Source organism: Pararge aegeria, chromosome 8 (genome assembly GCF_905163445.1).
Source record: "Pararge aegeria chromosome 8, ilParAegt1.1, whole genome shotgun sequence".
Taxonomy (NCBI): Eukaryota; Metazoa; Arthropoda; class Insecta; order Lepidoptera; family Nymphalidae; genus Pararge; species Pararge aegeria.
Genome location: NC_053187.1, coordinates 6,289,507 through 6,408,943, shown reverse-complemented (window position 1 = coordinate 6,408,943; position 119,437 = coordinate 6,289,507). Strand labels below are relative to the sequence as shown.

Below are 119,437 nucleotides of genomic sequence, written 5' to 3'. Positions count from 1 at the left end.
ATCTGGTTCACTGCAACTTAAATGCCCTTGCATTAGAATAAATTACATTTTATTTAAAGGCAAAACGCATGTACTTTCGACGTGAAGGTATGGACTTTAAGAACGATTTTATCATTTTACCAAGAAAAGTTTGAATCCTGTGCTTAAGAAAATTAGCACTGGATTCAAACTTATGCAGATTTTAGTATAAAGTTTTAACCACGGTAAAATTTTCAAGTTACTTCAAAATCATTCACTCACTTCCAATGAAAGTTTTGAAATTAAAGCTTTATGTCATGTTTCTTTATGTGAAGTGTGCGGGCAGTGGAATATAGGCTATTCAACAAGTTTAAAAACGTGTACTCTCGATCAAGCTCCTAAAAATATGAGCGATGGCTCATTCGATTCGGAATGCCGTGTAGAAAAATGTATCGAAAGTATATAAAAAAATTTAATGGTTTTTAACAATTGATGATAATGATGATGTTATTAAGTGTTACAAGTGTTACAAGTGTTTTTAATTTTGTAGTTTTTTTTTTGTTTAGTGATTTTTTACAAGCTCAATCATAAGTTCATAAATTATTTTGTTATTTACTTCTGCCACTGACCCTTTATGATTGTTTCCTACGTCCAATCTATGCTATTAAATATAAATAGCAGCATAATAGGTGGTAATTAAGGAAGCTTATCTGTGGATGGTATTATATAGGTACGTAATTTAACGTGTGAATTATTAGAAATTGTAATTTTTTTAACCAAACCACATTAAATATTAGATTCTTACATATGAATTTGGCGTTTTGTAAGGGAGGAACATAAAGTCGATGTTTTTATATCTATTTAATAATTATAAAAATTGTAATATTGCTATCTATGCATTTTTACTAAAAAAAACCATTCGGACGGGAATCCACAAAATCTTAAAAGGTGCTTTGTACTACCCCATCGGAGTTGAATTTTTTTCCTTGCAAAAAGTTATCCATATTTCGAAAAAAATGGTAATCTGTTGGAACAAGGTCTGGGGAGTACGGTGGATTTCTTAGTATATTCCAAATGAAGCTACTCTTGTACCGAAGCAGCAGTGGCTTAGAGCGATTGACCAACCTCTTCGATCAAGTAGTTTAGCAGCTAGTTTTACTATCATGGTTGCATTTTCTAAAAATAAACATCACAACAACATCAACAAATAAACATTTGGCCATATTTAATAAAGCTGTAGTGAACGATACCGGTCTGGTCTGGTCCACCAAAGACTCATAAGTAATTTTTTTTGAGTCAATTTTCGCTTGAAGCAAAATTTGTCGGGTTCGCCAGGGCGAAGAGCGTTTCTGATTATAGTACAGTATCCACTTTTCATCACAGGTAATGGTCCGATTTTAAATCTCTTCATTGTTGTGCCGGTTGAGTAATGTGTATCACAGCAGTCCGACGCGCGTTTGTCGTTTCAATTCCCAATTTGATTCAAGTCGATTAAAAAAGTTTTATCACTAACACCACAGCCTGCAGCTAGCTCGGACGTGGTTTACGATGGATTCCCTTCCACAATAGCCTTCAATTCTTTATTATCAACTTTGGTCTCTGGCCGTCTGGTCGGGGCTTGTTCCGGAGGTCGAAATTTCCAGGACGAAAACGTTGCAACCAAAAATGCATTGTGTTTTATTTTGCGACACTGCCGCCATGCACATCATTATTCCTTCGAGCCGTTTCTGCACCCTTGGTGCCTCGATGGAACTCGTACTCGTAAATAACGCAATATATCAAGTTTTCCATTTTGTAAACCGAGTGATGCAAAGACAAAACCAAACAAAAAGCGACAAAAATATTAGAGCAGTATGAAAACTACGAACAAAAGTTGGAAACAGCACACTAACACTGCTGCAAGCCCCGACGAAGCCCCAAAGCTATTATCGCAGGATTTTATTTAGTCGGGGGTACCGTGTCGAGACGAGTCTGTCAGTTTGTCCGTCAGCAATCCGAAATTGGTGAATTTAGATTTTATATTAAGTTCATCAATTATAAAGTATTTATTTTTGCTTCTGTTCTTATGATTATCTATGCTATTACATAGGTAGATATAACAGGACCATAGATGGTAATCTTTATGCAAACTTTACTAAAGATCGTATCTTACGTGTAAAGTATTATAAATTTGGGATTGCAAATTACTCAACCAACCCGCAAATTACAGTCAGCAGACATAGCGCATAATTTGAACCTTTAAAAGTTAATAAAAATGATTTAAGCTCCCATTAAAAGATATTTCCTCCGCCGAGAACGTTAAATTTATACTAGAATATTATTCCGGTAAATGTCCTTTAGTGGCAAAGAACTCGAAATTACTTTAGAAGTGGGTTTCTTCTATAACGCAGCGATATTATCAAACAACTACAATAAGTTCAGTAAGTTAGTTGGTAATAAAATTAGTGCACTTTTTTGAAACCATAAAATAAACAAAACTTACATCCCTACTGAATTCCCTACGGAATTAAGTCACTTAATCACAACAAAAGTTGTCAAAAAATTAATAACTAAATAAAAAAATAAAAATTCAACATATATCCCATCAAATATCCCAAAAGGGAATGATGTAAAGTGTCCATCTTCCACTGAAATATTTATAGTAAGTAGGTAGTAACTAGAAAATTATATTCTGAACTTTTATTCTTACTATGTTTATTCGGCTTCACAGTGTAGCTCAAGGTTGGAAACAAAAGGTCGGTTTCCGGGATAACTTCAGAGTAGAATGGAGTTTATTCAGCCGGGTTAAGGAATTTGTGACTCTAAAAAGGGGAACTAGTGTGTGTGCAATAAAGTTTTGAAAACTTTATTACACACACATTATATCCAAAGTAAACACATATACAGAATAAACTTAGAAAAGAAAATAGAGCGTGCAAAGGCGGTCTTATCACTAAAGCGATCTCTTCCCGACAACCTTTGACGTTAGGAAAGACGAAGGAATGGGTTGGTGCAGCAATTTAAGTTTATATATATATATTTTTTAAAATATTTATGTATAAATATAAAAAAAAATATAACATACTACTTCCTCATAAATTCTTATACTACACACATCATTTACATAATATATTTACTTATTTGTTTGTTTAAATACTTTATTGCACACACATTTTATGCAAATTAAAAACACAGAAGAAACAGAATAGAAAATGGGGCGTGCGAAGGCGGTCTTATCGCTAAAGCGATTCGTCCAGACTTGAACTTGAACTTCTTTAAAGTTTCACGCGGCACCGACTTCTTTATCTTTATGAAACAAAGTCCCCCGCCGCGTCTTTCTGTCAGGACGCGAAAAACTGTAAAACAACTAAAACGTACACTAATGAACAGAGTGTCTTGTGCGAAAGGTTTTAGTTTTAGTGTATATTTTATTTCTGTAAATTGGCTGAAATATAACGATATTTGTTAAAGATGATAATGTATTAAATTTTTAAAGTAATCATTATTATCTATAAAAAAGAACGCGTGGCTATAGCCCGCCCGGCCGCGTATAAAATAGGTTAGAAATAAAACTGGATAGGGAAGGTGGCGCAGCAATCTATGTTTTTTAATAAATTAAATCCGGTAATAAACGATTTTGTGCATTTTTGCGCGGGTCAGCTAGTAGTTGTATGAAATAACAAATTTTATATAATTCTATATTCTATAAAATGACCAAATTGAAACCTACTCAAGTTACCTGGGACCTAATTATTTTTACGTAGAAGACTTAGCTACAAGCGAAACTGCTTTTTATTACGGTAACATCTCAATAAAAATTTTCAACGACACAAAACGTTAATCAAAATAAGATTCCCCCTAAGTAGTACCTACAAATAAATTGTTGCAAATGGCACCAAAGTTAATAGGTATATACTTGCCTATTGCAATACATTTGATTGTAACAATCAGATGCATCGTTTCAGGTCTCCACGGGGCTTAGAGTAGCTTTAATGACGCGTGGGTGTCCCTACATACAAAGTACAACCATATGTACTTTCAATGTACAATGTACGCCTATGTGATTGTGATCGTGGGTATAATAGGTACCGTTAGTAGTTACGTGATCTGCATCGAGGCGTTGTTAAAGGCTTTGATAACGTCTCAATAGAATGTAATGATTTTGACACTCAATTGTGGGGTTCAGGCTTAAACACTCACACCTTCACCCGAAAGAGCGGCGCACTTTTGTTATTACCTCTTCATCCAAAAATTTCTGAACTCGTTTTATATGCAAAGCAAAGTAACTTTTAAAATAAACAGAAATGAGTTTGTTCTCTTGTCCTTTCTACTTAACGCAGCAACTTTCGCGTAACTCTCCGTTTTCTTTTTCGTGCTAAAAAGGTACAAAAGGTACAGAGGGTGCATCAAAAAGCATTTTTTTCCCCTTTTTGATACACCCTCTGTAGTCAAGTGCAGGATGTGACCACTCTATTTGACGCATCTATGTAGGTACTCGTACAAAGGGGCCAAAGGCACCGAGTAATCAGAAAATTTAATAATAAAGAAATATCTTTTAACCCAATTTATTTTGGAAGATGTCTCGTACGTGTGATGTGTAGAAGAAGAAGGAACACGTCATTGCATGCAAAACATAAAGGAGTTCAGGTCTCTCAATAAAGAATATAGGCAAAGGCGACCTTATTTCTAAATCTCTTATACCCTTTCTATGAATGGATTTGTGCCATGAGAGCTAAAGGTAAATAGTTTTGTTTGTTGTATTTTAATGTTTTTAATGTATTTGGTTGTTATTATTTGAAGCATGCTGAGGGATATAACTTATTTTTTTTAGCTTGTATGTATAGTTTCTGCTGTGTGGTGACAGCAGATCTGAATACAGTTGTCACCACCCCTCCTCTTCCCGCAGATGTCGTACGAGGCGACTGGGAGACTATAACGGGAAAACTGCGATCACCAACCCGTCTGCCTCTGAATAGACCAACATCGCGATGGATTTCTATGACTTACTTGCAACGGATCATCAGTGAATTACAGTATTTAACTATTAGTTAAAACTATTGATTGTTTTGGATCTCATACTGTAGTTTACAATGGGGCTGGCACATGGCATGTCCTCGAGGATCATGTCTGCCCCGCGTGAGAGGCCTTTGGTCCCTCAGTGGACGTTATATGCGATTTTTTTAATAAATTAAAAACATCGCCCACTAAGCATAAGCAAAACAATTTTTTTTTTAAATATGTTTAAATCTTATTTATCGCACCACCTACCTCAATTCTATGTTTTTTCCTTTTACGCCTTTGGTGGCGTGGAATAAATCGCTATGTAGCGATTAGGCTACCAAATTTTACCCTCTTGGTCTATGTTTATATCTCTGTAAGCATTTTTTTTGGTGTGAAATAAAAGTGTCATCATTATTCATTATATATCACGATGAGAGATTCGATTATCGCATGTCAACTGCATAGCCACGGTCATTGTTCTAAGCGGCAAGGAAGGAAAACGACTTTCCCGCTCGCAGCCATCCTCTGACCTTCGCAATAATGAGTCACTAGCCGTAGTGTCCCGCGGGCGCCATCTAGTCCAAATTACGAAGCCATTGTTATATTGTTCTTTATCCCGTGAATATTTGCAGAGGGGAATTAAACGTTGGAATAGCGTGAACTTTTGTTCGAGTCTTACTCAAGGCTTCTTCTTCTCCCTTTTTAGAACTCACATTCGCAATGCAGTTAAACGGGTTTTGTTTTATTCGCTGGCATCTTTCCTCGCCCTTTAAAGTTGTGCAGGGTTGTCTAAACACTAAACTGCTAAGTTCAACTGCGTATGTTAACCTAGGGCTGCGGATTTTAGTTTTAGACCCGTTTGTTTTAGACACTGTTGCTACTTTTTTGGTAGGTATAGATGACCTACTGACATAACATATATTATGATAAAATATATTAAAAAGACCGAGCTTTCCAAGATGCCCGATAGTACAAAAAACTATTTCATTAACAATATTTTGTCAATGAATTCATAATTTTTGGACCTGTTCACAAACGCATAAGTTAGTTTGTAAAGAGCTATTGCTTATTATAATATCATAGTTGGAAAAATAGAATGTCACAGGGATGTTGAAAACAATGTTGGTTTAAGACTGTTTCATTTACGGATAAGGACTGTTTTATTTGCCTTTTTTATGAAACGTCGATCGCAATTGGATTAAAGACGCGGCACTAAAAAGGTCCAATTAAATTGTTTAAACTCGTCTTATACTGCCGATACTTTAACACTATCGACAAGATATACACCTAATTATTTCTCGACCTCTCTCGCGAAGCGGTTAGAGCTACTCTTGAATATTATGTCAAAAGTCCCAGTTTCAACGCCCTGCTGGATTTACGATCTAATGCGCAGTACTTAAACGAGCCAATATGAATGTAGATATATTAAAGGTTTCGTAACTACTGTATAAGGCTTACTAAAATGGGCGCAGAGATTATCTCAGACTCGTATTAATCGGTGATACTCACTTCTCGAGGGCTTTCGTTCTCGCACACAACAGCGACTCGGATCGGAGGATGTCCGCCGAAGCAAACCCAATCCTGGGTCACGACGTACCCAGTCTAAGTCGTGCCGGAATAACGGCTCGCCAGGCACGTGAACCGCACGTGGCCGCTACACAGAGATTACACAAAAAAGCATAATATTGTTTACAATAGAACAAGCTAAAATTGAATTAATTTTTGTAACATTAACTTTTACATTTAGTGGCATTAGCATTTAGCGGTCTGATGACATGTTACCAGTTTGGATGCACCTTTAAACTGACTTACTTTCAGTAGATCATAATTTTATGCGAGAAGAAGCCTTCTTCTTCTCGCATAAAATTATTATCTATCATCTTTTGGTGACTGCAATTTCTGCTAGTGGTACGTGATGATACAGTCCAAGATGGTAGCCAGTTACATTAAACCCATAACAAACAAATCCCTTAGCGGCACTTTTTATTTGGCACGGTGGTTACTAGCCACAGCCAAATCCTCACGCCAGACCCAAATTGTCCCTGTCGGGAATCGAACCCTAGATCACCTATGCTTATGGCTACAACTGCGCCACAGCGGTCGTTAAGACTATCCCGGTTACGGTATCTAGGGTCGACACCACATTGCTTCTTCAAACTTAAACTTGTAAATTGACAGTGTTCCATAACTTCATAAAACTGGATACTTATATTCGTTAAAACTTAAATCTTTATAAAGTACCTAGTACTTTATGAACGCAAAAACAAAACAATCAACAAGCTCCGAGCGCGCTGCTCTCTGTCTAATGCAGACCAAACCACTGCCAGCCGCAAAACGTAAGTTCCTACACAAAATATATGACACTACAAATTTTCATTTGGCACGGCGTTTGCAACAAGAACATAATAATATTTTAACTAATGCCGTTTTCGCAAGTTAATATTTCTTACTAGAGAAAAAGTTAATATTTGAAACTTGGAGCCTCATCATCATCACCCTCGTTTATTAGTTTCCCATAGCTTGGCAACAAAGCATATCTCTTAGAAATAGATACCTATTTGTTTATAAGCCCAATATGTTTCAATGTTGGCTCTAAAGATTATATCCTCTATGCATCTGATTGATCCACCTTGAATGATGGCTTAACATCATCTTCGAGGCACGGAGTGAGCAACCTCCCTAATTCAATAACCTCTGAGCTTGTACTCAGGAGTCGGATTTTACGGCCGATTGGCACAGTGGGCAGCGACCCTGCTTTCTGAGTCAAAAGCCGTGTGTTCGACTCCCACAACTGGAAAATGTTTGTGTGATGAACAAGAATGTTTTTCAGTGTCTGGGTGTTTGTTTGTATTTTATAAGTATTTACGTATATTGTTCATAAAAAAAAATTCATCAGTCATCTTAGCACCCATAACACAAGCTACGCTTACTTTGGGGCTAGATGGCGATGTGTGTATTGTCGTAGTATATTTATTATTTATTACCTAACCTACCTTCCTCAATCAATTTAAGATATAGTAATCATAATGGTATCTTTAAACTAGACCGCTAGGTCCTGAAGTTGACTTTATTTAAATTGTTATATTTAACAATAGGTGGATATTGTGAAATTCAAATTAATTATGAAACAAAAAGAAAGCTTCCTTCAATTAGTTAGCTGAGTAAATTGTAGTGTTTGTATACTCAATGACGTATACAAACTTATAATAGTTAAAACGTAATTTCTGCTCGCTATGTTCTGTAAAACATAGTGGTTATATGATTTTAAACTTCATTTTCATATTATGTTTTATATTCTCATTGGTATTCTTTATATCCAAAGAGAATGTAAATTTATATGGATTAAATATCGTATGCTTAGCTTTAAATACATTTTTGTCTATGGTACTGTAAACCGGAAATGGAAAATGTTGCCATTAACGATGAGTTTTTCGAGCACGCGTTGGTTTTGAAATGACAGTTCGCGGCGTCTCAACAGCTGTTCGACCATTATCTCAACCTAAAAGCGCAATTTTGAATCGGTTAATTTATTGCACGTGTTTTAAAACTTATTTGACACTCTCGAAACGTTAGTTACGATAATTATTTAATAATGGACGAAGACGCAGGCGTCAAAGGTTTGTAGAACATATATTAAACTAATAATATCAAGAAGAAATTACAGACAAGCATGTTGTAAGTGCAATCGTGCTGCGCATTATTTTGTGGGATACCTTATATTCTTTTCAACTTTACTAATCGATTGGTTATGTTGTTACAAACATTGTACTTATTCATACTTTTATAAATATATACTTAAACGAATGCAATTGAACAAAAAATGCTCAGCCTTAATTTGAAGTCACTAAGTTTGAATAGTTTTTATTAAAAGTTTTGCTTATTGTTGAGTTTAGATCAAATCAGTTGTATAACTTTTTATCTCAAAACCATTTTACGCCTTACACCTTTTATAATTCTGAATCTTGTAGCATTGATAAAGTCTACTTGTATTAAATACTGCCTACTTCTAATATTTTCATTTCTGTTACTTAATTACGCTGTTGAATGTACTTTATTAATTATTTACCTAATTATTAAGGCTACAGCTATAAAATAGGTTAGGTTTCATAGAACTGCCACACATAAGATTTATAATCATAAGTTATTGCACAATAAATACAACATAATTAAATAAATTGCCTCTGATATTAAGTGTAAACATTGAAAAGGAAAATTGGTAGGAATGAAATATTTTTATAAAGAAAAATACCTAAATCATCATTACTTATTGGTTTGGTTGGTTTATCTTAAAATAAAATTTATATTAGGCATTCTATATAATATAATCATAATTAAGACACAAATATTTGCTGGTTTCAAAGAAGTGTGAAAAAACCTTTTAACTTTTACATTTGTAAGCTGCCTGAGAAAACAGCTGTAATACTGCTTTTACTGCTGTGTAGATGAGTTGACTCATGGTTTTTCAACTCTCCATTATATAACAAAAAATCTGCATGAAATAAAATGTATCCTTTAGATTTATTGCCTTAAAAGTATCCACTATGTTTCTCTAAACAGTTCTCTTTCTATCATCATCATTCTCAGCTAATTAATGTACAAGTGCTGTGGACTGGCCACCTATGGTACTATAATATTAATGGGCAGGCTACTTATTTATCTCAATATGGGGATGGTGGTGTAGCTCTATAATCTTGAAAATCAGTAACTAAAGCACCAGTTATAAAATGTGTCAAATCAATAAGAATCTCATTACGGTGTCACACAATGCATTGATGTGGCATGTCATTTATAAAAACAATATATGAAAAGCTTTGCTGCAACAGCACAATGCAATACACTAATGAGACTATGACATTTTGGTGCACTGAATGTGGCCTCCAATTGTGTGGTTTAAACATTAACAGTATGTTATTGTCATCACAAGTTCCAGAATATTATCAATAACATGTAGGTATGTTGTGCATTTAGAATGAGTAGTGAGGGGTTTCACTACTCATTGTAGGGCCATTAGACTACTAATATTCAATAATAGTAAGGAATGTATTTTAATTGCATTGAAATATAATTACTCTGCCAGAGTAACTGGCAATCTAAACTACAAGAATTGCCACTTTTCCTAGTGGTAACATGAATTGGCTGGGAACTATGGATATAGGATGACATTAGGTTGGCAATGGTTAATGTGTCACTAGGAATTCAAGCTCTGCATAGTCCCTTCCAAAGAAGAAGAAATATACAATCTAAAAATGAATGGTAAACTTACAGCTCCAGTGACCCGTTTAAGAAGAAGACTGTCGGTTGAACAAACTGAAGAGAGCAAATCACCAGCAATCAACACACCAAAGAAAAGGGGTGGAAGAAAGGCTGCAAAACCTGAACTTGAACTTATTGATGAAAACAGTAAATAATATATATATATATTTTTTAATATCTTTTTCCGTCTTTCTAAAACAAATCCATAGAGTGGTAGATAAAAGTTCAGATAATTCTACTTATCAGACATGGGTCTTGATTAGACCCTTGTTTATGTTTAAAATATGAAACAAAAAAGAATTTTTGATATATTATTTTTGATTCACCACTGTATAGAAAAAAAAATTACTTTTTAATATTTAAAATACACTTTATATCAGCTCCAGACAATACCACAACACGAAGATCAACCAAAAAGACAGCAACAAAAGATGTTACTGAGTCTGAAGAAAAGACAGTGACACCATCAAGACGCACAACAAGGATTAAATCAAACACCAGTATCATATCTGAGACTGCTCTGGTAGTTGATTCACCCAGAGCTAAAAGAGCTGCACGAAGAGCATCAACAGCGGGTCAGTATTATGTTAACTTATCAAAATTGTAAATTTTCCTTTTACTTTATATAAAGGTATATAGGTATATATGCAAATATATATGTTTATTTATATACACCACCTACTTCTCTTCTTGAGCCGCGTTTAACGACTTTGGTTGCCTGGAAGAGATTGCTTTGTAGCAATAAGGCTGCCAAATTGTATACTTTTTGTTAAATCTTTACTATATGTTTATGTGGTGTACAATAAAAGTGTATTCATTCATTCATTCATTCATTCATAAAGGTTTCTAGGATGCTTCTGCTTTTAATTACAAATATAATAATTCATGTTTGATCAATAATTATTTTTGTCATTGAAATTGCCTTAAAACAACCTCTTTCATACTAATTTAGTACACATTTTTTAGGCAGTGATGGTGAAGCTCCAATAACACCTATCCGACAAACCCGTAGGACTAGGAAAGACTCTGCATCAAGTGTTGAAAAAGGTAAACTTTTCTATAATATTAAGTGAAATGTAATAAAATAAGGAAATAACTTCATTTTTATGTGGTGTTTTCCAGAGTACACTTATTCTTGTATAGAAGATATCTATATCACACAACATAAAATTTGGAATGATTAATTTCAGAAACTCAACTTCCTCCAAAACAAGGAAAACAAATTGCAGAAATTATCATAGAGGAACCTGAAGTTAATACAATAAAATCAATACCTTCACCTGAAGACACAAATGACCAAAGTAATTCACCCAACAATACTCGTAGAAGTCCTCGGATTTTGAAGAAAACTAACAAAACAACTCCTGCAAAAATAAGATCTGAACAATCCAGTGATGACATACCTATTTCGGAGCCTGCTATATTTAAACAGAGAAAAAATAGTTTAGATTCAGTTAGCCTAAATCAAGAGGATTTGGTCATCCAAAGCAGTAAACCAGATGTTGCTAATCTATCAAACAATAAAACTTCAACTTCTGAAAATAGACTTTCAATAGCCAGTGCTAATTTAATTAAAGAACTAAATACAGACGTTACAAGCAAATTCAATTTAAATAAAAGTTTGTCAGATGCAGAAAATAAAAAAAGTGAGATAAAAAGAAAAAGAACAAAATCATGGGCAACATCTGCCTCAAATGATAATAAATTCAATAAATTCTATAGTGACAGTGAGATAGATAAAAATACTATGAATAACAATATTGTATCTCCTTTGGTGCTTATAAACAAAAATGGCTCAGGGGATGGTTCATTTAATGAAAGTTTGTACAGAGATAAATCAAAAAAATCAATTTCTAAAATAAAAAAGCCAGCCAGCATGAACTTTACAGTTGAGAACATTAATGAGCCTTTAGACAACGTTAAAAGTATTAAGAATAGTATTGTAATAGAATCCAAGAACGAATCTATTAAAGATAGCCAAAATAACACAAAAAAAGATAATATACTTACAATCGACCTCTTTAAAAGGGAGCCAAGTGGCAACATGAAAACAATGGTATTCATTGAAGATTCTGACTCGAATTCCGAGAAAGTACATAAACCAGCCATACACGAAAGTGAAGACCAATGTGTCCCTGTTGTAGAGCACCCTGTTGAAGAATTTCCAGTAAAACTAAACTCGTTCACATCTATTTTAGATCCAAATGAACAAAACATTTTAAACAAATCTAAAGAACTAGTTATACCAAAAGATATCTGCCCTGTGGATTGTGAACCAATGGATATTGACGAAACTATACCAGAAAACGTTATAACACCTGAAGCACAAAGTCCTAAAAACAATCAACCTGACAGGAAATCAGTATCTGTTCACATCTCTAATTTATCAAGTGAAGAAGTAGTTAATAAATCTAAACGAAAGTCTTCCATTACTCAAAGCTTAGACAGGAGTGAAATCGAAACCAAAAGCACCCTTATACTATCACAAATAAAAGACTCGACAGGGGATACAAATAATGTAGTAAAATCACCACAAGTCACAACTAATATGCTTCTCTCAAAATCTGTTGATGATTTAAATATCACTCAAGAAATTGATGTCAAGAAAAATTTATCTCTTCATTATTCGACAAGTACTCCGTTACAGGAAAAAAATATCCAGAAGTTCAAAGGAATCCATGTTAATACTTCAATTATTGCTTCTCAAAACAATGACAGTAAAAATACTATCAAGGATGTTGGTAATATGTCCAAAGATAAATATAACAATACATCCATAAATAAAAATATTGACTTGTCCAAGGATCATATTATGAAAGAAAATCAATTAAAAAAAGGGAAAGATAAGAAAACTCCTAAAAAAGAATCTATTGATATTCAAAGTGAAATCGTCCACTCTAAAGAATTAATAGAAAATGATAAAGAATTATTAAATGACAAACAAATTAACGTAAAAGATGCACTCAATCAGCAAAGTGGGAGCGAATCAGAGGATGTATCTCTTGATAAAAAGTCTAATAACCTGTCTGAAGTGAAAAAGAGTCAGAAAAATGATATATCGAGCTCAGAAGAATCAGGAGATGAAATAGAATCAGATGATGACTCTGAAAAAAAGAGTAATTTTGTTTTTGACGAGGCTATTGATGCTGGTGACAGCTATGAGTCTGGTGATAGTCAAGATGAAAGCGAGCAACGGTATGAAAAAGAAAATGAGATCATAGACAAGGGTGAAACATTGACAACAGACGAAGAATTTTCAGACAACTCAGATTATGAAAAAGATTCATTTATAGTGAGCTCTAACGAAGAAGATGAAGAATTATTAGATGGTTCAGATGATGACTTGTCGATGAGCGATAATGAGCTTAAAATGACTTCAAAGTCAAAGAAAAAATTCGATGAACGAAAAGTAAAGGAGCAAAAGAAAGCTTCTAGAGAAATGTTTGCTTCACGGCATGGATTAAACTCTTTAAATAAAAGTTCAAATTCGGAAATAGGCGCAACTAAAAAGAACAAACGACAACAGATAAGTTCCTCAGAATCTGAGGAAGATATACCAATCAAACCTAAGAAAAATAATAGACTACGATTAGACTCCACTAAAGAGGCTAGCTTCCTTGCTGACGAAAAAGAGATCAAGATTTCAAAAAAGAAAAGTAAACAACTGTCCGATAGCGACAGCAGTAGTGATGAAAGTACACCAAATGAAAAAGAAATGACGATCTGTAATGAAACTGTAAAAGAAAGTGACCCATTATCTCAAATAAAAGTAGAGCCCAAGACTCCTCAAAAAAGTGCTGACTCCACTATAGCGTTTATTGATTCAGAGGATGTTGATAATGATAGAATCAATAAAAATGAATCAACAATGACTCAAACTGAGTTACTGGATCCATTACAAGCTACAATGGCTGCAGATGACGATGAGGATGACCATGATGATTCCCTCAGTAGTGACAATGAAAATATAATCCAAAACTATGATTCTGTTTTGCAAGACTTAAATAAAAGCAGTAATTTAAAAGCTAAAGTTTTTGATATTTCATTAAACATCCATAATAAAAGAAAGAAGAAAGTAAAGACTACTTTAGTAGAGGAATTAAATTTAACTCAAGTAAAATCATCTAAGAAATTAAATAATAAACATAAAGAGGAAAACAATACTAGCCTGAAAGAAATAATATCCAAAACAGAAGAGGATAACGCCTCGTCGGATTCTATTGATTTACATTTGTTGTTCTCTGAAGACAGCAATAACAGTGATACGTCGTCATTACAGAATAAAATGAAAAATACTAGTACGAATTCTGAAGTAATTATACCATTGAAAAGAACTGAAGCAAAAACGGATGTTCGTGAATGTAAAGTTAATAAAGGTATCTCATACTTTAATCTATAAATAAAATCTTAAGTAGAAATAAACATAAATATACCTAAATTGGTTTATTTAAATTTTCAGATGCAAGCAGAAAATCTATGGATGTGTCGTTCAATAATAGCATTACTAATAGTAATAAACATAAATCTCAACACCAGGAAAATATTTCAAGTAAGTATATTCAAATTCAAATTCAAATTCAAAATTAAAATCAAAATCAAAATCAAAATTTCTTTATTCACGTAGGCCTATCACAGGCACTTATGAAGCGTTCATACTTACATGTTTACATAATTGTAAGGGGATGGTGATAACTTCGTTCGTAATCTAAAGCTACGAGGGTTCCAAACGCGCCCTGGTCTAAGAAGAGCCCACAACAAACTTAGCAGGGTAATTTTTTTTTGTTATCACCATCTCACAGTAAATTTATTTAGCTATGAAGCTAGAGCAATTCACACCCAAGCTTTTTTATCGTTTAAGTAATCCTTAATATTATAATAGGATTTTTCTGTAAGCTTATGTTTTATATAAACTTTGAACTTATTGACAGACATCTCAAAGGTTTCATTTGGTAATTTGTTATAAAATAATATACAATTGCCCTTGAATGAATTTGCAATTTTGTGTAGCCTAGTAAACTGCACAACGAGTTTATTTTTGCTTCTAATATTTATATTGTTACAGTCCATTTTCTTTTTAAATTTTGTTATATTTTTATGGACATAAATTAAATTTTCATATATGTACTGACTATGCACCGTCATTATTTTAACTTCTTTATTTTCTCTCTCTCTCTCTCATTATTCTATATCTTTGAAGTAAGCAATATTGTGCTATTTAAATATTAAATTACACTTGTTGTGGCCTGCGACTTCGTCTAAAATATTTTAGGATGCTAAAAAAAAGTTTGTCAAAAGAATTTTTTTGGGGATGGAAATAAAATAGATTCAGACTGATTCTCAGACCTACTGAATATGCAAAAATATATCTTATAAGAATCCGTCAAGCCGTTTTGTAAGAGTGTGTACCCAAACACTATAAAACTTCATAAATTCTAATATATTGATATAAATTCACGATTATTTTATACATTAGGTAATAATACCTAATGTATAATCATTATAACTTTTTACTATTTTCATTTCTTGCAGGCAAAGAAGAAAGCACCAGCTTTTTTATCGATACCATGGGATCGCACGCCGATTCATTAGATAAATCACATAATAGTAGTTTAAAAAGGAAAAATAACCAATTAATTGGAAAAAATAGTAAGTGATATTTAATACCTTTTGTTCCTTAATAAGATTGTGTCTTGCGTCAATTTTACTGAATCATGTAAAGCAAACAACCACTAAGCCAGAATGGTCAATAATAAATTGGCTGTGAATAACTACATAGTTACTCATTTAGCAAAATTTTGCTTTTTAACCCAATTTTAGATTCTGCAATGGATAAATCTGTGAATGAAGCCATCAAAACAAACCCTATAGTAAATTCAGATGATGAAGCTCCACTTGAGGTCTCGTATCAAAAAGAAAATGCCTCAAAGCGAAAATCTAAATCACAAGAAAACGAAAATGACATTGTTGTTGATGTAACAGGTATGTTAAAGCTTGAATTATTTATCCTTGAATTATAAAAGTGGCACTTTTATGGATTATTTAATTGGAATCATTTTTGAGCGACTTCCATTTGACCCCACAATTGTTATGGATGGCAGTGATGCTAAATGTTTACTCAATAGGTGATGAAAGGCAATAATGCCCAATTTCACAAAACTTAGGCATAGCCTAAATCGAATGCCTAATGATTTAGGCGACGTCGATAAAAACGTTTCACCAACTCTTAGTTGACAACTATTGGTGAACGGTTGATGAATGCTTAGAAATCTCTTTAGATTAGGTGCTATATATTTAGGCATAGGTTAGTTTAAACGGACATAACCCTGATTAGTAATGAACGTGGCGTATGGATAAATATATTTATTTATGCTGGAGTGGTTTTTTTTTATTCCACTACAAGTTAGCCTTTGACTTCTATCTCAACTATTGGTAAGTCATGACGCAATCTGAGATGGTAACAGGCTAACCTGTTTATTATGTAGTCTACACCTGATCGGTTTCTACGCCACATCGTACCGGATCGCTAATTCGCTTACCGGCACGTCTTTTCTTGTGTAAATTACTAAAAGAAATAAAAATTAAACTTTTTTGTTTTGTTAAATTCACGTGGAATAGAGTCAATCTATTTTTCTTTCCTAATGTAATATATATACTAATATACTACGCACTTGCTACCATACCTCGAAAAGTTAAGAGATGTGTGCCAGGGATCAAACCTTGATTGTATTCTGAAGCCTACTGACTACTAGCCTATCACTGTTTTGTATGAATATTAAGAGGACTTTTTAACAAATTCTTATTTTTATTTTTGCAGATGTAGCAGAAAAGTCTATAAACAAGTCGATAGCTAAAACGCCCACCAGTGAAAAGAAAAAGAATAAGAAAATGGACGATGTCATTTTGGACCAAACAGGTATGCTCTCTCAATTGTAGATTAACATGTTGTTTGATAAATGGATATTTAATTTCCTTCCCACATATCCGAGCATTCGTACGACAAATATATAATACTATATTTATTTAACTAATATTTAACATAGAATCTAATTCTTAATAAACTTCTAAAAAAAAAAAAATAGTAGGTTTGATATGATAATCATGATGCTAATGAATAAACTAAATTTGACCAAAATGCAACAAATCTAACTAGTGGTTTTGTGGTAACAGAGATAAATAATGTGTGTTTGTACATTTTCAGATAATATATGTAACACAACTGCTAATAAATCTGCACTTAAAACTCCCAACAGTGGAAAGAAAAAGAAGAGGCAATCAGAAACATGTCATATGGAACAAAATGGTATGTTTGTTTTCTTCATTTAATTAACTTAATATATTTTATGTCATTGTAGCAATAGATCCCCTATCTTGAAAGGTCTGCCATATTAACTTTATCCTGGAATCACACTACCTGTTGTAATTTTTCAGAACTCCCGGTGGACCAATCACTAAATGTTTCGCAAATAAAGACACCAGGGAGCCAAAAGATAAGGACTAGCGATCCACTTACAGGTATTTTAACTTTTTAAAGGGTTTAAACACCCCATTTGAGGTTGTCAATTTAATGTGTATTTTATTAAAATGTAAATAAATATACTAATTAATAAAATACATAAGTGATTAAACGTGGCTTAGCAAATCTTAAAGTTATTAATATAAGTACATTCAGTATTTATAGTAGGTTATAATTTTATTATTAACCATTTTATGGCATGCTTGCGTCCTTTTTTTTTTTAAACTTGAACTATGATGAAAACCCATATTTGATTATAATTTAAATCAACATCTTTAACTATTAATTTTAAACTAATCTTATTATAATCTTATACTTATTAAAACCAGAAAAATTTGTATGTTAGCCACTGATATTAAATATAAAAATTGCATATTTTTATTACACTTACTATAGTAAAAAAAACGAAGCCACATCTCTCCTGTCGGGGCAAGTTTTTATATGGGCTATGAGCATTCTCTTTAATGCCATAGATAGACGCAAAAAACCCAAATTAAATTAAATTATTATTTTTATAGATAATCAAGAGGTAACAATTGAAACTGGAACCAGTGAGAAAAAGAAACTTAAAGGTGCATCCAACTCTTTCTCAGTAGAAAACGAAATTCCATCAGTTTCAGGTAAATCTTATTCCTATGGTTATGGTCATGGTGGTTATAATCAGTTGATACACAAGTTAGTAAGAAAATGGTGAGACTTATACCTAGTCGTCAATTGAAGTTTTTTAATTCAATTTATAAATTCAACTTGAGTCGTTTTAAGCTTTGGCGGCTTTATTAGTGTGTGAGAAATAAAAAGTTCTTTCTATCTCTGTAATTTTCTCTGAAAAACGATTTATGAAAACTTTGTTTTAAGGGTTAAAACAAAGTTTAACAGTTGTATTTTTGAATACATAATTGTGAAGTTAATGATGAAGTTGGAAAAAAATCTTAAGGATTTAATTGTGTTCACAATTTGTTTAATATTTGTTATGTTGTGTCATAAAAATTAAAATTTAATAATATATAAATAATGTTGCAGTAGAAAGCCGTGAAAGTGAAACCAGTTCCAAAAAACGTAAAAGAAAATCATCTCTCAACACCACAAAAGAGGATATTCCCCCTGCAGGTACTTAATTGTTCTACATACTTTTTTTTTAATTATCTTATGCCTCCTGCCTTTCACAGAAACAACTAAGTATATCATAAAATATATTTGTTATGTCCTTTTGTAGATGCCAGTTCTAAAACATTTAACGAATCACTTGTTGGTAGTAAGAAGAAGAAACGCAAAATTGCCTTGCTGGATGAAATCGCCACAGGTATTTTATTTACTTAAACCTTCTCTTTCTCAGTCAGCATAGTTTGTTGGTGTTAAATTTAGCAGGTCTATTACAGTATTAGGCTTAAGACTTGACTCCGCCACATTCCTCTTGAATGGAAGATTGGATTTGCATACCTTATGGGTACATATTTCGCCGAAGTGCTCAGAGTGTAATGCTATTCAAGATATTTATCATATATTATTGGAATGTGTCTTATATCATTCGCTCAGTGTTGAATAGAGGGAATTGTCTGTTTTAACAATAATTTGCGCATCTTTTCTCTACAGAGACCAGAAAACTTCATTTAATGTATCAAATAGTATAATGGTAAATAAATGTAACTACTCATTAGTTGCTCATTAAAAATATGTAGCAAACCATAATTTACAAATCTTAACGATGCAAATATGGTCTTTGCTTCAAACCATCCCTTCTATGACATGGGAGGCCTGTGCCTGTTTGTGGATGATGATTTTGGCTTTAGATGTGTTGTGTAGAATAAGTGGTAAAATTTAAATTTTTTAACTTTTCATTCAAACATTTAGTTGCGGAAGCAGTTCCAAATGTGGAAGAACATAACAAAAAACAAGACCAGAAAATATTTTCGAGCAATGTATCGAACGCTAGAACTGGAATTGGTATGTTATCAATGTTTATTATTCTGAATTCTGTAATTGTTTGCAATGAGCAAAATATTTAATGTATGGATAAATTTAAATTTACTTTAAAAAAAACTTGTGCTCCATGGTTATTTCTTTGTTACAAAAAGGTTTGTTGCATTATAGTATATATATTATAGTGCATAACCTCATGCTCAAAAATCATATGCTATATAATGCAAAATTTTACCGTTATTGGAATCTTAGTCAAGTGCTTATTAACACTCAAATATTTTAATGATGAACTGGGTTTATACTCACTTGAAATTACTTTGAATCTATTTTGTGCAATCTGTATATTTTTCCATTAGCATCATTTAAATTTCATATTAGATCCATGAGATACACAAAAATATTAATTTTTGTATTTTTTTAGATGAAGTAAATAAGAAGAGAAATAAAAAGCGAAAGCAGCGGGAAGAAGACGAAACGACAAATCAAAGTTCAAAGGTGATATTTGTTTTTTGTTATTGGATTATTCCACTTCAGTGGATCAATCTACATTGGGGCCCCTAAGCTAAGCAAGGCTAGTTAGTAATATACCAATTTTTTGTAGGAATCTATACTTTTACAGAAGGCAACAATATCCTCAGCTGTGTTACATTTAAGTTCAAATGAGGTGTCAGATTACTACGGTAAAATAAGATTCACGTTGTAGGTAATATTAAAACACAGATATGTGTAAATGATGTTAAGTAATTAAAACTTATCAGGGGTGTCAGTTAAATTTTCTTAGTTACATTTGTACCGAAACTGAAAAATATGAACCTCCAAATAATCTTGTGCTACATGCTTCTATTCTATGAGTGAAAACCTGTAACCAACAGTGAGACAATAATAAGCTGATATTAAAGTTTTAAAAATGTGAATCAAAATATAATAGATTTATAAAAGCTGCCTTTTATAAAAGATTTGGGCTTTACCTACTGTGCATTACTTTACAACTCACATAAGTATTATTATTTCTTATTAATAATTATATGTTTTTAATTTAGATGCTGAAACAAAATATCTTCCACCAAGTGCCACGTCTACCACCCACCCTATTAGAGAAATTAGATGATGTGCCAAATAAAGAAATTCCTACTAAAAAGACTAAAGTGATATCTACATCACAATTCCTTGTTCAAGAAACGAAAAAGAGGAAGAATAAACCATCAAACTATCTAGAAGAGAGTGTTTGCTTAAATGAAACATTTGAAAATAAAACAAACAACAAGAAACGTCTCGATAAACCAAAAGTGCTACCATTTGTACCGACGGCTTCAACATCTACCAGTGGTTTTACAACTAACTTTAAAATTAATGTTGTGCCCAGTGATATTAAATTTGTAGCCCAATCGAACACAATAAGTAGTTTCAGGGACAATTACATGTATGGCAATAAAATTAGAAGGCTGGGCACATATGACATGTACAAAAGGCAGAGAAATGTGAAATTGTCGAAATTCTAAATAAATTTTAATTACAATAGTAGCTGGTATAAACAGGGTGCGTCGCAAACCAAAAATCATAAGATGTTTGGCCCTGGATATAAAATGAAATGAGACATTTACTCTAATGTGGATTTGACTTCATTTTACTTGACATCTTACACTAAGTCTACTGTAGTCGCTTTTAAACATTCCGTAGAGGCCGTAAACGTTGTTCTTCATCCATCATTGTTGGACTTAGGCCTTAAACCATGATCGAGAGAAAGAGGAAATGTTGCCGAATAAGGAGAAAGCGATACTTAAATTATTTTCTCCGCCACCGTAACTAGTAGTACTGGTCATGTAAAAAAGGTGTGAACTTTTCGATACCACCTGATAAGACTAAACCATTAAAAAAGGCATGGTGGACAATATTTTCATGTCGTCGTGCCCGTTTTAAAATAATATTGTGTCTTCGTGACTGCAACAGTGAAAAAAGGTGTGAAGACTGATCCTTCGGCGTAGTGCGTAGTGATGTGTGATACAAAACTCGTCTTGCCTAAATTTGGTTTAGTTGACTAAAGGAAATTTTGGCAGACTGATCTCTTCACTCAATTCTTTGATAAATTTAATATTGACTGAAACCAATGCAAAATTGTTATTCTATTTGTTTGTGTGCATTGGCTCTAAAACTTTTATTCTAACGTCTTAATTGTTAATACCGTTTACCTCATCAAATCACAAAATATAATTAGGTTTTAAATTTTAACCAGCGTGTTGATCTAGGAAATATAAACCCCAGCGATCCCAGTTCCCTCAGTATCCCAGCGATTCAATCTGACTGCTCTCTGTAGTCACCTCGTCAGATTGTAACTATATAACTTCCTCAGTTTAGTTAAGAGATTTGTGCACAACAATATTGGAACCAATAACAGTCTGACAGGCCTGCTTCTAAAGGTTCGTGTCCTTCCTTCTGAAAGTGTTTTAGAGGCTTCTGGCTTATTATGATTATGGCTACGATTCTTCTGTAGCCATATTCATAATAAGCCGATGAAACCAAAGTGAGTTAAGTGGTAATCCGCAATGTTAGATAACGTGGAAAACCGCCTGCTCTGATCATATTTTATTGGGATTTTGATAGTGTAAGGTTATTCACCAGCTGACCAAAAATGTTTACTATTGCCAAGCACGATTCTACAATATCTTTTGACGCATTTTTCTGTCCGTACTTCATTTATTCAACTTTTAACTTATATTTATTGCCCTCATTTAATCTAGTTATCTTAATAATGTTTATGTAGTATAATCGTTTTTAACAGATTATAGCGGGCCTGTGATTGATTTGCGTTACAATAATAATTGTTTTTAAGTTTCGTTTTATTGTCGTTGTTAAATTTACACTATTTTAAGTACTGAGTTTGGCTTTTTTTAGCCCGTAAGTTGGGGTAGTTGTGTAATTTTAAATATTTACAAGTAATTTTTAGCGTAATTATTTTTTTTAGAGCGGTCAACCTCCCTCTTAAATTTCTTTCAATATTAAAAACATACCTCCATTGTGATTTATGATGTAGAAAGAAGAGAAATTGATCGTAAAGTATATGAACAACCTAACATATTAATTCATTTCATTTATGGGGTAGTCGTTTGCTAATTCGCCGATTTTAAACTAAATCTGTAATTTGTAAAAGATATGTAATAAATGTATAATAATGTGTTTTAAAATTCCCGCCATAAAATTGAGGTTACCTTAGAGGGCGCTGGCAAGTTAAGTAAAAAATGTATCGCCCATGTGCAGTGTTTTCGATGATATATAAATAACGCTAAGACATTTGGTTTATTTCATTAAATAAAAATATTCTTTCATAAAAAATAATTATTTCTCAGATACCACATTCAGGTATTTGTGCACATCAACCACGTAATTACTTCCCGCCTTATCATGCCGGTGTAAACAAACCGCCATGTTGTTGAAAGTCGACGAGTCACGAACTGGTAAGTATTGAAGTAAGTATTTACTATGTGTCTGGACTAAACTAGTAAAAGTTATATTTTGACCAGAATTTTAAAAAAACATAATGCATACTTAAATAGTGTTATAAATTTAAGATTTATAAAAAAAAGTAGGTGAACGTACATTGCTTTATTCTATAGGGAAATGAGAACCAATAGCATCAGTCTGCAATCGGTCACGTGGAGCGCGTCCACCAATAGAAATGCAAACCATTCTTTGTGTACCTTTTCATATAATAGCAAAACAGAGTGTAGTCTATGGAGTGAGTGGTGTTATATTTGACAATTTTATGACGCTAAATACGTAAATGTGTGAAATTCAGGATTATTCTATTGAGCATAAGGATATTTATTTGAATAAATATTCGGTAAGTTGCATTTTCGATCTAGAATTGTGATTTTGCGCGTATAAACTCTTATTATGAACCATGAGAAAGTAACACGGCTATGTCCCGCTCTTTTTAATGTCATTCATTCATAAAATATCTTGATCCATCATTTATGTACTCGAAATAGATGTATTGTAGACTTAAGTTTTACGAATATAAACTCTAAACAACTTATATTTATGTAGTAAAAATGTCATTCTGTCAAAGTGGCGGGAAATCTTAGTACTTCATTACGTACCTACCTATTCTTGATAAAATCATTACGTGGTAGGTATGTACTTACCTTAGTCATTGAATTATTAAGAATACTAGCAATTTGTTACTTCTTGTTGTCATAAGCCTTCAGTATTTTGATTAAAATACATTGATGTGGGTAATATTTATCTAAACACGCGGTACATAAATATTTGTAACGGATGTAACGTCTAGTCTTTCGTCTCTTTCCCGCACATTCATTTACACGTTGTGTGATAAGGATGGAATGTGTATTATTATTATTTATCGAGTTATTTTCGTAATTACTAAATTGTTATTTCGTGTTTACTAACTGATTCGAGTACATAATCATTTGAAGTTATAAGTCAAACTAGAATCATAATAGGTGCTACATAACCCATAATATTTAACTGGGAAAAACATTAGTTAAAACGGCGCCAATTCGCCGTCAATGAGTTTACGCTTGGTTGTAAAAGTTGCATAGTGCATAGGTAGGTACCTACGTACTTACTGATATATACTTACCTACATGCATAATCTTATGTTCACTTTGATAATATTTCAACTTTTGCATACCTTTAGGTACCTAAACGGTATTATGCCTACCTAATGCGGAGAAGTACCATAAGTTGTACTGATTACTTTGCTACGTTTGTTTTTAGTTAATTTACCCTAATCACTGTTTACTTATGGCGCAAAAGATTGCATAAAGTTATTTATAATAAAATATTTTAGGGCTAAATTCCGTCTATGAGGTAGTAATGTGGTTCCCACGGCCGGTTTCAAGCGAGAATTTCAAAACGTTTAACAATGAGTGCACCTTGTCAATGTAGTTGTGTGTTATTGACTCTGTGTGAGTGTGTGTAGGCCACAGTGTAGAAAACGCTAATGAAAGAATTAAATAATCTATAAGGAGCTATCCTACTAATGTAGTAATACTTTTCGCAAATTATTGGGTTATATTGGGATTGAATCTTCTATTTAAAACCATATCCAACCAGTCAAAAAAATGAATTTATTCTATTAATTTTAAACATTACCTATATTTATGTATATCACATGCCTACAAAATATTATTGGTACTTAAAAATTTACATGACTTTATTTTTATCGCACGCCCCAAAAGATCAAAAATACACTTTGAAATTCGTCTAATTCTTTCATTAATTCATCATTCTGATGCCTACGGAATTGAAGAGTTAGGTTTGATAGACTTATTTAAGATCTACTAAATATCAGTATTTTTGTAGCAAATAAATGGTATGTATTAATAAAAACAATTTAAAAATAACGTTATTTTCGGCTAAAATCTAATTATTTCAGAAACAAAACAGTTAACAAAATATTTTTAAGGCGAAAGAATTGTCAAAATCGGTTCTGTAGTTTCCGAATTTACAAATTACCAACAAACTTCCTTCTATAATATAAAATAGATCACTTATTTGGATAGGTATAACATAAAAACATATTTTCATAACGGATATTGTAATATACTTGTGAGACATCAAGATTAGACATGTTTACAACTATCATACTTATCAAACTTACTCTGTGGGAAATGCACTCAACGAAAAAGGGACTGGCGAAGGCGGCTGCAACCTGCCCATGTGTGCGTAGCTACCTATCTTTCAATGTAGTTGTAGCTTTTGTGTACGAGCGGCCTGGCACACACACCTGTGGTTGATTCCATCAGCCAGCCGTTACACTCTCCCCTAATGTTAACGGTTGGTGTTCCGAGTAAGGGAAAACAAAAAGTTTCATGTTAGACATAAATAGGTAGTTTAATGGAAAGGCTACTAAACCATTCCAAATAAGTTAAACTACTAGATGTTGATAGATCAAAATTTATAGTTATCTCCTAAACTATAACATTATTTGGTAGGTATTCCTACTCTTCTACTTTAAATATCACAGAGTAGGGTTACCATTGTACTAAATTCCCCGGATTTATCCTAGCTTTATCCTTATTTTAAATGTCGTCTGAACTGTGTGTCTGGCGGAAAAAGTACCTACCTACCACACGAAAACAAGTTCTAACGTAGGTGTAGCTAATTCACTGTTTTATCCGTAAAACTTTAAGAGTCCACTATGAATAATTATAGTCCCTAAACAAGATTATTATGTAAAAATATCTTTGTTTTTCGGCTCTCTGATCTGCTGTTATAAATGCAGCATGTTACAATAGCCAATTAGTAAAAAAAATGTAATGTGTTAGAGATACTGTTTTTTTTAATGATAAACTTGTTGTAAACTTTGACCAGGACAGGGACTGTCTGAACGATATTTATTTTACAAACTACTCTGGCAAATGATTTTATTATAACTATGGGAAAAACTACGAATATAAAAGGTAAATACCTAGGTACCTACTTTATTAAAGATGGTCGACTCAATAATGCTTATTACGAAGAGGGCGTTGACCCGAGTCGGCAGGTGTCATCATTCTACAAATTGCGAACAAACACAATTATTAACGTACATAGGTACCTACCTAAGGAAATTTTGAGACGATCTAAGTTTTTGACTGGGGTACCTACTAAAACTTATCTTACGACTTACTAGTTATCCTATTCCTATTCCTTGATTTAAAAATAAATATCTGTAATAGTTGGTTTCACTAAATGAAAAATTAAGTTGAGATGTTTAATAAAAATTATATGCGATTATTTCACAAAATTATTTCACTGAGAACATTCAAGTGTTTAATTTTTAACATTTATTGTGCAAATTTATATTAAAATATTGGCCGAGGTTTACGTTTTGTTAATTAGGTAGGTGAGTATCTCAAAGGACAGTGTTAGTTTTAAAGCCAAATTTGTATTTTTCAGGAAATTCATATCGTTTATCATATGTAATCTTACTACCTTCAAGATAACTGTAACTTACGTACCTACCTATTTAAAACTTACTTTTTGGGGCAAGTTATTTTAATCTAGCATTTCACCTATGATAGTAATCATTTCCCCCCTATGATTGAGTTCTTATAAAGTTTCCATAAAAGTTAAACCTTTAGGTGTAGACGTTGAAAATTAAATAAAAGTTCATGCGGGGGAATATTTCAGTTTCCCTCCCTTTTGAACTGGAAAGTAGACGGTGGGGAGTGCCAGGATACAACGCCGCACATCCAATCAATACCTAACCCCTCCCTTATATCACTGCGCGCGCATAAAGGAAACACGTCGGAACCATTTTCGCGCCAAGCCAGTTACCATGGATATATTTTTAATCAAACGCACGTAACCAAGACTTCCATTCAGACAACGCTTTTACAAAACGAGAAAAGCTTCCTTTTATAGGTACAATAGCTTTACGTCAATCGGTCTTTCACTACCTTCACATTATTAATAACTATCATCTGGAAAAGTAATACTGATCATTATAACTGATTCATCCAGTTGCTTTACTTTTTATTTATATACAAAATATAAATCAATAAAACCTAAGTGTTTTATCTCCGATCTTAAAATAACTACCCTAAGCCACACCCAAGCACGCTTTTAATTTTGTCTGCTGTTTGCGTGGGCAAAAAAGTCTAGACTGATTTTCGCAAATAAAGAAATTAGCGCGGAGTAATCAAGGTTACTTTTTACCGCTACCAAAAACAACTGATTACAACAAATTTGTTTTAAGTTTCGCTATGTATGATATTGGTAATTCAAATCATAAAATACTTGCTACAAAACTTTTTTTTTCTCCAAAGTATCTATAGCGTTAATCGACGATAAGTAACTCCAGTGGATCAAAGATTTTCCTTGACCACCTATCAAACGAGATTTTGTAGGTGATCTATTTTTAGGATGAAACCTTCGGCGTTTTAGATATAGAACACGTGAATTTATTTCATTCAAATCATCTAAAGATATTAAATGAGATAATATGGTTTAGCTCGCGCACAATAATGATAGTAATTCGTGGTTTCAAACTGAACAAAATCAAATAATTATAATTGATAATTATTTATTGGCAAATTGATTTATAATGCTCGTCGATCAGTTCTTGACTCCTGGCTTAATTCGAAAGGCTTCTTGTTTGACACAGAAGATCTTTCTGCTTTTTTAGGCTTATAATTTGACCGAACATTTACACCTGTGATATACGTCATTATTTAATTTATCACGCACGTTATCTAAATTTTAACGCAACTGCTTTTGACTCAATTATTATTGTTTTTGTTCACATAATAGTTCCCACGGTACATAATTATTGCAAAAAAAATTAATTGCTCCACTTTATTTTATCTATTATGTGACATATTTTTGTAAGAAGCGTATTTCATTATTAAAAGAATAAGAATTGGAAAACCATGACAAAAAATAATTCGTGGAGTAAGAACTCTTAGGTTACGATTTCAGCTGAATATCCCAAGATAATTTTTTTTTTTTTTAATAGGTCCATTATCTTACCCTGAAAAAGCTTTTATTTTGATTTACGGATTCTGATGAACCAGCTGATGGACCAAATTATAATATCCTGAGTAATTTAAACTTCTATAAATGTCGAAAGATTTTAATTTTTTTTCAAATTTTCATCCTGAGAATTTCACTAGGTACCTGAAGTGGTCCCAAGGCAGTAGAAAACTATTATTTGCTGCATCGATCAACATCGATTTGTTCGAAGGTTGCCTATAAAAAACCCAGCAACACTGAGCAGGTGAGAACAATACCAGGAAATGATCTTCAAGGTTACAATTTTTCTAATAGGATTACCAAACATCCTAATTTTTCCAGGACATGTTTTTCGAAATAATAATAAGAGAGATCTAACATGAACAATCTTTTAGGTTCTGTTAAGAGTAATTTATTTCGTGCTTGTAGTAAAGGCCGTACCTGCGTACGTACATTTATTTCCTAGGATGGGTAAATAAATCTTTTCAGGTATTATTTCGTATTAAATTTTTTCATAATATGATCACGGTATGTCCGTCAATCAAAAATACCAGGAATGGCTTTTTAGCCTATTGGGTGAATGAGTAATTACCGTGCTCTTGATGCAACATTTTCAATTTTTCGCGGTAATGCTCGGCCGCCAGCGTAGAGCGTAGACAAGGTAGGTAGGTAATTTGTTCAGAGAGCAGACTACGGCGAGTTCAAGGCGATCGCGCGCGGTCAGGTTCGAGGACACGAGGCGGCTCGGCCGGCCCCTCGAAGCGCGGGCGCCTACTCGGCCCCCCGGAGTTTTTACACGGCTTACACTGAAATCGACCTTAGAACAACTTCAGATCCTAAACTTTTTTAGATGAAAATCCCGTGATATTAAAAAAAAAAAAACTTTAAATGTAAAATGAATCTCAAAATGTTCGGTGCTGAGGCCTTTTTTGTAGGAGACGTAACATCGCGACCGATTATCAAATGTTTTTTTTTTTAAAGTCTCATAGTCCTACCCCGCCGTTCTAATATCCTAAACTGTGCTGCGAATATTGGAAAGGAAACAAAAAACCGCTTTACGGATTTTTTTGTTGGCAACTTACCTACCTGCCTGCTCTTTGCGATCCATATAAGAATCCAACCTCGAACCGACTATAATATCTTTAGTTTCATGCTTAGTATTTGAAACTTCGAAAACCTACCTGACGCGCCCACTAGCTTGGGAAAACAAGGCTATATTTTATTATTAATACATCATAGCAATGCACTATGATTAGTTTTTTGACTGTTGCGTCGCTCCCCAAATTTGGAAGCACTTTTCAGGAAAATTGTATCATACGAAAAACGGATTAACAAGCGCGAAAGAACCTATTAGCTTCGTATGTTTACATGTTATGCTCTAAGCTTTTAATATTAAATATGCACAGACACGATCTCTTTACTATTTTGTTGTATGCAAAAATATGTTAATTAATGTAAAATATATACTGAATTGATAAAACTCATTCATAAAAACCGGTGAGCAAGTTTTGTGTTAAAATAAATCAAGCTATGTTGTCTTAACTGATTTTTTGTTGCTACATCTAGACAAAAAGTTATACGACAATTTATAAGAATGGATTTAAAAAAATATGTGGTATATAAATCTGGTTTCTGACTAATTCATCTAGGTGACCCCAAACCGCTAAAGTTATTGGTAGGGTTGTGAAACTTGAACCTTGCTTTTGTAGGGACTCTCGACACCAGTAAAATAGAAAAAAAGCCTGGTCTTGTAGACCGACACCTATTAGGTATCAAAAGACAAGTACTTAGCGAGATTTCATACAGTTCACAAGCCATTGCAATGTTGTACTGAAATCCAAAGAAGCTAAATTGAATTTAGAAAAATACCGCATCCCAAGAAAATTCTGTTTATCCTAATACTGCTATATCGCTTCGACAAGTGATTTCGTCCCTCTCACTCGCGTGATTCGAATGTTGCGTTCTCGCTTCGATGAATGGTGGCCTCCCTTTCACTCACCGGAGCTTGTGAAACGCATTGAGTATGGATTATTGAAAATAATATCTGGAACGTTATATAGTGGTTTTATCGATTATTTATTTATTTAATTTGAAATATAAATTTTGAATAGTTACTATTACAGCCCAGGCCAGTAATTTTATTTATCGTGGGTACTTGGCTTGTTTTTATTGTCAACAATGAAGTTGAAACAGTCGTATTCAAACAGTCTAACTAATCTAGGACGCCCTAAAGCCCGCGCAGGATACACTCAGAATTCTTAATACAAACCCCCAATATTCGAAACGCTCACGATGTTTCCCGCTGCTCGTAAAATAATCCCCTCCTGACAAAATCTACTTTTAAAACATGGTCAGTAGTAGTAGCACATTAAGCTATGTGATGACTAAATTAGGTAACCAAGGTTGGCTCGTTTTGTCACAGTCTGCACGGCGCGGCACACAGTACAGTACCTCCTGAAACCTTTTCCTGTAATAATGAAGAATATATTAAGTATTAAAACAGCCCGCTGACTAAATGTCAAAGGTCGTAAAATAAAACTCCAACCATACTTTTGTTTAAAAAGACTCTACAAGAGTGCTCGGCGTTTGCTTGATTGTTTTTTCTTTTGTTTCTGCTATAAATTAGTTTGATGTGTGACATGGATGGTAGATAGGAAACAGTTAATTAAAAGCAAAATTGTTTACTACCAAACGGAAACGAATAATGTTACTCGTATCATGTCGATTGGATCGATCCAGGGACTAAATGCTGACCGAACCTGAGCCGACTCTGACCTTACAGTCTCCGTATATATCTCATACCAATATATTTTACAGCTTACGATAAACTTAGCTGGCTATTTTTATTTGGTGAAACTGAGAGTATAAGTACTGAGCTCGGTATCTATCCTACGAGTCTTCACCTAGTTTTAGTATTAATATCTCTAACAAACACAGCTTATATTAAGCTTTACCTATGTAAACTACCAATTCCTAACTTTAGTTAATAAATTATTTACTTGTTTATACTGATCATCTAACAGTTTCAGTAGCTGTCTAAGTAATCATGCCGAAAGTTACTATAATGCTTTATGTTTTCAGAGGCTTTTTGTACGACCTAACTCCGTTATACGGTATTCCTAACAAGGTACATAGATATGTTTCTAAGAACAGTACTTAGACCTCGCAAAACAGCGTTTCTTAAAAGCTTATCACACGGAAAGAGTTTTATAAATATCTTTTAATAGTTCCTATTTCATATCGCACGTAAGCGAGATGAACTCGTAAGTAATAAAGAGCGAGTTCATGGCCCTCTTGAGGCATGGCACTACACGGGCACTTGCGAGACGGATCTACAGACGTTTTTGGCCTGTATACATTTTAACATAAAAATACTGAATAATAAGCGGTCATGTCACGTTTTCTATACCTATTGGCGTTGGAAAGTTTTAAAATTGTTCCACGGGTATCGGCTTACTCACTAACTGAAACGCTGAATCAGTGAAATATCGACTTATTCAAACTAAGAATAGATTTTTAACAACTAAGTAGGTAGGTAGGTTTTGTACCGATATATAATATTGTATAAATTATTATTTTTAGATACAACATTTCAATACCGATGTTTTACATAATTCGCTATAAAAATTATAGTTATATATTTCTAAGAAAGGTAGGTGTGTACTGGTATACCTAAATAGATTATTAATGTTTAAAAGCCCTATGAAAGTTTAGCGTAAAACAGCTCTTACAAATGCACGGAGCCGGGCTTTGGCTGGCTAAAAGGGCGCGGTATGGCGGCTGCTATGTCATTAGGGGTCGATTCACCCTCTTTCGATCTTGTATAGCTATCTCCCTCTGTCACCCCAATTCGGCCGTCTCTCACTGATGTTAATATATTTTATAAAATAAAATGCTTAACTAACATTTTATTTTGGTAGCGCCAAATATGAGCAGAAAAATATATCAGGCAGAATTAGGTAGGTCACTCTTATCGTTTAAAATGTCTACGAGAAAGATAAGTGTAAGGTAATGATTTAAAAAAGCGGTATACATTTCTTGTGATTGGCCAAAGATATAGTTACTCACGTTTTTCCTTATCAGTCAATGCACTCGATTTACATTCATAATATTTTGTATGTTTTATCAACATGATACAGACGTCTTAAATTAATGTTTATGCATATCTTTCTATTTAAACAAAATTTTAAATATGAACGTACCTATTTAGCTTTTCAATGCTGAAATCTTGTGGGTGGGTTACAAGTATCTAGTACTATATTGCTTCTTCAATAGGATATTTAATATCCAATATTATCTACCTCATTTTGTGACCTATTTAAGCAGAATACTAAGCTTTTCACAGAGCAGGCCTTCAAAACTTAATGAGTTATTGACTGATTATTCCCACGTTAAGTTGTAAGCTCTAACAATTAAGTAAACCGTTTATTGTGCACACTTTTAGAGTGTATAGAAATCGTTGAGCGATAAGATTTATCACATCTGCCATTCCCATTCCCATATTTCCATGAACCGTATCTTTTTAATGCTCTACTACCTTTATTCCTTGACTTGGCTTTTCTCTTGTATTTATTGTTCACTCCTTTGTAACATCACAAAAGATAATGACTGCGACTATGCGCCATGCCGAGTCTAAAGACAGAAACACATTTTTGTTCTGCGAGCACCTACCTATGTAAGGCAGGTATAATTGAGAAGTAGGTAACCTATCTAACCAAAATATTGCAATTATAACGCGTTAGATTTAACCTTCAATTTACTTGTGGATTTAAACATATGCAGGTATGTATCTACATATCTGCTCCTTTTTTTACATATCAATAACGTATCAACAATATTAATTAAAAGAAAATATCCACAAATGTAATTTTAATATAAACAATATGCTATCTCTATAGCATCGGAAGGATGAAAGTTATCCTATGCATGAACAAGTACCTAATAACTAATGTAGTCGCAGCTAACAGAACAAGTTTATTTATAGTTACAACGGCAAGGTTCAAACTTCCAACAAAAAATATGGTTCCGAACTTGGAAGCCTTCCGATGAAGGTACCACTTGGCGTCTAGGTTTTTTTGTTACGCCATGCCACTATGTAGACAAGACGTCAATTCCGGGGGCTTCAAGTTACCTCTATAAACCTCTCATCCATAACGAACGATTTGTTGATGTAGGTCTTCACAAAGAAATTATCTATATACGACATTATGCAATAGTTGTAATATAGAAAAAGTATTATGCATTTAAATTTTCATTCTAAGGTACCTAAACAACAATTATTTTACTCTTGTACTAGTAGTTACACTCGCAAGACGAGTGGTCAATGTTACTTTATAGTAAACCATTCATTTACATAATTAGCTCGCGCGAGTTTACTTTTTCCGTCCTTAAGAAGCGGAAACGAGATAGCATCACAAACATAATCTTACTCTTTCACGGCTAGGGCATCGCATACCGAAAGACAAAAACAGGTTCCACTACCGAGTAGTGGAATTTGTTCCCGCATCGTTTCGTCACGAAAAAATGCTCGCTATTTATGAAGCAAATGTGGCGCGAAAGTTCAATAAGTGGAAAATTCGTTATGTTACCAATATCCTTTTTATTATTCTTGCCCCTAAATCATCGTCTCGTTATTGACACATCTCTTGAAATATATTAACATAAAATATTATTGTAATCATCAAATATTTCTTTCTATTCTAGGCGTGCTTAGACATGGATTTATACATCACTGACTCACTCCAAGACATGCTGGACATGGATATAAAAAATGAGATAGCAACAGATCTCAGCAGTATAACAGATTTTCCTGTATGTATTATATTTGCGTATTTCTTTTAACTACAATTTTCATAAAGCTAATACTGACGTATGTTTCGCAGGACTCACTAGGATTAAATTTCTCAGAACTGCCACCATTATTAGATATGGACACAGACAACTCTGTAACATGGTTAAACAATTCTTCCTCAAGCTTTGTACATAACCTTGATTTGTATGGGTCCGAAGCAAATGCAGTTATGGTAAATCCTAATTCGGTTATGCCATCAACGTTTGCGGAAACGCCAGTCAAAAGTATTGTTAAAGAAGAGGCCTCAAATCTGTTGCTAACATCAGCTGCTAACAATGATATTAATAACAGTACGTCATTGTCCAGTCCAAAGGAAGAAAAAAGTCATTTAACTTTCTCACCGAATGCCATAAAGGTTTCGAAGGTCCAGGAATCAGAAGAACCTCCGCCGAAAAAACCTCTAGAGGAAGCCACACAAATGGTGATATACGTTAGAAAGCAAGATAAAGCTGTAGTGAAAGATCTGTTAAAGGATTTAGACACGAGTAAAGTTAAAACCGTTACCACGCCATCAGTGACACCTACCGTGCGTATCAAAAGTCAATCGGAAATATTGAAAGTAAATAATAAAAACTGCTCCATATTAAATAGTAGTCAAAAAATAACAAACTCATTAGGAACTAAAACTATTATATCTGGTAATATACACATACTGGATGCACAGCAATCTAGGACAATTTTAGCTAATGGTCACAAAAATCAGGCGACAATACTGATCGACAACTCGTCTCTAAATAATAGTAGACATCTAATAAAAACCTCAGTCAGTAATGCATTTACAGTTGAAACTAGCCAAACGAAATATGTTAATAATTCTAGTAAAACGGTAGCGGGAGAATTCCCTAAACCAGCATATTCGTATTCATGTCTTATTGCAATGGCACTAAAGAATTCCAGAACAGGAAGTCTACCAGTTTCGGAGATTTATAACTTTATGTGGTAAGTTTAATTACATAGGTTGATGGTTTTTTTCGTTTTTGAGTCAAAATAGTAAAAAGCGTGTTTCTTTCAGTCAACACTTCCCGTACTTCAAAACCGCACCCAATGGATGGAAGAATTCCGTCCGACATAATTTAAGTCTGAATAAATGTTTTGAGAAAATTGAAAAACCTTCAACAAATGGAAGTCAAAGAAAAGGTAAATTGATTTTATGTATAACTCATTAATATTCAAAAGAGATCAGAAATCAGTTATTAATATCACAAATTTCTGTTCAGGATGTTTATGGGCTATGAATCCATCAAAAGTGGGCAAAATGGACGAGGAGGTTCAAAAATGGTCAAGAAAGGATCCACAAGCAATCAAAAAAGCAATGGTATATCCAGGTAAATATAAACATATCAGGCAACATAGGCGTAAATGACGTCATTTCAAATCCAACATGGCAGAGATCTTTATATTTAGAAACGTAGATAGATTTTTCTACTACAGTAATTCTCGTGATTTGCATAACAGTGTTTTATAACATATGTTTACCTAAGTTCCCACGGAAATAAGTGAATCTAAAGTTGAGCTCGGCGCACGAGTGAATAACCAAAGAGAAAGAAAGATAAATATGCAATTTTATTTTTACAGGTCGTTATGCATTTATTATATGACATTTCGAGATATTTAATGTTGACATTATGCATTTTAGAAAGCCTGGAGGCGTTAGAACGAGGAGAAATGAAATACAGTGGATTCGGCAGTGACAACGAAGTGGATGACGATGTTGATGCGGACGTCGACACTGAGTTAGACGCAGACTTTGAAATGGATCCTGAAGTGAAGGAGGAAGAAGAAACAGTGATTGAACAGGTAGGTTAATTATAATTTGAAAAAGCTAGTACTTAAAGTAGCCGAGGTATTAAAGCTATTGAAATCTTTTTGTTTTATAACTTGTCCTTAGGGCTGTACTTTTATAAATAGAATAAATAAATTATTATACTACCACAATACACACATCGCCTTGTGGCCTCAAAGTAGCTTGTGTTATGGGTACCAAGATATCTGATGAATTTTTGTATGGATAATATACATATATAACTTATTATAATATGTATATATAATCACCCACTTATATAATTATAATATATATAAACACCCACAAACTGACAAAACACTGAAAAAACATTTATGTTCATCAAAGAAACATTTTATCCAGTTGTGGTAATCAAACTTAAATAGGACTGGGTCACTGCCCACTGCGCCAATTGACAATCTTTAAACAACTACTAAGTCATCAAAAATTACGCGGTGACAACCATAACATAAGCTGTGTTTACGTCTAAGGTCAAAGGCTCATAGATTTCTTTAGGGGCAATACAAAAAAGAAATTAAGGTCCTACATAGTATTTAAGTAATAACTCGCACATACGTTGTGCGAGTGATGTCCACTTATACACGTGTCATGTAATTAAAATTGGGTATTGAAAAATATGTGTTGAAATGAAATTTTATGATTTCACTTACACATATTTTTCAGTATTCTTATCTCTCATTTGAACAGAGTGATTATTAAACTTCGATTAATGATTTTCTAAATGTGCAGTCCTATATAAAATAGTTGTGAAAAAGTGTCTGATTCTTTTTCGAGCTTACACAGTTATATGTCGTATTTAAAAGTAAGTATAATAAGTTTAATATATTATGGGTTCATACTTAAAATGAGTTATTCATTCCGTTACTTTTGGACATAGACATTAGCAAAACAAAAAGTACGAAGAATAGGAGATCATAATATATTTTTTCACTGGCACTTTTAGACGACTGATATACCATATCATCTAGTATATTTTTTACCGAAGTTATAGACATTTATTAAGATTTACTTTTTGTTTATATTTGCGGGATACCCGAGCTATTGACATTGAACAAAAAATGTGCATTCATATATCCTCTGTGAGTGACCTTATGAGAATGCAAATACGCGGAGATACGATACACACGCCCAATGTCAAGGCATAATGTCACCAATGTAAAAACACGTTTTTTCCGTTTTTTGCTTTATTCGTCCAATACATATGTGGGACTCTTAAAACTGAAAAACTGTCGTCACGATTTTCCTAGCAATTAAATGGTCAATTTCCTTACTCTAATTAAATACAAAAAATTCAAAAATCATTTATTTCAAGTAGGCCTAATATAAGCACTTTTAAAACGTCAAGTCGGTCTGTGTGTAGTGACTCTACCACCGGTTCGGAAGGCAGATTCTACCGAGAAGAAGCCGGCAAGAAACTCACCAGTTGCTCTTTTCCAATATCAACAATTTACATTTTACATTTTAAAATTCATTTTTCCATCTTGTTCTATCAAGCAACCTTGTCATTAAGAAATTCATCAATTGTTACTAACCTCGCTGTATGTATTTAAACTTATGCATTATTAGGTCCAAATATACCTTAGGAGTCAAATTATAAAAGCGTATACTCAATCACACAAATGACTTCTGTACCTTTCGCAGACGATATGCAGATGTTACTAATTTATGACCATTTCTTTTAAGTCGACTGTTTATATCCACTTTTTGTTTATATAGACTAATATGTTGTCTTACAACGTAAATATCAATTCATCGCTAAACTAAATTAAATGTTGATATCTAAAAAATAGTGCTATCCTTTTTCAGACAGACAGTGAAAAGGGCAGCACTACTTTAAAATCTGTCTATTTAGTTCCGATATTTGTGTAAAACAGTCGCTACCAATGTAAAACTTAGTCATTTATTTTTTCTTACTCTTCTTGCTTGTTAGCTGTTACCAGGTGACAAATCAGTCAAACATACAGTACCGCTACGGTGGTTAGCATAGTTCAAGTATGGCTTAAACTAGGTCCTGAGTTTGATACCTGGTCGGCCCAAAAATGCTATCATACTGAATAGTGTCTCTACCAAGAAATTATTAATAGGTATCTGTCCGTTTACTCCCGGTATCAAAGACCATAAAGCCCCCGGCCCTGGTCTTAACAACTAAACTCTTTCAACTGACAGCAGCTGTCAAACTACATATGTAGTAAATACATACGTTGCATGTAATGACGATAGATCCGAGTACAGTTGTCACAACCCCTCCACTTACCGTGGGTGTTAAACGAGGCAAGTAACGGATTATATCGTAGAACGGGCAGCAGTGCCCTGTGTGCTACTACTATCTTCTACGATGACTGAGCCGTCTGCCCAGCGCGGTGATTATGGGCAAACCTTTTGGACTCTATGGTACTTATAATAGACCAATTTGCCAACCCAAACCGCAGAGGAGAGAAGAACAGAGTCAAAGCTTCTAAGAAGCGAGCAAAATTTATACATATTTTAGTAGGGTTCGCACAGGAGGATACAATTTAATAAACAACAATAATTAATAATTTAATAATTTGTTCAACAAGATGGCAAAGTTTGTCTTTGTTTTGATTGCCTTGTTTAAATCCCGTGCAAGTGAAGAATTCTATCTAGGAAGAATTAGGTAAATTAGACTGTACACACGCGCCTCAAGCTTGTAGTACTGTACCTATCGTAGCGCGCTTGTATGAAGGTTTGCCTTTTTTCCGGTTTTCCTCTGTGCCCTAACTAACTGTAATGACTTGTGACGTCAACACAGTCTGTGCTTGTGAAAGTTTGTATGAATTATTGTTTTATCTACAAACATAGTTCTTTTTCGGATGCAATTGTAATCCCTGACCGCATTTGACCTTTACCGAAGTTATGGTTGTCACCGAGTAATTTCGTATTAAAATATCATATTATTATTTCTAATCCATTACAGGAGGTGTCTGACCAGGAGTTGGAGGTAGAGGAAGTGGAGGGTACTGGCATGGTGGGCGGCACGTACCGACTGCTAGCGACCGGATCCACGGGGGCTGTAACATCATACCTTGCGGAAATGGACTCTGGCGATGACGTTAGCGACATCGAGGTAACCATTATTTATCCTTAATACCGCTATTACGTTGTAGCAAGGTTCTGTGGTAGCGTAGTGGTTAAGACTTCGGTCCCCCTTTCGGGGTACTGAATTCGATCCCCGGCATTTTCAACGGTAACTTCGGAGCTTTGTATAAGCAATATTTGAAACGCCGATACACGTAATGCTCCACACAACACACAGTACATCCTGCAACACCTTTATTAAGCATTCAGCGACCTGGGCGGCCTGCTAAACTTCTGGAACCAATTACGGAGATAGGTCCAGGAACAGAAGAAGAAGCAACGATGACTTGGATCGGGATAAGAAGCGTCAACGAAATAACAGTTTATCATCTGGCATGCAATCTACCCTCCCGAAAAAGATTTGCCATCAAGCGTTTAAGCGTTCCGGTACATGTATATTTGTGATAGCCGTGGTAACCTCTGACTTCTCGGAGAGGCGTTTTAGCAATTAATTAGCACTTGCTTCTATGGTGAAGGAAACCTGCAGGCCTTAGTTCTCCATACTGTTATACGTGTGTACTCAATAGCGTGTACAGTCTACAAATCCGTAGTTGGCCAACTCGTGTCCTGCGGTCTAAAACCAATGGCGTGCACTTCATACTTTCGTAAAAGCAATGCTTACCCCAATTTTTTCATTTTATGCCTTCTTCCTGCTTTATGCCTACCCTGGTCATAAACTATATGCACGCCACTGTCTAAAACCCTTATCATTCTGAGAGGCGACCCGTGTCCTGTAGTGAGCCGCTATTGGGTTGACGATGACGATTGTTTGTTTATATTGTCATCATCATCATATCAACCCATTACTGGCCCACTACTCCCATAATGAGAAGGGGTTATGGCCGTAGTCCACTAAGCCGCCTCAGTGCGGATTGGTGGGCTCCACACACCTTTGCGAACATTATAGAGAAAGCTCAGGCATGCAGGTTTCCTCACGATGTTTTCCTTCATCGTTGAAGCAAGTGATATTTTAATTACTCAAAACGCAATTAACTTATGAAAGTTAGAGGTGCGTGCTGGGATTTGAACTCGACCCTCCGAAAGTGAAGTCGAGCACCTACCCACTGTATTATTACCGCTTAACTTGTAATACTTAGTTTTACTTGTTTTTAACAGGTACTGGACCATTCGTACGAAGAGATCGACATCGGTGTTACAAAACGCGTCAAACTAGACCTATCGCTTACAGAAAATTATACGAGTAAGTGTTTTTTTATTATACAGTGTTAAGCAGGATATTTATTTTTCAGTATTAAGCAACTACGGTGGTCAATTTTCTGATAGAATATTTATAACCAGATATATTAAATCCTAAAATTTAATATTTAAAATGCCAAGTATTCCAAAATGTACATTAAACTTATGAAGTTCTTCACTGCGAAAAAAAATTATTTTTAAATTTATTTCTTACTAAATGGTCATCCGCTGTACAAGATTAAGCAATATATAAAGGTACTCGGCAATAATTCAATTACAATATGCTGCAGTTTTCTTAGTTTTAAATAATATTTTGAGGTATAATAAAAGTACGTATCTAAGAATTCAAAATGGAAATGGTAAAGTACAAGAAAGTGATTAAATAAAAATTTAGGTCGCGTTTTAGTTTGCAACATCCTGAAATCGAATACATTTATTACGCCCTTATAAGTGTTGCTTATAAAGCATACCTTATGTACAGTGGCGTGCACTGGGTTTCTTATCAGGGTATGCATACAGCAGGAAAATTGCATAAACGGCAAAAATCCTCCTTTTATACGAGTTATATATCAATTTTAGGGTATGCAGTGCTTTTGTGCATCTATGAAGTGCACGCCACTGCTTATGTAGGAATCATCCCAGACCAGCGGGCTTCTCAGTCCAGTGGAACCGGTGGTCCATACAAGTTATTAAATGCCAATAATACTAGTGTAAATAGATGTGAACAAAAAGAAATAATATGATTAAATAGAATAAATAAAATAAAATTAATATACTACGACAATAAACACATCGCCATCCAGCCCCAAAGTAAGCTTAGCTTGTGTTATGGGTACTAAGTTAGCTGATGAATATAATACACATAAATACTATATTACCTATATATAATATTATAATATACAGATAAACACCCAGACACTGAAAAACATTCATGTTCACCACATAAACATTTTCCAGTTGTGGGAATCGAACCCACGGCCTTGGACTCAGAAAGCAGGATCGCTGCCCACTGCGCCACTCGGCCGTCAAATGATTATCTCAGCTGATTAAAGTTTATATTATTTTTAACTAACATTTATTTTTACCCAGCTTCGCCTGTTTTATTATTTATATGTCGGTTTAAGTTTTCCCTTTTACGTGTTGTAACTCCAAAATAGTATTAAGATTTCAAGAAAATAGGATGTTTTGAAGAGTCATATACGACGCGTTTATGACTTTATAGATAAGGGTCCGAAAATTGAATATTTAAACTAGCTGCACCCTGCGGTGTTACCCGCGGTGAACAAGTCGTTTGTTTGCTTCGTTGGAACGTAAAGAAAGGACGATATTTGATGTAAAAACACGAATGTTTCTGCAAACAATCGTTGGTAATTATATATTTTCAGGACCGAATGTACTCTATGTTACTATCCGTCCGTGTTACTAGCTCTATGCCATATATAAAGTCGATTACTTGCATAGTTAGAGCGTGAAGGAACGACAAACGCGCAGACAGACACATTCGCATTTATAATGTTAAATAAATAAATTTACTACTATAATGCATACATCTAGGCCCCAAAGTAAGCATAGCTAGTTTTATGGGTACTAAGATGACTGTTGAATATTTTTATGAATAATATACATAGATTCATGTTCATCACACAAACATTTTTCAGCTGTGGCAATCGAACCCACGGCCTTGGACTCAGAAAGCAGGGTCGCTGCCCACTGCGCCACTCGGACGTCGAATGTTAATATGGCTTTTTAATTTTAATATTAAGGAATATTTAAAAAAAAAACATTTGATGATAATCATAATTTTATTTCAGTTCATCCAGCGAAGCGGGCCAAGACTAACTTCATCTACCAACCAGTTACAACGCAATCGCATACGAGCAGACGAAAAACCCCTCTCGTCAACAGAGTGGCGCTGGTTTAAAGACTTTATACTGTAAGAATTATGTGTTATACCGAGAATAAAACTAATGTTGTCTAAACATTAGTCGTAGCTAAGTTTTTCCAGTGATGGTCCCAATAGAAAAGTGAAATAAGTGCAAAAATTGTGATCCACCCATCCGTAGCTGCAAGAAAAACTTTAATTGGGAGGTGAGTTTAACGCAATCTTTCATGTGTTTTATGACGTATATCGTGAAACTAAATGTCAATGTGTTAAATAATTAGATGTTATAGTTAAAATAAACTTTAACATTGTATAACATGATCTTTAAGATAGGGGAGTGTAAGATTTTTATTTTAGATACAGTTTCCTGTAGATCAAGTCAGGTTTGTTTGATACGAGGTCTGAAAGTACTAGCCCTAGTTAGTTATATCGGATTCGCGGTTAAAGGCAAGTTAAAACGAAGCGTCAATACTGCGCACGCGGTGGCTTGACGTGGGACCAATCACAATACACGCCCGTATTTCCAGCCTTGTGATTGGTCGAACGCATGCCGCAAACTTGCACGCCACTGCGTACGCATGTTGTATACCTTGGTGAAGCCTTCGCTTAAGAGTAATTAGTGTGTGCGAATAGTTCAGATAGTTGAAATTAACTGCAAAATTATTTTTTCTCGAGCACTTGTGTTACTTTATTCGTTAAATATTTCCCGTCTGCTCTTGCGACTCGGTTAACTCGCAATAACTCGGAGTACCTGAGACTTTCTACATACGTTCTTATTTAATGGCGGGAAAGTTAACTACGATTGATATGGAATCGAAAGGGCGACATCTTTTGATAATACTGTTAAACAGTTTAACTTATTATGAGGCGGCGCATCGCCAAAGGTTGTGGTGGCGACTGTTTGCCGTAGTTTACGTATTTATATGGAATAGAAGTCGTGACAGCCTAAAGGTGTTACAAAGAGGTCGCGTCGAGGTTGTGTTGCAAATGTGCACTCAGTGAAACAGTATTGTCACTAGATAGTTCGATACCATATAAATAGTAGGAAACTTTCACGCGATCGAATAAGTAAACGTAGGTAGAAAGTCTTACACTTGGCACTCAGATATCAATGCTACTCCTAGCCAGTTAGTAGCCTGCTATGCTACATATTATGAGTAGCTTGTAGGACCAAAGCTCCGATACCATCTCTCATATGAAAGAGAAGACCTGTACCCTGTTGTGGGGTTCAGGATGTTATGACTCATCGCCAGTAACTTTGCCGCCATTTGGCGCTCAAAAGAAATAAGATCTCTAAGCTCTATTAATATAAAAGCATTGTTTATGTATCGTAATAAATACGCTTCGCGGGGTCAAAGAATTTCGGATATAATGGCAATGTTTCATGATGATCAATATCAACATAGAAAATTAAAACAAAACCATTCAAAGCTACTTGTCAATACGTACATTCTGTACAATTCATTTTTAATTACCAAAGTTTGGTGCTGGCTGAAAATGAATGGAGATAGTCGTTATCGAATTTTGTTTCGATACAATTACCTACAAATACCTCTTAATTGAGGTGCTTGTAATATTATCACTATTATTTGTAAATTAAATGAATTCATGAATCGTGAAGTGGCCGAGAGATATTCGTAATACGATAAAGACGTGTTTACTTAACATTAAAGCGTTCCCGAAACAGAAGCGGGGGCGGGAGCCAGTTAAAAAACCGAAACAGAGGCGGAAGCGTGTTAAAAACAAACATAACAGGACGCAATTTACAGGCAGGCGTGGAGACATCTCTGCCGTTTCTTAAAAATCGGGAGTTTTATGTCGAACCTATGTCATCTCCACACAAAACTAACAGAATCGTGTTGTAGCCTTTACATCTTCTACTGCCTTTCCTATTCAGTAACTTTGATGATGTAAATCACTATCTGCTAACCACTAGACAAACTGCCTCTTGGTCTAGTGTTTTGTGGTCAAAAATCAGTTGACAACTTGTTTAAGAAGTTCGACAATCATAATCATAGTAAGTGTAAAAACTGCATCGGTCACTGATTTGCCTGTGCTAGGAGACCGCCACCGCTTATGTTTGGAGTACGCTTCACCGTTTTTTACAATAGCACGTAGGTATATAAGAGATTTGGGTGAATCGATAGTAGTAACTTGTAGCTTAGTTTCCAGTGATGGCTCCAATAATGCTAGACGATGATCGAATATGATGATGAACGTTAGTAATTAAAATTAGAATAAGTATGTCGTGTGTGGTTTTACTAACTGTTAAATTGAAAGTGATAGTCTGTACCAGATAAGTGTATTTACGTTTTACGACATGGAACACTCGTTACATATCGTACACTGTAAAATATTTGTTAATCCTAAGTAATTAAACTGAATTAGTGATATTGACCTCTTTTTTAATGTAATTTTTATTTTATTTTGTTCTTTGTGTCTCGAAGTTATAGTAGTAAGTGAAGAATCTTTTATTGGTAACGAACCGTTCAGTACAAAACGTTTTTTGCTGCTCTACTGATGCAGTTTGTCGTAGGTTATTTCATCCACTATACAAAATTATCATAACCGATTGATATACGCTTTATCAAAAGCAACCTTGCCAGGTAGCTTATATTTCTCACGCTACAAGATCTCGTAATTATTTTTGTAATTGTAACTTAACTAAATTTTCAAAGCTATAAATCAAATATTTTTAGTATTACGATACGAAATTTTATTTTAGTTATTTTAACTGATGCAATAGGTTTGGTTGGTATCAGACATATGGAATTGTGTGTAGTGGACGGACTTGCACGAAAACATATATTTTGAGGTACTAGCAAGGTAATTTTGAACTGGGGTACTAAGAAACCACCAAAAATACTACAACTAATACTAGATTTTAGAAATAGAGAGATTGTAGAAATCTTTATAATCATGTATCCTATATTTTAGTGTTCACATAGAAGTAACTTCAGAAAAAAATGTTCTACACTAATTGTAATTACCTCACATTAACATTAACAGACACATTTTGTTGCTTTGCCCATAGTAATTGTTGTCCCCATTGGTAAAGTAAAGTATTTCAGCATCATTAATACTGTAATAGCTCTTATGCGTAGTACCCCATTCTAGAACTAACCTTGAGTATTGTTCGCATCGAATATTGGTTACGAGTATTTAGAGGTATCGATTATTAACTGATTTATGTATTACATGATTCTTATATAAAGTAGGTGGTAGTTATTCATGTATAGTATATAACTAAATATGTCTTCGTGCAAACCTTTATTATTACAAACGCATGACTATAGTAGCAAGAACCGTAAAGGGTATATTAAATAAATCCCACCGCTTTGTATATATTTACTTAATATTGTGCATTTTATATGTTGACGCTGGCAGCTTTTAAGTCTGTCATACATTATCTCAGCCGAATTGGGTACTTACAACCAACCCCCCTTTAATTTGTCCATGCATTCAATAAAAATGTGTGGATTCATTCGATGGGAGTTAATTTTATATCTCACATGAAAAGGAGACAGTCCAAAATACTGTGTTTGCGAGGTCCTACAACAAGTTATATAATAAAAATCATTTGCAACCTTAAAATTAGGTTGACACTTATATATTTTTTACTTAGAAACGTAGCATTATTTTGTTTTTGTATTAGACCTCTATGCCTATATTTTTTCAAGGAGGTTTCCAATACTGTGCAGTATTTTTTTCACAAATTTTTGTGTTGTAGGTCGATTTGCGTAAACGTATTCATGTAGGTACAAAGCGTTTTGAAGTCGAACGATCAATCATTCTGTCGTTTCTTAAACCAGCTAAACTTCAAAATACTTGTACTAACGAGAAATATTTTTAAAATATGCTTTTTTTTATTGGGTGTGAAATTTCAAGGTCATACTTGGGCATCTAACTTTAGATGAGAGCAAAAAAAGATGCATAGAAAAAGGCCGTTGTATAACAAAAAAGATATCGCGCATGTGACGATGTTTTTAATTAGAGTTTTATAGAAGTTTCATTATTTTCAATTACGTTTACGGTGCTATGTTTTTTGTATATGTTCTGCACAAGTTCCACTCAAATGGACCTTCTCCTTTGAGCGTAACAATTTCAATAAATAACAGTATAGTTAAATATTGATAATCATTGATCTTTTTTGAGTAACTAGGACAGTATAGTATACGGCTCAAAGTAGTTTCATATTTTAGTGTAGAGCCTGGCTTTCAAAATGTCTGCCATTTTTATTTTTTACCAAAATAGAGGCCCCGCGCAAAACCTTTATTAATTCATAACTGGTATCAATACATAAATGTTACTGGGGACTTTATTAAAAATAAAGATGGCATTATTGGTTAGCAAAAATATCCAAACTTTTTTAATTATTATTGTTGGGCCGAATAAGTTTTCTCATATTCGCACGTGACCTTCGTTATCTAGTGACCTCATCACGTTACTAGTGACCATCGCCATTGTTTTTACTGGCAGATTTTTTAAGTAAGCCCGTTTAAATGCGTGTTGTACCTATATCAAATGATTACAGCCAATCAGAAACCATCGCGATCGACACTTTGATGGTACCTTTATGCCCGTTTTCACTAACAATGAACATGGGGATGTCTAATTAAGTAACGCTTTAGAAGAATCCTAGGCATACATTTACCTTTCACTTATGATTCTTGCCGCGAGGTGTGGTATTTTCTGTTTGTATTATCATATTTTTCGTATGGATTTAAGGTTGTTTAAAAAACCAAAATTTTTACGTTATTTGTCTAATGTCAGTTACCGTGTTCCGTACACACAGCTGAATCTGCGTAGTAACTTTAGATGGCACCTAACGTCGTTAGGCATCATCTAAGAATTGGTGAAACGGTTTTTTCTCCACGCATCACCCAAATCCCATACAAGCGTTTCATAGGTTTAGTGTAAATGGGCATTACTGTACGAAACTCAACCCACTGACTATTAGCGCGGCGCCTTAGCTAAGGCGACTAAGCAACATAGGGAATGGTAGTTAAGATTACTGTATATCTACCAAACTCATGCGTAACTAGTGGAAGGTGGAATTACATATTCCACCCGAAGCATCAAAGTAGGTTTCCCTTGTAAATTCAAAATTCATTTATTTCAAGTAGGCCTAATATAAGCACTTTTGAAACGTCAAGTCTGTCTGTTTGTAGTGACTGTACCACCGGTTCGGAAGGCAGATTCTGCTGTGAAGAAGACGGCAAGAAACTCAGTTGCTCTTTTCCAACATCAACAATTTACATTTTACATTTTAAGATGCACTTTTCTATCTTGCGAGTAATGAAAGCGGAGCCGGATGCTTCCAAGCAACCTTTTCATTAAGGTCAATCTCCAAACATTGGCATCCGTATCTTGATACCATTTGGTGAAATAATGTGCCGACGTTCTATTTGATGCGAAGACGAGCTATGATGAGATCGCAGTTCGTACAAAAGTTAGGCCAACGTCTATGATAACTAGTGTGAAGAAACTTTGATGTTAATTGCCTGCGAGGTAAAAAGACAGTTAGAACTGGGCGCCCAAAGTGAGCTTTCTCCTACCTACGTTTAATTATTCGATCTAGTTACAATACTGGAAAACAATATTGTCATAGGAGATCTTTAAATACCATATAAATCGTAGATAACTTTAACGCCATCGTATAAGTAAACGTAGATAGTAAATCTCACACCAGGCACTGTCTTTCTCCACCACGTAGTTAGTTTTGTTGCTTAGCCAACCGCTAACAATACCGCGCAAGTCAAATTAGTTTTAGGAGCTACAATAAACAGCTCTCATATTATTTTATACAAAAACCGTACGATGAACCTGCCTTTATTGTTAAAACTAAAGAATAGAATAGAAAAAATAATTGCAACTAAAAACAGAGAAACAATACAAATAAAACAGAAATATTTTTTGGGTTTTGATAACGCCTCTTATCACTAAGACTGGTCTTTTAAAGAAGCCTAGCCGTTCGAAGCCTATTAAAAGATCTAAAGTGGATGGTGCACAGTTATAATAAACTTACATGGACAAAACAAACTATATTTACCTAATCATTACACAAATAAAGGTATGAACGTATGTATATATTAGAATAGATATTTATTATAAACTAGTTGTCCCGGCGAACTTCGTACCGCGGATCATTTTTTTTGAATGAATACTTATTATCCTATTCCGGTCTAAGAGGAATCCAAAAAATTAAATATTATAAAAATTGGTCTAGCCGTTCTTGAGTTATGGGTAACACATCTTTCTTTTATATATATAGATATAACTTTCACAATACTTAATTACATAGATAAGAAAAGTTTTTCTTAGCAATATTAATTCTATTTGATTTTTGCATTTTTGCATAATATGGTAATGAGAGCTTTTTTGCCCTGAAAACTTTAGTTTGTTAGCTAAGTGACGAATAATACTTATGTATGAAATATATCTGTCTGGTGAACAAGGCAATTGATGCTGTATAAGAAAGTGAGTTTATGTTGCGATTAATACTATACAATTTCTGTATTAAAAAAAATAAAGGAGATATAGCCTGTTTATATTATAATAATGTATTATTTAAATATCTGATACTTGAATTCACACATCTCTCTCAAGATATTTTATAGGTACTAAGTTACAGAATAACTAAGTTAATTTGAAATAAGTAGCAAAATCGACAGCGAGTGTTTCTTTTAATTTTTCGTTAATTTTAGCCGCCAAATTTTTTTTTTTATCATGGTGTTATTTTAGAGCAATAAAAAATAATAATGTAGTTATATGTGCTATGAAGTAAATTAATATTTCTAAATTTGGGTACATGGTGCAAATGTCTAGTAGAATTGGTTGTGATTTTTTTTTGTAAATAGCACCTAACTAATTAAAATTTACAACACAAGTAAAAAAATTAAGGTTTTGTTAGACCGTATTATTAATATCTATTGCACACAAATTCCAATTTGTAGAACTAGACATTAAAATGTTATTTTAAAAACCGTTTGGATATCTTAGAAGCTTTTTAGTTCATGCATCGTTCTATAGATTGTGGAGAACTTTTTGAAAAATAAAATATAATTAATATTAATAGTCTCAGTATCTAAAGACAAAAGCCTTCGAACAATAGCTGGATACAATTGGCATAAGGGCATAGAATGTAGAAATCAACAAAAAATATATGTCCAGCAATATCCATCGTCCATTGATATATGAAGATAAACAATGACAGAGCAACCTTAACTGGACCTTTAATCTCTTTTAAATGGAAATGTTTGTGATGTCACGAACAGGAGTGTTTTATTATTTAAATGAAAGAGGAATTAATTGGCTATCGATATTACAACAGTAAAATAATTCACCTAAATAAATTAGATTAGAAAAAACTGTGATATGACGCTTTTTGTATGACGCTATTGGTTTTTGTGCAAGACGAGAAAAAGCGGTAGGAATGATTTTACATTTATCGGCTTAAATTATCAAGTGTATAATTACAAAACAAGAAGTGTTAATCTGAACACAAGCCGTTGATATGGCTGTGCAGCGTTAGTTCACTGATCTCGGGTATCTAAAAAGTCTAGCTTTATCCTTTTCCATAAAGAACATAGTGAAAAGAATGGCACTACTTTCATCATGCCAATTTAGTATTATTTAGAGATTTGTGTACACCAGATATAGCATATGTAATCTGTTTGTTAAAGGTTCTTTTTTATGACTGATTCTAGCTCTGGGTTCGCGATTTTACATATCTGTAATAGAAAAAATATAAAACGCAACTAATTTCAAAACACTTTTGATAAAAACCAGTTACATTACTCAGTTATAAAAAAGAACCGACTTTACAAAGAATTAGACCGATAAATGTAAAAGCATTCGGGACTCACAAATCTTAATTCATTCAAGATTGAAAGAGTTTTCAAAGTTATAAAAAGTGGCCCTTGATCATTGTGGCATTTAAATGTAAACAAATTTGTTAACATAACAAAAAATTGACGTCTTTTCTATGTATCAACCCTCCAAAAGTAGTCACATTAGCCATCTTAAAATGTATTTTGTGCATATATATACAGTCTTTAATGCCATACAGAATCATGGGCCATATCGTAGGACTTCAGTTTTTGCGTTGTAGAGGGCGAAATAGACTGCGTGTAGTAGAGTTAGAAGCGAGAAGTATGCTACAACAAAAACTTATTATCAGAATTCGGAATAAGATGGGTGTTTTCTCAAACCTAGAGCATCATTTTTCAGTCATAGTTTATCCCAAAAATAAGTTTATTTTTACTTTTATGTTCTTATTTAGATTAATTGATTGGATGATTTAGTATCAAACGATTTATTTGATTACTAAAAGAGTATTTACGTTCCTATTTTTATATATTGCGAATTCTGATATTAGACCGACGATACAATTGTCAAATTACTCAAGCAGCACGTAGAGTTAAAAGGACTAGAGTTGAACACAGTGCTCAACGAATAGAGAATGGATGGAATTCTCTATCCCACTAAAGACGTCACGTCACGTTTGTGATTTAGCTCATGTCGTTGTAGTCTGTCCTACATGTTAATTGAATAAGAGTATTATGTTTTTCTTTTACCATCCAACCCTCCTGATGTAAAGCGAGAAAAACTAGTAGCACAATTTGTAAATTGAACTCATCTTAAAAAAATGTGGGTTTCTTTTTATTTTAAGATTTATAAGGTAAAGAATAAACCTCATCATAAAGTAGAAAGCGAGAGAGTAAGGTAGGAAACGTGGTTTTTGGATTAAACACTGAATTATAATAATAAACTTTCGGTTTGAATAGTTGTAGTAATTAATCAAAGGTATTATTAAATAAAATTGATAGTTAACTGTCCAAGAGAGTCACACATCCATCTGTTAAGGATAAAGTGTTGAAGTTTACCTTTAGTAGAAAGATCTTTTGTAAGTTAATAAAAATAGACTGTAACGGCTCGATTAATTATATTGATAAAAGTACAGAAAATAGATTATACCTTAGTACCTACCTACTTCAAAATAATGTCGGATAAATTAGGATAGTTTTATGTTAGTGTGCAATTTTGTAAATACATATTAGATGACTACCAGTAGGTAACCTTGCTTACAATTTACTAACGCTTTAATAATAAACAAAATCATTTATTAAAACAGCCAAATCAATTCAATAATATTAATTTTTTCAAATATAGTCGTACACAAGTAAGTACACACATATAATGGTCATGTTTACACAATAGCTGAATAGTTATAATATAATCAAGAAAATTTGTATTTTTCCACTGCCAGTATTTCAACATCCATAATGAATAAGTGTTTAGTGTGTAAGGGTAGAAGTTAGTTTACTTCAGTAGATTTAGATTAAGCAAGCTAAGTTGAATGATTTTTAATAAATTTTTGGTAATAAAAATGAAATAAGTATGTGACTGTGTTTTTTTTTTGTATCCAGTATTTTATATTCTTTCCACAATTGACACGATTTTGTTTTAAAGAATTAATTTATTTGAAAATACGCCTATATCCGTTCTATAACCCGCATTGAAGAAGCTGAGAGAGTTGAAACTCTCAAAAGGGAAGACCTATGCTTAGCCTACTGTACTTTTGATTTGTTTTACAAACGATTCACAAGTAGGAGCTAAAGAATTGTAGGCAAAATTGAGCCTTAACTCTGTCTAAGTTGTCTGTTAAGATGTCTGTTTGTGATGTGTTTGTATTTCCGTACTCGATAACGGCCATAGGTACCAAGCGTACGCTTAATCAGACTGCCAGGGTTGGCTTATTTGATGAGGTAGTCTCTTATTAATTTGATAATGAATTGACGTGTTATATTTAACCATATCTCTTAAAATAGGGTATCTGACTACTTTTTAGTTTGTATTATAAATTAATTATAGTGCTTAATGTAACCATAAAAAATATGTTTATTATTTTGTACCGTACAGTAATATACAGTATAATATACCAAAAAAACTGTCTTTAAAATATCTTTTTAAAATTGCCGCGAAGTCTCATCAAACCACGTAACGTCATTTGTGTGTAACTAAAGCGATCGAGTGAACAATTTGCTTTTTAAAATCTAAATAATACAAATGGATTAAAAATCATATCTGTGTGTTATATAAAAAATATACTTTTGTTTAACTCCATTTAAAATATTAGACTTATTGTTCCACGAAATAAGAAAAAAAGGGTTGAACGAAGTAATGAAAAGTAAACAGAAATATTAGCTACTGAGATATAAGTAGGTATAATATTATGTATGTGTATGGTACGGTATTTCTTTATGGTATACAACATTCATATTGCGTAACCATAATGATTTTAATGTTCAGATGGAAACCTGTAACAATCGTTGTTTCAATATTTTTTTAATCTGACGAATCTATCGACAAAATATCCGTTGCAACCCTATCGTAGAACATTCGCGCGCTTCAAATCAGCACAATTATTTTAAGTTTTTATTTAAAGCGCCTCGTTAAAGCCTGTTCAGCTAGTAGAAAGTAGAGATATGAATCGATAAGATAAACCTCCGATAAATAATAGAATAGAAGTAAAGTCTATGGTATTCAAACAGATCATAGAACATATACAGAGAACGTCATAGAATCAGACGACTGACATTAGGCCTGGCCTAAGCGTATGGAGGGTAGAGGTAAGGAGAGTCATCTGTGTATATGAAAAAGTGTCGTCAAAATGTATTAAATTAGGGCGCCACATTTGCATCAGGGTAACTCTTAAAAGAAGCGCCAAATATAAATATTGTTAGAGTAGGCTTGAAAAATAAACAAGGAAGTATGGAGATACAAGGAAGTAAGGTTATATTTACCACAATATTTTGTACAACGTAAGTTGTTGAAATTCTCAATAATTAATTACTTTAGTCGATAATGCGCAACAACTGGACACTTTTTCAACCAGTCCAGTTGTTGCGCTAAATAATTGTGTGAATGTAGCAATCGTAGATGAATTGAAGTATGCCGAGTTAAAAAATTTAATGTCATCATTACCTCTACCCTCCATAGGTTTAGTCTACCTCTACCCTCCATAGTTTAGTCTGTGCTTAATTCCGTATGCATATCATAGCTACGACAGATTAATAATATAAACAGATAATGACAAGCGGTTTGTTTATTAGTCTTGACTAATAGATTTGGTTTGTAATAGTAAATAACCACTGTACTCCAAAGTTATTCCCTATCTGTTCTATTGAAAATTAGTGCATTGTTCTATTCATGCATTTTGAAATCCTCAACAACACAATTTTATCATGTCCACTCGTGAAATACTTACTCTACAGTTTGGTCACTATTCCAACTATGTAGGAGCACATTTCTGGAATATACAGGAGCTAGGTTTTGACTACACTGGTACAGTAAAAGCGGACTGCAATCATGATATTTTATATCGTGAAGGAAAGACGTCGACTGGCGAAATAACCTATACTCCTCGTTTACTTTTGGCGGATCTAAAAGGTTCCCTAAACACATTGCCGGCCTCTGGGGGCTTAGAAGAATGTCATACAGAAGAGGATCTTCCATGGAATATTCTAGAAAAGATTGAAGAACCAGCTGCTAGTAAAAATGAGTTCCTACAGGATATTGACGGTGAAAACTCATCAAATATAAAAAATAAACAGTATAATTTGGAACAAGATGTTAAAACTTGGACTGACTACTTGTATCCTAGATTCCATGCCCGCACAGTAAATATTATAAAAGAATATCAACATGGAGATAACAATGTAAGTTAACTTTTAAGCGTTATTCATCAAATAATAACTGCCGGAGAGTATTAATTCTTTGGTTCTTATTATTATCATTAACATGTGACAGTCATAATTGTTTAAGCCTGCCAACCAGCAATGGAGTATCACTGGTCCTTTGCAAACTATAGTCTGAGCAAAGTTTATTTTAACACTTATCATGACAGAATACATAAGGCTAATGCAATAGTGTAGCTTTTAAAAACAAAAAAGTTAAAATACACTATAGTTCTCAACCTATTAACTCTTCATCCCATGTGAAAAGGGGCTTATCAAATTAAGTGGAGTTTGAAAAATATTTATGGACCATTTCTTTTGATGGCTTTGTTTTTTACATTTTTAAATTCTATTTTGTTGTTTCAGGAAAGCTTTGACTACAGTTGTTCTGGCAGATCAATATGGAAATCAAATTTTGGAGAAACATTTGCAGACAAAATAAGGAAATATGTGGAGGAGTGTGACAGTATGCAAGGATTCCATGTAAACTTTGATTGCACTGATGGTTTCTCAGGTCTTGCACTGGGATGTATTGAACACTTGTCTGATGAATACACTAAAAGCATAGTAGCATTCCCTATCATAGCATCTCATTTCTCAGATAACAATCCATCAACTGAAGAAGAAAGAGAAAAGTCCACCTTGAAAGACTCTGTAAGACTTGTTAATATGGCACTATCCATTGAAGAGTTGTCACAAAATGCCACCTTTTTTGTGCCTTTATGTACTGGTGACAAAGGCTGGAGAAAACCAGGCAATCCTAGGAAATTTGACTTCATTACCTATGACCCAGAACAGTATTACCATTCCTCAGCATTAATTGCTTCTGCTATTGATACATTAAGTCAAAAATATAGACATAATACTAATGTTCATACAATATCTGATATATGTGCAGATATGACTGGTTATGGAAGAAAAATGGCTGCAGCATCACTTGGAATGCCATTTGCTTTGAATGAGTCAGAATATCTCATAGATTATTTAAATACTACCACAAAACCTCTATACACATCTATTACACCAAGTTGCAAGATAGCTACAGACAAAATTTTCCAGCTCATCACAATAAGAGGCATTCCAGAATCCTATTTAAAAGCACCCATGAAAGAAGCTAAAGAACAAATGAATCTTGCTGCATATAGCTGTAGTAATGTAAAAGAAATGTTTGAATTATATTTTCAAGCAAATAACTTCCTTTCTGCAACAAATGTTACAGTGTGTGAGAAACCACTGGAACTGAAATCACCATTTCCTAATATATTCTCTAATATGCTAAATAAATATGGGTTTGTTAATAATGAAAATCAACCACAGAAAGTAGAAAGCTGTCCAGTGATAGCAGGGTTTCACAATGGTAATTTTATGGCAGACTTTATTGAAAAAATCCACCGGGATGTAAGCAGGATTAAATTTGCAAAATTGCATAAATTCAGAGAACATGGTCTTGAAGAAGCTGATTATAAAGAAAGTTTAGATAGGTTGTCAGAATTCAAGGATAACTATGAAGACGATTTTGAGCTTTAAAACTGTTTATATTTTTATTCTTGTGTTGTTGAAATAAATGACAAATTAAAGTGTAGAAGTCTTTGTATTTAATAAAATAGAGTAAAGCAAAATTCATATAGCTTTATTAAGATGATTTAGATAAAATAAATCATATCTCATTCACGCAATTTCAATTGTACATGTTTTCATCCCAAGTGTCTTTTTACAGCAATCACGTTGACCGCTCCAGTGCTCTCTCCTTCATTCTTGTAATAAATGCTGCACCTTTGTTCTTACGGAAGTTTTCATAAGGGTCATTCAAATTCACTCCTACACCTGAACATAATAAATAACATAAAAACATAAAACTTATAAGTTAGCAAAATAGGACAAACCCGTTAAACAACAAATTATGTTGTCATTCCTTGTCACTAAAAAGAAAATAGAATCCTCAGAACTTTAAAGACAACAGAAAAATTTACAAAAATATTGATGTAACCAGTGAAATATTGGGGTAACTAATGCCCGTTTTCATAAAACCTGGGAACCTGGATAGGCTTGCGCTTAACTATCATGCCTGATGGAAAGCAATGATGCGGTCGAAATTGGCGCGCTAGAATATACCTATTCACTCTTGCCTTGGAGGCATTGTTGTATATAACAGGAAAAACTGATGCCGGAAGATCGTTCCAAACCTACGTATCAGAAACGTAAATGAAAAGCGTTAAGTATGTGTGTACTGAATGGCAACCACATAAGGATCACGGCATCTCGCTGTTCTGTTGCAGAATAGTGCCGGAGAAACAAGACTCTAGTTCTAACTGCATTGCGAGTTATTTCAGAGTCACACATTGTTTATACCTTTGTATTGGTCCTGCTTGTCACGAACAGTACCGCCACTGATAGGCTCTGCTATGCCCTGCCCCGCTGCTCCCAGTCCACCTGCACTCCACCCCATCTTTTGTAATAGCTGGTGACCTTTGTTGGTGGAGTCTATTGTCTGTTGCGACGGACCGGCAAATCCGCCACCCCTATTGCAACATTCAATTTCAACGTGAAAACATATTTTGACTAGATTCACCCTGTGTGTACAGATCTCACGTTGTACCTTTTTTCCTACTTATGTTATGAATTCGGATAAAAGTATCCTGCGGAAGACCTTCATTATCATAATACCAAAAGACTTATCAAGTTCAGTATGGATGGATGTGTATTTGTCTAAGTCAATGGACAACAACCAAACTGCCATCACTTCAAAGGAAATATTTTTTTTTTCATTTAATATTGAAAAAATATGGTTTATTCTATTAATCTTAGCATCATGCTGTTCAAGTGCACGAAAGTGATTTTGAATTTAAAAAGCAGAATGAGGTCAACCAAATTCCTGGATTTCTATAGCCCATGTAGAAAGGCTGTTAAAAGATTGACGAACGCACTTTCATATTTATTAGATAATTAGGGATTTGTAAGATATGTATTTTGCACAAAAATTATATTCACAGAAAACTGGGCGGTGTAGGCGATCTAGAACGTTCGACGCGTCTCGACCGCGGCGGTGAGGGTTCGCGAGCCGCATGCCTCTCAGCTCGCTCTCGGGATCGACTTCGCGAACGAGATCGCGATCGGGACCGAGATCTTCTGCGACCTGTTAAAACTTAAAATATCAATACGCATAGTATAAGATTTGCACGCTGTTGATTCCGTATATAGAAACTATACCGTTAAAGTAAAAGGGACTTATTTTGTTAGTTTATAGTTGCAAATTCTTTACTACGGTTTTTTTTTTAACTATGTGTGGGTAAATTTTCGAACTTTTTAAAGTTATACTTCTTAAAGCACGTTATGAAAATGAGATAAAAACAAAAACGATCCTAATAAAAGTTATGTGCGCAGATGTAAGGATGTAAGACTGAATATTAAGTAATATTCCAATTAGAAATGGCGCGCTTGTGTGAAGTTAGTCAATATTATGCTGTATTGATTTACCGTAGGGGACTAATGCAATATTTTAGTTTTTTTACTATTTTAAATTGGATTTTAGCTACCACTTTTGCAATCTGTCCTGCTACCTTGGGTAATTTATCAGTGAATTAGCGTATATTTGTTTATAGACGAAATATTCTAGCTACTGCTAATCTATATAAAAACAGGGAAAGTCTAGAAAACAGAAGACTGCTGACTTCATCCAGTTAGGTAGAGGGGTCCGCTAAAAATAAATAAAAAAATGTATCATTCAACTTACTAGGCTTACTCTCTCTGTCCCTGTCTCGTCCTCTCCATGTTGCTTTTCTTCTTGGCGAAGGCGATCGCGATTTGGACTTCTTCGGTTCAGTCTTTTCCGGCGATTTACTAAGCGACCTAAAAGAAAAAAAAATTAAAAAAACCTATACGAACAATTTCAAAGAGAACTTCCTTTTTGATATATGTTATTGTGACTTTCCAGTCTCTTATTTATAATTATCTTAGTTTTGACTTACAAAGACTATAACATTTATGTATTTTTTGTTTGTGAATATTATTTATTTATTAATGAACCAAAAAAAATAGTTTTTCAGTTGTTTTAGGCTGAATTTGTGGTGACCCGAATTGTGATTAGACTGGACTATTGGACTATTGTCTTCGCTAATCGGGCAGCATTGCGATTGTCCCTTTGTCTTTTCATTCTAAGACAATCGACCCCCCGAGGTGCAAATTACACAGATGAAGCGTAAGACAAAAGTGCGCGGCGCAGACGTCGAACCGATAAGGCAGGGATGCGATTTATATTATACAGAATCGTCAGTATACAGTTTCGTTCCTATAGCATGTCTTTCTTTTAAGAATAGGACGAATGCGCTTGCTTTGTTGCAACTTATTAATATGCAACGTGTACGGAATTCGGACAAGATGATAGGTTTTTTAAGATAATGAAAAATTATATGAATGTTTATAATATTCCCTTCAATGGGTAGTTGAAATAAAGACGGAATTGCGTTTCTGTGAATAAAGTTTCTGAAAATACAAGAAACAACATTTAAAGCCCTTACTCAGGACTTTAAAATCAAATAGTTTCTTCTTAAAATAAACTCTTAAGATATTTAAGAGTTAAATGTCACTTATGACTGTAAAAAGCATTGGGGACTTTAAGAAAAGGTTCGATAACTCGAGAAAAGAGTTCTTTACATGAATATCCCGATCGTTTCTCTACAGTGTCGCTCATGTCGCGACTGGTGGTTTAAGTATAATTCACGGCACTTCGCTATCATAAGTTTTGTATGTACAAGTTTTGAAGCGGCCTCATATCTGCACTACTCCTATGCCGCGCCTTTACCTTACGCCTGAGATAAGCACGTAAAGTAAAACACATTTATTCTATTACATAAATGTTGAACAATCTACTATTTCACACCATTCGCTCGCACCAGTACCCCTAGAAATTTTAACGTTATTTGATAGTAGAAACATCCCGCATCCGAAAAAAAGATTGTTTGACCCCGTGATTTGAAAATTAATTCTTGAAAATTAGACACATTTATTACTTTAGACTAAGTGTCTAATTTTCAAGTTAGATTATTTGTTCATTTTATTTCGAAACATGATTTAAATAATCGCATTATAAGTACAAATAATCATTGATGTAAAACAACTTGTATAAAGTTGTACGTAACTACAAACTTTCAATAGTATTATTTTCTTCCACAGCACGGCTAGCATGGGAAGGAGACAAGAATCTCCTCGGGGAAAGGATAAAAATGTATCTCCTCTCACAGCTTTATCAACTCTCAGAGCATTGTCGAACAAGTGGAAATAATATCCAAATAATATATGTGTAAACAGGGGATTACACAAATATTATTTGGGGATATAATTGGGGGATATAATTTTTGTCCCCTGCCTGTGCTAGCCCTGCTGATTTTAAAATTGCATCATTATTTAAAAAAAATAAACATTCTGATCTCTTGTACACAACAAAATTGTGCACCTTGTATACACGACATGAATAAATATTGCCGGGCAGTTTTATGTGCTAGCAAGGTTGATGTCCGAGATGTCCGTGGAACGATGAACAAGACTGTGCGTAAGTAAGTAACGCCTATTCAAATAAGATTCCTAGGCATATATTTACCTATGACTAATTGATTTTCACAAGGCTAGTTTTATATATTTTTCATATGTCAAGTTTAAGAGTACCCTAAACTTTACGATCTGCCGAATCGGTGTCGTAACGTTAGATAGCGCCTAACGTAGTTAGTCATCACTTAAGCGTTTGACAAACCTTTTTTCCTTCTTTAGGAATCACCTAAATCCCTAGAAATCCGATATGAGCTATTCCTAGGCAGGTATTGACTAACATGAATTAGATGTTTTTAGCCTATGACTGCCATCTCACCTGGTACCGCTTAGTATGGCAATCATTTATACCAACCCCTAATCCGTTTCTATGCGACATCGTACCGGAAAGCTAAATCGCTTAGCTGCACATAACGCTTGTCTTTAGGGTATCTAGCTACGGCCGAAGCCTCCCACCAGACAAAAGCCTAAATAGATTGAACCAATATTAAACTATCCACACAAAGACGTAAAACACTTTTTAATAGCAGAGAAATATTAAAATTCAAATGGAAAATATAACTTTAAAAGTGGAAGTGGCGATTGTGTTATATATTTACCTATATCTTCGGCCAGGCGGCGTGGGTTGTTTCTGTAAGTCTTTAGGTATGGGGCTCGGTGATTTTGATTTCTGTCTCAAACCTTGCGCGATTGCGTCTTCTTTGTTCTTTCGGGCCGCGTTTTTCGCCTTGTAATATTCATATAAACCTAGTTTTTCCCAACCCTCGCTGTTTGAATTAAAAATAAACAATTAAAACTTAAATTATAAAAATAAATATTGACATGAGTTCGAAGCAAAAGTTAAGACCAAACACATGATTGTACAACATAAATAATATTTAAAAGAAAACTAATGATTTAGAAAGCATGGACAGAAAATTAATCAAAAATTTTCAGTCTTGTCTCTATTAATTTATTTATAGATAAGACATGCTAATGTGATAACCAAGAAAATATAAACATAAAGAAAAATCTGATAGAAAAATTTCTCAAAGATGTTGCATTCAGAGAAATTACCTTGATTCCTGATTTACATGCGTTGCATATTTTACAATACATACTGTGTATATCTCCTCATTCTGAAGAATGCCCTAAATAGTGGCATAACCTAAAGGTTTTTTTTATAAATATAAATAAAAGTAACGTTTAGCCTCAATAACAACTGATGGTATGTGATGATTTACGTTGCGGCCTAAGATAAAGCGTATTTGCCTAGAGGCCTATTCAAGCTTGATTTCGAAGATACTCATATTATATAAATGGGTGCAAAACAAGAGCATTCTCGATCGTTTCGTACGTGTCCACAGAATACTCTTAAGATGTCTCACACATTTAAATAGAACAGTAAGATGTGATAATTAGATCAGAACATGTTTGTTTGATGTGTATGCCTTTTTTATCCTCTGAACCCTGAACGTCTATATCTCAAAACAAATCGATCCCACGGGACCGGGGTTTTTTAGGATAAAAGTATTTGTTATACCAGACTATAATCTGTGTTAAATTTCATCCAGATGTTTTTTTTTCCCGCCTAACTGCCAAATACCTATATATTTTAAATAGCTGGGTTAAAGAGAGGGCGCCGTTACAAATTTCTTAATTTGTAAGTGTTGACACTGGGTTAATAAAGGTTGAGAACCCCTGGCGTCATTGAGTACATCCATACATCCTCTTATTCTATTATTAGTTGATATAGATATAGTCGTTGAGCACACTATAGGTGTACCTCGTAGTATGACGATAAACCTCAGACATGATAGGTTTGCACTTTAGAACCATTGTGATGAAAAGCAATGATGAATCTAGTCTGGGACATGCTTGGCTAGAACTGACTCTTGATTTGAAGGTACTGAAGCTATATTTTACAGGAAACACAGATCAGATAAATAAATGTTGATGAAAAACCGATCAAATTGACTGTATATACATGTATGATGGTGCAGACTTACTTGTCCCTGGGCCGTTCGTGATTAGGTGAGGCATAGAATGCATCAACAGCTGCGAGTAGTCTTTCGTTAGGCGGCGCCGGAGGTGGTAAACGGATCTTTGCGGGGTCTAATGGTTTGTATTTGTCGTCCTCCAGCTAGAAAAACAATATTTTTAATCACTTATTCTTATCAACGAGCTGTAGAGTTTATTTAAATATCGAATTCTTAAAAATAATGTGATTTAAAAAAAAATTGCGATGGAGTGATCAATTTATAATGAATCTAAGTTGAAGGTTCTATAAAATAAATTACGCTGGTTAAACCATGGGATACAACTATAATAAAATTTTAAAGCCAAAGGTTTATTTATGAGCTACCAGTTACATTATTTAGGTAGGATATAAGTATTTTTTAAATTGAACACGGGTGAAAGCACATCGCACAGCTAGTTTTTAAATAAATTTAAACAATACAATTTTCTTTTGTCATAATATTAACAAAAAATAATACTACCAAAAATACAATATAGGTTCTCGAAAAACATTTTTGGACCTCCTGTTACTATAGTTACAGACAATGGGCCCTAATTTTATTATTTTTATTAATGTTTTTACCTACACTTGGAGAAATTATCAATTTTATAAATTGCCCCTTAGTTGTTAATGTTATATAGACAAATATAAATATTTATAGAAAATGAATTCAATAAAAACAGGCTTACGATTTCTGTATTTACGTTAAAAGGAATGTTTTACCGAAATACCCTGTATAAGAAGCAGACTCACCATAATGAGTGGTACCATTAAGCCCGCTGGCAATTCGAAATAAGGTACAGACGGCATTAAATCTTCATTGTTAATATCGGGGAATGGAAGAAATCCAGGTGGTGGTTTGGTTAGATCTGGAAGACCGTTTTGGAATAACGCCACTGTAGATTCTTGCGGTTCAAAGCCAGGGGGAGGTTGCGAGAAGTTTACGTTTGGGAGATGTGATAGATCAGGCTCTTCTGTGCTTTCTTGCTTCTTTTGAGTTGTGATTTGATCGAATGTTTGACTGTCGTAGCTATTTTCGTTGCCGCTTATACTATTATTGGAAGGATAGTTTTCGCCACTCTCGCTCCCATACTGTTGGTGACCAGAATTAAAGTTCTGGTCGTACCCAGAGTGGGTATGCTGTTGGTAACTCTGATCATTAAAATTGTTGTTTGGAAATGGTGGTTGCACGTTGTTCTGTTGTTGATTGTCTTTGTTGAGCTCCTGGTTGTTAAGTTCCAGTGCTTGTTTCTGCATCTCCATCTGTTGTATTTGTTGCATTGTGTGGGCGACAAACGCTTGATGTTGTGTTTGGTAGCTGAAAATATGATTATAAAATAATCTGCTGGCAGTAAGACTATGTGGCTTAAACGTAAACTAACGTCATACTTTGATGAGCATTATTTTTTTCCTTTTTACAGTCGAAACGTCGATAGGAAGACAAAATCTTGGATAACATATACATACTTTTCGAATGTGGATTTTGTCTGTTGCGTCAAATGTGCAATGGCATTAGAGTGCTGGGCGATCAGGTTGTTTTGATACTCTTGATAGGAACTAGTCGGGCTCTTCATTTTTAAAATGACCGCCGCGTCGAAGTAGTTCGACTTAGATTCCCAGAGACGAAGCAGCTTGTTCAATTTACCCTCCTGCTCTTCGGTAACGGCTGAAACAGCAAAACAATTAAGGAATTGTCGTACCAGCAAAGGTGATTCAAGCAAGTTACCTGTCTGGTAAACCACAGTTGATGATGTGTCTACATCTATTAAATGTTGATGAGAATGGACAATCAGAAAAGAGACCTAAATTCTTTGAGGACATTATTATAAATATGTTACCTATACTGGCATTGCAAAACATTGGAACCACCACATTTTCCAAATTTTTCTTGAGATCTTCAGCGTTTTTGCGTGCACTGGAATTAGGAATAATTGTATCATAGACACCGAACTTCGAGAGTGAATGCAACGGTCATGAAATATATAACAAGTTTCTGATTAAATAAATATATACATATATATATAAACAAGCAGAAATACATATATGATAAAAAAAAAGTTTAACATTTTACAAAATACATATCTATTGCATAGAAAATTATTAAGTTAAAAAAGATGGGACATAAAACACTCAAAAGGTTGTGCACAGTGCACACACAAAAAACTTTTTTTTTGTAGTTAGTTTTGTACGTCACACCAATTTAACGAAATTTTCCGGCGACATTAAAAATCGCATCGTTACTTAGTGAGCTTTCGTACAATTGCTGTGCGAGACGAAACTACCTAGGACACAAAAGTTGGTCGTGATACCTTAACAATTACAAGGGTTAAAAAAAATTCAATCAGTAATCTAACATAATATAACATTAGAGAATTGCGTTACATATTTTCAAGTAATACATATAAAGGTCATAACATTATAAAAAACAATGAACACATTGTGCCAAACACCCGTGTTTATTTTAGAGTAACCGTGTAAACCCAATAAGCTTAAGACTACCAAAGTATGCTATATGTATACTAACCAATGGTGTAGGACATCATTGATGAGGTAAATGATGTGAAGCTTTTGTGAGAATGGTGCACCCGGTTGAGTGACTTTTCGCAGAAGGTGCTGTGATATCACTTTTCCCGCATCATGCGATGTTGCATGTTGCAATATCCAACCTTTGCCTAAAACAATCATAATATATAGAAAGAACGAAAGAATAATTTATTTTTTAAATTGCGCCACACATTACAATATTAACAAAACCACGTATGTTATGTGTGGCACAACCAAGAATAAAGGTGCCAGGTCAGCATTGTGCTGCATGCGCCAGTGGGAGCATACAGCCCTGATTTTCAGTACGGGAACCATATATAGAGGCGGCCTTATCGCGAAGTAGGGATAAGGCCGCCTTTTGTATTCTGCTTTATTTTTCATGTTTGTTCTTTTTTTTTCTTGTTTTTCTGAGTGGTGTATAAATAAAGAGTATAAATAAATAGAATACATGGTACACGTAATGGATGTAAAAATAAAAAAAAATCTGGTTCCAAACACAAGTTAAAAAAATAATAATAATAAATAACAAAAAAAAAATTTAATACATTTACCATTTGAAATGCTATCTTTAGTACAAGTGTCGATGATAGGCTGCAATATTGTATCAAGTTCTGACAGACTAATGTTGTTTTCTTCCGCCATTATCTGAATAGTTTCCATTTGGGCCTTGCTTACAAGCTCATTGATTTTAGCTTGTTGTTGCTGTATTAACACCTAAAATAGACTTACAGTTATATATAATGTATACAAAAATATAGCTACTGTATGAATAATTGGATATTATCATATTTCAAAGCTTGATATCTTGCATCATATATAATATGCACAATGCACTATGAAAGTTTGCATCATCTTATGAACTGTGTTTAATATGATACAATATGAAAGTAAAATAGCAAATATTCAACTTCTGTAGAGCATACTGTAAAATGTAACCCCTATTGTTTACTGAAATAGTACCCATACTCGTTCATATTTGTTCTGATAACCAAACTTATAATGTCAGATTAAACATATCATAGTCAGATTAACTTAAAGTTTTCTACCGAGGACTTAAAACACTTGGTGTACAGACATATGCACAGAAGCAGAACATTTTTAAAATCAATATCAGTTTATTAGTGTTTGCATTTATTTTAGCTTAGTATGCATTTAAGCATGTAGAGAAAATATAGTATAGAGATTGTCATATTGTTTGTAAAACAAAAATGTTATAATGTAATTATAAAAACAGTCAATTGATATTCAGGAAACATGAGTATTTATAAAAAAAATAGTTATATTAAAAATGATGGATACTGTTTGCTTTAGTTTATAATTCTATTATGACATTTTTTTGCTATAGTTATAATTTAAAAAATCATGCTATTTTAAAAATGTTGTTATAAAAACTTGTTGGAAAAATCATGCATGTCTTATAACATAACTCTACCTGCCTGCTTACATATAATATACTGAAAATTAGAGGAAGTTCTTTATCATTCAAGTGTTATAAAATGTATGCTGAGATATTTCAAGTATTAACAATATTTAATTGCATTAAACAGTGTTTAGTGAATTTTTATAGTATAATATTAGAAAGCAAGCTGTGTATGATACAAACTTATTACAAGGTAGATTTTTTTATGCAAATTATATGAGATTGCTCTGTAAAATTATCATTTCCATGCCAATAATTTATGAGATATCATTAAGGAAAATTAAACATTATTCCTTTGCATGAATGCATAGAATCTGAACAATTACATTCTTTAAACAGATTACTTGAGAAATTTTCAATAATCTTATTGGAATTATAATTTAGGAATTTTGAATTATTGATAATGAACTACAAATTCATTGGATTGAAACCATTCCTTTTTGCTTGTCAAGTCCAACTTGCTGAGGTATTTCATGTACCATACAAAAACTATATTTTTGTACCATATAGTACAACAGTAGAAAAAATGAAATAAAGGCATTATTTCATTTTTTCTACTCCATTGCTAAAAGGTTGCTGAACACTGAATTAAAATTTTTGTATGAAATTATAAAGTTAAATAATTTGAAATACTTTAAAAGAACGAAGTGGCACTTAAAGCAGCATCAAAATACTCAGTAACTTAAGCTTGTTTAAGTTTTTAAGTAAACAAATGTGGCACTACAGTTACATGAACTTATCAATAAGTTGTAAAGTTAACTTGGCCAGTCTTTTTAAATAACCAATTAACGTTTAATATGTTAATGCCGATGCCACATTTTTAACAAGTGATATCTGTTTGCTATCTGGCAGAAATATAAAAAGACAATACTATTGCCTTACCGTATGTTGGGCATTAAGATTATTTTCCGACTGAGTAATCTGTTCCCTGAGTATGTTGATCTGAGCATTGACGCTGTCGCAGTCGCTGCGCGACGCGGCTGTGGGCGCGGAGTTAGCTGCGAGCCACTGCTGCAGCGCGGGAGCCACCGCCATCGACGCCGCCAGGCCCAACTGCGCTGGCGTCGCGCTGGCCTGTTGGGGCAGTACATATTGCCTGTTCTGTGCCGAATAAGCCCCGGCGGGCGCGGGGGCCGCCTGGCCACCGGCCGATTGCTTTAGAACTATAAACAGCGGAGGGTCACTTGAAACGGTTATAACACAACGCAAGCAGCGATCAGGCGCGACCGCAGATTTATCTATTTCCACCATCGTCAGTATGCTTACTTGCTTGCTCTGTCGTCACTTTGTACTGGTAGTAGTTGAAGTACTCCCCGCCGTAGAGAAAGCTAAACTTGGGATTATTTTTTTGTTTTGTCTTGGTCATCTTTTCAAATTCCGGTCCATTTCTAGCGACAAATTGTGCGAGCTTGTCTATTATATTACGTAGGTCTTGATCTGTAAAATATAGGACATAAGCATGCGTGCAAGCAAGAACATAACATTGAGTAAAACAAAATAAAAAAAACTTCTACCCTGTGGCGGCTGCGGAAGCTCCATTTTGTTTGGGATTTTGAGGTTAACAGTAATTGACTCTGTTAACAATGAAAATACTTAGACATGAATTGTTCATCAAATCTTGTTTAAGTTAAAATGTATCGCGTATACATAACACGCATAAAGTAGATTTTAGAAGCACTGACAAACACTGACAAATTCTTTTACGCGACTTGACGTCGGCCATTTGTATTTTTCAAAAAGAGCATACAAAGACAAACGAGAACCATGTCTTAAACCATCCAGTTGTATCTAGCTAAATAATGGAGAGAGCAGTCCTAATAACTTTTTGTGTCAAATGCTTGTTATCGCTATCTCATTCACGGTGGACGACCTCTCTTTTTCACCGTTCACCGTGATTAAGGTAAAGATAATGCATTAATCATACAGGTCAAGACATTTCAGTTTTGCTAACAATATTATAACTATTCCTCTAAACAAAGTTACTCAATTTAATAAATAATAAAAATAATCATCGGAAAAATACAACACTGATAGACTATTAATCTACCTGGAGTTTGACATAATATGGAAATAGAATAATAATAAGTAATAATAATAATAAATCTTTATTTGGAACAGTTACAATGGCACTTAAAATACTAGCAAGGGTGGCACTGCAATAGTAAAAACTGTGCTGCATGTACCACCGCCCACCTCCGTGTTATAGTACAGTAATTATACAAGTGTTCCACTAGATTTAGTGCGTGTGTGTTTGTGCGTGTGTGTTTGTGCGTGTGTGTTTGTGTGTGTGTGTTTATATTATAGATACTAGATAGAATGAAACCTTAGTGCTGAAATGATAAGTTAATCATAGGAACGAGCTTAGTCGATCGTAAAATCGAGTCGTTGTTATTAAGGTCGTAGATCTGTGTATTATGTCAAATAGCAACCAGTTTGGGGCTAATTTTTGATGTAATTTTTAGATTTTTCTATCAGTTTACACAACATTTGTAAATTTTGAGCAACTTATGGACATAATCCATTAAATCAGATATGTAGCAAAAATAGGAAAAAAGTAATGAATATTTAAGAATTTACTCATTTACCATCGCCCGATCACGTGATCCAATGCGCGCCAAATCTGTTAACCTTGAATGCATAAGCTGGTATGGACTTAAGTGATAAGTACTAAGTTTACTCTTTGAGTGAAAATATTTGACTCAAAGAGAGATAGGACTGCTCGCTCCATTCTTTCCAACAACTTATGCCCAATTTCACTAAACCTCGGTATCGCCTAAATCGGATGGCTATTGATGATTTAGGAGGACGATGTTAATTGAAAAAAAATATTTCACCAAATCTTAGGGTGATAATTTTTGGTGAACGATTGACGTATAATAGGAATCTCCTTAGATTAGGCGTTACTTATTTAGTCACTGCCTAGTTGGTCGTGAAAACGGGCCTAAATCACGGTATCTTCACAAAACCTAACGCGTTTCATTAACTAGCGAAAAAAACCCGGCCGAGAAGTGCGGAGGCCTAAAGAAAGTATGATTGCCAGCTTTCACTTTAACGACGTAGAAGGCAATGCATAAATAAGTAACGCTTAACTAAGGAGATTCCCAGAGTTGGTGTAACATTTTTTATCCATAGACATCGCTAAAATCATTAGGCAATCGATTTAGGCGATGCCTTGGTTTAGTGAAAACGAGCATAAGTAACATGCATCAAAAAGTATACAAACGTAGCGTACATAGTTTGCCAAGTCCATTGTGGAGCTACAAGGCGATGCACGGTGGTCATTAAACCTAAAATTATTGTCTGAGATTGAAACTGATGCTAAGTCTGATGTATGGAGGGTAGAGGTAAGGAGAGTCATCTGTATATATGAAAAAGTGTCGTCAAAATGTATTAAATTAGGATGGCGCCACATTTGCATCAGGGTAACTCTTAAAAGAAGCGCCAAATATAAATATTGTTAGAGTAGGCTTGAAAAATAAACAAGGAAGTATGGAGATACAAGGAAGTAAGGTTATATTTACCGCAATATTTTGTACAACGTAAGTTGTTGAAATTCTCAATAATTAACTACTTTAGTCGATAATGACATTATTTTTTTTAACTCGGCATACTTCAATTCATCTGCGATTGCTACATTCATACCATACCCTGTGCATCCACCAGCGCCATTGTGGAGGATTTTTGAACTGTTATTTAGCGCATACAGTGGACACTTTTTCAACTTTTCTCCCATATAAGATGACTCTCCTTACCTCTACCCTCCATAGTCTGATGTCAATAATTGTCTTATCCCATTGACATTTGTCAATTGTCACTTTTCATGAGTTGTCTACACTTATTGGGATTGAAAATTCCCAATAAATAAACAAAAACGCCGGTAAACTTACCTTATTATTCAATAATTAGTTAAAATAAATTACCGATGCTTTATTTTATTTATAATACTCACTGTATTTGTCATACGAGAATTTCTAACATACTTAATTGTTTTGTTATTTTTTCTAGCTATGGGTCGCCGCAAATCAAAAAGAAAGCCTCCGCCGAAACGAAAAGCTATAGAACCTCTTGATCAGCAGTTTAACTGCCCATTTTGTAACCATGAGAAATCCTGTGAAGTCAAAATGTCTGTTAAATCTTAATTTTGTGCCTATTTCATTTTCGGTAATTCATACCAGATGTTTGACGAATTTTGTTTCTTTACAGGGATCGTGCCAGAAATACCGCTCGAATACAATGTCGAGTTTGCTTAGAAGACTTCCAAACCACTACAAATGTTTTATCTGAGCCAATAGATGTTTATAATGATTGGGTGGATGCTTGTGAAACTGCTAATTAATTAAGTTATGTTATTTTAAAGTATCAGTATGTGTATTTAAATTGTACTCTGTTTGTCTCAAGATGAATGTCAATATCTTAATTTTTTAAATAAATTTATTTAAATATTAATAATTTAATCATATTATTGTAAATTTTTAGTAGCAGTTATGATTCAATTTCAATTCTTGTTTATGGCTTTTGTCTGTGCCAACTGGGCACAAGGTACTTCGCCAATGTCTTGTAGATGAAGAAGGCACGAAGGAGATTGATCGGTGAAACTAATGAAAAGTTAATTTTGAATTTGTACCAAGAAATAGTTGTTATTAGCTAGTTAGCTCTTTAACCTAAGGCAGCACAGACAACACATGCATATATATCTAACACGGATATTTTTTGTACATTATACTTTAATTTTATTACTTACTATATATTTACATAAAAATCTACAATAAGGACTGAAAACAAACATTAAAAAACATTTAACACTCAAAGGACGGGGGACTTTGGGAGGAAGAACGTCATAGAGGGGATAGGTAAGTTTAGCAGTTATGATATTAATTTCTATTGATCTTGTTTGACATTAAAATAACAGACAGTGTGAAATGACTTGTCAATTTGTCATATCAATTTCAAAATAATCAGAATTTGTGTGCAACTACAATTTCTACTGTATAGAAAATCTGATGTGTCTACTATCTGTCTAGTACCAAATATAAGAGATATTAGTCTAAAATTGAACATTTAACTTCGAGAAGAACTTATTGTTGATATTAACATAATAATATCTTATAACCTTTGTATGAACAAATGTGACCCTTTGGCATAGTCAATTGAAATTTTTGTTTAATTAATCCTTTTTCCTAGCCATTGGCATAAAAATTGAATATGGCATCTATACCAATAATATAAATGGGAAAATGTGTCAATTTGTATTGGCACACAAAGTTTGCATCCTTGAATTCCAGGGAAATTTAGAAAAAACCTTTATTTGTACTTTGGCTTTAAATTAAACCAATCTTTGTGAAATCTCGCATTCGGTGTTACCATAGTTCTTGCAGGTTATTGCAGCCAGAGCAGCAAACACGGGCATCAGCTAGTACACTTGTATTTTCAAAAGGGAGAAATTTTAACGAGTTCCAATATTTTAAAATTCTGCTTAATTTGCTCATTAGTGGGCATTATATATTGATACTGAAATATCATATGAATTATCCTTTTTTGGAAACTGCAACCTAATTAATCATCACATTTTTTAAGCTGTCAAGCTGTTGGATGGTGTAGGAAAAATAGGTAGTTGGCAATATAAATCCACTCATAGACATCCTTTCAATGATACACTGCATCAGCCAGTAGATAAGCACATACAAAATTCTTTACTAGATATGGAATACTGCATCTCCAAAACTAAATAAATTCTAAGACAAACAACTTTGTCTCGAACTATTTAGAGATAAATAATGTATAGAAATTAAATTAAATTTGGTTAGGGTAAATGGAATATAATAATATAGACGTTTATTTGAGTTTTCTAATATAAAATAAAAGAGAACATCTGTTTGTCAATTACTGTATTTTCATTATTTTAAACCAACAATAAAATCACATCAGCAAAGATCATCTGATAAATAAATATTACTATGTAAACTTGTATTTACTAATCAATTCCAATTATAGAGAATACATTAAATTATAATAACTACAGATACTTTGCTGATTTGGTTTCTATATTATATTACAATATTACTAAGGTAACTAACTTCCAGTGAGACTGTTGGCCTTACTTTTATAATCAACCATCGTCATCAGTTAATTCAGTCCAGAATTACTATTCTAAACATAACAAAATAAATTTCTTCAAGGTATGCACAGGTAAAAACTGATCCTTGATTATATTCTCATTTCATTTCTATATTTCATACAAAATTAACAATATAGTAAGGTCGTTATCATGCTTTATGTTGGTCACCTTAGTATTCACCTATTCACTCAGTTACCTAATTAGAACAATAGTTTGTAACACGCAAATAACTAGATTATCAATCTATAAGCATATAACTATTTGAATAATACAGATATATTTTAAAATTTGTTATAGACAGTATAATAATTGAAAACATTAAATATTTAGTGACTGAATAGCTCGATGAATGCGAGTATGGAATGTTCTAAGCACATTGCAAACGCACTAGCAACAATCGATTGTACTAATATTTTACACTATAATAATTACTATAATAAGGAAAATATAATGGTCACACAGTTGTTTTGATCGAATGATAATACCTTTTAGGCACTGCTTAGTAGAATAGAAGCTATAATTTTCAACATAATTATTATTAATTCATAGATTTTGTTTATTTGGCATCGGATTGAATTAGTTTCCGATTCGTTCAGTGCTGTAGTTTTTTAAAAGTGACAAAGACCTCGAATTTTTAAGTACAACATCAAAAGCTTAATATTTTATTAGTAATAATTGTACTCTTCACTATAATTCTAGGGTTTTTAGCCATAATACACAAATGTTTCTACCTCTTCTAACAAGTTCTCGCAAGATCCATAATAATACTACAATATTAAACACTTATCATAGCCTTATTATTAAACATTGTATTGTAGGTTAATAGTCAAAGCGTTCCGCAACCATACAACATTTATTAGCAAGGGGATTAATATTGACATTGCTACTAATTCAGTCTTAAACTAAGGAAACTAAAACAACAGGTCTAAAAATAATGCTGTTAATTTACAGTTATCATTACTTTACAAACCTGTCAATTCAGCTTTAACTATCCGTTTAAAACTGAATTGATAGCATTTTCTTTCCAACAAGCTACTTCTAAGTTTCTCGTAATAATTAAATTTGCTTATTTAGCTAAAATAAACAGCATCAAGCTGTATCACATTTACATAACAAAAATAAATAAATATATTGCTTTCAAAACTATATAATATTATTACATATAATACAAAAAATTGAGCTATTGCCTAGAGATACAACCCTGGGATTTCTGTAACCATGTCATTTGTGCATAGAAATTAGACACTATAGATAAAAACCATTGCACTGCAATTTAAAATATAATATTTACAAAGACACTTCAGGGTTAGATTTTTTTATAAGAATAATTAGTAATGAAGGAAGAACAATGACATGGTTACTAGAGTCGCATACCACTCTGCCCTTCGAGCACAAGCTGTGTAGAAGGTTTATAGGGTGTATAAATAGCTCAGAATAGGTAAAACTCCGTCTCGGTGCGCGTTTATAATTCTAAATCGAGTGGAATGTAATATATACCCACACCTACCCAATATCTTTACATAAAAAAAACGGCAGAAACAACATCAAACGTAAGTTAAAAATTCATATGGAAACTTCAATAATATATTATATTGCATTCATTATTAAACAATAAGCACATAAAAGCACTTAGGGTATAATTTAAAATTTTCCGATGTCAACAAACGAGTCGTACTGTAGATCGTAACTGTCATACACGGTCTGATCTTCGGGGTCCGTATTGGGTACAGTTATAATAGGTTTGGCACACGGATATTCGTCGTCACATACAGCTGTGTTATCAGAGCTGTCACTATTGCTATCAATGTACTCATACAGCCGATTGCTTGCCGTATTCACCCCGCTGATCTCAGATACCTCGTACATACTATGTATCGTGGAGCTTTCATCAACGTTTACCGCGTCGAATGAGTGAGAAAGCACAGCATCGTCGTACATTATAATGGGCACTTCGATATGAGATGAGGAAGCCTCTTCCGTGAAACGGCCAGAGTCTCCTAACTCTGAGATGTTCAGAGACAGCGTATCATCGTTGGGCAGTGTCAGAGATTCATTTTGTTCGCGATTATCCTGCGAGGCGCGAACATTTTTCGTGTAGTGCTTAGAGTAAGAATTGTCATCCGACAAATCAGCTTCTGCGTTCAAGGTCACCGAATCGTTATCGTCCCGTTCCTGCTGCAAGTGTTCTAAATCCTCGACACATTTGGTAGAATCATCGCTGTCGGACAAAATGAGTTCGATACTGCGATCCAATAGCCCCGTGTCAGTACACGTAGACAGTTCATCTTCAAACACGATTTCGACGCTCCGTATTCTCATGAGGGGCATCTTTGCGGGTGAGATTTCGTTGCCCTTGGCAGTTCGGCCGATTTTGTGGTGACTAGAATCCGCGAACGAGTCAGTACATTCGCTCACATCTTCGTAATCGATCTCGTAACTTCTCAAGTCGGAAGCGCAGGGTGAGCTCTCGGTGGCTCGATTGATTTGGGGTTTTAATGTAAAGATATGTGCATTTATGTCGGGTGAGGGCGTGCGTGTGGTATGCGTATGTAATCCCTAAGGTTGCAATAACTCTTATTGTATAGTGGTGCCGAGGTCTAGGCCGCCCTCCTCTTGCATCTTCGTAAGGAATTTGAATACTCTCGAATCCTCGTCCATCTGTTTCACCATGTCGATTAAAGCCAGCAGCTTTTTGATACCAATGAAAATCCTGTAAGCGTTAAATGAAAATTTTGTTAGTTCATATTTTTACTTTTCACTTTTGGGATAACCTTGTCGACGCCTGATACCCAGGAGGCAATATTGTAATATGGCCAATACGGAATTCGAACTACAAATGGTTACTGTCCAATTGTATTGACAATAATAATTATTGCCAGCTGTTGGCATAAAATGCTGAAGCATGATAACTACGATATTTGTCAGAAATCAAAAATGCAATACAATTTCGCAAATGAAGACATGCGTTATGAGGCGTCTAAGGGTTTTTCCGCTTTACTTACTTAGCCTTTGACCTCGGCGGGTCGGTTTGTGGTTTGGGTAATTCTCGTTTGGAGGGGTCTCCACCCCAAAACCTCCGTTTTTTTCTCCGCCTACGAGAAGATTTCATTATAGACAGTTACAGGCGGGATTGATGAAAAAAAAAATGATATACTACCTCATAGTCGTTCCATATTATGCCATTATGGAAAGCCACACACACAAAAAATAGTACTGGGGTATCCATGACGATGAGGCCCGTAGAAGATATAAATGGTTACATACCTGTGGTCTGAGCAATGTTGTGACCATGTCTAAACGCCACTCGTTCAGCTGTGAGACCTTTTACCTGTGTAGGTAAAACCCATTCTCGTCACATCCTCGAACTGCATTTGGACCAAAGGGAAGCATTAACCCATTGGTCAGTATGTCTATATATATAAATCGGCGTGTAAAACAAACATTTGAGTGAGATGTAAAATTTCATACCTGCGTTTTGGTTGATACGTTTCAGACTCTGGATACCCGAAAGCTTGAACTGCCATTTTCTTTTGCCACAAACCGTAGAACTGAGACTTAAATTTTTCTGTAGAGATATTGAATGTAAAGTTGCTACATACTTGGCGCCCCGAAGGTCGTTCTGTATCTTCGCCAAGTCCCGCTTGGAGAAAGCGTCGCTCTCTTCTAAAACGGCCATCACGTGTTCCGGTTGAGAAAGATTCGGAACATGAAGGACACCTGTAAAGGCTGACAGCACTTCCATGTCTTCTAGCACTTGTCTGAGGGCAGATAATAAATATTGGGTAAATTGCATGTGGATAAATCCGCATTTTAAGCTGACAAACCGAAAAAAACGTATTGATCTTGGAATTAAGGGCGTGTGGAAGTGACTTTAGTTCAAGCTTAACGAATGTACTTAACACCATACCGTCGCAAATTTGCAATAAAACATGTTTGCACTCATAAAACTTGTTGATATTCGAAATATAGATTGTCAGATTGATTGCAAGTATCAAAAATGCAATCAAACTTATCTGAACGATTCAACACAACCTATAAATAATAACTTTTGTGAAGGGCGTATAGGAATTAGGGAATTTTATACAAACGGGGGTTAGGAAATTTTTAATAGATTAGTTTAGAAAAGAAAATACATGAAGTAGATAAAAAATTCTTACCGTCGGCTGCTAGTGCACAAAATGAGTAACTTCCTTCCCTTTGGTGGTTGCTTCTTCAGCAAAACGAGCAGAGCTTGAAGCGTCAAGTTTGAATAGCGTGGTCCAATTGGGCCATAGTCCAATAGACGCTCGATATTGTCCACCAGGATGCAGGAAAGGGTTGAGCGGTACGCGTCGTCGAAATACTAGAAAACCAACAGTTAGCTGTTTTTATCTTATCGTATGTGCGGTGTGGTTACAGTAGATCAGAATCGTCTTCTTCTTCGTCATACAAAAATACGATGAACTTTAGATGAAACAAGTAGTTACGTAAACTGGAAAAACTTTGGATTCGGTTTCTGCATTTTGTGAAGTTATATAATATTACCTGTATCCCGCGTTTTTCATCCGCGTTTATAATGGTTTTTAACGGGGAACTGTTGCAGCATTCTTTGTGCTATTTCTACCATCTACTGAGATCACCAACCTCTCTGCATAACGTGGTGATTATGGGCGAACTCTCCCGTTTTTTGGGGCCGTCGAGGCATCTCATTAGGCTATTGATGATGATGATGATGATCTGAGAGATCGCCAACTCTCATAGGACCAGCCAGGTGGGTCTATGCTTTACAATCCTCTCTCCTATGAAGAGGCCTGTGCTCAGCAGTGGGATATTAATATGCTGTAGATAATGATGATTGCAAAAACTTTCAATATTACATTGCCATTAATATTGTTAATGTTCTATACTTGACAAAAACCGCCTTGGGTACAATGCCATGATATGACTAATATTCTGCTTGCAGTTTCGATATAATTCTAAATATTTAACTGAATGTAAAAGGCGGTATAAAGTTTCATTAGCTATAGTGTCACAATTCAACGAATGAAACCACTGCATATTTGTTTCGAAGTTACGCTAGAATTTTTAGAGATTAACTGTTCCAATACGATGTCACGTAGAAATATAATGGGGGATGTCACGTAGAAATATATTGCGTGTTGGGGGTCCCAACACGCAAGCCAGCTACCATCTTAGACGAGTTGTCAGTTACGACGGCGTTAGTTTTTTAACTTAGTTCACGTACTCTTAGTGAAGTGGTAACGGCAATGTGGCCGTCAAGGGTTAGCCAAACATACCTGCGTAATTTGTCTAGTAATGTAAGATTTAAACATTTCAAATGTAAGACTGTCGCTTTCGTTCGAAGATTAAAAAAAAAATAACAATTAACGGACCAATCAGACCTAATGTTAAATGGATAAACATCGATTAAACCTGAGCAACACATGAAAGAAACATGTAAATGTAATTGTAGAATTTAGCTTGTTGTATTCACGACCAATGATTTTCGACGGCGCAGGGTGCAACGGTAAAACTCTTAAGAGTTTATGTTTTACACCTTTTAAATGTGATACTTTTTTTTTTGTATTTTTCGATGAAATAAATAAAATAAAATAAATGTCCTACAAACGGCCGCCCTATGTCCATTGTCTAAGCTTCATATGTGTGTAATTAAAATAGATCACAGATTAAAGTCTTACCTTCCTGATCTGCAAGCATTTGGCAGTTTCGGTGAAGCCAATCATGTCCTCAGGCGAGCACACCTTGACGAACGGGAAGTCCGACAGTTTAGCGAGTTGCGCCGCCAGAGCTGTTTTGCCGCTGTTCGGTGGTCCCTCGAGGAGCACAGATACGAGACCTGTGTATAACAATCGAAGAATAAATTATTACCACTTTTTACCACCTTTGACCGCAATTCCTGTTAGGGAGCGTTCACAAAAAACGTGAGATGTTGAAGGAAGGGGTCGAGTCAAATATCACGCAATTATGTTTCTGATTGAAACAAAAAAATAATTATACTATTTTGGTCCATTGGTCTTTGTACAGTAACAATCCAACGCGGTTACGTAAGAAACCTTCATTTTGAAAGATCTCATGTGAGATTGGGGGATGGGGGAGGGGGTTGAATAAAATCTCACGAAATCTCAACAAGAGGGGAGGGAGGGTCAAAAAATTTAAAAAAACACCTCACGTAAATTATTAGACGCCCCCTTAGACAGTGGTGAGAACTTCTTCACGTGTAAAAGAAACTTAAAAAAAAATGGTAGAACTCGTATAGGAGTAGGATTTTTCCATTTTATGCTATTTTCTTACTTTACGTTTATGCTGGTGATGTCACTGCGGTAAAAGTAGTTATTGTATGTCTCAAGAAAGCAAACTATAAGTGTGCAAAAAATTAAAACATTGTAACTAATAAAATGCAGGCAAATTTTCACGTCAATCATTATCCAATAAAAATATAAAACAAATATTTTTAGGCATAACACAAAAACCCTTAAAATATATGGATACCAAATAAAGCGGATTGTGATTCTCTATGAAACAAATGGCTGGAACAACATAACATTCTCCAGAATATTCATTCTTAAGCATAGATATTTTTGTTTTTTTCTTTTTTTAATACTTTAAAGTCTTTGTGCAATGAAGAATTAAAGCAAACAAACACATTTATCAAATGACAGTTAGTTTCACTTACCACTAGCTTCAGTAGCTCTGGCCTGCTGAATATACAACTGTCCGTCTTCCAATAGAGACGCGACTGGATTGCCCCAATTTGTGATACCACGCGAAAGGAAATGTTCCAACGCTTCTGCTGCGGTACCAAATGCCTAAGGAAAATGATGACATTTTTTTCTTTATCCACGAAAAGTTAGCCCTTGCCTGAAATCTCACCTGCTGGTAAGTGATGATGCAGTCTAATATGGTAACGGACTAACTTTGTTAGGGAGTATGGCGTTATAGAAGGGACGAAGCTAAAATTATCGGTCAATTATTGGTTTCAGAAAAAGCATTACAATCCTGTAACAATTTATCGTTGCATAGACTGTTAGACCTAGGATTAGATTTCTGCACTATGTGGAGTCATAAAATATTGCTTTGGGAAAATTTGGGTAAATTTCGCAAAATGATGCTTTGCAATTGTTTATGTAATTCTGGATTTGGTTATAATATATTGCTTTGGGAAGATTTGGGTAAATTTCACAAAAATATTCTTTGCAATTGTTTAAGTTATTCTGGATTTAGTTATAAATTATTGCTTTGGGAAAATTTGGGCAAATTGCATATCATACTTTGAAATATAGATACAAAGAAGCTTGTTTGTTGTGCTTTTAGGAATATATATTTTCTCGGCTTTGTGGATTAGAGCACAAAACATTGAAATGTTTTGTGCTCTAATCCACAAAGTAGTAACTCCCGCAATGTAACGCGTTGTCCTACACAAGATTCTTACCGTGGGAATGGGTGTTTTAATCAATAGTGTGGAGACGCTTATTAAATTGAACTTGAACTCTTACCGGTTTAATATCATTCTCCAGAGCGTGCATGAAGTCGCCTCGTTCCACCATCAACTTCTCCATTGCCTCGGGATCCACTTCCACTTTGCTTGAAGCCTTTATCAATCTGTTCATGGCGGTAGATTGAGCCGCACGCACCAAACCTTCGAGCTCAGCACCGGAGAAGTTCTTTGTCATTGTTGCTATTTCCTACAATGGCAAAATATCTTTATAGCTTAAGGATGACATATACTGGGAAAATTGTTTATATGTGAGAAGGCGAACTTAAATCCGACAAATATCGGTTCTAAAACAACAGTCTTTTCAAGTTGTAGAACTGATTTAATTATCAGAAAAAGAAGAAGTCTTTATTGAACATACAAATAGAAAGCAAGGTTATAAAGTATAAGTAATATAAGTTTGTATTAAACGTAAGCTTATAGAAAAGTCCTATTATAGTATAAAGGACTACGTAAACGATAAAAAAGCTTGGGTGTAAATTATTGCTCTAACCAGGTTGCTCTTCTAATAATTTAAAATGACATTGTGAGATGGTGATAACAAAAAAAAAACACCCGGCTAAGTTTGTTGTGGGCTTCTTTTTAGACCAGGACGCGTTTGGAACCCTCGTAGGTTTAGTTTTAAGTTTAGGAATGTGGTTATCGCCATCATCTCACTACCGTGTGGTTCTTATGTACGCATCAAAAGTGCCACCTGTGGGCCTACTTGAATAAAGATATTTTTGACTTTGACTTTGGTTAACAAAATGAACAATAATACAAAACGATCTAACTTGAAGCGATCTATCTCCTCCAGACAACCTATGGTTTAAGAAACTTATAATATCAAATTCAACTTGAATAATAAAATTGCTAAATTGATATCATGTATTAAAATGTTGTTTCGTTTATTCGGAGCAAACCTATTGAAGTATTTTATCACAGATATTAATAAAGTAAAAATCATAACAGCAACACTAACAACTAACCCAACATTTTATTACCGAATAATATCATTTTCGTAAAAAGAGAAGAAGAAGTCTTCTCTGTTTACAAAAATGTATTTATTTTTACAAAACCTTTAACACAATGGAGACAATAAGAAGTTTACAGATAAGGACATTGTAGGCATGCAAAAGGCGGCCTTATACAAAAGTGAATGAATGAATACCAAATTTTTACATCCTTTGACTTTGTTGATAAAACAATGAAATAAATCATGATCATATTTACTTTCGAATCCACATCCTCCGCAATCTTCTTGTACTCTTTCATGCGTTTTGTATGAATATTTAATATCTGTACGCGTCCTTTCTCATCAGGCAAACCAATTTCCATCTGCACCTCTAATCGACCGGGTCGGAGCAAGGCCTCGTCTATCATATCCCGTCTGTTTGTCATACCGATGACTAGAATATTGTTGAGCTGGTCCACGCCTAAACGAGTAATTGATAATGAACATATATATATATATATATATATATATATATATGTATTATATAACCCAATAAGAAAGACTTAATGAATCGGCGGTATCTTAGTAGGTAGGTCTTCGGCCTTACTTTCGAACTTTTCGGAGTTATCTGCGTTTTTAATTTTAGCAATTAAAATATCACTTGCGAAGCTTTAATCTCTACTCTCTTCTCTCTCCTGTATATGAAGAGCCTTCAGTTCAAAAGTAGACCGTTTACAGATTCCTTAACCCATGAGTATAACTTCAACATTATCCACGGCGGTACCAGCCCACTGCAGGGCATGCAAGTCTCCACTCAGAAAGAGATTGGTTTCGGCCGTAGTCCAACACGTAGTTCAAGTGCGGATTGGAGGACTTCACACGTCATATATAATATTATGGAGAATTCTCAGACATGCCGGCCAAAGCAAGTGATATTTAATTCTTATAACGCACATAACTTAGAAAAGTTCGAGGTTTACCAGGGTTCGAACTCGGCCCCCGGAAGTATGACCTATGTCCCACCAACTACGCCATCGAGATGAATGTTCAAAAGGTTAAAATATTTTCGTTACCGTCTATCTTTGACAACAGCTGGTTAACGACAGTGTCGTGGACGCCCGTGTTGCCACCCACTGAGCCTCGAGCCTTGCAAATGGCGTCAATTTCGTCGAAGATGATAATATGAAGACCACTGTTCGGGCCACACTAGAAAGGAAACTGTACATATAACATACATATAAGAACATACGTTGAACAGTTTTTTGAACAACCTAGGTAACTTTTTTTGCAAAGATTAACGCTACACTATGTATCAAAGTCCAAAGACGATATCGCAAAGCTAGTTTTTACCAACACTTTATCGTCCAATGTGTTCCGAGTGGCAATCTGTGGCTCTTCCAAAATCTGTCTGGTTTGTGTGAGATCTATTTTATTATACGTTTCTGGTTCTAAATTGGTAAACTTTTTTACAGGCTCTTTAAAGGTAACACCTTTCAATTGAGCTGATATTTGATTTATGTAATTTCGCTAAAAAAATGCATAAGGTACGATAGAACAGGTCTGAAGATGGCCTCACTTTGTCGTTCACTCTGGGTCATTTATCGCGTGATAAATGACTAGGTCGGCAGTTAAATGTGTTATGTGTATCTGCGAGACGGTTATCTCTCTCAAGGAGGATGCCGAGCGGGTAATTAAAGCGGACGACGGCGATGAGCCGATACGCAGAAAACGTGAGGTTAGGAGGCGCCGGTATGCACATCGTCTCCCAACATAATTAGCGGCAAGGTGAAAAAAGGGATGCAGGAGCCCATAATAGTAATTTGAGGAAGGACTCTCCGTAACCGGAGTGTCCCAGATGCAGATTAAACGTAGGGATGCCACAGTAGCATGCAAAAGCGATCCTGTGGTGTCTCTCCACTTACCCTTCCGGAAACAGGTAAGCTAACTTCTTCCCTGCTTTCGGGAGGGATGCTTAAAAAAAGGTCTTAAGATGGCCACAGAAATGACACAACATGAACCAGTCGTTTATTCGTTTTGTCGTGTTGGATTTCTCTTTATAGATACCAAGACTTGTTGGTGTTCCCCAACAGTCTGGTGTTGCGCTGGAAGTTGGTCATAGGAACTCTTCAACTAAACAAGAATACCCAGTCGTGTTTGGGCTTATTGGATTTGTTTTCACAAGTACTATAGCCCCTAAATGTTGATGATAAAGTCAGAATTTAACGAGTGGCTTGAAAAGACTTATGATATAGTCAGGAGGTGATCAGAGGAACTTCTCAAATCAGGATAGGCCTGAAGTATTTAGACTTATGAGATTTGTCTTGAAAAGTAGTATCGCCTTAGGTGCTGTCCTGAAACTGGCGATTGAGTAAGAAGTTGGCCACAGGAACTTTTCAACTAAAGAAGATAGGATATTCTTAGATTTGTTTTAAATAAAATTGTCGAAATAAGTACTTACCCTTTTCTCTTCCTCCTCGGCATCCGCAAATAAGCGTCGGATGTTGGCTTCGCTCTCACCAACATATTTGTCCAATATTTGTGGACCGTTCACAATTTTTGGTTCCCTCGCATTCAACATATTGCCAATCTGCCGAGCCATCAAAGTTTTACCGGTACCAGGCGGGCCGAATAGCAGAATACCCTTTACGTGTTTGCAACCTAAATATAAATCAAACTATTGTAATATATCTTCTTTTTTATATTTCGCATCCAGCCAGCTAGGAAGTTAGGTTTGCTTTTTTTTCTCTTTAATTGATATATCAATCAAAATTTATATTTAGTTACGTTTGTATAAAGCTTTCAAAAAGAGAATAAAAAACACTTTTCTTCAGTATGAATCACACGATAGCAAATGAAACCACCCGATAGGAATAATAAAAAATGTACTTTATGGTATGCATTGTGTTTAGGCATCTATGAAGGCGACTGATTTAACGCGAAATGAACTCATAAACCTGACCTATAGCTCCTGATATAAGGAACTTCAAACGTAAAAAATCTTCAGCTATATTATAAAGACTGAATAAAGAGAAGTACTTATAACATAACTGAAAAAATCGTCTAACTAACCCAACTGCTCCACAACTTCAGGAGGGAAGACCCGAGAGGCGAAGGCTCGTCGAAAGATCGCGTTGAATTCATTGTCGAGACCACCGATCCCCATTTTACCGAAGTCCCAATCTGGATTGATGATAGACTGGCGAGGCTGTTTGCTGTATAACGGATTATGGATTACTTTTATATTTTTTATTTGTGTTTGTGCCTAAACATTAAAGAATATATATTAGAAATAGAAAATATTTATTAGAAAAATTCAGTATGATAAATCTCTGGAATCCTGACCCCTAAACTATGAAATCCCGTATCTTATATGCCAGTGCCTTCCCAAACACTGATTGAATCATTGAGATAATATCTAGTGCACTTTAACATAGGAAACTTTACAAAGGTGTGTTGAGTTCTCTAACGGTTAAGTGAGAATTGCATGACTAAAACGCGTGTATATGTGTGTGTGTGTGTTCTGTGTTCTTTACACAAACGACCTTTTAAGAACTTGTGGTAATACGTTGGTCTCTCGACGTACATAAGCGTTACAGTTTCCCTCCTCGCCCTGCACGGTCGCACAACTTGTAACAGGCCTTCAAGCAACCGGCTCAATCCATCAATTGCTTGGTCACAAGCAATACGCTTAGTGTAAGATTTGCAAGCTATCAAACTTGGAGCCGCGTTCGCCTATCCATTAATTTTACCAAGATAGTGATATGGACCCAATGGAACTCGTTTTAGTCACGAATTCTGCACTAGATTTTAAGTTTACAAACGTTCTGCCAAAAGCACTAGCTCAAAAATCGTGGACAAATTTTAAATGGGGATAACAATGAGGATAAGTTTTGTTTTACAAAAAAGCTGGACCCAGATGAAAACGACTTTACGATTGCGTACGTTCTTAACTCTGACTAGGGGTAAAGTGCGTTCTCGCTGTCCGATGCAGAAAGTGTCGGCAAGTGCTTTGCTCCCTACATTGCCTTTTAAATAAAGCCGTATTTTACTTGTAAGTAATAAGAGTCTAACAAGCGCAACTCTCTTTCTTAGAATTTCTTTCATTAAATGTTCTTGTACCATTACTATAATTTCTTCGATTAGTTCATCTAAATACCGTTTTCTGAGTACAAGGCCGTGGGTTCAATTCCCACAACTGGAAAATGTTTGTGTGATGAACATGAATGTTTTTCAGTGTCTGGGTGTTTATCTGTATTTTATAAGTATTTATGTATAATATTCATCAGTCATCTTGTTGTGTATTAGTACCCATAACACAAGTTATGCTTACTTTGGGACTAGATGGCGATGTGTGTACTGTCGTAGTATATTATAAAAACAAAAAAAAATTCACTTAGAGATACTCCGAACATATCAATCTACATCTATTGAGTGACTCTGAGTCTTCTTATGTGGCCCATTCTTAACGACCATGTTCCGAAGCCTAAAGTTATTAATGGGACTGTTTCTAGGCACTGAGGGATATAAGAGATGGAGAAACAACGGTATTGAAACTGTATCACTGTGGTTATCGCGGGAGTGTTTTGCATATTCAACCATAGTCCCGCCCGCCGCTGCTGATGAAGTTTTCTTTAGATAATAGATTTGATTTGATTAACCGATTTTTAATCAAATCTAGAAGAAAACTTCGCAGGTTCGATCTACTTACGAAGAATTTATAAAGATAAAGTTAATAGTTATATTAGATAAATTAAACTTTCTTAACTTATTAGCAGTCATTGATGAGGGACGAAGGCCTGCAGACTATCGAACTCTCGTTTTTGATTATATTGTTACAGAAGACAAAACCTCTTAAAATGCTGTCACTATAATCATCATTATATCAATCCATTACCGTCCCACTATAGGATAGGGCACGGGTGGCCTTCCACAATGAGAAGAGTTTAGGTCGTAGTCCATCACGCTGGCCCAGTGCGGATCGGCGGACAAATGCTGTAGGGGTAACAAATTTCAGAAAGCTTACTTAACGGGAACTTACCCCTTAGCTTTTCCCACAAGATTGAGCGAGGAGCTTTCGGCTTTATCGAACTGGATACAGGCATCAGGCAAAAGTCGACCAAATCTCACACGACGAGGTACCACATTGGATCCGGCTGCTAAAGCTTGTACATCCACAGCTATGAACAAGAATACACTTCTATACAACGTCTAACGGAATTACGAAATATTGTTTAAGGGTGCATAACTGCATAAGTAGAGGCCTATGCGTCAGGAGACGAACTGATTACTGTTAACTAAAGTGCGAGATATTAGTGTTAATAATTTAAATTTACATAATGTACATACTGTATATCAGAAATAAATGCTTTATTTATTTTATTATTAACTGCATAAGTATATTTCATAAATCACAAGGAATCACCCTGTAAAAATATGAAATCAAAAGAAGCATATTTATTTTTCATACAAACTAATTCAAAACATTTTAAGTGTTTACTTTCGACAACCCTATTGATCACAAAAGACCAACGCACGCATAGTACCTAAGCGACGCGTACCTTTTCCACAGATTAAGTGACAGGAGTCACTTGATTTTAATTTTTCATATGTTAGGGCTGTTTCTGTTTTTTTTAGTAAAATCTATGGCAGTGGTTAACTTAAAAACTATTAGCCTTTCTGTTTTATTATAGTTACCTTCCAAGTTCTTAACAATCAAAGACAGTACTTTTTTGTCTTGAAATGAGAAAGCAAGCTGTTGCCCGACCGTGAAAACCTGATTTGAAAACTGAATGAGGAAGTCACGCGCCATTTGCTCCGAGTCATAGGGCTCCAGAGATGTCCTGTGAATATATTATTAATTAATTTCTTGTTTGTTTGTTTAGCGAATTTAAGCGATTTACATCTTCTTTTCTTATACGAATGGCTGGGGTTTGAAACGCCTTTCCGAGTTCTGTTTCCTAATAATTACAACCTGGGTATCTTTAAAATAAGATTGCATAGGCATCTTCTAGACAAGCGCGTCCCATCTTAGGTCTCATCTGCACTTTTCATAAGTGAGAGTGAGTATAACCAATAAAAAAAATAACGCTTTATTGCACACACATGTTTTATACAATGTAATGAAATACATAAACAATAGAATCCTATTCTAGACAGTGAGGAAGTTTCGTAAAGGCGGCCTTTCTCGCAAGTGATGTCTTCTAGGCAACCTTTAGCGTAAGGAAAATAAAAGAAAAGGGTAGGTGTGGCAATTTAATATGACCCTAACAATAAATTATTTTCATTTATTCATTCAAAAAATCTATTTAAATGCATATAATTAGAAGAAATTGAATTTATGTATGTCAATCTGTTCATTAATATTCAATATATATAAATCTCTTGTCACGATGTTTGTCCGCGATGGACTCCTAAACTACTTAACCGATTTTGAATGAAATGGGCACACCGTGAGCAGTCTGGTCCAACTTAAGAGATAGGATAGCTTAGATCTTTAATTATAGTCGCAATTTTATTTTATTGCAAATTATTTGTCTATAATTAATTGACAGTCACATGTTACTATACTCATTTAAGGCTTAGCGATACGGAATACTTTAAAAACAAAATCAAACGCAGACGAAGTTGCGGGCAATAGCTAGTATTCAATATATTTTTATTCTTTTGTCCATCTTGCTCAACTTATTGATCTATGTTTTCGACGAAACCTTTACTGGCTCACCCATTATACTTACGTCGTTGGTAACTGTCTGTTAAATATAAATCTAAACTAATATTAAGAGATTGTTTATTTAGTTGAACGCGCTTATCTCAGGAACTACTTGGTTCGAATTGAAAACTATTTTTGTGTTGGATAATCTATTTATCGAAAAAGGCTATAGGCTATATTAAAACATCACGCCACGACTAATACGAGTAAAGCATCAATTAAAAAAAATTCAAAAGCGGAAAACAAAATCCTACTGAAAGCTTCAGTAGCGTACTGCTGAGTAAATGTTAAGCGAAAATCATGTATGACAAAATTATTTCCTATTAAAAGTTAAAAAAAATTAAAAGGCTGGGACAGAATATATCTTGTAATGTTAAATCTCCTTTAATGGTAACTAACCTTTTTTATGGTTAGCATAAAAATAATAGATTATCTGCGAAGGTAATTTTATTAACATGCCAATAATCCCCTATCCAAATAAAGACGTTAATCATCATGGTTTTGGAATAACCGAAACAAATGAGAACGAAGTCGCCGGCAACAGCTAGTAGGTATAATAATCTCGCAGTACTTACGTTTTCTTGAGCATAAAATCTGCTTCCAATGTGACACTGCATAGACATTCAGCATTTTGTGGCTTGAAGGGTTTCACATCTATTGGCTATAAAAGGATCAATGATAAATAAAACTTTGTATACATTTTAAATCTATACAAATGGATCCCTCCTATCTTCAGGAGAATGAGTATTAATCTAGTTCCCTAATACATTGAATTTCGCTATTTAAAACAAACCTAATCATCAAATATTATATATTTTTTAAGCATAGAACTGACGTAAAGAAAACTGTTTTCTAGCCTATTTCACTTATTGCAAGTGATTTGTGAAAAATTTGAAAAAATTATCATACCCTTAAAAATATAATGTAATAAACCATGGAGGTACATCACACAGTAAAAGCACATTTCGAAAAAAACTGCAAATTTAAAATCCCACTTACTGAATATTTTCTTAAAAATAATGGTGCCTAATCTCTTATATATACACACAAATGTCTAAACGGAAAAAAAATTAAAGTTTTAAAAATAGCAGTCCTATATTCTCCATGTGGAACAGGACAGCAGGATCTGATCTGCCAATTTATTTCAGAGATCTTCTGTACAACAAATTTAGCTTCAATATTTTATAGGATAAAATATAAAATAAATCAAGGAAGACATTTATTAAGTTATTATTTTTTTTTATATTTTTGACTAATTATCTAAAATAGTATATACAACTTACCTGTCCAATAGAAAGTGTGGCCCACTTTCTTTGGGGTGCGGAGAACCCCACAGTACCCCTGTCAACTCCACTATAAAATCTGACGCTAAACATAAAGTGCTGAGATGGCCCCGTAGCCACTTCAATGTGTCTGAAAATTTATGATAATTTACAACAGAAAAAACAAAGAAATTTAGTATACTTATATTCAAATACACAAACTATAAGTAAAATGACTTATAAAGTATAGAAAAAAACATTTCCAAAATTTTGATGCTTCCATACTTAGGTAAAGAGCCCATATAAAAAACAAACATTTGTACTGATTAAATCATAATTTTAAGTGTCAAAACAAAACATAAGGTTATGTTTTGAGAATGCAGATTATTCCATTATTAATTAACACCGTTAAAAAAGGATGTCTCAATTGATGTCAGTTCTGGTTGTGCAGAACCCTAATGGCCCTGATCCTATCTCCACAGACCCTTGTAACTGTGTAAAAGAAAAATTTAGTAGATATAGCTCTGAAAGCACTAATAAATCGATACGACTCTCCAATTTACAAGTTGTATATTAAACTCCACGTAGGGCTGCCTGGACGCAGAATTTTTAATTTGTAACTTTTTTTTTATATTGCATATTAATATTTAATGTAAGTTTTTTTTTTATTTAGTTCAGTTTTTAATTATTCTATTTATTTTATAGTGTAGTGCGTAGTGATGGGTCACCAAATAAATAAATATATTATATACTTACTTGACATCGCTTGGGAAGTCATCTGGGTTGATGAGAGCACAGTTGGTAATTGCCAGTTCATCTGATGGACATTTTGCTGCCTTCATGCGCTGAAAACCTCAAGATATTGATCAATCTGCACTCATAAAATCGAACCTTAATTTTATTTTTTCTTTGAGTATCTATTTCAATATCACAATTACAATAATCATTTGAGCAGGATGCTCTAGGTGACATGGTTACCATAAAGTCCCCTCAATAAGTACATTATTAACAGACAGGTCATTCAATTTAAAATGCTTTCAATCACCTTTAAAATTCTGTGACTCAAAGTAAAATAGATTAAAACTATCTCATTAGATGAAAGGCTATCAAAGCTTGAATGGAAACAGTAGAATTTGTTTTACTGCCCTTTGAATATTCTCTAAATTATAGATTTAACTTTTTAGATAAGTACTACATAACAGGGATAGTTATATACCAGTCTATGAACTAGCCATAGCCAAATCCTCCCACGAGACAATACTTTGACGATATTTTAACCTGAGACTGAATAACAGTTGAAACCCACCCACATTGGGTCAGCATAGTGGGTCTATGCTCTAAAACATCTCTACTAAAAGAGGCCCGTGTCCAGCAGTGGAACATTAAACGTCTAAAATTTACCCCCGCCGGTAATAGAATCTAGGAACTACCACCACCGTTGCGTCAGAGGGGTGACGAGAGATACTTTAACGTGTGATGTAATGCCCATTCTAAAGTAAGTATTCACAATATCCAGTAAAAAGAAATCATTAACAAATGAGTGAAAAATAATTAGATATTATCAACATGCACACGCTAATTAATGATAACTAAAAAATAATTGAACGTTTTTGACTTCATTGTGCCCACTGCAATATTATAAAATGTACTTACCATTGAAGACATTTTTAAAATATTTCTTGTATTTTTTTAAAATACACGGTAATGTTTTGACAATAATGATTCACGTTCATCGACGTGACGTCAACGCGGAATCAATGGTCTGCTTTGGTTTTTCTATCCCCCATTGAAACAGCGAATGGGTGAACAAGGGACTGCAGTGAAATATTTTGGCTGAAACTATTGGCTGAATGGATCAATACTGCAAAATGGGTATTGCCATGATAAAAAATGAAAATATTGAAGCCGTCGATGAATTGTTTATATCTTCTCTGACTACTATTTGAAACTAAAAACATACTATTTGAAACTAAAAACTATATAGTTGACACAACTTTTAATTTTTAAATTTATTGTCGTTAATTTTTCATACTTTGATTGGAGTCTTTATCCTTATATTATACGGTAATTATTTAAGTACATTCTTCATTATAAGTGTTTTTGTTTCCACTTGTTTACGCTTACACCTTAAGAACCTTACAAATAAACGGGGCATGTCGTAGAACTTAGTGATTGTATTTGCTCGGAACAAGACCGCAGAACAGTAAGGTAAACCTCAGAGAAACATTTTACCTTTATGAACGTATATATTATATTAAATCTGTGGTAATTATTGTAAACACGACGTTCCCTAACATAAAAATAAAAAGTTCGGTGGTTTGATTTGCAAACTTCACCGTAATTTTTATTATTCATAGTAATTATATAAATGTCCTATTGATATGGGCTCGTTACCATGCATATTTCTCTCCATATCATTACTATGTTGTGCTGGTAAGAAAGTTTGAAACTAGTCGTTAAATCGTCATAGTCAGGTTACGCCCAAATCTCATTATTATCTTTGTATTGCAGTTTCATCAGTTTCGGCCGAATGTACTATTCCAATAGTCTTAAGGAATACGTGGTTCTCTTTTGAAAATGGACAACAAACGATAACTGACATCAATGCAAGTGAGATGACTTCAAAGTAAGTAGCCCTTATTACACTCAAATCATGCATAAATTGCTTAAAAGTTGAGTCTATATTGTCCGACTCATGACTCATACGTTTATGTGAACATGGCCAAATTATTTGTGAATTGTTTACAATGGATAGAATTTTATTGTGAAGTTCCAATCCAGTAATCTGAATAATTTAGCTGTTTCAAATATTAGTGTACTTATTTAGCAATTAAACTGGATTAGCAGTCCTTATAGATATTTTAATGCTGAAATAAGCTCCTAAAAGTTATACTGTTTATTTATTTAGTAGCAAAGATTTAAATTAGCATGGAAAAGGAAAAGACATGCACTAACTAGGACAAATTATCTCAGAAGAGAGTTTTTCTAGAAACCCTTTATTTTTCATCATCACACATGAATAATTCATGAGCACAGATACACTTAAGATACTATAAGACATTTCTCATGAAGAAAGTAGTATCTTCAAGTAATATCTGTGTTCAATTTTATGAAGATTGGATCAGATGTTTAATGTACAATTTTTTTTATTTCCACAGAGGCACATGTGTAAATATAAAGGCAGATTATCATGTCAACTACACAATGGTGTTCCAATACACAAAATGCTACTACTGTGTAAAGCTTATAGTGAGAACAGTCAATGTGTTGGAGAAAATTGAAACACCCTGTGTTGACTTGCATACTGATGAGGAGCCAACAGTTGAAAGAGTGTGCAGGGGCCTTAACCCAGACCAGAATCTAATTACATTATTCTCAGAGAACTCTGTTCCAGTAAGTGCAATACATTTTTTTTATTTATATTCTTTATTGATGCATTACTACAAATAAAGGAAATTAAAGAATAATAATAAATAATATGGATATATGTAGTATACAACATGTCCATAACATATTAGAAACCTCTGCCAGAAGGTCTTGGTTTTGATTACAATCTTGTCTGGGGTCTAGATTATTCCTTATGACCCTTTCTATCAAGCCTTTTATTTTTAGAATTTAGAAATTATTTCAGGATGTCAATTTGGTTCATTGTTATAATTCATTTTTATGTCATCTCCATGTATTACCAGGTCTAGGTTGATGTTGAAAATAGTGCTATATTTTAAATTACATAGACAATCAGGTCCTTATTAAATTTAGAAATTCTCTGAGTGTAGGATATGAATAGTAACCATCCATCAGTTGTAATCATCTTTGACAGCATCATCTATACAATAAAATGGATCGCATCATCGAAGTAATGTGGTTTTAAATCAGCTATACAAATTCCATTCATGGTCTCTTCAGTTTCTTAGGCTCAAATCTCTGGCAGCCAGACCTTATGACCTGACTTCATAGATCATTTCATATGTTTTTCCTTGTACAACAGGTAAATTGTAGATCATCACTTGAAGGGGTATGGCAGTTTGCCTATCAGAATCGTTATAGATTCACAGGTGAATGCAGTCATCCAGACGCACAGATTAAATCATGTCAGACGGCTGGTACACAGTTCTTGATAACCAATCAGAAGTTTAACATAACATACAGACAGTGTCCTGGTATGTCTGGCACTTTTGATGGTGTTGTTGAATATAGCTGTCTTGGTAAGATTTTTTTACACTTTTCTCTTGCTTAAACTTCTTCTGCATTATGCAGACATGTACTAACCAAAATGATGATGGAAAAATATCAAAAGGGCAAAAACCAAAAGGGTTTTTACTATGAAAGCTGCTTAGTCTATTATAAATAGTAATAATAATAAGTAATGGAGTGTAAGTAAAATAAGTAATGTAACTGTGATTAAAGTTTGCTTATTTCTGTAGGACATTGGTTTGTCAACAAAAACCATTTCTTTGCTGTGGCCAATACAAAGGAATCTCGTAAGGATGAGCGGTACAGGTGCTTCTTGAAGAACAGAGATGATGATTTGTATATTGGTGCTTCTATCACCCCACAGTGTAATACACTGAAGACTGTGGAAAAGTCCCCAGAAAGATACAGAGTTACTCCTGTAAAGGTATGTAGCTAAGATTATATTTTTTCTATTAAAACAGCGCAAAAATTAAATATGTATCTAAACAAGCCATCCATGATATGGGAAAAAGTACAATGGGGAAAGGAATTATGATAATATGGACATTGTCACATCTTCTATAATATAATCTTGTGAATACAGTTCTTGTTTTTTTTAAACTATAAACCAAGGTTAACTTGTGTGTGTAACTGTTTAAGGCTGAAGTTGTGGAGCCGGGATGTCGTTTACCACAAAATTTCTCTGGCGAGTGGATCAACACAGCCAATATAGACGCTGACGTGTTCATAAACGAGACACACATCATTGAAACTTACTATCCAGACGAGGGACGGTACAGGCGCACCATTTATGTATGCAGGTAACCAGAGTTGATACCAAAATTGCAAAAGTAACTTGATACCAAAATTGCAAAAGCAACTTGATACCAAATAAAATAATTATTAATATAGCATGTAAAGGTGTGCGATCGATATAAAAACTCACGCTAATCCTTTCGTGCCAAATTTAACGAAATAGGTATACTTACAGAAGCCTTGCAATATATTTATAATAATATAATCTTTATTAAACAAAACATAAGTAATTATAAACAAAAAGTCGATATAAACAGTCGACTTACTAGAATCTGACTTAAATTAGTGATATCTGCATATCGTCTGAGAAAAGTACAGAAATTCTTTTTGGGGATGGGTATATGCTTTTAAAATATTATACCGAAGGTAATATTAGATCTACCTTTAGCTAAATTTAAACAATATATTAAAACACATTTAACAAATCGTGGTTACTACACGATTGATGAAGTCCTTAAGACAAGGCTGCTTGTAAGCAGGCCACTCCGTTTTCATGTCTCACAAAACAGAAAAATTCTAAAGTTTGTTAAACTATAAAATGATGTTGGAAAAGAGCAATCTGCTGCGTTTCTTGCCAGCTTTTCGCAGTGGAATCTGCCTTCCGAACCGGTGGTAGAGTCACTACAAACAGACTTACTTGACGTTTCAAAAGTGCTTATAAATTAGGCCTACTTGAAATAAATGAATTTTTAATCACATCACATTGCTTGGAGAACCGATGGATGTTGGGAGTCCTAAGGTGTTGGAATGGCGACCCGCACCGGTAAAAGCAGCGTTGGTCGATCGAAGTGGACAGATGACATCAAACGAGTCGCTGGGAGCAGCGGGAAACCAGCGGCTTGGGATCTTAGATTTTGGAATGTCTTACAAAAGACCTATCTGTGTCCAGCAGAGGACGTCAATCGGTTGGAGTGATGATGATAATGATGATTAGGAATCTTCATAACCATCATCAATTCAACTGTCATTCCCATACATTCTTGAGTTTAAACCTTTTTGCAGTTTAAACTTCAGAGAACAGAATTTCTTACCTTCCCGTTTACTAACAATCATTGTTTTCCTTATTTGCTTATAGAGAACAGCGTGATACGAGGGTTATGATGGCCCGACTCACGGTTGACGGTTGCCAAAAGGATTATGTCTGTTTCGATTTTGTACCGCAACACCACAATGTTATAAGGTGAGTACAGAGATAGAAGATGGATACCGGGAAAAACATGATTTCCGCGTTATTTAAAAAAAAATCTTAACAGACATCGCCAGTTTTTAATAGGTTATATAACCTCAGAATTTAGATCATACAGAAATTATGTACATGACTAATATTGAAGCATATAAACCACTCCACTTTAGTAGTGTTTCTTGAACAGGCGGTTCGTCACTTTATACTATTCAGCAGTTGGCTTGGGTAATTATTTTAGCTCTCGTGTTCTAAACTTTTACAATAAAATGGGGAAAATGGGATAAAATTTTTGTGAGCTAGCAACATTCCGTGGGTGTGAAGTGTGTCGCGTGCTGTGCGTTTTCATTGTTTTCGGACATAATGCACGGTGTTTTTGGACATATGTTCTTAATTCTGTGGTTATGACAGTCTACTTGTTCAATGTAGTAAGGTCAACTGCCAGTCAACTGATAGAAACAAGCTTATGAGGGTTTCATGCAACTCTGGACCAAATTTCATAATCGGTAGCCAGGTTTATGGTACTCATTTACCTATTACCAGTTATTTTTATTAAAATATACACAAATTTTGTATAAAATCTAGTTAACTGTTGCAAGCAATGTTTCCTAGCTCTAAGCTTTTGCTTGTTAATTTTTTAATAACATGTTTGTAGGTACCGCAAAGGGCTAGCTATGATACAGAGCAACTTCCACACAGTATGCTCATGGGTGCAGTTCCCTAATAAACAGAAATGGCGTTACGATATATTCCTCAAAAAAGATCCATCGCCCATTCGTTGCCCTGTCGCAGGGAAGTTCAACTTTACTCAAAGGGGCGATGTCAGATTTGAAACTAGGATTCTTGGAGGTGTAACCCTTAGTCCCCGTCCGAACCTATACTGCAAATGGAACATAAGTGATTTCTCAGGTACGAGTCATTACCATCATACATTATATCAGTTTAAATATTTTGTCATCCACTAATTTAATTACCTTAACCCGCAAACGAACGGCGCAATGTCTCAAGACAGATTGCCGAGTTACAGCTATAAAAGAAATGAGAAAAAAAAATCGAACAACTACTCTTAACAAATTCACGCCAGCTTGTCTTGTTAACCTTTCCACCATCACGCCACCTCGACTCGACTAACCTAAAAAGCACCATCACACCTTGTCCAGCAACTTCCAATCACCTCGATTTACCAAATGATCACCATCACCATTCAGTCAATTTCTGCCACCTTTATATAACTTTGGATCTTGGTTAGATTCCCTGTTCTTCATTAAGTGCCTCTCCACTAGGGAAGGTTGGCTCTCTCGAGGCTAAATAGCTGGGTGGCACTCGCGATCCCAGTGAGAGATTGCTCTAACTGCGCAACCAAGACTTCCTCTTGCGACCGATATATATAATGGGCAAAGATGCTGGAAGCCTATATCTACACGCCCTAGATAATTAACTTTTTTCTTTTTGACGGTCTTCCAAAGTTCGCGCTGACAACTAACTCTATATATTCAATTCCCTGTTGGTCAAAAATTAGGAGCCAATTTCTAAATTGAATAAGGTCTGTTCTGGCTTTAGCATTCAGATACAATGACTGAAGCACCTGTCTACCCTTAACAGGGCTTTGCTAAGCTAGGTTACACTATAATTTGTAAGTATCTATATACTTAGGGTGCATCCATAAATAACGTCACGCGAATTTCATGATTTTTTGAGTGAAGTAATTTATGGATGACCCCAAAGTATATATAGAAAACACATATAAATGATGGTGATAACTAGCCTAGCAAAGCACACAAGTACAGGGTAGACAGTTACTTCAGTTAATATTGGATAACTAAGATTTGTTTTTTCCTTAATGTTCATCGTATAATATTATAAACATCCACTAATGAAACTATTGAATCTGGCTGCTACTTTTCAACTTAACTCTCCGACAATATTAAACTAAATTCTTTTTTCAGTGTGTGATGTTGATCAAAAAACCATACAGGTAAAGGAAAACTATTGTCTGTCTGTTGACTATTTGGGCAGGCCGGTAGATATCTACAGTGATCCAGATTACAGAATGAAATGTATTGGTTATTGGAAGGAGAACCTCAAGTCTTATTTAATTACGTATGATGAGTTGGACCCATTCTCTAAATACAGGTGTTGGGTGTACCAGAGAGCTGATCTGAACAGGTAACTAGATTTTTATTGAAATTGAGTTTTTGGAGTTTTCACTGTGAATACATCTGCAATATATTTTTATGTATCAATAAGATATTAAGTATGAAAGTATACATCTACCGTAAGGAATTTCTGAAAGATGCTCTTGGAATAAGCAAATAAATATTATGACTTTCTTTGTACTATCTTAATATTTCATTAGTTCTTTGTATAAATAATATGCTTCAAAATGTATATGATTTGAATAGATTATGAAAGTAACAATTTAATTTCAGGGTTCTTATGTCTCAAGCTCTGGGTCCCTATTGCGATTTGCAACAGGATGTGACATCATGGAACTATACAGAGGGCGCGGCAGTCGCGATAGAAATGGAAGAGTACGAGAGAGAGAGGGATCAATGTCCGATGCATTTCGATGACGGCAGTGACCCCTGGTCGACCAAAGAGAACTTCATAAAAGTCTTCTCGTTCACTTACTCATTGTGGAGAGGCAATAGTGCGACTAAGATAGAAGTATTTATACCAGTGCTGTTGTTAGTTCTAATTAGGTTTCTATTACAATAAAACTAGAAAGCGCCCAACGAAAACATGTAATAAATGTAAAAAACTTTGACGTTATTTGAGAGAGACAACAACTTAGTATCCAAGTCTTTTCTCTCTAATGCAAATAATTCAAAATTTTATCTCTTTTTGTTGATCTTAAAGTCATAGTTTGTGAGAGTGTTTTCAGTATTAGACTGCAGCTTTGTACATTTCATAGTTTTAGAAAGCTGATACCATTTTCAAGGTAAAACATGATTTAATAACTCCATAGAAATTTAGTCTATTAAACTTATCATCTTACAACCAATTCTCGATCAACAACTAGGAAAAAATTTAACCAAGTTGTTACAAAATAGGATTTGTTGTTGATTACAGTGCAAATTTGGTAAAATAGTAAAAAACCCACTTTTCTAGTTTGCTAAACTCTCAAGTAAATAGCCGTCTAGCCGGACTAGTTCAAATTTGACAAGGAATTTATGTGGATCTTACAATCTGATCTGATGTGGAAATATAGGATGCCACTCCACATTTGACAACAGCCAATCACTACCAGACAACGATTGCATTGATAAGTAGCGATTTGGTTTACATTTCAATGTATGTATAAAATAACAGATGGATGTTTGTTGTGTTTCTATTGTACATATGTCTCAGTGATAGTGAGCTGAAATATGTACTTATACATGTGACAGGGCTGGAATGTAGCACACCAGCATGACTAGTGTGGGCAGGAGAAATTCTTCTCACTGGGGAAAGGACAAACCTCCTTCTCCCACAGCCTGGTCAACTCTCAGAGTACTGGCGCACAGTTGTAATAATAAACAGGGAGAGAATTTTCTCTATTCTCTGTTGCTGTGCTTATGCATGCAGCCGTGTTATTTAATCCCTCGTCTGGGGATATAATGAACTATTAGGGATAAAATTTTTCTCTTGCAGATGTGCCGTACACACATTTCTATGATGTTCCACGATATGCACTTAACACACTGTACATGACGTAAATAAATCATTAATGAAAAACTAGTAATATTAATAAGAATCTCAAAGTATCATAGGTTATAATATTTTTTTACAACCACTTTTATTATATTTAGCCTTTATAGAGCAAATTAGATGTTCATATGAATAAACAGTAAATGTGCCTTACCTGTAATGTATAATTTTAAAAATAAGTCTAAGCTATTATCTAAGTATCTTTATATGTTTTCCAAGATTCTTATGACTGTTTTAATGATAAACGTAAATATAAGTTACAGCATTTATGTGAATGTGAATCCGTCCAAAAGTTACAGCATTTATGTAAATGTGAATCTGTCCAATTTTTTTACAATCTTTATTTCCAAAATAAATACCATTTACAAGGATTATTATGGTTGTTTCTTTTATATTATTCTTCATGATTTGTATTGTAGATCGAAGCTAACCCATTACGCTATGGTGGCAGAGAATAGAGATATAGATTTTAGCTATCCAGCTAGCATATCTGAAACTTCTGCAAGTACAAGTACGATTATGCTTTCTGTAAGATTGGCTCACTACCAGATTACGGCAAATTAAAGTTTATTCGACTATAGCGTCGCTGGTATTGGAGTGCATCAACAACTCACAGCTATATTATATTTAGAATTAATAAATGAATAAATATACTACAACAATACACACATCGCCATCAAGCCCCAAAGTAGAGTAGCTTGTGTCGTCGGTACTAAGATAGCTGTTGAATATTTTTATGAATATAATACACTTAAATACTTATAATATAACACCCAGACACTGAAAAACAATCATGGTCATCACACATACATTTTCCAGTTGTCGGACTCGAACCCACAGCCTAGGACTCAGAAAGCACGGTCGCTACCTACTACGCCAGTCGACTGTCTAAATCACTATCGTCTATAATGCACTGCTCCAATTATAAAAATAAGTTTTTTTTAAATATACCTATTTTGCAGTGCTTGGCTGCAAACTCGCCTGATGGTAATCTGTATTTTAAACAACCTTCCCGGCGCAGTGTTCTCGTAAGAGGGAGGCCCTGGGTTTGAACCCGGTGATGATTAAGAAATTTAATATTTTAATATTTTGCTGGTGAAATCGGGTAGAAGGATTTAAACGTGCCTAGTTATTATCCTAATGCCGGATGATGCCAATGCAGCAATTAAAAGTAGATTTATTATCATCTGCAATAATTTCAACAAATTAACTCACTATTATCTAAGACTGCATCATTTACTTACACTTTTGAACGGTCTAGTAGAGGAATTAGTGATAAGTAGAAAAGTGCTTCAGCCTAAGCCGTATTACAATTGCCACCAGTCAAATTAACTTTTGATATGAAGGGGGTTTAGTTACAGAGTTAAATTTACTAAATGTATACAAAGTTTATTGTAAAACAAGAGATTTTATTGAGCATTATTGAAGTAATTCATTAATGTTGAGTATTAAACACTGATTTTTCTCTAGTTATGTTCTTTATATAATAGTTATGCTTGTACAGTGGAATCTCTATAACTCGAATGTCAAGGGAAATGCAAAAAAATTCGAGTTAACAAGTTTTCGACTTAACAAGAACTTCGAGATACATATGACTTAACTGCTGAAATTTCAACTTACAGAGGCGCGATTTCTGTTTTACTTAGAAAGTTTCATGAATGTATTCATTTGTTGCACGTGTACGAAACAAAAACAATAGATTAGAAGCAACAAACCCCAAATTCCTTTTTGAAATTAGAGTTAGTAAAAATATGTATCATCAATACTTTGTAGGGAAATAACATTTTGTTCGAGTTACAAAGTATAAATAATTCAAGATGCAGCGTATTTAGGTATTCAGCGGAAAAGAATGGCAATTTTGTCGACTTACTAAGGATTTTGACTTAACGAGGTTCAAGTTATGGAGATTCCACAGTATTAGTATTTTATAATATTGATTTCATACAAACAACTTATTTGGATTTTTTGAGTTATATTTTTATAAGTAATATTTATTACAAATTTATACCTTACAATATAAAGTTAACAAAATAAATATGATTTACTTAGTCCAAGATACTTTGGGTATATCGAAGTGCTCCGTAAGACTGTCAAGGTGTTGATTGAACTTCTCAACCCTCTGTTTATGTGTCATCTCCGCTTTTTGTTGGATTCTTTGCTTCTTCTGAAAATTAAAAAAAAATATATATATTAGATACAATGTTTATTGTAGTCTATTTCAAGTGAGATCTCGCATACAGATTTGGGGTTTGCCCATGTCTTTGGAGGCCTACGACACATTGGGCAGGATCTGTTCCTAGTATTTTTTATGACCTGTATGCAATGGGCTTACATGCCATTTTTTGGATTTGGAATGTTTAATGTTTTACCTAAAGCTTATTTGTTAAACCACAAACAATCTATTAATCACAAAAAGTTGGCAGTCAAACAGTTAAAAATTAGCCTGCCGTTTGACTGTACAAATTTACTTATATTATTACTTATATCAAGCTGTTATAATATTACCATTTTCTCCTGCATCTTCTGGAATGCCAATTCAGCTTTGGTCTTGGTTTCAATGTTGGCTTGTTGTTTGATTTGTTGCTTCACTTCATTCTCGATTATTTTCTCAGTTTCTTTGTTACTTGATTTCTTCTTCTTTTTCTTCTTTATTCCAGAATTGTCCTTGATTTTTAACTGTGCTCTGTTGACACACGCGTATTCGTCTTCCTCCCCCATTGCTTATAAAATCTAAATGGTTGATACCAAGTTTTATTTCCCTTCTGTGCTTCCAACTCCCGTTAGGTAGGTACAAGTTATTATTCACGATACTAGAAGTAAATTAAAAGTCGTGAGTTGTTTACTTGTCTGATGAATTTTCTTTTGCTGTCAAGTTTGTCAAATTGACTGACGTCAATGATTTATTCGTTGCCCGCTGTCAAAGTGACAGTAGCCCATAGATAAATACGTAGGATAAATACCTAGAGGACGGTTTAATATCGTTATAGTTATTTTTATAAGGAAATTGTAAGATACATTACTACAGTTACTTAAATTTTATCGGTAGTTAATAGGATTGTAACTATTGACAATGAACAGGGCAGCTCGTGTGAACATGCTGCATGCAACAATCACTTCAAAAGCACTGTATTTATTTCTTATTTATATACAACGCGACGCCTCCATGGCGCTTCGGTATGGTCGCTGTGGCCTTAAAGTCTGAGCCGTTTAACCGAATAAATGTTCAGCTACAATGCCGCGTAGAAACCGATTAGTGGCTACAGATTTTATATAACTGGGAAAAGGTAGCGCGATAGCATTTTTCTGCTGGCTTATTTTAAAAAAAAAAAATTTGTAGATCTGTACTACTACTGTGTATGTTACTCGCTTAGAATACAGCTTGATTTGGCCTGCAGTGGGGGAAACGAATATCTGTTTCTGTAAGTAAGATAGTTTTTGACATACAAACATCAACGACGCGACGGCTATGTAGCTGTGGTACAAGCTTGTCGTACCACACAACGAAGGCCATGAGGTTCGGAGAAAATCTCACAAGGCGTTGCTTAAGCAAGCATCGGTACGTTTTTAGAAGATCCCGGAGCGTCTGAACATGTTCTGAGGCTGGCCACTGAGACCGTTTTCGTAGATAAAATTACTATAATATAAATAAAGATAAATGTATTAAAAGATGCTATCCGGAAGAAACGGACCCCGGTCTTTTCTTCCGAGATAAAAGTCCATCTATTCTTAGCCTGTTTTCAGAGTGTAGTCTATCTCTGCGCCAAATCTCGTTAATATCGATGCAATGGTTGAGCATGGTAGGAAACAAACTAACAAACATATTCTTTGCACTTATAATATTATTATTGTATAGCACGTGAGTATATAGTAAAGTAATAACAATATAGCGTCAGCTCATTCAATAAACAATAAATTAGTATATTATTTCCTAACAAATTTAAAGTATCTCAAAATCATAAAATTACTTCTTCATATTACTATTTTATCAAAACGTTATGTTAGGATATCAACGCTTAACAATAGGAACGCTTCAGTTAGCTAGGCTGGGGGCATTAACGCGTAGGGGTGGCAGGTTACTTGTAGCAAATATCATAAATAAATATGTGATTGTTCACGACAAAAGAACCGAGGATGAATGGCGTTTCTTGGCCTTATCTACGCCGCGCACGCGCTTCGCCCGCCGCCGCGTACGGGCCCGAGATTAGTTTGATTTGCCGCCACGTGGCGCCACGTGCGTCTCGACTACCCGCCAAAATGAGATTAACGGATTTGCACACTACAGATTGCACACGAATGGGCAGGAAGTGTAAAGTGAAACGCCGGTAATGAGATTGTTTTGTGGAAATTTCTATAGATTAAATTCAGTAGGTTTAGATACCTATTCCAAAAGATATATTATACATAACATACAAATGCTTTAATTAAACGTAAGCTTATTAAAATAATCTATTAAGGCCTAAAGAATTCAATCAAAAAGAAACTTGGGAAATATTAATGCTAATAAATAATTATTTAGATATTTAATTACATGTGAGGTGGCAACAAAAATAGAAATACCCTGCTTAGTTTTTGTTAATTGAGGAACTGTTTTCTGTTTTCAAATACGAACTAACGGTGAATAACTATTGAAAAGTTACAGAATATTTGCCATAAGGTAATATTAAGTGTAATACTAAATCGACTAAAGCCAATTTAGTCGATTTATGATTTATGAAATTACCATGTTCGAATGCATCAATAGTGCCCGCTGTATTTGAATTAAGAGTGATTCGAATTTGATTGCACTGAAGCTGCAAATTATCACAGCAATCGCATTTAGTATGTTCCCACCTCAAATCAATGTAATTGCTCTTAAGGTTTTGCAGGCGATGTATTGTTAGAGAACGTCAAAAGAGTTTTGTTTAAAAAAGTCTAATAGAAATTAGTGTCTAACTATTAGGATTGCAGGATTTTTTCCATATTGACCATCACAATTATATAGCAAAATATCTTTAAACCAGCTTCTCCTCAATCGGTTATTTACCCGAAGAGGTTTGTACTACTAATGCCCGTTTTCACTAACGATGAACAAGGCAATTCCTAAATAAGTAACGCCTAATCTAAGGAGATCCATAGGCAAAGGTACGTCAACCATTCACCAATAATGATCACCTAAGAATTGGTGAAACGTTTATTTTCTATAGACATCACCTACATGATTAAGTATTCGATTTTGGGCGATGTCTATGTTAAGTGAAAATAGGCATTATTTGTTATGAGCCTTATTAAAGTAGGGTTGCATATTACAGGTTTACACATCACATGAAAATAACCTGAAAGTTACAGTAATTTTAAAGAACCCATACAAAAAGATGAAGTGGCGGGCAACAGCTAGTTATTTATATTGTGGTATCAACCATTTAACTTTATCGTGTGATAAAAACTAATTCGAAATTACTACACGATTAACAACTTATATTGTTTATTTACGGGCGCAATCGTACAATCGCAGTACCTACTTGACTTTTGTTTGTATCGCCGTCTCGTGCGTGAGCCGGCGGCTTAGCACGTCGGCTTAGTTTAATAAATCTGAATAAATCGTCAACTCTAGGCCAGAACAAAGGGCGGCTTCTAATAGACATTAATACGGCATTAGCTGTAAGGGTGCCGGCACACGCCAGTGACGCCTTGTTTGCTAAACTGCCCTAATCCGCTATTTGTAATATGTGCACCATGATACGGCTATAGTTCAGGACTGTCGTATAAATGTAAACTCAGCTTGCTTTCATAATCCTTAGTCTATTCATGTCCCCATTGCTGGATAGGAGTGCTAGAAGAGTGAGGACGATTCAACGACCCACTGCTGGGCACAGTCCTCGTCTCTCCCAGTTTTAGATCATAGACCCACCACGCCGCTCTAATGCACCCTTGTAGGTCATCATCTTGAAAAGGTGAAGATTTTGAGACAACACTTACTTGTATAATTTTCATTGATTTTTTGGTAAAATATTTTTGTATATTTTTTGACTCGCAAAACGCAAGAACAGGGTGTTATATTATGTTTGATGCGTATGAGTGTGCATATGTGTATGTGTGTGATGTGTGTGTGTGCATATGTGTATGTGTGTGTGTGTGTATATCCCGAACGGATGAACCGATTAAGAATTTGCTTTTTTGTTCGAAAGTTAAATCAGTCGGGAGTTTTCCTTTCTTTAGAAGTTTGATTGAGTGAGCGATGTTTGATGAAAATTGGGAAAATGGCGGATTGCATATTTTGTCAGAACTCTCTCAATAACTATGACATATTTCAAAACCAAGACGGCCGCCACAACATAACGTCAAAATAATATTTTTTTCATAGCTCATTTAATGTGTGTACCAAATAAATATCCTTGACTAGTAGAATAATGGATATTATATTGAAAGTTGGGAATTAAATATATTTCTTAGCTGTCTTAAAATAAATATAAATGTAAACAAAAGTATGTTTTAAAATATCAAATAATGTAAAACCTTCATATTTTCTTTGTTTCAACCTGATGACATATTTCAAGTTTCCAATGTATTTTTCCTTACTTTTTTTTTCTTAAAACGTCACTTCAAAATCGGAATAAAGTATATTTATGTGGGTTTTCGTTATGCTCATTATTTTTTTTAATTATAATGAAAAAGATTTAGAACGTACATGTATAAAACTTGCTGTAGGTATAATGATTTATTTTATAATTTAAACCAACGCCCGCACAGAAAACAGTAGTCTAATCTAGGACAACTGACAGCCAAAACAAAACAAAAGACCACTAATTACGGTCGGCCAAAGGTCACGCACACAAAGCCGTGGTCACCCTACGTAGCTGCAGAACGCCGCTTTAACTTCTGAGAGGAAATCGTTTTCCCACGAGCTTTATTCAAACATATGTAAAGCGTATGATGGATGACTCCAACGCCGCCTTTAACCGGGGGTTCGCTGTTTAAATCACAATCATGTGGTCCCTACGTTTTTTCGCTGGTCATAGAACGACCACGTCTAAATTTATAATGTAATGTACACCGTTCGAACGATGAAAGAGTTCGAATGGCACACGCTAAAATGATTGCGCATTTTATTGTTGAAGGGGTATAATACAATTTCAAAATGTAATTGTGTGAATTAAAACATTTTTGAGTGAGCCAAGCGAGTTTTTCAAATTTTGCAATTTTTCCGTATGTATTTGTTATATCTTTGGTTTGAAAACATTTTAAAACATTACTTATGCAGAAATATTATAGCGGAAAATTAATGAAAATCTTTTTATAAAAAGATTGCGTTCAAACCAGCAAATCCTATCCTTAGTAGTGATACATACAGACATGATAGATATTGGTAGAATTTTATATTAACGATACAATCGTTTATTTTGCGAGGTGGACAAAAAAGGTTTTATACAGAACGAGAGCCCACTATTAATAAACGGCACATCTTTATAATTACGAGTAATCTAATATTGAAATTACTACTTCTACTCTAATTAAGTATTCATGCTGTCTCTGTACCATCTTCACTTAAATTCAAAATTTATTCATTTCCAGTAGGCTTGGTTTATAAGCACTTTTGAGATGTTAAGTAAGTCTGTTTGTAGTGGCTCTACCACCGGTTCGTAAGGCAAATTTCACTGAGCCGGCAAGTAACTCAGTTCGAACATAATAGTGTAAGTTTTATTTGTATAAAAAACGTATAAAATTTTGCGATGTTAAGTTTTACATCTCTTTGATATTAACGCGGGATATTTGTTTTTAAATTGGACCTGTTCCAATGCGGGTTGGCGGACTTTTACGATTAGGTATTATCCGTTACTAGTCATTATAATCGCGGCGAATTAACGTGCTCTTCGTAGCGGTACAGGGAATTTATTTCACAAAATACAACCAAAGTCACGGTCAAAAATATTTTTATTCAAGTAGGCCCATAGATTGCATTTTTGATGCTTAAATGTGTACACGGTAGTGTGATGATGGTCATAACCAATATTTGTAAACTTAAAACTAAAGCTACGAGGGTTCCAAAGCGTCCTGGTCCAGGTCTAAGTAGGAGCCCACAACAAACTTAGCCGAGTGTTTTTTTTTGGTTATCACCATCTCACATTGTCATTTTAAATTATTAGAAGAGCAACCTGGTTAGACCAATAATTCACACCCATGCTTTTTATCGATTACGTACCTCATCCTTTATACTAAAATAGAACTTTTCTATAAGCTTACGTTTAAAACAGACTTTCAACTTTTTAAGAGACATTACGTGGCTCATCAACCTGGCATCGAACCCTGGACACTGTGATCCGTAATCGAAATGCTGACTGGAAAACGAGCCAATAAACATATGTTCATTCAAAATAAGTTACGAGTAGGTATAAAATATGTCTGAAGTATTAATTGTTTCATTGACTTTTGTGAATGTGCTTGAAAACAATCGCAACTTTGTGGGTTGTATCTACGCGTTTAAGGCAAAAATCCTCGGCGAATTCCTTCTAAAACGGGGCGGAGGCTGCCAAGTTTTCCCATTACGCAAGTCGCAGACATTAGCGGCCCGCTTAGGTTCATTAAAATTTGTCAGCCCGCCGTATACGACCAACTTCGAAATGGATGTAGGAACTCGTTTAAGTGAAACTCGGCTGACGTAAAAAGTTCGCCGGATTTAGACTCGCCCATTTTTTCGACACCATCAATTTCTCGGCCCGTCAAGAAGATTTTTCGCACTCGTACCTAATGCGGAAAAAGAGTAATTTAAGTTTTCCAGAAGACTCGTTGCGTGGGAGTTATGATCTTTCTTTGGAAGTTTGATTGATTTATGAAATTTTCGCCGTCTACTGCGAGGATTATGGGATCAAAAAAGTTTTGTAAAAGAAAAACGACTTGCCATCAATAACGCCTAGCTATCACAATTATTCTTTAGTTTCTTAAAAAAACCTTACTTGCAATATAAACTATTTAATAGGCATGATGACGATAATCTTTAGCTATGGAACAATGACTTCCTTTTATAGTTCTATTTTGCCTATGACGTCTTGAGTGAGACCATGACACGGAGAGCGTTTTCGCGGGAAATAATTTTTAAAAATATAATTGGCAACTTATACTAACAATACCTTTGATTTCAGCTAAAATAACATATATTTTGGATAAAGTAGACAATACACACATCGCCATCAAGTCGCCAAAGTAAGCGTAGCTTGTGTTATGTGTACCTACTAAGATAATTAAATACTATATAAATACTTATAACATACATGTACTAGATACTTCCGAACATCATAGATGCCTATTGGTAAAAAAAAACACTTTCAACTTAATCCTGTGTCGGTTTACAATTTACAAGACTTCGCTGAATGTTATAGATACGTAAAGTCTCTAATGTAAAGAGAGATATCCACCTTGAGCCTGTTAGCGTCACACATCTGGGTTCCAGCCTCGCCTCTCATAGGAGAGAGGGTTATAGGGCATGAAACCACCACACTGCTACAATGTGTGTTGGTGGGCCTTAACGACCGGGATGCTAATCGGGACCGGCGCGGCTTCTTAGCGTACTTTACGAGGCACGCATATTGACCGCCCATTTTTTCACTCGGGGCTGGTAATGAGAATATTTTGAACAGAAAAACCCAATACCTACCAAGATTCAGCCCGACCTTAGATTCAAACCTAAAACCTACTGATCCGTTGTTGAACATCAAACCACTTGACCAACGAGGCAGTTAAAGTAAAGAGCAATATGTAATAATTATTGAATGAGCCAAAGTATTCTTTTAGATACTATTCTACTGATACTAAACCTTTGTTTATTTGGATATAGATTATGTAAATATTTAGTCGTGTTCTCAATATTTACATAATCTATATCCAAATAAACAAAGGTTTAGTATCAGTGATTTAGAAATGACTACCCAGATGATTAGATGAGAGTCAAGATAACACAAACAAAGGTTTTTAAAATTTTTATTTTTGGCCAGGCTAATGTTTAGAACGGCTGAACTGATTTTGACGAGTTTTTTTAAGCAGGTAGTATCTGCAGAGAAGAAGGCACATAGGGTATTTTCTATTTAAGAAATCTACTAATAAAATTGTACGTATTAGTAAATAGAAATAGAGGACCCAATGTGTCTTTTTGATTACTAAAATTACCTCCCAAATTAAATAATAATTACGCCTTGCATACATATTGAGAAAATCATCGACATAGTTCTCTTATTTAATCCATTAACTACTTAATTAGAAGCTAGAGAAACAAAAATCGATACAAAATCCCCACAATTTCGCCCTAAAGTGGGGCTGTTAAACGGCTGCAATCAGATCCCCGGCCGCCCCTGGACCAGGCAGTTATTGTTCCATTTTATGATCGAGGGGGTTAAATGAGCCCAGGAACATCAGGGGGTGTCACCGAGAACCAAATAGTTTATTTTTAAATAACAGATGTAATTGTGTTTGGACGATTAACGCAAGACAGAGCAGTTGATAAAAATGTAGTTTATCTTATTTTTGTTTAGTGCCACTGGGCACTGAAGCCTGATATTCTATGGAATTGAATTAAATGTGCACGCAATGCAATCACCAACATACATTTAAATATATATTTCTTTTAAAGTATACCTACTATATTTGCGCTACAAATTTGTAAGTATAGATTTTTAAGAGTGTGCGACGATTAGTATATATATTTAATAGCCAGTCCTGGCTTCTATTTAAGCATTTAGGAAAATGGCTCCTTTCGTTTGTAATGACTGAGTTCTTTAATTTATCTCTCATCTGCTGAGTTTCTTGCCTGCATTTCTCGGTAGAATCTGCCTTCGGAACCAGTGGTAGAGTCATTACAAGTAGACCGACTTGATGTTACATAAGTAAATAAATAAATAAATATACTACGACAATACACACATCGCCACCTAGCCCCAAAGTAAGCGTAGCTTGTGTTATGGGTACTAAGATGACTGATGAATATTTTTAGGAATTATATATAAATAAATACTTAGAAAATACATATAAACACCCAGACACTGAAAAACACTTATGCTCATCACACAAACATTTTCCAGTTGTGGGAATCGAACCCACGGCCTTGGACTCAGAAAGCAGGGTCGCTGCCCACTGCGCCAGTCGGCCGTCTTATAAGTGCTTATATATAAGGCCTAATTGAATTAAATGAGTTTTGAATTTGAATTTAGCATGCGTTCTTTTTTAGGGTTCAGTTATTAAAATGGTAAAATAGAAACCTTATGGTGCGACTTTTTTCGTCAAGGTAATTTTAAAGAAGTCTAATGCTTGTACGACTACAAACAATAACTAATTATCCTTCTGGTTAGACTTGAACTAATTTTTAATTCAATTAATTTCTTGGGCTTTTATTCTTTAAATTAATTATTTAAACACGTGATAACGACTAGACACCGGGAGGTATCTTTGCATCGTTCGAGTCCATGTAAGACTGAAGTGTATAAATAATGCAGTCGTATTTATATCAAAATACTTAATGTCAAAACATTGGTAATTATACAAATATTTTTTTTATTTTTTTCTTGAAAACTATCTATTAACTAATTAATAATTATAAGCGTATTTGCAAAATCCTAATCATTTTAATAAAATATCTGACAAATATGAATTTATAGTTATCAAAAGTTTAACTATTTACCCACTTTATAAATATACTGTAACACATGTTAAATCGTAATGTATATGTTTAAACTAATAATTAGGTATGACTCTTATCTTTCTAGAACGATTTATCTGAACTTTTTCATCTCTGATAAGGGGTTGTATTTTTAATTAGTATTTTGTATAACTTTATAACTTGCATAGCAGTTTATTAAATATCGGCGGCAAGCGCTACCGCAGGGAGTAATCAAGGGTGGTAATGCACAGAGATGGGATCAGCAGTAAATCAGATTTATTTGTGGGGTGACCGCTATCTGTAGACTAATCTGTAGGTATCTATCTATCTGTACCTATCGTGTGTGATGAGATATTAAACATTGCAATATCTTTGTCAGCTTTTTAAGTTCTCTTATGATTGTTCCAAAGAAATCAAGTAGCTTAGCTTTATTATTTTTTTTTTATATCAAAATTCAAATTCAGTTATTTTAAGTAGGCCTACTTTATAAGCACTTTTGAAACGTCAAGTATGTCTGTTTTAGTCACTCTAACACCGGTTCAGAAAGCAGATTCCAGAAGAGACGGCAAGAAACTCAGTAATTGCTCTTTTCCAACATCAAAATCTACAATCATTTTTCTATCTTGCGGGAGATGAGAGCGAAGCTGGCAGCTTCCAATCTACCTTGTCATTAAGAAATTAATCAAATGTATAGTAACCCCGCTGTATTAGATGGTTTTTTTACACATTTTTTGAATGTATGCAACGGTAGGTCCAGAATTACCGTAGGAATCATGTTGTAAAAGCGTATACTCAATCCCACAAAGGAGTTCTGCACCTTTCGCAGACGATATGCAGATATCACTAATTAATGTCCGTTTCTGATCGATTGTTAATATCAGCTTTTTGTTTATAAAGAGTATTTTGTCTCACAAAGACTATATTATTATAAATATATTGCGATGCTACTGTAAGTATACCTATTCGTTTAAATTTTTTACGAAGTGATTCGCGTGATCCAAGTTTAAATTTTATGTGCATTACAACGTTTAAAAGTAACTCGACGTGAGCTTTTTTTTTGTAACTTTTTTTTCAAATTAATTGCCTTCTGATATATAAGGAAAAATTAAATTTGGCGTACGTATACCTACCTACCTATAGAAAGAAATAAAATAGATACCAAAAACTTCGACACAGTTGTAATTTTTACCTTCATTGAACGATTTTCGCATCTTTAGAGAGATCACCATTGTACACCACAGACAAAAATTTTAATATAGCAGATAATACAATACACAGACCAAGTTAGACAGAGGGTACAATTGGGCGGGGAGTACTGCAAAGGTGAAGATCTATTAATTTGAGTGTAAGATGGATAATTTAAAAAATCCGGATAAATTTGTTGTGGGCATTTCTAACTTCTTAGAGCACGGAGCGTTTAGAACCCTCCTAGCTTTAGTTTTAAATTAACGAATGAAAGTAATACCCTCACCTCACAATAATGGTGACATATATGTATGAACGCTTCGTAAGTCTATGATAATATAGTGATAACGACAAAGACATCGTTATCATTGCATCGTCTAGAGTCTCATAGAAAACTGAAGTGTATTGAAAATGCACCCGTATTTATATCACCCGTATTAAGTAATAACAATGGCTATGAATCAAATATAATTTTAACTATTTCTTGGAAACTATTTTATAATTAAATAAGAATTATCAACACATTTCTTAAAAAGCTAATAAATTAATTAAAATATCAATTATATAAAATTTATATAAACTGATGCCAGATCAATCAAATTATAGCTATCCAAAGGTTATAAAATTACTGTAAAAGTACACATGATTGATGAATAAAACATTGTGGAACATAATAAAAATGAGTGGAATTTTTTTATTTGAATTTTGTTCTATTTTTGAATTATTATTTTTAGTTTTTATTTTCCTGTTTAAAAATAAATAATCGTGAGTGTTTTTATGGGGTCCTATGATATTAAATTAGGGTTAGTCGTCACAGGAGACACTGGTACTATGATGTCGGGATCACAGTGCACGCGCCGCCGCAAACGCATGAAAACGCACTAATTCATACTTCCTGACTCACGCGTATAGAGTGTCACTTGCTAGGGGTGAATAGTGAAAAGAGATAATTAATCGGAAGTTACAATGGTAGAAATAATTTGAACGCATTTTGAATATTTCTTAACTGTAACAATAATGAAATTAATAGAACATGCTAATGTTATTAATTAAAATTATTTTTTACTTATTAACATTTGTATTCCCAATTTGCATTTGCTGGTCTTTGCAACCGCCAGGCTGGTCCTTCTATCACCAGAAGTACTTTTTTTATAAAAATAAAAAAAAAACTCTGCAACCGAAAAAAGAAACAAAATTTAGAAGTGATTACAGCAAAGTTCACGACATCGCCTCCCTCATGGCGGTACCGTGTTCGATCCTGGGGACCTCTAAATTTTTAGAATTAATTTTTAGAAATAAAGGTGGTAAAATAAAATCGTGAGAAAACCTTCGTGCTAGAGGGATCTTCATAATGTTTTCAAAGGCATGTAGAGACTTCCGGACCGCACCCGACCAGGCCCGTGTGAGTAAAGTGAGTCAATATAGACGAATTGCGGTCTAAAACTATATGTAAATAAAGTAGTTGTGCGACACTGTATTAAAGCTTAAATTGCGCAAGTACAGCTAGAGCATTCGCGTCAACACGCAAAACAACTGTGCTTGTAAACCACCCCTATAATGCACCCCATACAAACCTCAAATAAACTATACGGACCATATAAACAGAAGATTCATCCCGTAATGAGTGTCAACACTGTCATAGTTATAACATGTAGTAGCTTGTATAACATCTGCGCATTTGTGGATTGTGTATTTATTTAATACTTGTGGCCCGGAACTTCGCGTGGATATTTTGATTTGGGTATATACCTATTTTTTCCCAGACCCCTGAACAACCACTATTTAAAACGATAAATAGATCACTTGCTATACGAAAAACATAAATTGTTAGACATCCGATTGGCGCAGTTGACAGCGACTCTGCTTTCTGAGTCGAAGCTAAAACTTCTATGAACCCCAAACACAATTCGATTTAGCTGTTTTAAATAGTACGATTTTCCATTAAACCCACGGACCTTTATTATATTATAATTATAATATAATAGAGGTCCTTTATTATATATATTATACAGGTCCTTTATTATATTATAATTATAATATAATACAGGTCCTTTATTATATTATAATTATAATGTAATAGAGGTCCGTATAATAATTTAATAAATTTTTTATTATTTAATTTTATATGCATAAAATGTTTTTTATCAGTTTCCTATTTAAATTTTACTTTTTTTTATTTTATGCTTGTATTTAATCATAGTATTTTGTTCGTTTAGTTTACTTATTTAATTTAACATAGTAAATTAATGTTAGCTTTTTATGGCAACATAAAATAGCAGTACTACATCTTTCAAATTGTTTTGATGGCCTGAAATTTTATACAATGCCTACACTGGATACTTTTATCTAGTTTGTGTAGTTGTGAGCTAGTTTAACACTATTTATTGCATGCGGTGTTTATCTATAAGTAGCTGAACATTTTGTCTTCATGCTGCATAAGCTAATTTTTTTTTTTTTGAAATGTTAGGCTGTTGCTGATAAACCAAATAAAAAAAAAATTATATCAATTACATTATAATAATAGAGGTCAGTGACTAAACCATTATAACTTATCGAAATTCTTACGTAAAAGACGTAAATTAAAAAAAAGTTGGCAGATTATTTCAATTATTATTAAAATATGAAGCAGCTGAAAATCAAATACCCAATAAACATGAAAATAAAACCACTATGTTTAAAGGCATGCACACACGAGCGTCTGGCGGCGGAAATGGCGTCTAACCGGATATTGTATCGCGCCTTCATCTCCGGCGAGCTTCCGTTTCCTCCCGCCGCGCGTCGCCTAATTACTTGCTACCTACACATATGTACATCACTCTCCCATAGTAGCTACGTTAGCTACAGTATCTGCATCTATCGTATCTACTGTATGCTAATACATTGGAAGATGCCTTTATTGTCCTGTCACAATTATAAAATGTTTCTTTTTGGCTTTCATGGACAATATAATATCTAACGCACTAACGAGAAATCTTCGTCAGGTGTTATTTTGCCGAAAGCGGAATTCCGTCAGTCTATTTGTTTGTTTGTTAACATAGTTCGGCTAAACCATTGCACTGATATTGACAAAACTCTGCACAAATATAGCTTGAGTCTTGGAGACTATGGAGGCGAAGGTTTTATCCTAGAAATATCCTTCCCGCGGATACGTAAACTTTGTTATCTACGGCTAGAGAAAGAAAACAAATCTTTCAAATCCACAATTTGATACCCTGAAGATAGACTAACGGATAGTTTTGATTTCCCACCGACCGAAAACTGGGTCTACATTTAGATGAAGTCCCTTCTAAATGAAAAAAAATATATACGATTTTTTTTTTAATTTTAGTACCTACCTAATCCAGACTCCGAATCGAAACATATAAAAAAAAATTAAGCAACGAAACACTATCAACTCTTAAAGAAATAATATTGTATCAATATTTTACGAATAGAATAATAATACGCTAAAGGCAGGAACAAAACACTATATGCATACAGTAAGAGCTTCAACGTATACGCGTATAGGTACACGCTCAAAGCTTGTAAAGGCGTATAGAAACTGGAGAGCAGTTTGCTGATGAGGTTGATAAGGCAGGGCAGCGTGAAGTCATCACCTCCAAAGAGCTCCGTTACAGTCACTTGAGGTCCTTTTGTTCACAAGGATTGTTCGGATTAAGCGTTTAAGCGATTTTTGCAGTGGAGGATTAAGTGATTTCCTAATGATTGTTGCTTGAATAACGTTGGCTTGTTAAAATGGTTTACACTGTTGTTTTACACCGCAGGTTAAGATTCTTTTTTTAGTAAATACGTTCTTTACTCAAGCCGTAGGCATACCCAGCTACTTATACTGTTTCTTTTTTCTTTAATATATATTTTTGAAGACTTGATTGTTTTTTCTCACATGTAAAATAGGTTGCTTACTGCTTACTTTTTTTAACAAAACGTGACAAGTCAATCTTTTTATCCTGCTAATAAAATGTTCTCCGTTTTACTGATAGCTTTTTATGCTTAGGTTATCTGCATGAGATCACTTTAAGTGAAAAAGCCGCCTTTACACCCTATCACTATGCACTTTTATCTTTGTTTTTCTTGGTAAAAGTTATTCTATCTATCTTTAAAAAAATATTTATTTACAGACACCAGATAGTTCCATTCCACATTAAATATCATTTAAAAATATGAAGTTTTTTTTATGCATATTATTTGCACACTAAAAAAGGCAAGGACATCGTATATCGTCCTTTTAAATTTTCTTTGTGGAAACGGTTGTGAGTAATTTTATACCTTTTCTATTTAATACTGCTTAAAGCAATGGTAGCAAACCTCTTTTGCTATTTATCGAGATCCCAGATGTAGACGTATTCAGTGAAGGAAGTTGGGTGTTTGAAAGTCCTCGAAAAGTTCTATTCCTAGATAACTCAAAGCTCACACTAAACTAGAGACATGATTAACTTAATGGCACTAACTATAATTTAAGACCGTGACGCAACCGGACTCGATTTTAGTATATGACGTTACAATTTGCAATGTGTTTTTGCTATATTTATGGATTTCTAGGAGTAGCTAGTCGTCGAGTTCAGTATAAATACTTCAAATTTTCGTTGGAGATTTCTTTCTATCGACCGATTTTACTGAATCATGTAAAACTGATAACCATTTAGTCAGTAATAATAATAAATATATATATTTCCGCTCTCAAGAAATAGATTTGACGACATTTAAATGAAAGATGACAATTTAAATAATAAATAATTTAATTTAATGATAATTTAAATGACATCACATTAGCGCAATGGTGAGCGCGTGTGATCTTATAAGTAGGAGGTATCCGGTTCAATACCCGGCGGAAATAATTTTGAAATTAATAATTTATGAATTTTCTCTGGTCTGGTATGGTGGGAGCTAGTTACCATCCTACCGACAAAGACGTTCTGCCAAGTGATTTAGCGTTTCGGTACGATGCTATGAAACCTTAGGGGTATGGGTGTCATACCTCTAACAGGCTAGCCCGTTACCATCTTAAACTGCATCATCACTTACCATTAGGTGGGATTGTTGTGAAGGGCTAACTTGTAGGTAAAATTAAAAAAATAACAAAGATGGATTATTAGTTCTTTAAACCTCATGAAGCAGTGTTAAGCTTAAGGAAGACGGTAAAGGATAACGTACCATTTATTGAGAAGCTAGTGGTTTGGGACCTATTACGCGTTGCACGTCGGTACATATAATAATAATTATTTGGCGGGTGCGATTATACAGATTTAGATAGGCTTCTACGTCGGAGATAACCTCTTACATAGCTCACAGCACATAGCACCACCCTCGTACCGTCCGCAAATAAGCCAACGGGTAATTTAATTTATTGATTTCACTATATCTGTTGCCTTCGTCGGCGTTTGTTTGTTATTTGTATTGGTTTTTTCATATCGCTCGGAAACTGTCAGTTCCCTGGCGTATAAGGATGCATATATCTCAATACAAAATTTTACTAAGATCGGTTAAGAATTGTACAGTCAACTTCACAGTTTAACAGATTTCTCGAAGCATATACAACAAAATCTTTTTTGTTTTAATTCCGTGGGAACAGGATCTGGAAGCTTTTTCAAGATAAAATGCAACCTATGTCTATCTCCAGGATGCATGCGAATTCTTTGCCAAATTTAAAACTGCGTTGCTAAAGAATCACTATGGGGTGTTTCCACCGCACGCACCAATAGTGAATGTGAACCACGTATATCATAACTTCTTCCTCCTGGGGTGTTAATATATAATGTTACTCCCTGTTGCCCGCGTTCTTCGTCCGCTTCTATGACGTTTTTTTAACAAAACCCATGGCTATCGTTTGTTCTACTGGGATAAAATGTAATCGATGTTACTCTCCGTCCTTTTAACTAATTCTGTGTCAAAAATTAAATCGATTCGTTGCTTTTTTAGGGCGTTAAGTAAGGACAAACACGCAAACACACTTTCGCATTTTTTATATTATTATTAAGGATTTTCCATTGTTATTCCTTATAATTCTCTTTTTTAAATGAACGTTATAGGTTGAATATGTGAACCAGATGTTCGAGACGAATTAATAAATAAGATAGTTCAAGAGCCAGTTTAAAACGATAAATACCTTTAATTAGGGTTGCTTAGGCTATAAATTAAAGAACGCTTATAGTATATAGTTTCTTCATGTCTGTCTTTCTGTTCGTAACTTACAGTTATTTAAATTTAGTACGTTTAAGCGTATATTCCAAATATATAAAAAGGTATCTCCCGACCAACGAGAGTCTAAAATAAAATCAGGCTTGGAATTGAGGACTGAATTAGAAACGAAAATAAATTATATCTGAATCCCGTCTAGGAAAAGTACAGAAGCCCTCGAGTATGTTGGTAGACGTCTGGGAAGTATACATCGGGTTCCCTGGACGTCTACTAAAGCCAACGAGAGGGACATGCCGTGGTTTGTGTTTAGTTTGGGCAAACGAATCCCACATAACGTCTGTCCTGCCCAAAAGGTAGCTTAGGGAGGACCATAAAGCTTTTACATTTCACCACAGCAAAAAAAAAAGTGGGGTCGTGTATATGCTTTTGTACCAATATGGTAACATTAGATTTAACATTTGACATTTAATTACTTTAATACCATCTAATAATAAATATATTACGCCAATACACGCCTTCTGATGAATATTTATGAATAATACACATAATATTTATAACATAAAGATAAACATCTTCATCACACAAACATTTTTCAGTTGTGGGAATCAAATCCACAGCCTCGTACTCAGAAAGCTGGGTCACTGCCCACTGCGCCAATCGGCCGTCAATTAATTAATCAGTTTAATTTTAAAATTTTGTTGACGAAGAGTAACTGCTGAGTCTTATGCCCGCTTCTTCTTGGTAGAAAATGTCTTCCGAACCGGCGGTGGAGTCGTAAGTCGCAACAAAGCATCTAACGTTTTGAAAACTCTTATAAAATAGCCCTACTTGAAATACGCGGAAATTATTTTTCTAGTATGCATAGGAAACCCATACCATATACTCTTACTCGCACTTGATCAATGACCAGTTATTTTTATTTGTATTGTTATTTATGTAATATTCATACCGAGTCTTGTTTCACTACTTAAGAATGTTAACTAAAAGGTATTGGTAAAAACATTAGTGTGTATAATTTAATTAATTAATGACCCATTAAAATTATTTGGAATGTTTAATTGGATAAATTGCAATTGTAGAAATTTCTGTGGAATTTTAATTGCAACAGAGTATTAACGATGGCCACGTACCTGTTTGTAAATTAGACCGTATTCTGTATTTAAACACTGACACCATTTCCGAACCTATCACTTCATCAGTAACGTCACAGATACAATATGAAATTGGTAAGTGAAAAAAGTTTACTATAAGAATTAATAAAGTACTTATGTTTTTTTCGTTATGTCAGTAAATATCAATCGAGGAAATTGTAAAGTCAGATTCTTATTGAAGTGTCGTATTTTGTCCCTTCTTACCTATATCTATAAACAAAGTTAGTGTTAAAGGGTTACTAAGTTGTGTTTTGATATACATTTTATAAATTCCTAAATTCTATGGAAATTTCATAATTAATATCAAATAATAATTTCATAATTCCATGAAAATATTCTAAGCGTTTCGTAAGGTTTCTCTTCCTTATTAATGAATATAGCTAGGTTTGTTTTATTTTCGCTATAAACAAAACACAATATGGCGGCTGCATTAGCGTCTCTATCGAATGTGTAATTTATTTCTTACAGCGCTAGGCTTGCGTTTTTTTTAAATTACACACTTGTTTGATAATGCACTGTACCGTTTCTTTATTTTATAGTTTGTGGTATTAGCATTCTTGGTGGCAGTGGCGTTATGTGCACCTCCAAGACACGCAAAGGATGATGATTCCTTGAGGTACTTGCCCGCTATTCGACATGAGGAAGTCCACGATGAGTTTGGCCAGTACGCTCTTCGGTATATTACAGCTGAAAGTGAGTAAAATAAATATAAAAAAGTAAGGTTACATGCAAATTAAAGCGCCACTATTGGTTATAATAATTAAAATTAAATAAATAAGAAAAAAATATATATCCTAATCCTATTTGACGGCCGACTGGCGCAGTGGGCAGCGACCCTGCTTTCTGAGTCCAAGGCCGTGGGCTCGATTCCCACAACTGGAAAATGTTTGTGTGATGAACATTAATGTTTTTCAGTGTCTGGGTGTTTATCTGTATTTTATAAGTATTTATGTAAGTATTATAGATAAAAATAATCATCAGTCTTCTTAGTACCCATAACACAAGATACGCTTACTTTGGGGCTAGATTTATTTATATTTTATAACTTGTAAGTTTATTTTTTCAAATATTTTCGTTATTCTTTTCAGACACAGTCGTATCAGAGCGTGGGCGGCTAGTGCCGGGTCAAAATGGCGGTCATGTTTTAGAAATCGAAGGACAGTACAGCTTTATCGGCGATGACGGCAAGGTGTACGTCACCAAGTACAGAGGCGGTCCAGACGGCTTCCATGTCGACGCTAAACATTTACCGCAGCCAGTTCGTCCTCTTCCCGCCTAAAAGATAAATCGCATCGCACACATACTTTTTTTCTTTCAAAACTTAGAAATATAGTTAAAAACCCACATACCGTTGTATGAACTGGTTTAGAAATTGGCGATTGTACTCAACCTGGACAAGAGGTACACAAATCACAAGCTTTTTCCGCTGTAATACATATGCGATGCACTCTCAGTGAGATTAAGATAGTAACATATTAAATCCATGCACATTTTGATGTACAAAATAACAGTCCTTGTAAGATAAGATATCAAAACGTACGTCACAAAATGCGTTTCCTATGCAGTTACAGTGAAAGGCTTTGTATTGAACTATTATTTTGAAACTTTAAATAACCACTTACACAATTTGTTTTACTAGAATATCAATTTGATTCGACATGATAGGCACAAAGAAATATTTTAAAATTTGAATTTCTTTATGTGTTTTGGGACCACTTATTTCGTAATTTACGTGCATCAAGTTTATATATTTACTTCTCTTCTAGTAATTTTTAATGGTATGATAAAAATTAGATCTTTACCTTTTTTATGCGAACGGTATTCGGCAGAT

At 34.3% G+C, this 119,437-nt stretch overlaps 9 protein-coding genes across 14 annotated transcripts; 6 read left to right on the top strand and 3 right to left on the bottom strand.

Moving 5' to 3' along the window:
• The first annotated feature begins 8,376 nt into the window (after positions 1-8,376).
• On the top strand, positions 8,377-22,879 carry LOC120625803 (protein slender lobes). Of its 4 annotated transcripts, none has more exons than XM_039893017.1 (17): positions 8,377-8,555; positions 10,204-10,338; positions 10,572-10,766; positions 11,158-11,238; positions 11,382-14,567; positions 14,651-14,740; positions 15,721-15,837; positions 16,009-16,170; positions 17,006-17,104; positions 17,390-17,491; positions 17,620-17,703; positions 18,223-18,324; positions 18,728-18,811; positions 18,918-19,004; positions 19,553-19,645; positions 20,043-20,116; positions 20,662-22,879. In XM_039893017.1, the coding sequence occupies exons 1-17, from the start codon at positions 8,531-8,533 to the stop codon at positions 21,118-21,120; spliced, it is 5,175 nt and encodes a 1,724-aa protein (XP_039748951.1). In that variant the 5' UTR covers positions 8,377-8,530; the 3' UTR covers positions 21,121-22,879. The 4 variants fall into 4 exon arrangements, with proteins under 4 accessions (XP_039748951.1, XP_039748950.1, XP_039748953.1 ...); XM_039893016.1 differs by having other exon boundaries at positions 18,725-18,811; XM_039893019.1 differs by lacking the exon at positions 17,620-17,703.
• A 120-nt stretch (positions 22,880-22,999) lies between these two features.
• On the top strand, positions 23,000-44,188 carry LOC120625805. 2 transcript variants are annotated; one of them, XM_039893021.1, is made up of 9 exons: positions 23,000-23,070; positions 33,782-33,889; positions 33,961-34,868; positions 34,942-35,066; positions 35,147-35,254; positions 35,566-35,726; positions 38,666-38,815; positions 39,943-40,027; positions 41,835-41,944. In XM_039893021.1, the coding sequence occupies exons 2-9, from the start codon at positions 33,794-33,796 to the stop codon at positions 41,942-41,944; spliced, it is 1,743 nt and encodes a 580-aa protein (XP_039748955.1). In that variant the 5' UTR covers positions 23,000-23,070; positions 33,782-33,793. The 2 variants fall into 2 exon arrangements, with proteins under 2 accessions (XP_039748955.1, XP_039748954.1); XM_039893020.1 differs by lacking the exon at positions 23,000-23,070 and adding an exon at positions 23,360-23,456 and having other exon boundaries at positions 41,835-44,188.
• Positions 44,189-52,999: 8,811 nt separating this feature from the next.
• Positions 53,000-55,195, top strand: LOC120625632 (protein misato). The gene is made up of 2 exons (XM_039892716.1): positions 53,000-53,628; positions 54,013-55,195. Exons 1-2 carry the CDS (start codon positions 53,155-53,157, stop codon positions 55,171-55,173), a joined length of 1,635 nt encoding a protein of 544 aa, XP_039748650.1. The 5' UTR covers positions 53,000-53,154; the 3' UTR covers positions 55,174-55,195.
• Positions 55,196-55,255: 60 nt separating this feature from the next.
• Positions 55,256-66,941, bottom strand: LOC120625629 (calcium homeostasis endoplasmic reticulum protein). 2 transcript variants are annotated; one of them, XM_039892714.1, is made up of 14 exons: positions 66,662-66,941; positions 66,414-66,584; positions 66,030-66,310; positions 64,279-64,441; positions 63,708-63,855; positions 63,022-63,098; positions 62,651-62,849; positions 61,937-62,501; positions 61,173-61,306; positions 59,784-59,951; positions 57,377-57,492; positions 56,635-56,779; positions 55,996-56,165; positions 55,256-55,470 (listed from the first exon to the last, which is right to left on the bottom strand). In XM_039892714.1, the coding sequence occupies exons 1-14, from the start codon at positions 66,684-66,686 to the stop codon at positions 55,367-55,369; spliced, it is 2,466 nt and encodes an 821-aa protein (XP_039748648.1). In that variant the 5' UTR covers positions 66,687-66,941; the 3' UTR covers positions 55,256-55,366. The 2 variants fall into 2 exon arrangements, with proteins under 2 accessions (XP_039748648.1, XP_039748649.1); XM_039892715.1 differs by lacking the exon at positions 66,662-66,941 and having other exon boundaries at positions 66,030-66,221; positions 66,414-66,526.
• Positions 66,942-68,950: 2,009 nt separating this feature from the next.
• On the top strand, positions 68,951-69,704 carry LOC120625831 (transcription elongation factor 1 homolog). The gene is made up of 3 exons (XM_039893066.1): positions 68,951-69,024; positions 69,153-69,270; positions 69,351-69,704. The coding sequence occupies exons 2-3, from the start codon at positions 69,155-69,157 to the stop codon at positions 69,481-69,483; spliced, it is 249 nt and encodes an 82-aa protein (XP_039749000.1). The 5' UTR covers positions 68,951-69,024; positions 69,153-69,154; the 3' UTR covers positions 69,484-69,704.
• A 1,313-nt stretch (positions 69,705-71,017) lies between these two features.
• On the bottom strand, positions 71,018-89,493 carry LOC120625633 (vesicle-fusing ATPase 1-like). Its single transcript, XM_039892717.1, has 16 exons — positions 89,313-89,493; positions 88,416-88,504; positions 87,681-87,810; positions 86,973-87,058; positions 85,383-85,528; positions 84,727-84,865; positions 82,758-82,900; positions 82,147-82,346; positions 80,762-80,894; positions 79,967-80,169; positions 78,756-78,944; positions 77,936-78,068; positions 76,941-77,098; positions 75,420-75,604; positions 74,862-75,020; positions 71,018-73,972 (listed from the first exon to the last, which is right to left on the bottom strand). Exons 1-16 carry the CDS (start codon positions 89,322-89,324, stop codon positions 73,837-73,839), a joined length of 2,241 nt encoding a protein of 746 aa, XP_039748651.1. The 5' UTR covers positions 89,325-89,493; the 3' UTR covers positions 71,018-73,836.
• A 439-nt stretch (positions 89,494-89,932) lies between these two features.
• On the top strand, positions 89,933-97,893 carry LOC120625751. The gene is made up of 10 exons (XM_039892941.1): positions 89,933-90,092; positions 90,171-90,285; positions 90,818-91,052; positions 91,648-91,864; positions 92,084-92,277; positions 92,493-92,653; positions 93,724-93,828; positions 94,484-94,737; positions 95,775-95,994; positions 96,258-97,893. The coding sequence occupies exons 1-10, from the start codon at positions 90,041-90,043 to the stop codon at positions 96,544-96,546; spliced, it is 1,842 nt and encodes a 613-aa protein (XP_039748875.1). The 5' UTR covers positions 89,933-90,040; the 3' UTR covers positions 96,547-97,893.
• Positions 97,894-98,906: 1,013 nt separating this feature from the next.
• Positions 98,907-100,398, bottom strand: LOC120626069 (protein FAM32A). The gene is made up of 2 exons (XM_039893355.1): positions 100,024-100,398; positions 98,907-99,682 (listed from the first exon to the last, which is right to left on the bottom strand). The coding sequence occupies exons 1-2, from the start codon at positions 100,234-100,236 to the stop codon at positions 99,560-99,562; spliced, it is 336 nt and encodes a 111-aa protein (XP_039749289.1). The 5' UTR covers positions 100,237-100,398; the 3' UTR covers positions 98,907-99,559.
• A 17,274-nt stretch (positions 100,399-117,672) lies between these two features.
• LOC120626108 (flexible cuticle protein 12-like) lies at positions 117,673-118,885 on the top strand. The gene is made up of 3 exons (XM_039893400.1): positions 117,673-117,681; positions 118,146-118,299; positions 118,695-118,885. The coding sequence occupies exons 1-3, from the start codon at positions 117,673-117,675 to the stop codon at positions 118,883-118,885; spliced, it is 354 nt and encodes a 117-aa protein (XP_039749334.1).
• Positions 118,886-119,437: the final 552 nt, after the last annotated feature.

Bases quoted from the DNA above. Each gene is read 5' to 3' on its own strand.
- LOC120625803 (XM_039893016.1), top strand. From the start codon at position 8,531: ATGGACGAAGACGCAGGCGTCAAAG. The intron at 17,492-17,619 runs GTATGTTTGTTT...GTAATTTTTCAG, and splicing joins ATGTCATATGGAACAAAATG to AACTCCCGGTGGACCAATCA. The intron at 18,812-18,917 runs GTACTTAATTGT...GTCCTTTTGTAG, and splicing joins AGAGGATATTCCCCCTGCAG to ATGCCAGTTCTAAAACATTT.
- LOC120625633 (XM_039892717.1), bottom strand. The intron at 80,895-82,146 runs GTAAGTACTTAT...TTTCCTTTCTAG, and splicing joins CCGAGGAGGAAGAGAAAAGG to TGTGGCCCGAACAGTGGTCT. The intron at 77,099-77,935 runs GTAAGTGAAACT...TGTTATACACAG, and splicing joins CAGAGCTACTGAAGCTAGTG to GTCTCGTATCTGTGCTCCTC.
- LOC120625751 (XM_039892941.1), top strand. From the start codon at position 90,041: ATGGGCTCGTTACCATGCATATTTCTCTCCATATCATTACTATGTTGT. The intron at 94,738-95,774 runs GTACGAGTCATT...TTCTTTTTTCAG, and splicing joins GAACATAAGTGATTTCTCAG to TGTGTGATGTTGATCAAAAA. The intron at 95,995-96,257 runs GTAACTAGATTT...ATTTAATTTCAG, and splicing joins CAGAGAGCTGATCTGAACAG to GGTTCTTATGTCTCAAGCTC.
- LOC120625805 (XM_039893020.1), top strand. From the start codon at position 23,397: ATGTGTGAAATTCAGGATTATTCTATTGAGCATAAGGATATTTATTTG. The intron at 23,457-33,781 runs GTAAGTTGCATT...TTTCTATTCTAG, and splicing joins TTTATTTGAATAAATATTCG to GCGTGCTTAGACATGGATTT. The intron at 34,869-34,941 runs GTAAGTTTAATT...TGTTTCTTTCAG, and splicing joins GAGATTTATAACTTTATGTG to TCAACACTTCCCGTACTTCA.
- LOC120625831 (XM_039893066.1), top strand. From the start codon at position 69,155: ATGGGTCGCCGCAAATCAAAAAGAAAGCCTCCGCCGAAACGAAAAGCT. The intron at 69,271-69,350 runs GTCTGTTAAATC...GTTTCTTTACAG, and splicing joins AAATCCTGTGAAGTCAAAAT to GGATCGTGCCAGAAATACCG.
- LOC120626069 (XM_039893355.1), bottom strand. From the start codon at position 100,236: ATGGGGGAGGAAGACGAATACGCGTGTGTCAACAGAGCACAGTTAAAA. The intron at 99,683-100,023 runs GTAATATTATAA...TTTAATTTTCAG, and splicing joins AGAAGATGCAGGAGAAAATG to AAGAAGCAAAGAATCCAACA.
- LOC120626108 (XM_039893400.1), top strand. The intron at 118,300-118,694 runs GTGAGTAAAATA...TATTCTTTTCAG, and splicing joins TCGGTATATTACAGCTGAAA to ACACAGTCGTATCAGAGCGT.
- LOC120625632 (XM_039892716.1), top strand. From the start codon at position 53,155: ATGTCCACTCGTGAAATACTTACTCTACAGTTTGGTCACTATTCCAAC. The intron at 53,629-54,012 runs GTAAGTTAACTT...TTGTTGTTTCAG, and splicing joins ATCAACATGGAGATAACAAT to GAAAGCTTTGACTACAGTTG.
- LOC120625629 (XM_039892714.1), bottom strand. From the start codon at position 66,686: ATGGAGCTTCCGCAGCCGCCACAGG. The intron at 66,585-66,661 runs GTAGAAGTTTTT...TATATTTTACAG, and splicing joins GCTTCCGCAGCCGCCACAGG to ATCAAGACCTACGTAATATA. The intron at 57,493-59,783 runs GTAAATATATAA...TTTTTCTTTTAG, and splicing joins CCGCCTGGCCGAAGATATAG to GTCGCTTAGTAAATCGCCGG.